General features: G+C 37.0%; 2 protein-coding genes across 3 annotated transcripts in view; both read right to left on the reverse strand.

Annotated features, from left to right (window-relative positions):
* Positions 1-21,518: 21,518 nt before the first annotated feature.
* TBC1D8B (TBC1 domain family member 8B) lies at positions 21,519-99,352 on the reverse strand (the record flags this gene model as incomplete). The annotated part of the gene is made up of 21 exons (XM_080719406.1): positions 21,519-21,914; positions 23,902-23,999; positions 27,461-27,517; positions 29,279-29,362; positions 36,010-36,075; positions 37,495-37,735; positions 37,901-37,969; positions 43,134-43,232; positions 43,961-44,090; positions 45,249-45,534; positions 46,973-47,090; positions 52,608-52,822; positions 53,340-53,490; positions 54,035-54,184; positions 68,405-68,569; positions 69,260-69,467; positions 74,394-74,634; positions 75,593-75,818; positions 78,621-78,739; positions 81,615-81,725; positions 99,223-99,352. 21 exons carry the CDS (start codon positions 99,350-99,352, stop codon positions 21,519-21,521), a joined length of 3,360 nt encoding a protein of 1,119 aa, XP_080575532.1.
* Positions 99,353-109,227: 9,875 nt separating this feature from the next.
* RNF128 (ring finger protein 128) overlaps positions 109,228-144,179 on the reverse strand; it is a gene marked incomplete at both ends in the record, with an annotated part of 123,755 nt that continues 88,803 nt past the window's right edge. For both annotated transcript variants that reach the window (XM_080719155.1, XM_080719156.1), the window contains 6 exons: positions 109,228-109,361; positions 114,258-114,426; positions 115,871-115,967; positions 118,589-118,671; positions 122,962-123,033; positions 136,096-136,343. In XM_080719155.1, coding sequence (XP_080575281.1) covers positions 109,228-109,361; positions 114,258-114,426; positions 115,871-115,967; positions 118,589-118,671; positions 122,962-123,033; positions 136,096-136,343 — 803 coding nt within the window. The remainder of the gene's footprint in view (positions 109,362-114,257; positions 114,427-115,870; positions 115,968-118,588; positions 118,672-122,961; positions 123,034-136,095; positions 136,344-144,179) is intronic.

Genomic DNA, 144,179 nt, shown 5'->3' on the forward strand with positions numbered 1-144,179 from the left:
GCTGACAGAGGAGGAGCACGGGTTTGAGGAGAGCCTCCGCAACTTAGTGAGAAACCTCCGCAACTTAATGAGACCCTGTTTCAAAAATTAAAAAAAAAAAATAAAGCCGGGCGTGGTGGCGCAGGCTTGTAATCCCAGCATTTGGGAGGCTGAGACAGGAGGATGGCGGTTCGTGGACAGCCTCAGCTACTTAGTGAGGCCCTCTGCAACTCAGTGAGACCCGGTTTCAAAATAAAAAGGGCTGGGGGTGTAGCTCAGAGGTAGAATGCCCCTAGGTTTCATTCCCAGCAACAAAATAAATAAATAAATAATAAATAAATAAAATATAAAAATAGCTCAGAAGTCGAATGTCTCTGGACTCAATCCTCAGTGCTCCCCACACACACAAGTAAACGCCGGCAGTGTGGGTGAGGTTATTCTCTTCCTTTCAGAATACTGGGACTCAAAGAGGGGAAGGGATTTGTTGACAGTTACACAGTGGAGCATTTGGGGGAGAATCGAGACAGTTGAACTACAAAGTCTTGGCTGTTCCTAGTAAGCTCCTCTTGTCCTCATTCACCTAGAGAAGCCTCAGAGCCCTGAACACATGCAGCAGTATCTGGCCTCCTATAGTCTACAAGGGAAGAGAAGCATGTCAAGTTTCACACAAAGGCATTTCTATCCCTGTCCGGGGTGACACCTTTGTGGGTGACACCTGAGGCCGATGGAGGCCAAGTGTGAGTTCAAAGAGGTTGAGGGGAGAGCCCAAGAACCAGCTGGAATTGGGCTCCAGGTTCTTGGAGTAGCCTTCCACCCCCAAGAGACAACAGCCAGCTCCGATTCCCCAGCAAGTCAACTGGTCTCCATTAACAGCCAGAGAGGTGGCGCCCTCTAGTGGCGCATCTCTAAACTTACAGCACTAGGTGTGGAAACGGGACGTTTATTCTCCTAGAAGATATCATGGCCAGCCATTCTTAGTGCCTGGTGGTTATGGAGAAAGGTTCTGGAATCAAAATAAATGCGTTCAAATACTGGTTCAGCTTCTTGGTATCTAAGTGTTCAAGAGAAAATTGGTTTCTAAACCTTAGTTTATTCATCTATAAAATAGGAATAAGAAGCTGGGCGTGGTGCCACACGTTTGTAATCCTAGCATTCGGGAGGCTGAGACAGGAGGATCCGGGTTCGTGGCCAGCCTCAGATACTTAGTGAGACCCTTTGAAACCCAGTGAGACCCTGTTTCAAAATAAAGAATAAAACATAGGGCTGGGGGTGTAGCTCGGAGGTAGAACGTCCCTGGGTTTCAGGCCCAGTACAACACACGCACACACAAAAAAAGATGAACAGAGTATTTTGCAAACTGTACATGTGAGATACGCATATCATGTATACATATATGCATATATTTATATACACACACCATATGTACATGTGTATATGCATGTATATATGTTGCTTTGTTTTTGACACCTGTAGTCACATCTTTAACTCTACTTGCCTTCCTCATTTAACACTATTACATCCTTAGTGACCCCAATCTCACTGTCCTGCCCTAGGAGAGAAATTGTCAACATTCTTCTAAAGCTGTGGGCCAGTCATGGGCTAATATATTTGCTTTTTCTCTGTGCATATTTTCCAGAATTTTAAACGGCACATTTTTGTCTTAAGATTTTTTTTTTTTATGGTACCGAGAATGGAACCCATGGGCATTCTACCTCCGAGCTATACCCCCAGACCTATTTTTTAGTATTTTTTAATTTTTGAAACAGGGTCTCACTGAACTGCGAAGGGCCTCGCTAAGTAGCTGAGGCTGGATGCGAACCGCGATCCTCAGGTCTCTTCCTCCTGAATGCTGAGATTACAAGCGTGCGCTATCACGCCAGGCCAGTTATGAATGTTAATAGCCTTGTTTTACACCAGTGTTTGGCTCTTTGTGTATTTAACTTTTTTATTTTTGCATTTTGGTGTTGTAAATGAAAACCAGGGATATTCTACCTTCGAGCTACATCCCCAACCCTATTTTATTTTTATTTTGAAACAGGGTCTCACTAGGTTGATGAGAGAGTCTCACTACTTGCTGAGGCTGGCCTTGAACCTGCGATCCTCCTGTCTCAGCCTCCCAAGTACTGGGATTCTTTCTTTCTTCATTTTAGAGCAACTATACACCTGTGTTCTCACTTAATCCTCTTACTACTCAACGAAGAAAGTGAGAGTGAGGAGAGAGGGAGTGACTTATTCAAGGCTGAATGGAGAGTCAGGGCGGGCCCAGCATGTTGATGTGGATTCAGGTGTTTCCACAACCCTCACAGTCATGCAAGGCCTTGAGCTCGGGCTAAATGTGGACCATCTGTATCCCAGAACACATGGCTTACTCTTGCAGGCCATATCACTACACTCTGACAACTCATTTCCTGCTTCTACTGAAGCCAAGGTTGTAACCCCAGTAAATTATCCAACTACGATTCTTCAGCTAAAAGAAATGGCAGCATGTTGCTAGGGCCCAAAATAGCCACATCTCCCAAACATGCCAAGAATACAATCAAAGATTAGATGACAGGGTTGAGGAGAGTGAACATTATCTCCTCAGCCAAACTGTGCGCACTGCGTGAGAGGTTAGCCACGCTCACAGCCAGCTTGATTTAGCCACTCATCTCATGTCGGACATGACCGTCAGGGGTCTCGGAAGGGCAACCCTGTCTCCAGTCAGTACAAGGATTGGAAGTGTTGATGTGTATCATCAGCACTGGCCCTAATGGCAGCATCTGTTCGCAGGCACCGAGGGAAGTAAGTATGGTAATAACTCAAAGCTTTTGGTGTCACTTGACACGACTCTGGGGGCAGAGAATGCATCAGGCTTGACTGCCAGGACCAGAGGCTGTCTGCTGTCATTCTAATACACTGGCAACAACACAAGCACTGCTGACATGACAAATTATTTAGCCCAATGGCTCCCTCCCTAGCCTCCAGGTGACACTGAAGCCCCGCAAGCAAGCTTGCTTCTGCTCGAGAAAGGAATCTCACTACTTCCTCCTGGAGCGCTGGCTCTCTGGATGGCACTGAATTTCTCTTTCTGCTGTCTCTTGTTCTTTGCTCTGTCATCACCATGGCAACCCGAGAGAAGGAACCAGCGTGGAGACCAACCCCTCCCTTTCTAATATTAGGGAAGCAGAACATTTTTAACCCTCTCTGTGCTTTAGATTTGGGCTGTGATGGGCAGCTCATACTTTCACCTGATATCCTGGGCACTTAATATGCTCCTTTCTACATGTTTTTTTTTTAAATGGAAGACCATGGTCTACATGGTCTTTCTACATGGGAGTTACTCATCTGCTTGGGCTAAGATCAATCACTGGGCCACATGTCACCAGGGAGTAGGATCATCATACTGAAAAATGATACACATTTTTGACTATATAATCTGTCCCATAGGCTGCAGGATTATTAGGTCAGGCCAAATTTGTTCTGGAGACTTTAGCTTCTCAGGTTCGGGGGGGAGGGAGTAGTCTTCAGCTGCTTTTTTTCCACTTCATTATTAATTAATTAATTAATTAATTTCAGTACTAGGGATGGAACCCAGGGGCATTTGACCTCTGAGCTACACCCCCTGCCCTATTTTTATTCTTTATTTTGAAACCGGGTCTCACTGAGTTGCAGAGGGCCTCACTGAGTACCTGAGGCTGTCCAGGAATGGGATCCTCTTGTCTCAGTCTCTCAAAGGCTGGGATTACAAGTATGTGCCACCATGCCAGCTGGGTTTTTTTGTTTGTTTGTTTGTTTATTTTTGCAGCCCTGGGGATGGAACCCAGGGACATTCTACCTTCAAGCTATACCCCCAGCCCTATTTTTTTTTTCTTTATTTTGAAACAGAGTCTCACTGAGTCGCAAAGGGCCTAAGTAGCTGAGGCTAGACTCAAACCTAGATCCTCCTGTCTCAGCCTCCCAAATGCTGGGATTACAAGTGTGCACCACCACGCTCAGCTTGGGTTTTTATTTATTTATTTATTTATTTATTTATTTTGTTTGTTTGTTTGTTTGTTTGTTTGTTTTTGGTGGTACTGGGGTTCCTGGAAGCCCTGCTACCTCCGGGCTACACTCCCAGACCTATTTTTACATTTTTAATTGGAAACAGGGTCTCTTAAGCCAGTGCGCGCGGCTGGCTTCGAACCTGCGCGATCCTCCTGTCTCTGCCTCCCAAGCGCGGGGATTACAAGCGTGCACCACCACGCCCGGCTTGGGTTTTTATTTTGAAACAAGGTCTTCCTAGGTTGCTGATAGTCTCATTGCATGGCTAAGGCTGGTCTCAATCCTCCTGCCTCAGCCTCCTAAGCCAAGAAAAGAAAACTATTCATATATATATATATATATATATATATATATATATATATATTTTGTGTGTGTGTGTGTGTGTGTGTGTGTGTGTGTGTGGTGCTGGGAATTGAGTCCAGGGCATTCTACCTCTGAGCTATACTCCCACCCCATTTTTTATTCTTTATATTTGAAACAGAGTCTCACTAAATTGTGGAGAGCCTCACTAAATAGTTGAGGCTGGCCACGAACACAGATCCTCCTGTCTCAGCCTCCCACATACTGGTATTACAAGCTTGTGCCAATACACCCAGCTAAAACTATTATATTTTTAAATGGACATAAAGCAATTAATTGTTCATATGCACAGGGTATAATGCAGCATTTCAATACACTTATACCATATGGAATGAGTGCAATGGGGTAATTGGTATTTCTATGACTTCAGATATCTATCATTTATTTGTGTTATGGTTTGGGTTTAGAATGTCTCCCAAACGTTCATGCATTGAAATCATGGTCCAGGAAGACTAGAAGGTTCAGAGGAGGGACATGACCGGAGGGGGGGAGTCAATGGGGCGAGGTCTTGGGAACTATATACATCCTCTTCCTTCCTTGTCACTTTCTCTGCTTCTGACTTCCATGACTGAGAGAGGATTTTTTCAGACACTTGCCCTGCAACTGTGGTTTCTGCTTTGGAGCTGGTTGACTGTGGACTGAATTCCTGAAACTATGAGCCCAAATAAACCCTTCCTTCTCTAAGTTGTGCTTTTCAGGTATTTTGGTCATAGTGACAAGAAAAGGTAACTAAAACACTGTGCTGGGAACAAATTTATCTCCATTAGGTATTTTGAAATATTCCATTAATTGCTTTCAATCATAATGACCCTACTGGGCTATAGAACATTAGAGGTTACTTTTCCTCTTGGGTGTGGTGGATTGTGCCTGTAATCTCAGTATTTGGGAGGCTGAGACAGGAGGATCACAGGTGTGAGGATAGCCACAGTAAGTTAGCAAGACCCTATTTCAAAGAAAAAAACAAAAAGTAAAAAAGGGTAAGGTTGTAGCTTGAAGTTAAAAGCCCCTGATTCCAAGATGTTATTCTTCCTATCCAACTTCTCACTGTGCCCCTAATTATTCCCTCTCATTTCCTTTATCCTCACAAACTCATATCAACTTGTAGTAAAACTTCTGCTGCTCCTGACATGTTAGATCAACATTTTTGCTTCCACATTTGGAACATGTGATATTTGTCTTCCTGTTATGACTTATTAAATTAAGTTTCTATATTGAGCTTCTATATTGAGCTTGTTGCATGCAGCACTTTCATAGACACCCATGTAATAAAATTTTTAGTCTGGGAGTAAGAAATTTTCCTTGAATTAACAGTGAAAATTTCCCCTACTCAAAGACAACCATGGAACCTTGCTTAATTATTAAAACACTCTTGGAAAAGTGCTGACAATTTCCATATGTAAGAAAGGCTTAAAATAAAAAGTTGTTTTTTTGTATTTAGCAGACTTCACTAATAGATATTTAATATTTTCTGAGATGAGGGCCATATTGTGGGAAGAAAAGAGCCCAGGATACCAGGAAACCTGACTCAGGAACTTGTTCGGGGGTCTATTACTTATCTGCAATAGGTTAGGTAAATGATTTAGTATCCTCATCTCTAAAATGGGGACACATTTTTAGCTTACCAACCTCATGAGTTTGTTGGGAATGAGGTTTGGGTGACTAGTTATATGATGAATTCACTCTGAATATTGTAAAAGATCATATATTTTAAGTTGAGAGTGGTGGCACATGCCCGTGATCCCAGTACATGGGAGACTGAGACAAGAGGTTCAGATTCAAGGACAGCCTCAGTAATGTAGCAAAACCTTGAACAACCTAGGAAGACCCTGTTTCAAAATTTTTAAAAAGGGCTCAGAGGTATAACACCCTTGATTTCAATCCCTTTTACTCCACAAAAGTTAAAATTTGACGAGTATGGTGGTGCATGCCTATAATCCGAGTACTTGGGAGACTGAGACAGGAAGTTTGCAGGTTTGAGCACAGGCTCAGTAACTTACTGAGGCTCTCTTTCAAAAACAAAACAAAAAGGGCTGGGGGTGAGGTAGAATGCCCCTGAGTTCAATCTCCAGTACCAAAATAAAAAGTTGCATTTTAATAAAGACTGTGAAAAAAATTTCAGCTTAACTGTCTTTCAAAACACAAACACAGGCCCCAGAAATTTCTGGAAGAAATCCTCAGAGATCTGGCATAATAACCATACGGGTAAATTGTCAAAGATAAAGCTCATGGCTTCACTCCTAGAGGTAGTTGAAAAGTTTTCATTTCTTGTGGTCTACACATTTTTCCTGGATGTCCCGTTTCCTAATCGACTTGGGAAGGTCTGTATGTGACACTGAGAATATGGGAGTAGTGTCTTTGCTTGAATTTCTGGGAGTAGTGACATTTGGTGGTTGCCATTGGCAATGGCTTACAAATTGTGCAGTTCATTTCTCCAAAGCGAGGCTGGCTCTGCATTTGAGTAAAATGAACATACTACGTCACCCTGAAAGTCCCCAGCGTGTTATGAAAATGGACTTTTTTTTTTCTAGAAACCATTTCAAGGATCATATTTAAGTTTGAAAAAGGGACTGGAAAATTTTCAAATGTTTCATTAAGATGGTGGAAAAACTTACCAATAATCCATAAAATAATCCCAGTTGGCACAAGAATAATACTACAAATGGTAGGAGAAATCCAAACTGACCAAAATGTTTGCTGAAACATAAAAAAGCAAAATGAAGGCAGAGTTATGGAAATGAAAACAATGGCTAAAGGTAGAGTTTCTTTCTTACTTTTAAGAAAGTGAAGGGTGGCTGGGCTCAGTGGCACATGCTTGGAATCCCAGTATTTAGGAGTCTGAGACAGGAGGATTACAGGTTTGAGACCAGCCTCAGCTACTTAGCGAGGCCCTCTGCAACTCAGTGGAATCCTGTTTCAAAATAAAAAATAAAATAGGGTTGAGGATGTAGCTCACAAGTAGAAAGTCCCTGAGTTCAATCCACAGTACCAACAACCCCCACCACAAAAACCCAGAACATGAATTGCTTGGCAGCTGGGTATGGTAGTACATGCCTATAATCCCAGTACTTGGGAGGCTAATAAAGGAGGATTGCAAGATCACTCTTAACAATTTAGAAAGCCCCTCAGCAACTTAGTGAGACCCTTTTCCTGAATGAAAAGTAAAATAGGGCTGGGATGCAGCTTGGAGGTAGAATGCCCAGTACCACAGAAAAAGAAAGATGGGCCGGACATGGTGGTGCACACTTGTGATCCCAGCATTCAGCTTAGTGAGACCCTGTTTTGAAATAAAGAATAAAAAATAGGGCAGGGGGTGTAGCTCAGAGGTCGAATGCCCCTGGGTTTCCCAGACAAGAAGAAGAAGAAGAAGAAGAAGAAGAAGAAGAAGAAGAAGAAGAAGAAGAAGAAGAAGAAGAAGAGGAGGAGGAGGAGGAGGAGGAGGAGGAGGAGGAGGAGGAGGAGGAGGAGGAGGAGGAGGAGGAGGGAGGAGGGAGGGGGAGAAAGAAAAAAAGAAAGATGGAAGGTTGGAAGGAAGAAAGGAAAGTGTGTGAAAGGTGGAAATGCTAGCTTTTTGTAGTACTAGGGATTGAACCCAGGGGCATTCTACCTCATTATACTCCCAGCCCTTTTTATTTATTTTTTTCATTTTGAAACAGGGTCTCATTAGGTTGCTGATGCTGGCCTCAAACCTGTTATCCTTCTGTCTCAGCTTCCCAAGTACTGTGATTATAAGCATGCTCTACCAAGCCTGGCTCAAGAGCCTATTTTAAAAAATAGGGCTAGGGGTGTAGCTTGGAGGTAGAATGGCCCTAGGTTCAATCCCCAGTACTACAGAAAAGGTATTTATTTATTCATTTTTTGTGGTACTGGGGATTTAACACAGGACCTCACATATGCTAGGGAAATGTTCTACCACTGAGCCACATTCCAGCCTTTTTTAAATTTTTTATTTTGAGACAGGACCTTGCTAAGTTGCCCAGCCTGGCCTCACACTTGAATCCTTCTTGTCTCAGCCTCCCTGGTGGTTGAGAATACAGGTGCGCATGACCACACCATCAAATGGTATTATACAATTCCAAATCCCATGCCTGGCATGGTGGAACACACTTGTAATTCCAGTATTTAGGAAGCTGAGACAGGAGGATCACAAGTTCACGGCTACTTTCAGCGAATTAGTCAGGCCTGAGGTCCTGTTTCAAAATAAAAGAATAAAGTGGCTATGGGGTGTAGCTCAAAGTTTGAATGCCCCTGGGTTCAATCTTAATACTACTACTACTACTACTACTACTACTAATACTAATACTACTACTACTAATAATAATAATAATAATAATAGCCCTGCCTCCAAATATAGTCACATTCTCAGGTACTAGGGTTTAGAACTTCAATATATGAATTTGAGGGGAACACTATCTCATATTAATAAGAACATGAAAAGAAATTAAATATCAGGAAAATACAAACAAAACCCACAATAAGATATCACTACATACCCTCTAATATGGCCATAATAACAAATGGAAACCTCATAAACCACTTTGGGAATGCAACATGGTGCATCCACTTGGGAGAACAATTTGGCAGTACTTCAAAATACTAAATATAGAGTTACCATGTGACCCAGGAATTCTACTTCTAGATATATGAATACCCAAACCAAATGCATAAAAATAGGCATTAAATAAAATACAAAATTTTCACAGCCATATCATTATTATTTTTGGTATAGGGGACTGAAACTAGAGGCATTCTGTCTCAAGGCTATACCCCCAGACCTATTTTATTTTTAGTTTGAAACAGGGTCTCCCTAAGTTGCTTATGTTTCACTACATTCCTAAGACTGGCCTGGAGCCAGTAATCCTGCTGTCTCAGCCTCCCAAATACTGAAATTACAGGTGTATGTGACTATACTTAGATACAGCCACAATTTTTATACTATTCCCAAACTGGAAACCACCCAAATTTCTATCAATAATAGAAAGGAAGAAAATTTCTACTATATACAGTGAAATACTACACCAAAATAAAAGATGAGCTGATAAAATACTATATGAACAAATCCCACAAGCATAATGTTGAGTTAACGAAGCCAAATACAAACTAATACATATTGTATCATAGCAGTGAGATTCCATTTACATAAACTTCTCAAAAAGGCAAGACTAATTTGTGACTTTATAAGTCAGGACAGTGGTGCTCTCTGGGGAAAAGGGCAGGGAACAAGGATTAGCAGGGGCATGGAGACTCTATGTTGAGCCCTTAGTGGTGTTTCCGTGGGTGCATACACTTGATTCAAATACATCTAAATATAACACTATGTTCCTTTATGAAGGTATCAAATCTCACCAACATGTACATGGAAGAGGGAGAGTAGGGTGATTTACAGAAGGAAATACATCAAGAGCTATGGGCTTGTATGTTTGTATCACTTTGAATTTCACTATAATGTATAATTACAATGTACCAATAAAAGTTTAAAAAAGAAAGAAAGAAATGTATACTTGGGTCATATATAGTTCAACGATTCATTTAAAATTTCTTATAAGTACACAACTTTTGGGCCAAAAAGTCTATTCCTTATTAAAATATACAAAAAGGGAAGTTATGGAAAAACCTTCCCCGAAACTTTTAAGAGTTATGTGTAGAAATTAACCCAGACACTTATGGTGTTGATCAAATTGCTCCGACTCTGCAATGGGGAAAGTCTTTTCAGTAAGTGGTATTAGGAAAATTGAATATTTACATGCAAAAGAAAGAAAATGGGCTGGGTGTGGTGGCACACACTTGTAATCCCTGTACTTGGGAGGCTGAGACGGGAGCCTCAGCTACTTAATGAGGCTCTCAGAAATTTAGTGGGACCCTGTTTCCAAATAAAATGTAAAATAAGTCTGGGAGTATAGCCTGGAGGTAGAAAGCCCCTCCTCAGTACCACAAAAAAGAAAGAAAATGGATCTTTATCTAACACCATATAAAAATCACTTCAAAATGGATTAAACAGTAAGACCCGAATCTAAAACTATTAGAGGAAAACATAGGGGAAGCCAGGCATGGGGTGGACATTTGTAATCTCAGTACTTGAGAGGCTGAGCCAGGAAGATCACAGGTTCAAGGCCAGCCTCAGCATCTTAGTGAGGCCTTGTTTAAAAATAAAAAATAAAAGGGGCTGGGGGTAGTCAGGTGTGGTGGCCCATGCCTGTATTCCCAGCACTTGGGAAGCTGAGACAAAAGTTTTGTGGGTTTGAGGACAGCTTCAGCAAGTAATGAGACTCTCATCAATCTAGGGAAACTGTTTCAAAATAAAAATAAAATAAAACATAGGACTGGGGGTGTAATTGGGAGATAGAATGGCCACTGGGTTAAATCCCCAGTATCACACATACACAAAAAGATCCAGGGGTGTAGCTCAAATGTAGAATGTATCTGGGTTCTATCCCCAGTACCAAAACAAATAAAACAAAAAACTAAAAACCAAAGACAAAAAAAAAAAAAGAAAAAAGAAAAAAAGGAAGAGGGGGAAAACTTCATGATATTAGTCTGGGCAATTATTTCTTGACTGTGACTTACAAAACCCAGGCAACAAAAGTTTCAGTACAGCAAAAGAAACAATGAACAGTGAAGAAATAATTCATAAAACACACCTACAAAGTAATACGTATGTGTTCCTAGAGCAGTATAGGAGGTTTCTATTTTCTCTGCATGCACAGTATGGATTAGCAGAAAATATTTGTAAAGTATTCCTTTGATAATGGGCCAATTATACAAAATATATAGGAAGTGAAAAAACAAAACTCATTAGCAAGAAAATGAAACTAGCAGGGCATGGTAGTGCACGCTTGTAATCCCAGCATTTGGGAGGCTGAGAGAGGAGGATCAGAGACTCAAGGCCAGTGTGAATTAATGAAACCCCATCTCAAAATAAAAAAATAGAAAAGGGCTGGGGGTACAGCAAAGTGATAGAATACCCCTGGGTTCAATCTTCAATCCATGCAATTAATCAATCATAATAAAATTACATAACATATAAAGTAAAAGGGGTTTTCCCTCAGTATTTGGGAGACTTAAGACAGGAGGACCACAGGTTCAAGGACAACCTTAGTAACTTACTGAAACCCTGCTTCAAAATAAAAAATAAGAAGTGCTGGGGTATATCTCAGAGGTAAGAGTGTCCCTGGTTTCAATTCCCAGATCCTCTCAAAGGAAAATATATATGTTTTTCTATTGAAAACATGTTAAAGAGAAGATAAAAAACATGCAGAGAAATAAAAAAAGAGAAATAGAAAATTTCCGGTTGCCAATGTCAGTCCTACTATATTTTTGTATTTTACATTGTTTCTTTACAAATTAATGATCCAACTGAAAGCCAGTATTAAGAATTTAATCCCTTTAAATATGTTCATTCAGGTCTCGGCTTAGAAGAGGAACAATTACCCTGTGCCTCTGAGAAATATTCGTCTAAACAGGAAGAATAGAACCACTGCTAACTCTGATGTTTAATTGTAATTCTGTGAAGAGATTCCTCCAGGAGTGGTAAGCAAGGAAATGAGCAAGTCTTGGTAGTTAAAGTGAAATGCTTAGGAGACCATTAGCCAGTAACTAGGGAACAGAGAGAAACTCTTAACAGGTTCCAGAAATAACAGGACATGGAAAAATCCAATTCCCTAGGGTGGGGAAGAACAAGATATTTCTTTTATCCTATATAGATTGCTCCTTGCTTCCTCCTCCTTTTCTTACTCCTTTTGAAAACACAATAAACTACTTTCGGTGAAATGTAACATTAACAAATAGGTAAATTAGAAATAAAATATGAGCCGGGCGTGGTGGCTCATGCTTGTAATCCCCGCGCTTGGGAGGCTGAGACAGGAGGATTGTAGACATTGGAAGCCAGCCTCAGCTACTTAGTGAGGCTCTCAGCAACTTAGTGAGACCATGTTTCCAAATAACGTATAAAAAATAGTTCTGGGAGTATAGCCCAGAGGCAGAAGGCCCCTGGGTTCCACCCCCAGTACCACACACAAAAAATGAAATACATCCATGTAACAAAATGGAAAAAAATTCATTAGAATATGAAAAAAATGTACATAGGGTTAGTGGGCTTCTCCACTCAAGAGGAAGTGACCAAGAGCAGGGAGAAAGGTACTGTGAATTTCAAAGGCTTCACATGGCAGGGAGGGATGTTTAGGGAGAGTGTGGACTTTGGGAAGGACATAAACTTGAGGGGATCAACTTCAAGGTAAAGTGATGAGGAAGGCTAGGGACCAGTGAGACGGCACATGGCTCCTTGATGTGATCTTCTCTTCTATAACCTCACAAATCTTGAGGCTAAATTTTAGAAAGTCATCATACATTCAGTGGGTTTCAATTTCTTTTTCCTTCCCATCCTACCTTTCTTCCTTTTGGTACTAGGGATTGAATTCAAGGGCATTATACCACTGAAGTACACCCCTAACCCTTTTTGCTTTTGAAACAGTCTCACTAGGTTGCCAAGAGTCTTGTTAAATTGCTGAGGCTGGCACTGAACCTGCCAACCTCCCAAGTACTGGGATGATAGGTGTTGCCACCACGCCCAGCTTTCAATTGCTTTTAGAGAATGGTGAGATGGTGGAGTTGCAGGTTAAGTTCTAATTAGAGGCTTTGTAAAGCCTTGTGCATTTAGATGCAGAGAATGATTCAAAGAAAGAAGAAAACAGGAACAGAATCACAGAAAGACCTCTGAGCTTCCTGTGCTACTGCAATCAAGGCTCAAGGCAAATATACTAAGTCTTTACTAAAGGATAAAGTAAATATTTTGGCTTGGTGTTTGAACCCATTTCATCCTCACTCTAGTGTCATCCTGCACTGTGGATGATGGGAATCACACGCATGTGTGTGTGTGCATGCGTGCACACACGTGCACACGTACACTTCCCAGATTCCTTTCAGTTATGATTCTGAATGTGATTTAGATCAAGCCAATCAAGTGTACTTGCATGAGATTTGGAAGGTATAATATGGCTTTTGCTTCACTCTGTTGCTTCTGTGTACAAGCACAGTGCTTAAAGTGTTAGCAGGTTGGGAGAGGCCTCAGGTTCTAGTCATCAACTATATGGAAGTCCAGAGGCAAGACATGTAGCACCCATTCTGCTGTGCAGGTTATACAACATGCGGCACAATGCTGGAGCTGGTAGCAGTATTAATGGCTTCCTGATTGCGGCAATAGATACATGGATCTGGGACCAGAAATTTCCTTACTGTGTGGAAAGACGGCAGCTCTTTTTAAAAAAAAAATTTTATTGTTGCAATGTAGTCATACATCTTGATGGGATAAAAGATGGTGGAGATATACATGCACACATCACCCAGTTAGCCCTGACCTGGTTTTGTGATGTGACTTTGAGAGTCATTCTTGAAGGTTCAAATGAGCACCCGTTTCTTCAGCCCTCTTAAACGATTCTATAAGGCATTTGATATCCTGCAGGAAATTGCTCCCTCCAACAGAAGCTAGAGTGGCTTCTGTTCTCTGAAACTGAATCCTAATCAACAAAGGATGTGGCACCAGGAGTGATTGCAGGCAATAGTGTGTCAAGAAAATGGGATAGATTATATAACCTGGTTGGGTTTGAAAGCAGTGATAATTCTATTATCATAACAGAATTATTCAAATATTTCTGTCAGACGAACAGACAGAAATAATTGGCAGACAAAGGAAAACCAAACTATCATAAGTGGGCATTTATTATAAAGTGCCCACTGAACACACAGCTACATGCACCAGGTACTTGCTACTGCAGATTACTTTGGTAGTCGTAATGAACCCAAGAACTGAACTGAGCTAACTTCTAACTATGCTCTAGAGATTAAAGACAGAAAATTACAATCTCGGGATTAAAATCACCAGATGAGCCGGGTGTGGTGGCACATGCTTGTAATCCCTGCGCTTGGGAGGCGGAGACAGGACGATCACGCAGATTCAAAGCCAGCAGCCCTGGCTTTAGAGACCCTGTTTCCAAATAAAAAAAATATATAAAATAGGTCTGGGAGTGTAGCCCGGAGATAGAAGGGCTTCCAGGAACCCCAGTATCACACACACACACACACACACACACACACACACACATACACACACACACACACACACACACACACATAATAAAAATAAAAATAAATCACCAGATGAACAAATCAGGACCATGAGTTTCTATTCCCTTATTTATTTCCTTTTTTTTTTTTAATTTTTGTGGTACTGAGGATTGAACTAAGGGGCATTCTGAGTTGCACTCCCAGGTCTATTTTACTATTTATTTTGAAACAGGGTCTCATTAAATTGTGGAGGTTTTCACTAAGTTGCCGAGGCTGCCCTCGAACCTGTCATCTTTCTGTCTTAGCCTACCAAATACTAGGATTATAGGTATGCACCACCACATCTAACTTCTTCATTTTTAAAGAGTCTCATTATGTTGCCTATGCTAACCCTGAACTCCTGGGCTCAAGAAATCCTCATGCCATAGTCTTCCAAGTATTTGGGACTAGAAGTGTATGCCATTGTGCCTGGCTATTCTCTTATTTCTGGTTGACACAGAGTTGACATAGCTGAAAAATAGTTTTATTTAGGTGTGGGCTTTTTTTTTTTGGTACTGGGAACTAAACCTAGGTGTTCCTCTGAGCTACAACCTTAGCCCTTTTTTATTTTTGAAAGAGAGTCTCACTAAGTTACTTAAGGCCTTCCTAAATTGCTGAGGCAGGCCTCAACTATGTGATCTGCCTGTCATCAGCCTCCTAAGTACTGGGATTACAGGTGTGTGCAACCATTCCTAGAAATCTGAATATTTTGACTTACAGAGAAGTTTGGTAGTGGCTAATTATTCTACAGGTTTCTTATATCAACACAAATGAGCAGCAATACTAATTTATACTTGATTTATACAGCTCAAATATTTCTATGTCAGATGAACAGACCTAATTTGAGTCTTCATAATGGATATTCATGGTTTCTCACCAAATTTGTAGACCTAATCTGAGTCAGTTCATGCAGCCTGAGGCCCTTAAGGAAGGACATTGCAATACCATGAGCAGTAGAACATTTATATCCTATTATAAATTTTCTAGCTTTCATTTGGGCTTCTAGCCAGAGGGGCCTATGGTCATTTACCAGAATAAATATATATCAAGCAAATGGATATATTTAAAATTTTCCTAGATTATTAGATACTGACTGCATTTACATTCATTGCTGGGAGGGGATGGGAGTTAGAAAACAATGGTCATCAATAGAGTCAGGGCTTGTGGAGTCAAGAGAGAGTTTTATCTTAAGTCTATCTCAATGGGTCCAATGGATCTACAAATACATTATAGGGTCATTTTTTAGTTCATGAATATATACTTGAAATAGCCACAATCAGTAACTGACAGATAAACCCCATTTTCTCCCTTACCTGTATAGTAAGGGTCATTTATGAGTGGAATGAACTGGTCTCTACACATTATATTCTGGGTAAAATCACAAGAAGCAAGTGTGCAGCAAAGATCTGAAGAATGTGTGTGTGTGCATAGGAGGTGAGGATGCTTTCCATCACATCCCCATTTAACATGTCTATTTGGCATATGCAAAAGGGAGACAGGCCTCAGACATAAGAGTCGAATATCAAAATTTATTTATTTATTTATTTATTTATTTATTTTTTTGGTGGTACTGGGGTTCCTGGAAGCCCTTCTACCTCCGGGCTACACTCCCAGACCTATGTTTACATTTTTATTTGGAAACAGGGTCTCCTAAGCCAGCGCGCGCGGCTGGCTTCGAACCTGCGCGATCCTCCTGTCTCTGCCTCCCAAGTGCGGGGATTACAAGCGTGCGCCACCACGCCCGGCGAATATCAAAATTTAATCATTAACTCCAAACAGGATTTTTAAAAAGCTTAGATAAATCTTAAAAAACTATAGAACAGTGGAAAGATCAAGCTCTTGAAAGTAGCCATAAAGCAAAGACATTACCCACAAAGGAGGACAAGTGGAATTAAGAGCTAAGGAATCTATTGCTGGATGGGATTAGACGGGGGGAGATGCAGTTCTGGTGATAGAAATGGAAACTGAAGCATAATGTGAGCTAAAGGATGAAATGCACTTCTTCTGGTGATTATATGCCTAGGAATGTAGCTACTGAAATAATGTGCCTTACCTTAAAGAATCTGGTACCCCATAGCTCCAGAGACACATCAGTCTACTTCAAGCCAACAGAAACAGATTCCAACTGTTAAAAGCAGACTCTACTGAACTGTTTTACTCACAGAACTTCTAAGAAACTCCTCCTGCAAATGGGAAGGGATAAAGTCTGGGTGATCAAACCACTCTTAACATCTACTTCAGAACTAGTTTTGATGTGGAGATGCCAACATCACCAGAATTTATTACATTCTCTATCTTCTGCTTTCTATGGATTGAGAAATTCTAGGTAGAAGCATGATTAACCACTCCTTGGTCACATGGCAGCAAGGCTCTCAGCAACTTATTGAGACAGTGTTTCAAAATAAAAAATAAGGGATGGGGACGGGATGGGATGGGGATAGGGTAAGGGCTAATTGGGTGATGTGTGCATGTATGTCTCCACAAGTCTTTTACCCCTTTAAGATGTATGGGTACAGTGCACCAATAAAAAATTTAAAAAAATAATAAAAAATAAACTAGGTATGTTTGGGTGGCTGAAACAGGAAGATCTCAGTATGCGGACAGTCTCAGCTACTTAGTGAGAGCCTGCTTCAAAATAAAGAATAAAAATAGGGCTGGCGGTGTAACTCAGAGGTAGAATGCCCCTGGGTTTCATCTCTAGTACCACAAAAAACCCACAGAATAAAAAATAAAATATGGCTGAGGGTATATCTCAGAGGTAGAAGGCCACTGGCTTCAATTCCAGAGAGAGAGAGAAAGAGAGAGAGAGAGAGAGAGAGAGAGAGAGAGAGAGAGAGAGAAAGAAGAAGAAGAAGAAGAAGAAGAAGAAGAAGAAGAAGAAGAAGAAGAAGGAGGAGGAGGAGGAGGAGGAGGAGGAGGAGGAGGAGGAGGAGGAGGGGGAGGAGGAGGAGGAAGGGAGGGAGGGAGGGAGGGGAGGAAGAGGGAGAGAGAGAGGGAGAGAAGAATAATTAGAAGAAGGAGGAGGAGGAGGAGGAGGAGGAGGAGGAGGAGGAGGAGGAAGCGGAGGAGATAGAAGAGGAGAGAAAGAGGAGGAGGAGGGGAGGAGGAGAAGGAGAGAAAGAAAAGAAGCTGGGCATGTTGAAACATGTCTATAATTCCAGGTATTCAGGACACTAAGGCAGAAGGACCATGAGTTCAAGGCCAGCTTGTGTAGCTTAGTGAAGTTATGATTTAAGTAACAACAAAACCCAAGAAGTATGAGAAGGGTTGTTGCATAGTGAAAGAGTATGGATAATGACACAGACTGTGGCTAGTGGTAGATAGTAGATTCAGACTCTATGGGGCATCCTCATGATCCTTGCCTCCTGACATTCATCCATTCTGTAATCCTCTTCCCTTGAGCGTGGGCAGGACCTGTTATCTGGTTTTTAACCAAGAGAACATTGAGAAGGAATGGGTCCTACCAGTGTGATTATGCTACATCATTTAAGACATTCTTGCTGGCAGACTCAGCCTAAAGACTCTCCTTGCAGGCTTGAGGAAGTGGCCATTATGGAGAAGTCAACATGGCAAAAAAATTGTAGAAGCTGATAACAGCTGCTAGGAACTGAATGAAGCATTTAGGAGTTGAGTGTGGTCTCCAGTCAACTACTAGCAAGAAGCTAGTGCCTCCACACCAATAACCATAGGAAAATAAATTCCACCAATATCCTGAGTGAGCTTAGAAGTGGATTCTTTCCTATTTGAGCCTGACGATGGGAATCTGCCTGGCTGACATCCTGCTTGCAACCTTATGAAATCCTAGCCAAGGCTAGGACCTAGCTGAGCTGAGTCCACAGTCCTGACCCACCAAATTGATAAATAATGTATGCTGTGCTAATTATTTATGCAATAATTGAAAATAAAACAAATGAGGCTAAATGACTACTCCCCCAGTGTGCTTTCCCATACTGAAAAGGCTAAAAAATTAAAATATTTCCCAGATGCCTTTGCTACTATGATTCTGGATTAATTATAGGCCAATCAGATGTAGACACATGAAATTTGAATGACAGAAGCAAAGTGGGGGCTATGCTTTAGCTGTCTCTCATGGTGAAGATGTTTGGCTGCCCTACTACAACTTAGTCACAAGCTTTTGAGTGCTGAGAGGCAGGGACATGGCATCTATTTTCCTGGTGTAAATCATCAGAGGTGGAACATGGCTCTGGAAGTAATACTAGTGATAGCTTTTCATTCTGGAAGTAGGAAATACCAGTTTCATCATAAAAAATGAGTTAGCCATTCTCCTGGTCGCCTGGTCATAGGTAGTATTGTAGCTTTGGAACAGCAAGCAGGCCATCTGCCTGCACGCCCACCCACCCACCTGCCCGTTTTTTCCTTTCTATTCCCCTGTCTTCTCCTTTCCTTTCCTTTCCTTTCCTTTCCTTTCCTTTCCTTTCCTTTCCTTTCCTTTCCTGCCTTGTCCTGCCCCGCCCTTCCCTTCCCTTCCCTTTCCTTTTGTATTGAACTCAGGAGCATTCTACCAACCAGCTATACCCTCAGACTTTTTTTTTTAAACAGGTCTTGCTAAGTTCCTGAGGCTCGGTTTGAACCTGTAATCCTCTCATCTCAGCCTCCCAAGTACTGGGATTGCAGGCATGTACCACTATGTCTGACTTGAAACTTGTTCTTAAAAGCTCAATTTAGCCAGTCCTTCAAATAATTATCTAAGCCATTTAACACTCAGTAATAAATCTTTTCCTGCCTAAAATAATATAGAGTGAATTCTGTTCTTTGAGACTGAACTATAACTGACACAGAAGGAAAGTCAATTGATAGCTAACTATACATAAAAATACACCATAGTAAATAATATCAATCTCTTTAAAAGTAAATAATTTTCATGTTTAATATAATAGATTTATAATATTTATTTTTATAAAGACAAGTAAAATCACCATATCACATTTAATGTAAAAGCTATAATGTACTGGTTCAGTTTGACACAACTACATACGATTTTTTAATATTAAGAATAACTCATTTGCTTAACAAGACAGCAGCTATAAAACTATAATGTGCTCAGCTTGTCTCTTGCAGACTCAGAAAATAAATTTTTGTCTTTTTAACTTGTATTTATAATCTTTCTGCAACTCAAAATCACTAAGTATTCAATTTTAATTTATATAAGCGAAAATATAATACCCAGTAATCTTATTATTTTGACTTTAATATTAAGTATTAATAATATATACCCTCAAGAAAGTATTTTTGTAAACACAGCTGACAAAATATTCAACAGTGTGTATAGTAATGCCTTTGTGTATAAGCATATGCCATATATCTTTCTAGAGCTATTATGGTATAATTTAACATTCATTGTACAATAGCAGATGTGTAATAATTTCCATAAAAAACTATTACCTAAGCTTTAAAATATGGACATATTTCAACAAATCATTTCTAAGTAAAAGCATAGATGCTTATTTACCAATTATCTCTTTAACTGGTAATTTCCTTGAAAAGACAAGATGATCAAATCATCTTAAAGACACTCCCAGTAAGTGTCTGGCTAAACCCAATGGGGGGGCACCAAGTATTGTGTGCATGTATGTCATTGTCAACGTGATTTACATGAGTATGTGAGAATGTAATTACCAACAAAGACTCAATTTGAAATTTTTTTAAGTACTCTGAAGGTAACATATTCTCTGGTGAGGAAGTATTACGCATTAAGTTTTGTTCTTGTCAAAGGCTGACCCTACCAATTCCTTTTCAGAACGGGAGACTTCTTGGGTTACTCTAAAAGAGATCTGCCCTTTCATTACTGCACATCTAGAAAGGTCAAAGGACTTAAAACCAAAAAAGTTTCAAAGGATGATTTCTCTCCCATTTCCTAAGCCAACTGATTGATAAATAGTGTGTCAGAAGTAGGAGGGGAGATTGGACGAGTGCGGTATACTTGTTTTGTTTTTAAAGTGCTAACAGAGCCTATTATGTCTCTATGTGGACTGTCATGTAATGACTAAAATATAAGCAGCATAAAGTACATATAAATTACACATCTAAATCAGATAATCAAAATCTTTTTCATAAATGCTGGCAATTATATATATTGCTTTGGCAAGCATTACATGTACAGATACTTTATGTGCTTGCCAGACTAATACAACCATTCAGTTTTAGTACAACTATTGGTTACTATCTAATTAAAGTAAAACACGGTTAATGAAACTCCAAAATCTAAAGCTAGAACCAAAGCAATCACAAGATACTTTGAGACAAATGTTCACAAATAGCAGTGCTCTGAAAATGTTCTACTAATATTTCAATCTAATGAAAGACTTCTACAGTTAAGGAAGCTGTTTCTTAACTCTTTTCAAAAGGCTCACTTTGTCCAGGTTAAAATCCAAAATTGTTTTCTTGATATTAGCTCAGAGTTAAGAGTTTTTTATTTGTTTCTATCAGTAGAGTTAGCAGCGAGTTAGCAGCTTCTGAACCTCTCGGGCAGAGAGAATGCAAAAGCCAATAACAGGTCATATATTACTAGATTGAATGAAATTAACTTTAAAAATTAATAATATTTCAAACAGTTTACAAATGAGGGCCTCAAATGGTATAGGTAGTTCCCCAGATAATTAAGGCTATAGATCTAAGAGCCCAGTTTTCTAAAGCATAGAATAATACTGAGGCAATCTAGAAAGTAGGGGTTATCCATAGAACATATTATCATCAAGGAAAAATATAACTTCATGTTATCAAAATTATCAGTAATCACATGTAATAGTCCAAACTAGTAATTTCCTGACTAAAAGTGATATGGTGGTGCCCTCTGGTGGTTGTATTGAGCATACTCCATTTATACTGCCGTATTATGAAATATAAAAAGAGCAATTGCTTTTGAGAGTATCAAAATTCGAGATCTCCACAAAGGAATTTTTATCATTGTGCTTCTGAGTACCTTCTCCTTTTTTGCCTTCAAGCACACCGGTAACAAAATAAATCCTTGAGCCCTACTCCCAGGAATTGAGCTGATACCTACAGGAATCTTGGTAAACTTGTCGGATAGGCAATGCCTGTTAAGAAATTTATATCTTGGTTCTCGACCTTAACTGGGAGGTTTTTGCACCTTCTAGTTTGGCTTTTAAATCTGTGGGTTTCTCAAAAAACCTCACCACGGCTGGCTCATTCAAGAGAGATGCAAGTATTTGTTCAAATGCAAATGACCACTGAGGCTCTTTGGGGAAAGCTAAAGGCTCTTTCTCCAGGTGGCTCTCTGCTTTCCCCTCACTGGCTCCTCCAGAATCACAGGCTGTACTAGAGATTTCTTTGGCTGCTGATGTAGGACTATGTAGTTTTCTTCCAACTTCTTCCATCCTGAGCAAAAGGCTGGTTACTACTGCAATAGCTTGATATAATGACTCTTCTTCAGGGTCCTCGTGAAATAAATTATAGAGGGTCTTTGAAAACTGAATAAATTGTGACTAGAAGACACAAAATAGAAATATAACATTTTAATATTAGATTTCAAAAATATAAAGAAAACTTAGAAGTAGTCTCCCCCATAATATTTATTTATTTTTATGTATTTTTTGCAGTACTGGGGAATGAACCCAGGGGCATAAATTGTTGAAAGCCTCACTAAATTGCCAAGGCTGGTGTTAAACCTGTGATGCCCCTGTCTCAGCCTCCCAAGTACTAGGAGAACAGGCCTGTGTCACCACATAGCTAGGATATTTCATCTAAGCACACTCACTTATTGCCTAATAGCAGTATATTATATTCAGATGAATTCCCAGAGTTTGTCTGTCATTATTAGTTCAACATTATGTGGCATTTTTTAATGTGTGGTACTGGGTACTTGAACCCAGGGGTACTCCACCTCCAAATTACATACCCAGTTCTTTTTATTCTTTGAAACTAGGGCTTGCTAAGTTCCCGAGGCTGGCTTCAATCTTCTGATCCTTCTGTCTCAGTCTTCCAAGTGCTAGAATTCTAGAGGTATGCCACCACACCCAACCAGGAGGCATTTTTAATTAGAAAGATTCCTGGATGTCCTTACATGTAAAAAATAATTCACTAATCTTAACAAAAAAGATTATGAACTAAAGGTTGAGATTAGCTGAGATGACTTCAATTTAGGGAAGAATGACCTTTGGGATTGTCTAGCAGCTCTAGGGAATCCATGTGGACATGGTTCTCTTGGCTGAGGTAGGGCCAAAGTAGAGAGAAATTAGTTGATAGGTTAATTGCTCCTACATAATCCAGACATTTCTAGAAAATATTTTTCAATTTAATAAACCAAAGCATCCTGAAATTGAATCATCCAACCAGAGAAGTTTTCTATAAACAAAAAGCAAATATAAATGGTATACTTCAGAAAAAATATATTGTAATAAATGCTTGTTTTCTTAGTCCATAGTATTTTCATTTATAATTATTTTTAAAGAAATATTTTATATTACTCATTTATAAGTACATATTCAACTATTCAAATATAATAGTCCACTGAGATATACTGAGTTCTTTGACAGTTTCATCTTGGTGAAGTTCTGGGGATCCTGAGCACCAATCAGGCTTTTTATGTCGTTGTTGGTACAGGGAATTGAACTCAGGGTGTTCTACTTCTGAGCTACACCCTCAGTTTTGTTTTATTTTTTATTTTTAAACTGGGTCTCACTAAGTTGCAGAGGGCCTTACAAATTGCTGAGGCTGGCTGCAAAATTGAGATCTTCCTGTCTTAGCCTACCAAGTACTGGGACTGCAGGTATGTACCACCATGCCAAACTTATCAACTGCATTTTAATTTTAAAAATGTAAGAACATATTCTGGCTAGATAGTATATATGAAGAAGATGAATTTAAGATCGTGCTCACAGTAGTCATTATTATTGTCTGGCAGGTTCAAATATAAGATCACTAGAAACCAAGGTCAGACCTATCTTATCAATTTCTTATTCCCAGTAACTTGCTAGGAGCTTAGCATCTTGTAGACACTAAAATGTTTTCTGGATAAAAGAATATTGCCTAGAATGCTGGAAATATTTTTTCTGTAAGTACAAATGTCATTGCAAAGGGACTATCTGAAACACTGGATGCATGTGTTAAAAAAAAAAATAATGCCGGGCGTGGTGGCGCACGCTTGTAATCCCAGTGCTTGGGAGGCAGAGACAGTTTGAAGCCAGCCTCAGTGGCTTAAGAGACCCTGTTTCCAAATAATAGTATAAAATAGATCTGGGAGTGAAACCCGGAGGTAGAAGGGTTTCCAGGAACCCCAGTACCACCAAAAAATAAAAAATAAATCATTAAATAATTTATTTCCCTTTTCCATGACCACATTTCAATATAGAAAGATGATGCACAGGTTATTTAACTATTTCTGAAACAGCACTTTAGCTCTTTTAGAGTTGGTCACACACATATTCATACAGTAAGGAAGGACCCAGTCTTTTCTGTTTAAAAATATTATACCTGATTCATTCTTGGTAAGTCCTTAATGTTTTCTTCTTTTCTGAGAAGCTCATCTTGCCATTGACTTAGGTATGCTTGGATATCAATTTTTCCTTTGCCTAATGTGAGGAATAAAACCATTTTGTAATGATTAGCCAACTCGATCTTCCCAAATCTCAAAAAGAATAATTATGATTAAAAGATATTTCACGGAGAAACAAAATTCAATCTCTTTTAATCTAAGAAATTATATAAATTTACCTATGATCAAACCCCACTGATTCTAAGAAGTCATTTACATTTAGACTAAAACTTTTATTTAGGCAAAGTTGGGGACTAAGGAAAATGTGGAGAGGAAAAATGTAATTACATTAAAACAGTATGCTCTGACTTGACAATGCAAATTTAATAGTCATTTTTTGTCATTTCCATGCATATTTATGAGTTCAAACCAGCTTCCCTATCATATTTTTAATGTGTTGATACCAAAGTGGTCTACAGTGATCCTTTTTCAAAAAATCAAGCCAGGTGTAGTGGCATCTACCTAGAATCCCAATATTTGGGAGGCTGAGACAGGAAGATTTCAGATTTGAAGGCAGACTCAGCAATTTAGCAAGATTCTCAGCAACTTAGTAAAACACTGTTTCCAAATTTAAAAAAGAAAGCCGGGCATGGTGGCGCTGGCTTGTAATCCCAGCATTCGGGAGGCTGAGACCGGAGGATGGCCGTTCGCGGACAGCCACAGCTACTTAGTGAGGCCCTCTGCAACTCAGTGAGACACGGTTTCAAAATAAAGAATAAAAAATAGGGCACGGGGTGTAGCTCGGAGGTCAAGTGCCCCTGGGTTCCATCCCCAGACCTGCAAAAAAAAAAATATATAAAAAAGAATAAAATAGGGCTGTAGGTATGGTTCTGAGCTATAATACCCCTGAGTTCAATCCCTAGTAACACACACACACACACACACACACACACACACACACACACACTATGCATTTATTCACTTAAAGAGTTTAATAAAGATGGTACTATGACTTAAATAATTATTGTAAGATATCTTGGAAACAGGGTAAAAATTGGGGAAAGTTGTGTCAGGCATGATGGGACATGTCTATAATCCTTGTACCTAGGAGGCTTAGGAGGATCACAGGTTCACAGTGAGGCCGTGTTTCAAAATAAAAAATAATAGGGCTGGGAGTATAGTTAGGGGGTAGAAATGCCCCTGGGTTCAATCTCCAGTAGCACACAAAATGGAAAGGAAAGGACTGAAAAAGAATAGAAAAGACAAGACCAGGGAAGTTGTTATATTTAAATGATGTTTAACAATTGATTAGTTTTTTTTTTCAGTATTGGAGATGGAACCCAGAGGCATTCTACTTCCGAGCTACACCTTCAGCCCTATTTTTTTATTCTTTATTTTGAAACCAGGTTTCACTGAGTTGCAGAGGGCCTAAGTAGCTGAGGCTGTCCATGAACTGCGATCCTCTGGTCTCAGTCTCCTGAATGCTGGGATTACAAGCGTGTGCCACCACACCCAGCAACAATCGATTAGTTTTTTTGAGGCACTGAGGTTGAACCTATGAGCTATACCCCCAGCCCTTTTATTTATGTCTTTATTTGTTCTGAGACATAGTCTCAGAATCCTAATAATTTGGATTATAGTTGTGTACCCCCAATACTGTTTACTTTTAACTAAATGTTATTCAAAACCGTAAAAAGAATGATAAACATTTGGAGAATGATTTGATAGCCTTTCTCAAAATATTAAATGGGTAGAAAGCCAGGCATGTTGGCACATGCTTATAATCCCAGCATTCAGGAGGCTGAGACCGGAGGATCGCAGTTCGTGGACAGCCTCAGCTACTTAGTGAGGCCCTCCGCAACTCAGTGAGACTCGGTTTCAAAATAAAGAATAAAAAATAGGGCAGGGGATCGAACGCCACTGGGTTCCATCCCCAGACCCACAAAAAATATATTAAACGGGCATAATATTTGATTCAGTATTCCTAGACTTCTTTGAATTCATCTTATCCTAAAGAAATATTTGTAATATTATCCTAAAATATAACAGTGTTGCAGCACAGCTTAAAACAAAAATATTTGGGAACAGCCCAAATGTTCATCAGTATTGAGTTAGTTATTTAAAATTTTATGATAAAAGGCTGGGCGTGGTGGCATACGCTAGTAATCCCAGCATTTGCGTGTAAGAGATGGGAGGATAGCGGTTTGTGGACAGCCTCGGCTACTTAGCAAGGCCCTTAGCTACTCAGTGAGAACCTGTTTCAAAAATAAAAAGACTAAAAAATAGGGCTGGGGGTGTAGCTCAGAGGTAGAATGCTCCTGTCTTTCATCCTTGGTACCACAAAAAAAAAAAAAACAACACATGATCAAACCAAATAATACTCTGTACCCATTAAAAAAATATAAAGTAGTTTAAATTGTGATAATGTTACATGCTGCCCATAACCTATCACAAAATTAACAATTTTTGTTGTTTTTGTTGTAGTACTGAAACCAGGGGCATTCTCTTTTTGAGGTATACCCCAGATCTTTTTTTTTTCTTCTTTATTTTTTAAACAGGGTCTCGCTAAATTACTTGAGGCTGGCCTTAAACTCGTGATCCTCATTCTCAAGTACTAGGCTGCAGGCATGCATGAGCACATGTAGCATTTAATAGAGAGAAATGTATAGATATCTTTGTGTAAGCATAGAAACAGGTCTGTAGAGGATATGAGCCCAAACTGTTTCTAGCTTTTATTTCAGGGTGGGGGTACAAAGACTATATACTGTCTGAATTTCTGTTAAAATAATTATCTATTTCTTTTGCAATTAAAAATAAATATTTATACATAGCAACCTAGTAAGACCCTGTTTCCAAACAAAAAAATAAAAAGGGCCAGGGATGTAGCTCAGAGGTAAAATGTCTCTCTGTTTAATTCTCAGTACTACACACACAAAAAAAAAATATTTCTAGCTGGGCATGGTGGCACATATCTGTAGCCCAAGTGTTTGGGAGGCTGAGATAGGAGGATCACAGACTTTAGACCAGCCTCAGAAACTGAGTGAGACCCTCATTAACATAGTAAAACAATTTCAAAACAAAAAATAAAAAAGGGATGGGGTTTAGTTTGGAAGTAGAAATGCCCTTCGATTCGATCCCTAGTGACATACACACACACACACACACACACACACACACCCCAAACAAAAACAAAAATAAATAAATAAATAATAAAATAAAAAAGGTCTGGGGGCATACTTTGAAGACAGAATGTGCCTGGGTTAAATACCTAGTGCTACTGCTGCTGCTACTACTACTACCACTACTACTGATAATAATAATAAATATTCCAATGTAATCAAAATAAATGAATATGGGTTATTTACTATCATATATAACTTCTGAGACTTTATAATGAAAAAACAATAAATGTTTAAACTAATGCAAAGGTACTGAAAGAGTTCTCAGGACAAATCTATAGCCTTTAAGAGGAATCTATTCCCCTACCACCTTGTCAGTTATTCTTGATTACAAAAGCAGTAATTTAACAAAGAAAATGATATCCCTAGATCACAGTACCTTTTTCAGGGCTGTTTTTTCTTGATTCTGTTTCCCTCTCACTTGCAGGCTTAGAAACTAGAGAAAAAAAGAAGGCAACTTTGTTAAATATTGTAAAATATTTAACAAATATCTTTAGGAAGTAAAAAAAAACCTTTCACAAAAGGCTTATAAGCATATGTTATTTTCTTTGATATAGCCAATCAATTTTAGAAGACTTGACCTTCTTGTCATTAGAAGAAAAAGTATTCAGAAACTTTCATAGGAAAAAAACCCTATGGAAATATCTATATTAAAAAAAAACTTAGAAGAAAGTATGTCAAGTATTTATTTCTGGTTGCTATTTTCTTCCTTATAACTTCATTCAAATTAAATTTTACTACTTTATTGCCAGAAAAAATAAAAAAGCATACACATACTGGGAGTCAGAAGAATGAGTTACAACTACTGAGTGTGGCTATATTTCATTGTGAAACCTTGCACAAGTTATTTCTCCCAGGGTTGTAGTGGGTTTTTTTTTTTATAAAATAAAGGGACTTGACTAGGTGATTTGTAAGTTTTCTTTAAACTTAACATTCCAATGCTTTAATATATAGTAAGCACACACATATATTAATCAGAACACATCCCTCTGCAAGACATTGCATATTTGTAAAATAAGCTCATATCACTTCCAAATTAGGTCTGGGTGACAGACTCATTCCTGTATCCTATATTTTGAGTGATGTATAACAGCTATGACCTTTAATCATCAAAGACTCAATTGTTTTCGTTGTACTTTAACATGGCACTAAAATGGTCAGGTACAGTTTAAAATTTTTAAGAAAATAAAATGTCTTTTATTCTTGAAAAATGAGAAATTTCAAAAATCAAAGCCCCTAAATACAGCTTGGCCAATCAGTTAAATATTCATGGTCTATGCTAGTGTAATGGTAATACAGAGAAGTAAAAAGTATAATGAACACAAATTTTACTAAAGTTAGCTGGATAAAGATACTATGAATAGCCCAGTGTGGCGGCGCATGCTTGTAATCCCAGCATTCGGGAGGCTGAGACAGGAGGATTCAGGTTTGTGGCCAGCCTCAGCTACTTAGTGAGGCCCTTTGCAACTCAGTGAGACCATATTTCCAAATAAAGAATAAAAAATAGGGCTGGGGGTGTAGTTTAGTGATATAATATCCCTGGCTTACATCCCCAGTACCACACATACACACACACACACACACACACACACACACACACACACACACACAAATACCATGAGTGAATCTGGTGGTGTTTGCCTGCAATCACAATACTTGGGAGGCCAAGATTGGAGGATTTCAGGTTTGAGACCAGCCTCAGTAATGTAGGGAGACTCTCAAAAAACAGTGAGAACTTGTTTCAAAACACAAAAAGGGCTGGGTGTTTAGCTCAGAGAACACCCCTGGGTTAAATTCCTCAACAAAAATCAAATAGATCTATAAAGATCTCTATAAGTAACTAATCATCTAAAGAACCATTTTCAACATGATCCACATTAGGATGTGAGACTAAAGTGCACCAATAAAATAAAATAAAAATAAAAATAGGGCTGGGATTTAGCTCAGTAGCAAAGCACTTGCCTGGCAAGTGCACTGCCCTGGGTTCAAAACAAGACAAAAAAGACCCCCCTTTAAAATTAAAAACAAATATAAACTAGCGGGAAGTGATGGGACATGACTTTACTCCCAGATACTTGCAAGGCTGAAGCAGGAGGATCAGTAGAGCCCATGTATTTGAGGCCATCCTGGCCAACACAATGAGCCTCATCTCAAAAAACAAATCAAAAAGCAGTTAAAATTTTAAGCAAATATTTACCGTGGAGCTGACTGAAATAAAGTAATTCTTCCGTGGAAATTTCATCTCCTTTTGAAGAGTCCTTAGATGTCACTTCAGTATAAGCTGGAAACATATAACCCAAATAACATTTACTAACAATGAAGGGCAAAGGTGGGGTTCGTAATCATCAGATAATTTTGTGAGCAGGAAGTTAAAGATTGTGTCAGAAAAAAATATATGTGGAAGTGATGCTGGTCTGTTGTATAGCAAACAATAAGAAGAAATTGATCTGTGCATTGTATTAATTCTCCTACTTGCCTTCAATAGTTTTATTTTAAATATACTTGTACTGGTACCTTGTAGTCTCACATCATACTGTAGTTCAGAGTGATGGTGACATCCACTTCCCCCACTCCTCTCCCTCCCCTTCTCCACACATGATATTGAGATTGGCATTGGTATTTTCGCATGTGTACATAACATCAACGGAAGTGTTTTCTTTAGTTTTTGAGAGCCATTGACAAGTTTAAAAAGAAAACCTGGCTCATGGAAGTCTCTGAGCATGCAACCTCAGCCATTTTTAAAACTTCTTCAATATAAGAAAATCATAAAATTCAGTGCTTTTCTTTACTTCCTACATGCACTTCAACAGTATATAATGTTTTCCATTTTTTGATCCCTCTTCTTATGGTGATTTGGGAGAAATACTAATCATTCTAATGGCAATGTAACTTGACAATGCAAATTCATTTATAATTAAATTATTAAGTGGTCTTTTGATTTTGTGTTTGTGTGGGGGATGTTATAGGGGGTTGAGCCCAGGGGGGAGTCTCTACATCTCAGTGACACCTAGTCCCCCTTTGTTGGAACTGGAGATTGAACCCAGGGCCATTCTAACTCCGAGCTACATACCCAGTCCTATTTTATTTTGTTTTGAAACAGGATTTCACTAAGGTGCAGAGGGCCTCACAAAGTAGCCAAGGCTGGCCATGAATCAGCGATCTTCCTATCTCAGCCTCCCAAGTACTGAGATTAGAAGTGTGTGTCACTGCACCTTGTGACACCCAGCCCTTTTTATATTTTATTTTTAAACATGATCTTGCTAAGTTGTTGAGGTTAGCCTTGAACCTGGATCTTCATGCTTTAGTCTCCCAAGTACTGGGATTACAGGTGTGTAATATGATACCTGGTTTGTCTTTTATTTTTAATTTTTTTTTGTGGTACTGGGGATGGAACCCAGGGGCACTGTACCTCCAAGCTACACCCCGGTCCTATTTTTTAGTCTTTTTTATTTTTTGAAACAGAGTGTCACTGGGTTGCAAATGGCCTTGCTAAGTAGCTGAGACTGTCCACGAACCACGATCCTCCAGTCTCCGCCTCTCAAATGCTGGGATTACAAGTGTGCACCACCATGCCTGGTTTGTCTTTTATTTTTAATACAATGTTGATTATTTGAATATAAGAAGAGTACAAGATAGATTTTAGTTTGTTTTTCTCATAAAAAACTTCATAAGTAATCTCAAAAGACTGTAAACGGCTCCCAATTTTACCTTTAGAGAAATTATGAGGAACTGCTTGTTTCATAAATTATCCTTGCTAAGCTAGTTTTGCAATGCTCCTTCAGTTTAAAGACCAAGATGTTTTGTCAAAGTAAGGATACATGGGAAAGGCAGCCTCTTAAGATCGGTGGAAAAAACTTTACATAAACTGGAATGGTGCAGGAACTTCAAGGTAATATGGTACAATAGAAAGAAAACTGAATTTTGGAGTCAGAGAGACCTGAGTTTGAATCCTAGATATGCAATTTATCAGCTGTGTTATCTCAGCAAATAATCTAATTTTTCCAACTATCAGTTTCCTTGTCTTCAAAACTGAAATGATACCTTTCAGAGATAGTACAAGATTTAAATAAAAGAAAGCACGAAAAATGAATGCCAGACAGAGCAAGTGCTTGATAAATGGTCACTTTTATTCTGTGTCCTTTCCCAAACATTTAAGTTCCCTGCTTCCTGTTCCTAATATTCTGAATAATTTGTAATATTTGGCAAGTTTGGCAGTTTGTCTAAAGTGAATCTCTATTTTAATGACAATAATAACAGCAAAAATTTAATATTATACCAGTGTTCAAATGATAGGTAATTTGTATACAAAAAATTATGGCTAAATTAATTGGCAACTAATAGAAAACTTGTAGACATATAAGTTATACTGAATCTCTTCTATAGATTTTGATATATCTACATGTATCAGCAAAAGTAGTTGGCAACATGATTTGATGGCCACAATAAAAAAATAACTATATTAAAATTTTGTTCCTGATTTTCAACTTTTCCCCATTTAGTATTATCTTGGCTTTGGGTTTAATCATATGTTGCTTTTAAGATCCTGAGGTAAGTTCCTTATATCTTATTTCTTCAGTATTTTTGCTATAAATGGGTACGGAATTAGTCAAATGTCTTTGTCTGCATCTATTTAGATGAATATGGTATTTTCCTTAGTTCTATTTATGTGATAAATTACATTTATTGACTTGTATATGTTAAACCAGCCTTGCTTCCTTGGAATAAAACCAAATTGGTCATGGCGTACAATTTTCATGATGTCGAATGTGAATCACTAATATTTTCTTATGAATTTTTGAACCTATGTTCATCAGAATTATTGGTTTGTAGCTGGGCATGGTGGCACACACTTGTAATCCCAGCATTTGGGAGGCTGAGACAGGAGGATCGAGGTTTGCAGACAGCCTCATCTACTTAGTGACTCCCTTTGCAACTCATAAGACCCTGTTTCAAAAATTAAAAAAAAATAGAGCTGGGGGTGTAGCTCAGAGGTAGAATGCCCCTGGCTTCCATCCCTGGCACCTAAAAAAATTATTGGTGTATAATATTCTTTTCTTGAGGCATCTTTATTTGTTTTTAGTATCAAGGTGTTATTGGCTTTATAGAATAAATTTGGAAGTATTCCATCTCTTTTTATAATTCATGGACTAATTTGAGGAGCATTTGGTTTAGTTCTTCAAAATCCCCCTGTAAAGAGGCCAGTGCCGGGGCCAGTGAGGCCGGGATCAGAGCCTGCTATGCGGCGTGGCCAGTGCTGGAGTCAGCAAGGCCGAGATTGGTGCCTGCCATTTGGTGAGGTCATAGCTGGAGCCAGTGAGGCCGAGATAGGAGCTAGCCTAAAGGCAAAGCTGGTGCTGGGGCCTACGAGGCTGGGATCGAAGCCTGTCACGAGGCACGGCTGGTACTGGAGCCAGTGAGGCCGGAATCAGAGTCTACCGGGTGGCCAGACCGGTGTCAGGGCCTTCAAGATTGGGATTGGAACTTGCAAAGCGGCATACACAGAGAAATATCAAAGAAAACAAAAAAAATCGAATGCTCTCCCTAATATGCAAAACTAGGAAGAAATGGGTAATAGGAGGGAATCTAGTGGAAGAAGGGGCCCTATGGAGGAGCAATTAAGGTGACCAATCAGAGGGGGATGGGATGGGGAAAGATAGAATCTCTTTAAAGCACATGATGTGCATAAATATATCAATGTTAAACACTAAATCAAGCATGGGATTGAGGGAGGGGGAGGGAATGGGATGGAGATTGGATAAAGGTTGATTGGATGATGTGTACTTGGATATCCTAACAAGTCTTGTAATCCATTGTGATGTTTGACTACAATGCACCAATAAAAATATAGTTAAAAATGTACTGAATGAAGATTAACTAAAAAAAAAATAAAGTCTTCCTGCAAAATCAGGAACGACACAAGGATGCCCACTATTACAACTCCTATTCTATACAGTACTTGAAGTTCTTGTCAGAATAATAAGGCAAAAGAAGGAAATGAAATGAAAATAAACTGGGAAGCAAGAACTGAAATTTCCTGTTTTCAGATAACACGATTTAATACTTAGAAGACAAAAAACTCAACCAGAAGCCTCTTAGAGGTGATAAATTCAGTAAAGTAGCCATATATAAAATCATTAGCTTTTCTATACACTAACAACAAATGCACTGAAAAAGAAATCTAGAAAACAATTCCATTTACAGTAGCCTCAAAAAATACTTAGGAATAAATCTAGCCAAGGAGGCAAAAGACCTCTACAATGAAAATCATAAAACACTAAAGAAAGAAATTGAAAAAGACCTTAAAAGATGAAAAACCCTCCCATGTTCTTAGACAGGCAAAATAAATATTATAAAATGGTTCTACTATCAAATGTGATCTACATATTAAATGCAATTCCAATTAAAACACCAATGCCATTCTTCACAGAGCTAGAAAAAATAATCCTAAAATTCACATGGAAGAACAAAAGATCCAGAATAGTGGAAGCAATTCTGAGCAATGAGAATCATGCTGGAGGTATCACAATACTTGATTTCAAATTATGCTACAGAGCTATAGTAACAAAAACAGCATGGTACTAACACAAAATCAGACACATAAAAACAATGAACAGAAGATACAGAAACAAATTCTGCAATTATAACCATTTGATTTCTGATGAAGGAGCCAAAAACATATGCTAGATAAAATATAGAAAAGATAGTCCTTTCAACAAATAGTGGTGGGAAAACTGAATGTCCACATGTAGAAAAATGAAATTAGAGCCCTATCTCTTACCTCGCACCAGAGTCAGATCAAGATGGATTAAAGACGTAGAAATGAGACCAGAAACTTTGCATTTACTAAAAGAGGGCATAGTACCAACTCTTCAACATATAGGCACTGCTAAGCGACTTCCTCAATAAGACATTCAAAGCTCAGGAAATAAAACTGAGAATCAATAAATGGGATGGCATCAAGTTGAAAAGCTTCTGTGCCACAAAGAAAACCATAAACTGTCTGAATAAAGAACCTATAGGCCGGGCATGGTGGCGCATGCTTGTAAACCCTGCGCTTGGGAGGCTGAGACAGGAGGATCGCACGGGTTTGAAGCCAGCCTCAGCTACTTAGTGAGGCTTTCAGCAACTTAGGGAGGCCCTGTTTCCAAATAAAATATTAAAAAGGTCTGGGAGTATAGCCCGGAGGTAGAAAGCCTCTGGGTCCTACCCCCAGTACCACCAAAAAAAAAAAAAAAAAGACAGAACATATAGGATAGAAGAAAATCTTTGCTAGCTACTCCTCCAATAGAGGACATATATTTACAATATATAAATAACTTTTAAAAACCTAACACTAAAATGTAACAACCAGACCCAAAATGGGAAACTGAATTGAACAGATACTTCTCACAAGAAGAAATACAAGTGGTCAATAAATGTATACCAAAAAAGTTTAACATCATTCACAATCAGGAAAATGCAAATCAAAACTATACTGAGATTCCATCTAACTCCTATTAGAATGGTAATCATAAAAATACAAACAATAATAAATTCTGGCAAGGATGTGAGGAAGTAGGAAGTCATATACACTGTTGGTAGGACTTAACATTAGCAGCACAACCACTATGGAGATCAATATGGAGGTAACTCAAGACTAGGTGAGGAACCACCATATGACCCAGCTATACCACTCCTAGGTATCTTTCAAAAAGAAATAGAATACTATAGTGATACATGCATATTCATGTTTATAGCAGCACAAAAACCAAATTATGGAACTATTCTAGGTGTCTGTCAACAGATGAATAGATAACAAAAATGTAGATCATATATGCAATGGAATTTTTCTCAGCTATAAAAACAATAAAATTATGTCATTTGCAAGAAAATGGATGGAGCTAGAGAATATTATGCTAAGTGAGACCACCCAGTCTCAAAGTCAAGGGTCCAACATTTTCTTTCATACATGGAAGTTAGAGAGAATATAGAAAACAGTAGAGACTTTAGATATTTGAGGACAGTGAACAGTAGAACAGTAGAAGGGTATAGAGAAAGTTCAGGAGGAGGAAAGGAAGAACTGATGAAAAAACAACTCACCAAGACCTGTGTCAATGTTTGTATGACTTTGAATGTCATTATGATATATAATTACAAAGTATCAACAAAAGTATTAAGAAGAAAATCTTATTATTTGTTAAAACAGAATCATATCTGTATAATACTAGTTAAATCAACTCCTGTTTTACATCATTCAAGACTATTAGGTTCAGCTGAGTGTGGTGGTACACACCTATAATCCCATGACTTGGGAGGCTGAGACAGGAGAATCAAAGATTTGAGGCAAACCTCAGCAATTTAGTGAGGCTCTGTTTAAAAATTTAAGAAAAGCTCAAGGTGTAAGTTGGAAAAATAATGATCCTGGCTTCCATCCCTAGTACCAAAATAAAAACAAAAACAAAAGACTATTAAAACTTTTATCTGAGCTAAGATGTCTATTAATAGATGAATGGATTACAAAACTATGGTATATGTTTATGGTATATGTATACACAACAGAATTTTACTCAATTATAGGGAAATGGATGGAACTGGAAAACATTATGCTAAGTGAGATTATTCATTCACAAAAATAGAAATTAGATGCTCTCCCTAATATGTGGAAGCTAGGAAAAATGGATCATAGGAAGAACTCTAGATTATGAAGAAGAAACTATAGATGAGCAAATAAGGTGACCTAACTGAGGAGGATGAGAGGGGGAAGAGGGAAATTCCCTAATGTATATAATGTACATTCACAAACATTAAAAGTCAATCACTAAGCCAAACATGAGAAGGAGGGAGGGGGTAGGGAATGGGGGTAGGAATTGGGTAAGGGCTAATTGAGTGTACTCCATTAAAATGTATGACCACAATGCACCAATAAGAAAATTTAAAAAACCCTCTTACCTGGAGGAATATGCAGCTTAAAAAGCAACTTAAGTTTCTCAGTAAAACTTCCATTGTACATTATGTCTGTTCAATAAAATGCAATTGGACATAGTTATGTACACAAAAACATTCAAAAAATTCCATTAACACAGATTAATTAAAATATATACTAGCCAGGAATTAGAATTCAGAAACATTCTATTGTTTTAACAGTTAAGCAACCACCCGGTCAGCCAGATTCTCTCCTTTAAAAATATAAGCAATGTCGGGCGTGGTGGCGCACGCTTGTAATCCCAGCATTCGGGAGGCTGAGACGGGAGGATCCTGGTTTGCAGACAGCCTCAGCTACTTAGTGAGGCCCTGTGCAACTCAGTGAGACCCAGTTTCAAAATAAAGAATAAAAAATAGGGCAGGGGATGTAGCTCGGATGTTGAATGCCCGTGGGTTCCATCCCTAGACCCACAAAAATAAAATAAAATAAAAAATAAAAGTATAAGCAAAATGTTCTATCAGAGGAATAAAATATTCTCCTGACCATGTAGCTCCTTTTCCCCAATTTTGAGATTTCTATTTTCTTTTGAATGAGGCCTCAAGCCTCATTTGAGGAAGGAACTATTTGCTGCTTAAGGGGAATCAGTGATAAGAAAACATTTCCGGGAGTCAGGAGGGGTGGTGCACTTGTAATCCCAGTACTTGGGAGACTGACAGAGGGACACAGGAGGATGGCAGATTCACAGACACCCTCAGCTACTTCGTGAGGCCCTCTGCAAGGTAGTGATACCCTGTAAAATAAAGAATAAAAAATAGGGCTGGGGGTATAGCTCAGACATGGAATGCCCCTGGGTTCAATCCCCAGTATGAGAGAGAGGAAGAGAGGAAGAGAGGGAGAGAGGGAGAGGGAGAGGGAGAGGGAGGGAGAGAGAGAGAGGGGGGGGGAGGGGAGGGGAGGGGAGGGGAGGGGAGGAGAGGAGAGAGAGAGGAGAGAGGAGAGAGAGGGAAGGAAGGAAGAAAGGGAGAGAGGGAGGGAGGGAGGGAGGAAGGAAGGAAGGAAGGAAGGAAGGAAGGAAGGAAGGAAGGAAGGAAGGGCAAACATTGCTGGGGAGTCTGGAAAAAAGATAAAATGTATAGGCACAACATATTGATTATCCATAACAACGTGTTTATTGGATATTTCTCTACCACTCTTCTAGGCTATTTGGCCTGGTTTCTAATGAAAGGGGCAGAACTTTGTGCACTTGAGTGTGGGAAAATTGGAACATTCTCTTCTTTCATGTTAACCATTAAAATATATACATCTAAAATCTTGCCTTTCTGAGTGGCTTGGGACAAAATGAGATCAATATACTTAGGTTTAGCAACAAACACAGAAAAAGGCTCAGTGTTTACTAACACTTGGAATAAAATAACCCAGGGTGATATAATCTAAACTGGCAATAAGCAGTATTAACTATTTCATATGGTACATTAATTTTTTGCTGAAAACACTATTGGACATGAGCCTACCAATTGTAGAAGAGAATTCTTTGAAGTTTATAAGGCAATCAGAGTTTTCATCCAATAATCTGAATGTCCACAAAGCTAGTGAGTCTCTGTTTGCAGAATGAGCCCAGGGACTCAATAAGTGATATAACACTCTGAACTGCTGGCAGTCAATCTGATACTGTTCCAAATATGGCAGACTGGGGTCATGGTGCTTCAATTCTGGAGAACTCATACGCCAGTAACAAGATAAAAACAGCTCCTTCTATTAAAAACAAACAAGAAAAGTCATTAAATCAGAAAAAATGATTGCAGAAGTTTTTCTCTTTTAAACATGTCTGCTAAAAAGAGATAAACAATACTTATGGGCAGTTTTGATAAGATTCTGCCAAAAGAACATTATTTTTCATTTTAAAAAGAATAAAGGTACCTTAAAGATGCCATAAAGTTCATCCAATTCTTGAAGGCTCAATTTCACATCTTGGGACACCACACGCAACTTTAAAAAGAGTACAAGCAATTTAGAACTTAGAATTCAACACTAAGGCATAGAAATTCTCTTCAAATCCAACAGTATCCCTCTGCCAGAAGAAAATATTTTTTAACTCTAGTAAAATAATAAAAGGTAAATGTACCTATTTACTCCTTTTAAAAGTATTACGTACTGGCAGCCAAGCAGAGCAGTGGGTGAAATAATGGCCTCTAGCTGATTTGCTCAAAAAGGAGAAACCTTTGTACTTAAAAAAGACAATATATGATCCGCTGCCTTTAAAAAAAAAGTATTACGTAGATTAATTACAGTTGAATTCTACTCTGATATGTACTTTGACAGTCATTTCTTTATACCTAGAAATCAGTGCTAAAGGACAGCCACTTAATGTCTATAAATACAAGCAACAGTATTCTAAGCCTCATTACATATATTCTTCTCTTGCTCCATAGGTAATGTGTCATCAGGCAAGACTGCCACTTAATACTTCAAAGACATCAGGAGATAAGCATTTCTCTCTATGCGAAAGAACACCAAGAAAAAATAAGCTTAGAAAATATGTAATTTTACCCTATTCTATAAAGAATAAGCACTAATGACACAGACATTATGGTATTTAAGCAATTTAAAAGCAAGAGTAAATATCCCACAAAAATAGAATAATAAAATAAAACTTTAAAAAACAAGCAGATTCTGCCGAGTGTGGTGGTGCATGCTTGTAAGGAGGTGGACACAGGAGGATCACACAGGTTCAAAGCCAGCTGTGCTGGCTTTTAAGAGACCCTGTTTCCAAAAATAAAATAGGTCTGGGATTGTAGCCCAGAGGTAGAAGGGCTTCCAGGAACCCCAGTACCACCAAAAAAGAAAAAAAAAGAAAAAAAGAAAAAGAAACAAGCAGACTCAACACATAAACTAATGTTAATTGAAAAGTGTAAATAGACCAATCTTTGGCAAGCGTGACAAAGGAAATCAAAAAGAAGCATCATTGAGAAGAAAAGGGTATTATAAGCATGTATATGCAGGTCATAAAAGTACCCAGCACATACAAGGTAGTAGTAAATATCTGCTGAATGAATTCCATAAACTTTATACCAATATATTTGAAAATCTAGACAGAAAGATAATTCCCTAGGAAAATAAAATGACCCAAACTAACTCAGTGATACAAGTAAATTTGAATAACAGGAATTGGGTGGGAATTGGGTAGGGGTTAAATTGGTGATGTGCATATGTATGTCCACACAAGTTTTTTTTACCCCAATATGATGTATGAATATAATGCATGAATAAAAAATTTTAAAAAATGAAAAGGCAATAAAATTCTGCCTCCCATCAAAAGGCAGCAGACCCAGATGATTTTATAGGGATGTTTGTGCAAACTTTCAAGTAATAGATACTTCATATGTGATGTAAACTATTTAAAAACATAGAAAAATTAAGTTTATTACAAAATTCATTCTAGGACATAAGCACAATGGGCATGAAACTAAAGTTAGTACACACACAAACATGCACACACACACACACACATACACTTTAGAACATAGATGCAAAGAACCTACTTATCAAAACTATCAAAGAAAAATATTAAAAATATATAATGGTCAAAAAGGATTCAAGAATGAAAATAAAGTTTAATATCAGAAATTTTTAAATAAAGTTAACACTCAATCTTAACTTAAAATGTCCCAAACTTCTTATCCTAGAAACTGAATAAATGTCCTTAACTTGATAAAGGGCATCCTTCAGAAATCACTAACAATAAGATACTAAAAATATTCATATTAAATTCAGGAATAAGATATGGAATCCTGAGCTGATGTGGTGTAGGACTGTAATCCCAGAAATGGGGAGGCTGAGACAGGAGAATTGCAGGTTCATGGCAAACCCTGGCAATACACTGAGATCCTGTTTCAAAACAAAATATAAAAAAAGGGCTAGAGGGTGTAGCTTAGAGGCAGAATGGCCCTGGGTTCAATCACTAGCAACACACACACACACACACACACACACACACACACACACACACACACAGCCTACTTCTACTACTGCTATTATCCATTTCCTTTGATCCTACCCAATGTAATAACACACACAAAAAGAAAAAAGAGATACACAGGAAAGATCAAAACTCTAAGAATATGTTCCACATATAAATAAAATTAAAAAATAAATAAAAATATGAAAAAAAACTCTAGGAATGGAAATGATATGCTCTATTCGGAAAATTTAATAAATCCAAATGCCCAAATCATTAGCTTTGACATATATAGAAATACACAATTAGGAAATGTAAAGGAAAAACATATAATTTATTTTAGTGGTCAATTCATAAAATACATAAGAGTATAATCATCCTAACAAGAACTTTAAAAGACCTACATAATGAAAACTATAAGTGCTGACTAAAGGACATTTTAAAAAGCAAATAATTAAAATGGATAGCAAAGTGATTTTTAAAAGCCTTACAAGACTTCCAAATGGACTATAAGCCCATAGTAGTTAAAACAGTGTGGTACTGTTGCAGTAACAAAGAAATAAAGTCTAAAATATGCCCATGTATGTATTTAAGAATTTAGAATATGAAAAAGTAGAATACATTAAGGATGGACTATTTAATAATGTTTTCAGTCAGTGGGTGATTTCATTTAGAAAAAATTAACATAAGAGCCCTATCCATATGTCAAGAAAAAAATACACTCTAGGTATATTAAAGATCTGAATATTAAAATCAATACTGGTGGTATGAGCCAACTTCAGAATGAATTTTTATAATTTATTTTATTTTATTTTATTTTATTTTTGGTGGTACTGGGGATGGATTCCAGGGGCTTTCTACCCCTGGGCTATATTCCCAGATCTATTTTATATTTTTAATTAGAAACAGGGTCTCACTAAGTAGCTGAGGCTGGCTTCAAACCCATGTGATCCTCCTGTCTCAGCCTCCCAAGCATGAGGATTACAAGTGTAAGCCACCATGCCCAGCTCTATATTATTTTAAATAGGAGAAGCCCTGCTAAGTTTGACATAAAACCTTAAGCATTCTGTTAAGAAAAAAGGAAAATACCTGACTACATAAAAATTTGTAATATATATTCTGAAAGATACCATAAAGAAAATGGGGACTAAGAGGAAATATTAGGCCACAAATATAACTTATAGAGTTAATACTAATATTTGAAGAGCTCTTACAAATAGACAAGAAAAATATAAATAATACCACAGAAAAATGGGCAAACTCTGAATAGGCACTTATGAAATGAATAAGGCTAATAAAATATGTAATCACTAAAATGAAACTTGAAATAACACTTGATTATTTTAACTAGCAAATTGTCACATATTAAAATCTTTAATATCTGGTGTTAGTATATGGAAAAAAGGCATTAATATATATTATTGTTGGGGTATAATTTGGTACAAACATTTTGGCGGGTAATTTGATAGGACCTATAAAAATTTAGATGGGCATGCCCTTTTACCCAGACTCCACTATCTTAGAGAAATACTCTCATAAGGAATAAGTGTGTCTGTGTGTGTGTGTGTGTGTGGATTCTTATAGAGAGTATAATTTGTAATAGCAAACCAACACGGAGGAATAATAAATGTACATAAAATAGATAAATAAATCAGAGTATATCCATACTATGGTAAGCTATTTTGATACATGAAAATCTATATATACTAATAGGCAATGACCATGATAAACTTTTTATTGGTGCATTGTAATCATACATCTTGATGAAGTTCAGGGTGATTAAAGGCATTCAACAGCACATGCTGTGTAAGTCTCATTGTGCCCTCCCCCAATTCCCATCTTATTCCCTCCCTCACCACTCCTCCTGCTCAGCATGGTGGGTGATTGGCTTTGATAAGTTTGGTTTTTCTGTTTGTTTGTTTGTTTGTTTGCGGGTCTGGGGATGGAACCCAGGGGCATTTGACCTCCGAGCTACACCCCCTGCCCTGTTTTTTATTCTTTATTTTGAAACTAGGTCTCACTGAGTTGCAGAGGGCCTCACTAAGTAGCTGAGGCTGTCTGCGAACCGCGATCCTCCGAATGCTAGGATGACAAGCGTGCGCCACCACGCCCGGCTTTGATAAGTTTGTGTTTGTACTGCATGTCCACTGAGGTGTTTCTCTCTTCCCTCTCCCATCCCCCCTCAGTTATGTCACCTTCACTCATCTAAAGTTTCTTCCTTTGTCTGGAGTCCCTTCTATGTTTCATTTTCTCCCTAGCTTCCGCGATATATTTTAAGTGAAAAAAAGTCTCAGAACAAAGTGACTAGTATGATCTCATTAAAAAAAATTATATACGCCCTCCCCACCAACATATGCATTATGTGTGCAAATACATAGGAAAAATATCTGGAAAGCTATATACCAAATCATTTTAAGATGGTTTCTCCTGGGGTGGAATCCTTTATGATTGACATTTTTGTAATGCTTGAATTATTTTCCACAAACATAAATACAGTAACTTTTGAAATTGAATATGTAAAGTCTAAAACAAGGGGACTCGGCTAACTATGCCACAGTAACATCACTGAATTATTTAACTGAAATCTAAACCTGGAATCTTCAGAATGTTAATCTTCCTAGATTTGTATCTTTAAGGACATGGTCTTTAAGCAAATAGGTTTACGGAACAACACATGCTCATAATAAAAGATCAAAGAGTTCTGAAGAATATAAATAACATGGTAGAATTCTCCCCCTTCTAATCAGAATTTATTCACCTCACAGTCCAGAAAAACAGCTGCTTAAGGAGTCATCGATATATTAAAAAGGTGAGTACTTAAACTATTTTACAACCTATTTATTTTGCCTTGGAAAATAATATTTATTCGCAGCAATGAATATTATGCAGATCAGCTGTTCTTATTAATGCAGCACGTCACAAATAGGTTATGCTTAAATGCCTACATCCCAGATTTCAGTACTGTGCTGCAGTGATGTTGAAGGTCAAATAACACAATAAAAAAGTATATCATGGCCATTGCCTATTAGTATATAACTTATTTCCTCTCAAAAAACTGACAATAGCCTCTGCCTCCAGAAGAATTCAGCTCATTTAGTCCTTTTCATTTTATTCAAATGGAATGATATTTTTTAGAGGAAGTTAATGAAAAGGAAGTTACTCCAACTGGTTTCTCCCCGCTGAGCGAATACTCACCACATTCTGCTTTGTCGTTTCCTCTAGGGTCTGTATCACATACAACCTATTTCGACAGCGCATGCTGTGTATGTCTTCATAGCGAATGCTACCATATTTCTGCAAGAAATGATTTCGGTGCATATTCATTCATAATAAATATCCCTTCTTATAGTTGAATTTCATCAGACTCAATTCTCAGAGTCCTTGGTTCTATTTCTAGCTATTTTCCTGACTTGTTCAGTGATTTTGCAAATTTTCACCTCCCACACTTCAGTTTTTATATATATTTCACTGCCAAAAATTCCATCTACTCTGTGTCTAGACTAACAACAAGAACATTGGTAAAATTCTTAGTGCAAGAACAGAATAATTTTCACCTTCTTATACAGTGATACATATTTAAAAGTGGTCATCATTTGTGAAAACAAAAAAATTGAGTTTAACGAAAAGCAAACTGAAGTTGGGTGTGAGATTCAGACAGGATTGTATGTTCAGGGCCAGCCTCACCAACCTAGTGAAGCCCTTAGCAACCTAGCGAGACCCAGTTTCAAAATAAAAAAAAAATAAAAAAAGGACTGGGGATACAGCTTGGAGGTAGAATCTCCTGGGTTCAATCCCCAGTAGGGAAAAAAAATTGAGGCAGAGTTTATATAACCTAGGATCAGTTCATAGAACTCATTTTAAAAGTGAAGTTGGATTTTGAATTATATTTTTACTTGCATCATTATTTCACTGTTAGTATGCTACTAGAGATATAATAGATATAATATAGTATAATATGCTTTATAATCATATTCATGTTATGAAAACTATGTTTTATAATCATATTTATATGAAAAACTTACCTCATTGGACTCACGAATCAAATCTGTAATATCCACTCTAACATGACTGCTTTTTTCATTATTCACATTTGAACCTTGCTGGACACTTGAAGGCAATGGGCTATCCTTATTAGTGACATTGTCAAAGAACCTGTCCAAAAGTGACAATAATACAAGAATTAGTGGAACTAAAATTGTTAAAGCTGAAAAAATGACAGTTAATTTCTCCCTAGCTAGTCAGAGGTAAATTTCAACTGAGAAGACAATGGAAAGTCTTATGAAAAGGTGGGATTAGAAAGACATCTGATAGGAAGAAAAGGATAGAGACAAAATCATCTTTGGCTGGGTAGGAAAGCATGAACAAAACAGACTCAGTACATACTCAGCAAACACTACACAACCCATTAATAATGGAATATAGCATGTGTAGAGATATGTGAGGGGAAATAAGAAAGGTACACTGAAGCCTTATCACAGAGTTCTGAATGCCAGAGTGATGTTTTACATATAGCTCTCTACAGAATGGGATTTAATGTAGCATAACAATCTCTGTCAATTCAAAGTTTCATTTAACATAATATAAATATTTGTGAATGTATGTTGACACATAAAAATTCATAAATGTGCTGCAATACAAAATAACATTCATACAAAAACCACTAAGAAAATAAAGTTGAAATTAACTGACTGAAACCACATAGAAACCAGGATAATTTTTCCTACTGGATATTTATTTATTTATTTATTTATTTATTTATTTAGTGGTACTAGGGATTGAACCAAAAGGTGTTCTATTCTGAGCTACACCCATAATCCTTTTTCTTTTTTGTTTTGATACATGGTATGGCTAGTTTGGTGTGAATCTTGCTACTTGCCAAGGCTGGCCTCCACCCTCTGATCTTCCTGTCTCAAGCCTCTCAAGTACTGGGGTTACGGTGTGTGCCACTATGCCTAGCTTGTTTTTTTTTTTTAAATTATCAACTAGCCCTTTCTCTCTCAAATAACTTTTACATAGAGATATTTTATAGCTCAAACTGAGGCTACAAAAGTTCCAGCAAACTGAATTAACAGTATTAGCCTAAATGTGTAAAAAAACCTAATTGTGTATTTTCAGGTGATTTACTTATGTTACATTCTATTTGGAGACATAGGACTGGACTTTGGGCCTGCCTTTTGCATTCAACTAGTTCTGTGCCTTTGGGAAAACTGTTTGAAATTTCTAGGGCTCAGTTTCCTAGTAAAAGAAGAGGACTGAAAGTATAATCTCTCAAATCTCCTCCAGATCGACATGTTATCACTTTTACAATACCTGTTTATAGCTGTCACCGCTTCAGCATCATCTTTACATGTCAGCAGTTTGTCTAAATTATAGTCAAGTATTGCCAAGCCCAGTTGTAAAATGGCCTTTATTCCATCGTAGAAGAAACAGTCCACCACATTCACTGCACTTTCAATGGGCAGCACACTAATAAAAAGTGTGAGGAACCATGAGAGAGAAACGGAGGAAAAGAATGTCATATCAGTCATATGTTCTGTTAGCTGAGGAAGGTGATCCCTGATAAGTTCTTCAAAGACTGCCTGATCCACCAAGGCACCTAGAGAACACCAAAAGAGAAGTTTTAAAATGAACTCATCTCTTATCTCATCTCTTATCCTTAAGTTAGGAATATTAGCATCATTTCTATATTTTATACAGTTCATTTCTAATAGAGTGTTGTGCACATAAAAGTCCTTGAGAAATGCAATTCAAATGCACTTGAAGAATAACTTGAGACCTTATTATAGACAGAGACCTGTGCTAGGAACTACCATTAATGAGATGGCTTCATCTTCATAGTTTATTATCTAGTAGAACTAAAGATAAATGTACAAATAATTCTAACAAAAAGCAATACACCCAATGAATCAATGACCTACCCAAAAAACCTAGCTAATGACCTTGATTATGAAGATACAAAAGACAAATGTTCAATTTTTTCAAATAGGGGATAAGAAATCTATAAATATTTGTTGACTGAAGAAAATATATGATTAACAAAGAATTTGATTTTCCTTTCAAACTTTGCAAATATATAAATAATTAATACAAATGTGGTGGTTTTAAGAAGATTAAAATCCCCCTTCTCTCAAGAAACTATAAAATTCCTCAGTAGCTCTAGATATCTCAGATTGTTTTAGCAATATAATTATTATAAACTTAAATATAATTTAATATATTATCATTATTATAAACTTAAAATTTCCATTTTATTAAGAGAACAGGTACTTGATTTTTAAAAAGTAACATATTAAACAAATCTTTCCAACTATCCATTCAGTTCCAAAAGTTGTTGACTACTTTGATATTGATTGCATTTCTCAATATGATATTGTCTATATTTCTCAACTGAAGTCATTAATTGGATAGAATGACTGTAAAGAAACACAAGAAATGTTTCTTCTATGGTTTGAATGAGACCCTCAAATTTCATGTTTTGCAATCTTAATCCCCAAATTCATATATTAATGGTATTTGTTTTGGGGTTTTTTTTTTGGTGGTACTGGGGTTCCTGGAAACCCTTCTTCCTCCAGGTTACACTACCAGACCTATTTTTATACATTTTTATTTGTAAACAGGGTCTCTTAAGCCAGTGTGGCTGGTTTCGAACCTGCGCGATCCTCCTGTCTCCGCCTCCCAAGTGTGGGGATTACACGCGTGCGCCACCATGCTCGGCTATTAATGGTATTTGGAAGTAGAATTGTTGTGAAATGACTGAGTTATGAGGCCTTTGTCTTAATGATTATTTCATTCATGGATTATCAGATTAATAGGTTATCAAGGGAAATGCTTTGTTATAAAAGCTAGTTTTCTCTGTCATGCTTGCTCTGTCTTGTCATGTGATGCCCAATATTATGATGTAAGAAAAAGGCCTTCATCAGATGCTTGCACTAAGCAAACCTTTACAATTTTAAAACCTTTACCATTACCCAGTCTGTGGCATTTGGTTATAGGAACAGAAAATAGAGTTAGTGACATTCCATGTGTGTTTTTACCAATGATTCGGCGATTAAAATAATCAGGCAACATTCGTTCACATACAGCAACCAAAAGCCAAAAAGCTTCTTCTTCTTTTGCATACAGAAGCAACACTGAAGTTAAAATGTTCATTGCCTAAGGTTTAAAGAAAAGATGCAAAAACATAAATATTATTCAGGTAATAATTGCATTTCTTCTTCATCTATAATAGTTTTCAGCAGTAACAAAAAGAAATGAACATAATAGTGGAAACATGCAAAACAAAGTGAAGTCAAGCTAACTTTTGCCAGTAAGTCATTTTACACTGTAACATTCAAGGTACATGAAGCACTAATATCATGGATATGGAACACAATAAGTAAAATCTTGGGCTAATGGGTAATATTAATCATCACAAATCTGGAAAAATTCCACATAATTTTGAAGGATATACTAAAATTGGAAAAAACAAACTTCATCTCTATTTTCAATTACCTATAGGAAACTATGCCTTAGAAGTCAATCATCCTCCATTATGTCCAGAATTAAATATTTCTTCCCTCTATCAAATAGTATTTATTCTTTTTAGTTATCCTAATTTTGATCTGGTAGGAACTCTATGTGTTCTATATCAAATTTATTTTCATATCCTAGAGTTTCTACTTATAAAATATCATTTAGATCAGTTTTCCCCTTCCATTCTCGTTATCACTCTTTCTGATTCTTCTAGTCTTTCTTGCATACAAATATCAGATAATTACTTTTAAACAACACTGCTACATCCCTTAATATAAAGGTAATACATCTCCATGAAAATAATTTGGAAAGAATGGGAAGGTGTGAAGAATAAATTAAAACCTCTTATATACTACCTACCCAGGCATATCACCATTAACACGTTCATATATTTTTATTCAGCTTTTTTTCCTTTTTCTTCTGATAAAATTTGTACTCAACTCTATATTAAATCTTTACTGTTTCACTTGGCACTGTATTATATGCAACATCACTGAACATTCTCCTTTTTTGTTTTGTTGATGTGGTGGTACTGGTGATTGAACCCAGGGCATTTAAACTCTGACCTATACCCCCAGCCCAATTTTTTTTTATTTTGAAACAGGATCTCACTACGTTATAGGGTGCCTCACTAAGTTGCTGAGGCTGGCTGAGAACCTGCGCTCCTCCAGGCTCATCCTCCCAAATACTGGGATTATAAATCAGCCACTCCTGGCTGATTGAATGTTCTTCTAAAATAATGTTTCAAAGGATGTAATCTAAGTTGAGTATACTATAAATTGTTTAACCATGCTACTATTGTTGGACATATAGATTGATTTCATTTTTTACTACTTCATATAATATTGTAATGGCTATCTCTGCATATCAAGCTTCAGCCAAGTATTATTATCTATGATAGTTAATCTAGAAAAATATTTGGTCAAAGGGTATTATTTATTAAAGACTTGACATTATTTCCAAGTTATGTTCTAGAAAGATGGTACCAAGTTATACTTCTAGCCAAAAGTGTTGGAATGTATCCTTGCCAACATTGAGAACTGTAATAATTATAATTACTTTTGTTAATTAGATATTGAAGGTGGTTATCTCATTATTCTTTTTTTGAGGTACTGGGGATTGAACCCAGGGACACTATACCTCTGAGGTATACTAGAAATAAAAAATTATTTCTTAATTTTTATTGGAGCAGCCCTATTTCTTATTCTTTATTTTGAAACAAGGTCTCACTAAGTTGTGGAGGGCCTCACTAAGTAGCTGAAGCTGATCGCGAACCTGCGATTCTCCTTTTTTAGCCTCCCGAGTACTGGGATTACAAGTGTGTGCCATCAACCCGACTTGTATCTCATTCTAATTTCAATTTCTTTGAAGTTTAACTTTTTGAAGCTTATTATCAATAAGCATTTTCTGTTGTGTGAATAATCATTTCATGCCCATAGCTCACTTTTATATTTTAATACCTTTCTAATAGGTTTGTACATTAAGAATGTCAATTCCTCAACAGTGTTTGATATTAAGCTATTTTTACCCCTTTACATTCCTGTGCAAGAAACCATACTGGGAGTGGACAGTAAAAATGACACTGTAAGGACTTCCAAAAAATGTTCTCTTCTGTAAAAGCAATAGCAACACTGGCAAAAAATCAAGAGAATCAACATTTTCAGAATTCTGGAGTTAACCAAGTGCATACAGCAATTCAGGGGGCATGTATCTAAGAACATGGCTGAATCTCAATAGAAACAATGAGCTCTATGACATTTAAAATTTTCCTACTCAGAATTATTTGGCCTACTTTGTTATTCAATTTTTAAAAATGACTGTGAGTTCACTCTTGAATATTCCATGTACAGAATGGCGTTCATTATGCAGAAAATTTACTTAAATATTGGTTGAAATAATTAATTTCTTAAACCTCTCAAAAATTCCTACCCTCTCCCAGCTTCAGAGGAGATTTAAAAACCAACACATAGAGCTGGAGGTATAGTTTAGTGATAGGGTGCCAGTCTAATCCAGAAGTCACTGGGTTGATCCTTAGGACTTCAAGAAAACAAACAAATAAAAACAAAAACAAAACCTCCAATCAAAACAAAAAACATAGGACAGCCATGGTGAAAACCAGTATCTAGCTGCCACTGGAGGGAACACGATAGTGCTGGAGCCCCTTCAAAGAGAACCACGTTCCCAGAGATGTGTCATTATTTTACCTGACTGGTAGTTCCCTAAACACCTCCATTAACAAGACAGTCTTTATTTGCCCTGAAACAGAGCTTAGGTACTGGAAAAAAAAAGCCTAAAAAGCCATTTTCCCAGGGGTATTTGTTAAAAACAGAGCTATTGAACATGTGGTTGTCTGAGGCAGTGGGCGAGAGTTGGAACAAAGGGTGAAAAGAAAATCTGGGAGTTTTGAAAACCTCTGACACAGTCATGTGACCCTAGAAGAGCATGTACATGCATGGCTTTATGCATATTCATAGCTGTATGTATGCTTAGGAAGAACAGAAAAAGCCTAATTGCTCACTTCTGGCTAATCATGAGGTTCTGTGCAAGCAGGAAGTCATAGAGAATAGAGGAATTAGAGAAAAAGAAATAACCCAAAAGTTGGCTCATTTAAAAGACTTTAAAAGACTGAAACATCTTTAGGTGTTTTAATCTTTTTTATATCTTTTTTTAAAAAAAGATTAAAAAGCAGCCAGGCATAATGGCATGACGTATCTCAGTAACTGGGAGGCTGAGACAGGAGTGAGACACTCAACAACCTAACAAGACTCTGTTTGAAAAAACAAAAAGTGAAAAGGGCTGGGTGTGTAGCTCCGAGGTAGAATGCCCCTGGGTTAAATCCACAGTGTAAAAAAATATTAAAAAAGGAATAAAAGCAAGGGAAGTGCTCAAATTATTACCACCAGGAAATAGAGAATACTATTATTTGCAGAAATAGGGTTATAAATAAGGGAATATAATGAACAATTGTATGCTAAAAATTAGATAATCTAGATAAATGAACAAATTTCTAAAAACACAAACTAAGACCAGCTCATAAAAAAGTTCAGAACAAATCTGTAATAAATAGATTGAACTAGTAATAAAAACTCTTCCCAGAAGGAAATCTCCAGGAACAGATGGCTTTACTGGCACATTCTACTAAACATTTAAAGAAGAATTAACACCACTCCTTCATAAAACATTCAAAAAATAAGAAGAGGAAACACTACCCAACACATTCTAAGAAATCCTGATACTAAAATTAGACAAAGACATCACAAGAAAACTACATTTCAATATGTTTTGTGAGTATATATGTAAAAATCCTTGAGAAAGACTGGAAAACTAAATCAAGTAACATATAAAAAGATTAAACACTAAGACTTATCTTGGAACTGAAAGAGTGGCTCAAAATATGGAACTAAATCAATAAAAAATGCTACTGTAATAAAAGGAAATAAATCACATAATTATCCTAATGAACACGGAAAAATCAATTGACAAAATCCAATACAGTTTCATGATTAAAAAACCCAACAAACTAGGAAGATATAGCAACTTCCTCAGCCTGAGAATCTACAAAAAATCCAGAGCTAATATTATACTTTATGATGAAAGATTGCTTCCCTTTAAGACAAACACAGGGCTATGCCTTCTCAATGATTCTGTTAATCCGAGTTTGGTGGTGTATATACTTGGGAGGCTGAGGTTGGAGGATCTCTTGAGGCCAGGAATTTTTTTTTTTTGGAGGTACTGGGGTTCCTGGAAGCCCTTCTACCTCTGGGCTACACTCCCAGACCTATTTTTAGATTTTTATTTGGAAACTGGGTCTCTTAAGCCAGCGTGGCTGGCTTCGAACCTGCGCGATCCTCCTGTCTCTGCCTCCCAAGCGCGGGGATTACAAGCGTGCGCCACCACGCCCGGCTGAGGCCAGGAATTTGATACCAACCTGGGCAACTAACTGAGACCCCCATCTCAAAACAAAAACAAAACCACAACATGAACACTGACATTTTAGGTTGTACTGAAGATTCTAGCCAACTCGATTAGGTAAGAAAAAAGAAAAGAAGTCATTTAGATTGAGATAAAAGAAATAAAAATATCACTACTCCAATTCCATGATTTTGTATACAGAAATTTCTAAGGAATCTCCTAAATATCGTGGTGGCACAAGCTTGTAATCCCCGCACTTGGGAGGCGGAGACAGGAGGATCGCGCAGGTTCGAAGCCAGCCACGCTGGTTTAAGAGACTCTGTTTTCAAATATAAAAAAGCATAAAATAGGTCTGGGAGTGTAGCCCGGACATAGAAGGGCTTCAAGGAACCCCAGTACCACCAGGAAAAAAAATAAATAATACTCTCAGTAGCGTTATAGAATTTATGATCAACATACACAAAAAATGTGTATCTAAAAATTGGCAATAAATAATAAAAATGAAACCAATAAAACAATTCCATTTACTGCAATGTCAAAAGATTAAAATACTTGGAAATAGTTAAAAAAGGAAGTACAAGACTTACACACTGAAGGGAAGAAACTAAAGAGCTTTAAATAAACGGAAAGATAGACATTCTATATTCATAGTTTAGAACGCTTAATATTGTTAATATGCAATACTCTCCAAATTTATCTAGACATTAGACGCCCAAATTTATTGGCTTACCACATCATTTTAGAAAAAAGAAAAGCCTCAGCATCTCTTCCGTACATCCACCTCCTCCCGCGTTGTACTTGCACCTGTCTTATTCTTAGGAATTCTACACCCCCAGCCCTTTTTGAATTTTTGAAATGGTTTCTAAGTTATTATGTGCTGGCCTCAAATCTATGGTCCTCCTGTCTAAGTATTGGGACTGCAGGTATGTGCCACCATGCCTGAGTACTGGTCTACATATTTTTAATGACAAGATCCTTACATGATACATCTTTACATAGCCTTAACTATGTGGCACTGCATTTTTTTTTACAGAGCAGGAATTCAGTGTTTGTTAAATGAAAAAGAAAAATAAATTAATGAAATATCAATTCTAAGTATTCCGACTACCATCCTACCTACATTAATAATATTCACTGTCAATCTCACTCCAACGTCTATCTGTATTACTATAATTCCCAAATTAGAAGACTTGTGATTTTATCATTTGAAATCTGCACACATTTGAGTTCATAGTGAAATCGTACCTGGCAGTATCCTATTTTAGGATTCCTATATGCATAAGCGGTGAGTACCCGCCTCAGAGCAGATATGCCAGTGTCACTCTGAAATGCTGGATGCTCAGGCAAGGAGCGCCGCAAGTCACGTTCGATTTCCTCAGTAGCCAAGTTGCAGGTCCCTAAAGACTGTTCAACCACTTCAGCATAATAGCCAGGATTAGTAGCCATGTCATTAACAGCACCTTTAAAGATGATTGCAATCACATGCAAAAAAGAGGAACAGAATATAGCTACAATTTGCACATAGTGGCATATTTGCATATACATGAGAACTGAATTTCATTACTTAGAAATTTAGCTTTATGCTCACATGATATCTGAGCACATATGCACACACACACATATACACACACATACAGAAAGAGAAGGAAAAGAAATAGCTTTATACTAGCATCTACCGTGTCAAGCAACAGAAAAATATTTTCATGACAATTTTCCCTTTAATTTTGATGCTACCTACATATAGAGATTTCACTCCCAATTAGACACATCTTGCCTGAAAAATTAATCTGCTCAGACAGTGGATATGTGGATATATAGATAAATATATACTACATATTTTTATGTCTTTGGCTAGCCTGAACTCATGATGAGTAAGACTTTGTCCTCGCCATGCTTGTAATTCTTTAGCTTAGTTTAAAACACCCAAAGGGACGTAGTAAATGTCTATTTAATGAATAAAGAAAATCAATGTAATACCTGAAAAAAGCATCCAAAGTTCTCCTCTTAAAGTCTCCGGAATGCCTCTTACAACCAGATCTCGAGTCTTTTTCGTTCGAAACATGCTAACACCACGCCCACATTCTGAAAATAGGATGTTCCATGACTGTTCCTTCATCTTTTCTTTCAACTGTAACAGAAAAATCAAAGCAACTACAGAGTGTGAAAAATTAACTTCTTTAAAATAACATGGTCACCCTCTTCACTATGAAACGACATCTGTGGAAATGAACGAGAAAACCAAAACCAGTATTCACACGGGAGTCAAATGCTAGAATTGTGTCATTAGAAAATATTTTAAACCAACATGAGCATAACAACTTTAATTTACAATTTTAATTCTTAAAGTATAAAAATGGTAAAAGAATCATACTTAGGAGGTAAAGTTTTGGACCATCATTCTTCCCAAATCAAATCCATTTAAGCTCAGATTTTTAAAAATCTATGCAAATAAAGCCCGATACCAATTTTTCTTTTCCCCAAATATTTGGTTTTTATTTTCATTCTTCATAATAGCCCTTGTGTAGTGTGGCACCAAAGAGGATACATACTAGTATTTTCTAGAAAACTTTTTCAAACCTTAAGCGTTTTTACTACTTATACATTTTACTCTGCTCTAACAGGTTTTTCATCAAACAATTCCATCCATAGATTTAAATATTTTATTTTCCTACCATTTTCGAGTCAAGAGTTTCCAAATTTTGAGGATGAAATACTGTCATTAAGGCTTCAGTGTTCAGAGATTTGTTGCTTTCTTTTTGACACGTTGAAGATCTTGCCTCAAAATTATCAGATGGTCCTATAGAGTCAGAATTAATAGTGCTCTGGAAAAAAAAGATGGAATGTAATTACCCCAAATGGATGCTGAAGTTTCTGTTAAGAAAAATGTGCTATTTTTTCTATCACTTATAAACCAGTCTATGTCCATATTAATATTAAAGCAATATTTTACAGAGATGTAAATTGACTTTTTGTGTGTGGTACTAGGAATTGAACCCAGGCCTATGCTACCTCTGAGCAACACCTTCAGCCCTATTTTTTATTTTTATTTTGAAACAGGGTCTCAATAATTTGCTGAGAGTCTCACTACTTGCTGAGGCTGTCCTTGAATCTGTGATCCTCCGGCCTCAGCTTCCCAAGTACTTGGATTACAAGGTGTGAGCCACCACATCTGACACAAATTTACTTTTAGAAGCACAAACTCATAACTTCAGTGAGTCCAACCCATAATGAAAACAACAAAACACTGGCAACCCATCTAAAACAAACCATTTCAGAACACCAGAAATTAACACAAGGCTCAAAATGAACTGAAAAGCATCCACTCAGCAAAGAAAAACTAATGAGGTTTAGGAAATAGCTTGGTGGTAGTGCACTTGTCTAATATGTGTAAGGCCCCACGTTCAATCCCCAACACCTCGAACAAACAAACAAGACAGCCAATTATGGAACATCATTAAAAACAGCAGTGTGTGAATGTTAACTTGAGGATATTCTCACCTTTTTCGTGTGTGTATGGAGGTTGAACCCAGAGGCACCCTAACTCCAAGCTACAATCCCAGCCTTATTTATTTTGAAATAGGGTCTCACTAAGTTGTTTCAGGGCCTTGCTAGTTTGCTGAGGCCGGCCTCAAACTTGTAATCCTCCTGTACCAGCAGCCTTCCAAATATTGGGATTACAGGCATGCATCACCATGCCTGGCTCATTCCCATTTTACCTCCATCCCAAATCCAGAAGTTCAGTAGCCATGAAAAGCAGCAGTAAAAGCCAGTGGAATTTTTGGAGCTCCATTAAAAACTCCATCTCCATAGAACTGTTAGTATTTTGACTAAACTGGCAGCTCCCTGGAAAATCTCTACTTCTAAGGTGTTATCATTTAATTTTCTTCACAGCTTTGTGCAGTGGGAAAAAAATGTTCTATTCTCAGGGAATTATAGAAAAAAGCAATCTGAGCCGGGCGTGGTGGCGCACGCTTGTAATCCCCGCGCTTGGGAGGCAGAGACAGGAGGATCGTGGAGGTTCGAAGCCAGCCACGCGCGCTGGTTTAGGAGAACCTGTTTCCAAAATGAAAATGTAAAAATAGGTCTGGGAGTGTAGCCCGGAGGTAGAAGGGCTTCCAGGAACCCCAGTACCGCAAAAAAAAAAAAAAAGAAAAAAAAAGAAAATAGCAATCTGCTTGTAACATCATAACTGCCCAAACCTGTGATTTCAGTTGGGACAAACAAAAGCCTGGCTGAACATTTAAAGGAAGGTGCGGAGAAGCAAATGAACAGAGAAGGCCCCAGTTACTCAACTCTGGCCAGCTTTGAAAGGGCATGAAAACTAAAGGTGGATTTGTAAACGGTGTGAAGTTTAAGTAATACCTTCACACAAAGATCTCTTTGGAAAATAAGTGAAAGACCTAAATGCTTAAGGCATTTAAGGAAATCTGATCCATAATTGAAGCATCATTAAATTATACTAACTCAGAAGGTGATCTCAGGAAGGTAAACCTCATAATAAAAACAAAAACTTTTTAAAAAGCAAACAACAGAAAATAATCCCAAGGTGACCAGTTTTTGCATTTCATAAAGAAAGAATATAAAGCAAGCATTATAAATATATTCACAGAACCAAGGAAAACCATGTTAAAAATTCTGAGGCTGGGCCGGGCATGTTGGTGCATACTTGTAATCCCTGCGCTTGGGAGGCGGAGACAGGAGGATAGCACAGATTCGAAGCCAGCCTCACTGGCTTAAGAGACCCTGTTTCCAAATAAAAATATAAAAATAGGCCTGGGAGTGTTACCCAGAGGTAGAAGGGTTTCCAGGAACCTCAGTACCACCAAAAAAAAAAAAAAAATTCTGGGGCTGGGCATGTTGGCACATGCTTGTAATCCCAGTACTTGGGAGGCAGAGACCAGAGGATCTCAGGTTTTAGGCCAGCCTTGGCAACTTAGGTCCCTCAGCACTTTAACAAAACCATGCTTCAAAATAAAAAATAAAAAGGGCTAGGGATGTAGCTCAGAGTTAGAATGTCCCCGGTTTCAATCTGCACACAAATTATCACACAAATTAATTAACAGAAAAGTGTAAAAAAAATTAAGATAAGCAAGAACTACAGGGCCTAGTGAGTCACTGAAGATAAGAAGGGAGAGGGATTTAAAATAACAACAGAAAGCTGAGACGTTTCTGAGTCATAGAATGCTTGCCTAGTGTGTGTAAGGCTCTGGGTTTGAACCCTAGCACCAACAAAAATAATAACAATAAATACATCTTAAAGTATAAAAAAGATGACAACAAAGCGTGTATGGCTAGACAGATAATTGTAACTATCAGGTTAGGTGTTCATGACATTAGTTTAGAGAATATAGGAAGAAGGGGCAGGAGGAATAAAGACTTCACTTTATTAATTGAAGTAACTTTGAGACATCTAGGTGGATCACAGTAGGTTATTAAGTGTCTGGAAGTCAGAATGGAGCTCTGAGCTAGTGACCTAGATTTGAGAGCTAGCGTATAGGTAGTAGGTAAAGTAATAGTAAATTGCTTACACAGAAACCTTCAGAAATACAGAAAAGGCTTCTCAGCTAGAATTAGGTTCAAGAACAGGAATAATTTTGCAATTTGGAAACCTCAATTTTCTGAGACACGCCTAAAAGCATCCTTAGAATAGTCTTAGCTCAGGAAGTGTCACGAGAACATTTCAAGGAGTACAAAGTCAATAATTTAATTCCACTTTTCATTTTAAAGATGAGGGGAAATACCAGCAAAGCTTGAATGGAAAGATAGGAGAGGAGGAAGGCTGATCTTGATTAATGAGGGTCTACATCTGAACATGTGTAAAATTACAAATATGACATGGTTAACCTGGACAACCATTGGTGGGAGGGGGGAAGGGATAACGGGGGCGGGGGGGGGAGAGGACATCAAATATAGTTTAAATGTATACTATTTATGTTCAATAAAAATTGTTAAAAGAAAAAAATTTAAAAAAAGACGAGGCAAATGGTGCACAAGGATCAAGCAACTTGCCTATATTCAGGAACTTTTAATGACAGTTGGGTCCAGAGCTTGGTCTACTGACTCTCATTCTCGTGTCCTTTCTTATTACACACGGTCAATAATAAACAATTGTCAGAATGTAGGGTAGAAAGAAAGTTGATTAAAATTATACCGATAGAGTAATAGAAATTCTGTTGACTAAATGAAATTAATTATGTGTGTATGTAACTCAAGAGACCGTCAAATATACTATTAGACAGATTGGAGAATTTAAAGAGGTAGGACTATGTGATTGTAACTGAAACTGCTGAAACCTAACCAATTAATCACCATTTTCTAGCTGTGCAATTCTGGTGAAGTAACCTGCTTTTCGTAAAACTTGGTTTCCTCATATATGAAGTAAGCATAATATATCATAGGATAATTATGTACTAAATCATGTAAAAGCAATTAGCAAACTTTCTATTCAGACGTGACACTTAAGAAATAACTAGCTGAATTTAAATCTTTTGGAGAGGGTATCAGGAATTGAACCCAGAGATCTTTTACCTATAAGATAAATCCTTAGTCCCTTTTATTTTGAAACAGGATCTCACTAAGTTGCTAAGAGTGTTGGTTATGTTTCCTAGACTGGCCTCAAACCTGTGACCCTCCTGTCTCAGCCTCCTAAGTACTGGGATTACAGGTAGGTATGTGCCAATGTGCCTGGCTTAAATCTTTTAAGATGGAAGAAAACAAGTTAGGACAAGCTTTTCATTTTCTACATTAATGTTCTTTTTCAAAAGTCCCATCTGTATATAATATCAATTGAAGTGATTCCTTCTTTAATTCCCCCCATGCTCCCTAGACTGCCTTTCTCACTCTACTGAGTTTCTCCTCCATTATCTAAAGTACTTCTGATATCCTGATTACTTCCTAGCTTCCAAATATGACCCTTCACTTTCTTTAACTGGCTAATCTCACTTAACATAATATTCTCCAGGTCCATTCATTTTCCTACAAAGGACATAATTTTGTATAGATAGATAGATAGATAGATAGATAGATAGATAGATAGATGCCAAATGCCAATCTTAATACCCTATATGGGAAAGCCCACCAAATGCTGTGTGCTTATATAACACTATCACTATGATGTGAGACTACAGTGCACCAGTAGAAGTATAAAAATAAATATTTTCAAAGTTTAAAAATATGATAAAATGTTTGCTTTTATGGAAAAAGTTTCATCTAACTGTAGTAGAATTCAGAGCAATAATTTGATGCTTTTCCTAAGAAAAGCTTTGAGGAACCTTTGCCAACATACCTGGTAAAGCTTAACTATGGAGAAAAATTCTGTTTGTCAAAGGTATTTCTCCCTTACTTAAGCTAATATGTTGTGAAAGACTTTTAGAAACTCCTTTTATTAGTTTAATATCTTTAAGATATAAATCACATGTAATAATATTAATGCATTTACAGCAGACACCAATGGTTTTAGTATATTCATATATGTGTGACCATCATAAAAATCTAAATTTTGTATATTATCATTCCCAAAATAAATCACCTACACAGCCTCAACAACTTGGTAAGGCCCTCTGCAACTTAATGAGACCCTGTTTCAAAATAAAAAATGAAATAGAGCTGGGAGCTAGGAGTGTAGCTCTGAGGTAGAATGCCTCTGTGGGTTCAATCCCCAGTAAAACACACACACACACACACACACACACACACACACACACACACAGAAATCTCATGCCCATTGAGTCAATCCCATGATCTTCCCCTTCTCCTCAGGTTCTAGATAACCACCAAACTTTCTGTCATGATAAACTTGCCTGTTCTGGACATTTCATATGAATGGAATCACATATGTGACTCTGTGTATGACTTCTTTTATTTAGCATAACCTTTTCATGGTTCACCCATATTATAGCATATGTCAGTACTTCATTTCTTGTTATTGCCAAATAATATTCTACTATATGAATTATCATATTTTATTTATCACCTGATGGACAACAGGCCTTTTATACTTTTTGGCAATTATGAGCAATCCTGGAAAGTACATCCATGAGCAAGTATTTGTGTGAATATCCACTTGCAGTTTCTTTGGTAGATATCTAGTTGTAGAATTAATGGGTCAGCCAAGTATGGTGGTGCACACTTGTATGCCTAGTACTTGGGAGGCTGAGACAAGAGGATCACAAGTTCAAGGACAGCCTCAGCAAGTAATGAAACTCTCGTCAACTTAATGAGATCCTGTTTCAAAATAAAAAATAAAAAGGGGCTGGGAGTATAGCTGGGAGGTAGAATGTTCCTGAGTTTAATCCGGAGAGAGAGAGAGAGAGAGAGAGAGAGAGAGAGAGAGAGAGAGAGAGAGAGAGAAAGAGAGAGAGAAAGAAGAAGAAGAAGGAGGAGGAAGAGGAGGAGGAGGAGGAGGAGGGGAGGAGGAGGAGGAAGAGGAGGAGAAGGAGAAGAGAGGAGGGAGAAGCGCAGAGAAGATCGGAGCAGAGCAGAGCAGAGCAGAGCAGAGAGAAGAATGAATTACTGAGTCATTTGATAACTTTATGCTTAACATTCTGAGGAACGACCTAACTGTATTTCAAGAGCCATACCATTTTCTCTTCCTTACAGCAATACATAAGAATTTCAATTTCTTCACATCCTCCTCAACACTTATTTTGTCTTTTTAATTATAACCACCCTAATGGGTATGAAATGGTATCCCATTATAATTTTGACTTGTATTTTCCCAACAACTAAATCTTTTCATGTGTTTAGTGGTCATTTACCTCCTTTGGGAAATACTCATTCAAATCATTTTTCCATTTTTAAAAAATTAGGTTGTTTGCCTTTTATTATTGAGCTGCAGAAGGTTTTATATGTTTCTATTTAAAGCCATATAATTTTAAAATATTTTATCCTATTTGGTGGCTTGTCTTTTCACTTTCTTTGTGTCATTTGTAGCACAGAAGCTTTTACTTTTGATGTAGTTTTTACTCTTGATGTAGTTTAATTTACCCATTTTTCCTTTGTCATGTTCTTTTGATGTATTGTTTAAGAAAACAATCACCTAATTTAAGAGCATAAACACACACTACTATGCTTACTGTAATAGTGTTTAAACTTTACATTTAGGTCTCAGATTCATTTTGAGTTAATTTTTGTGTGTGACTTAACAAAAGGGTCCCAAACATTTTTGTTGTTGTTATGTGGGTAATCACTGTCCCTGCATCATTTGTTGGAAAGATTATGCTTTCCTCCATATAGAATTGAATTTTCATCCTTGTTGAAAATCAAGTGACCATAAAGGCTAAAATTAAGACTCTCAATTCCATTACATTTATCTATATGTCTACCAGATGCTAGTATCACACTATCTTGTTTATTATGGCTGCATAGTAAGTTTTCAAAGTAAAAAATTAGATGAGCTCTCTAATATATAGAAGCTAAGGAGAAAAACGGTCATAGGCAAAGAAAAAGAACTCTAGGCAAAGAAGGAGAAATATAGATGAGCAAATAAGGTGACTTAACTGAGGGGGATGGGAGGGAAGAAGAGGGAAATTCCCTAGTACATTCACAAACATATCAATCACTAAGCCAAACGTGAGGAGGGAGGCAGAGGGAAAGGCATGGGAATTGAAAAAGGGCTAAATAAGTGATGTGTGCATGTATACCTCTAACATCTTGTAACCCATTAAGATGTATGATTACAATCCATCAATAAAAAAATTTAATGAGAAGCATGTGTCCTCAACTTAGTTTATCCTCTGTAATACTCCTTTAGTTATTATCCCTTGTATTTCTATATTAATTTTATGATCCTCAAAGTTTTACTTTTATTTTATTTTACTTTTTGTTTTTTTTTTAATTTTTATTGGTTCATTGTATTTATACATCATAATGGGGTAAAAAACTTGTGTAGGCATAAATGTACACACATCACCCAGCCAGCCCCCAACTAGTCCCCACGTCACTTCCTCCCCATCCCTCCCTCCCATGCTTGGTTTAGTGGTTGACTTCAATATTAATAAGTACATCATGTGCTTTAAAGAGTTTCCCTCTCCCCACCTCCCATCCCCACTGATAGGTTGTCTTATTTGTTCCTTTATAGGATCTCTTTTTTCACATGGAGTTCCTCAATAACCCCATTCCCACTAGCTTTCACATATTAGGGAAAGCATCCGATTCCTTACTTTTTGTGACTGACTAATCTCACTGAGCATAATGTCCTCCAGTTCCATCCATTTCCCTGAATATACCGCAATTGTATTTTTTTATGGCTGAGTAAAATTCCATTGTGTACATATTCCATAGTTTTGTAATCCATTCATTTGTCGATGGACATCTTGGCTGGTTCCACAGTTTGGCTATGGTGAATTGTGCAGCTATGAACATAGATACGCATGCATTAGTTTGGTAGTTTGGTTTCCTTTCTTTTGGGTAGATACCCTGAAGTGGTAATTGCTGGATCAAATGGTAGATTTGTTTCCATTCTTCTGAGGATTCTCCATACTGTTTTCCAAAGTGGTTGCACTAATTTGCAATCCCACCAACAATGTTTTAGAGTTCCCTCTTCTCCACATCCTCGTCAGCATTTGTTATTGTTCGTGTTTTGAATGATTGCCATTTTAGCTGGAGTTAGGTGAAATCTCAGAGTAGTTTTGATTTGCATCTCTCTGATTGCCAATGATGTTGAGCATTTTTTCATGCATTTATTGGCCATTTGAATTTCTTCTTTCATGAAGTGTCTATTTAGTTCACTTGCCCATTTTTTGATTGGATGATTTGTTTTTTTAGTGTTGAGTTTCTTAAGTTCTCTTTATATTCTAGATATTAGTCCTCTATCGGATGGGTAGCTGGCAAAAATCTTCTCCCATTCTGTTGGCTCTCAATTGAGGTTCTTGACAATTTCCTTTGCTGAACAGAAGATCTTCAATTTCATGCAGTCCCACGAATTGATTCACCTATTGGTTTGTGCCTTTGGGGTCTTGTTGAGAAAGTTTTTATCTGTGCCTATGTGTTGCAGTGTTGGACCTATGCCCTCTTCAAGGAGCCTCAAATTCTCTGGTCTAATTTCCAAGTCTTTGTTCCATCTTGAATTGACTCTTGTGCAGGGTGAGAAAGTAGGATTAAGGCAAAAGAAGGAATCAAAGGAGTACAAATAGGGAAAGAAGAACTCAAACTTTCACTATTTGCAGATGACATGATACTATATTTAGAAAACCCAATGAACTCAACCAAAAGGCTTATAGAACTGATCAACAAATTCAGCAAAATGTCCGGATACAAAATCAATCTTAAGAAATCAGAAGCTTTTCTGTACACCAATCATAAACCCGCTGAAAAAGAAATTGAGAAAACACTTCCGTTCAAGATCACCCATAAAAAATAAAATACTTAGGAATAAACTTAACCAGGGAGGTAAAAGATCTCTACAAAGAAAATTATAAAACTTTGCAAAAAGAAATTGAAGAAGATCTTAGACAATGGAAAGATCTTCCATGCTCATGGATAGGCAGAATAAATATTATTAAAATGGCCATCCTTCCAAAAGTGATCTACAGATTCAACACAATGCCCATTAAACTACCAAGATCATTCCTCGCAGACATAGAAAAATCAGTCCTTAAATTTATTTGGAATAACAAAAGTTTTACTTTTAAAATATATCATTTGCCCAGTTTCTGTTGATTAACTATACCAAAAGTCTTGAATTATTACTAGTGGTACTTTAAAAGGCTCACTAAGGTCACCCCTTAATTTTTTTTTCAATAATAGGGATGGAACCCAAGCGCATTCTACCTCCAAACTACACTCCCAGCCTTAATTTTTATTCTTTATTTTGAAACAGGGTCTCACTGAGTTGCAGAGGGCCTAAGTAGTAGCTGAGGCTGGACACAAACTGTGATCTTCCTGTCTCAGCCTCCCAAATGCTGGGATTACAAGTGTGGGCCACCATGCCTGGCTCACCCCTTAAATTTTAATTGCTTAAGCAAAATGAAAAGACTGCCTATGACTGAAGTGGAGGGAAAGTAGCAGCTTAGGGTGGAACTGTTCAGTGGCATTTTACTTTGAAACTCAAGAAGTCAGTAAATTCTCTAGGAGGGTTGGATGTTAAGATAGGATTCAGGGAGAGTTAAAGAGTACTTAAATCAATGTTTGAATGAATACAAGGTAAAGGAAGAAAAAGACGATGAAAAATTAATTATTAATCACATCATGTAGTTTACTACCTAATATTAAATTTAACTGTTTTAATGAGGTGTTATGTTTTTAAAAATACAGATTAAAAATGCATGGTTAGGCGGGTGTGGTGGCACATACTTGCAATCCCTGTACTTGGGAGGCAGAGACAGGAGGATCACCCAGGTTTGAAGCCAGCCTCGCTGGCTTAAGAGACCCTGTTTCCAAATAAAAAAGTATAAAAATAGGTCTGGGAGTATAGCCCGGAGGTACAAGGCTTTCCAGGAACCTCAGTAACACACACACACACACACACACACACACACACACACAAACACACACACACACAAATACATAGTTATAGTCTAGATCTAAATCAATGTACATTATTTTAGTTTAAATCATATGACTGAGGTATCAATTATCTCTTGGTAATATATCCAAAATACAGAAAAAAATATAGAAGAGAGAAAAGAAAAATAATCTCTTAACTGCTGAAACCTTACACATCAATTTATCAGAGCGATGACAAAGTATTGAGTCATATCCATGATACTCTCTTAAGTACTTTTCTTGTATTGGAAATTGAATCCAGGGACATTCTACCTCTGAGTTATACCCCCAGTCATTTTTATTTTTTTATTTTGAAACAGTCTCACTAGGTTCTTGAGAGCCTCATTAAGATGCTGAGGTTGTCTTAGAAACTGTGATCCTCCCGTCTCAGCCTCCCAGTATTGGAATTACAGGTGTGTACCACCATGTCCAGCATTCTCTTAAAAATTCATAAAATCAAATTAACACATTTATCTTTAAAGATGGTAGCTTAAAATCATTTGATATTTGAATTGTTTAAGATATACTGTTTAAGGAACAAAACTTAATTTTTATACCCCTTTTTTGCTCTGGCTCTTTTGATTAAAAGTTTTACCACAGAGCCATGCTGATTCCATACATCCATTTATTTAGACACAATTTTGACTGGCATAAGCTCAAAACTCATCAGATTTAGTATACAAGCAGAACTGAATCACATTTTGAAAGCAACATGGGTTGATTCTATGGCAGGTGTTCTTAAACACATTCAGTTTTTGGTATCTAACATTGAATTTAGAAGTAGAAATTTTTTTTGTAATACTAGGGGTGGAACCCAGGGACTTCTCTACATCTGGGCTACACTCCGAGATCTATTTTATACTTTATTTGGAAACAGAGTCTCACTATGTTGCTGAGAGCCTCGCTGGCTTTGAACCTGCGTGATCCTCCTGTCTCAGCCTCTCAAGCACGGGGTTTACAAGTGTGTGCCACCATGCCTGGCTCTAGAATATGTTTTTAACATTGAAGAAAAGAAAGAGTAGATATTAGTATTTCTTTATATGTAACCTTACTATAAAATAATATTTAAATTAGAATATCTCACAAACTCAGCACAATAAATGGTGATCAGGAGCCAGAGTTGACCTGTAAACCAAAATTCAAGACAAAAATTACAAAAAAAACCCCCACTTCTTTCAAATTTCACAAGCTTATCTTAAATCAATTCCTGTTCATTGTTCAATTTTTCAATGATAATTGTTCAATGATAATTTTATTTCTAACGAAGTTTCTGCTTTCCTAACTTATACATAAATCTATCCCCCTACAGTACAATATCTATTTCTAATTTATATTATAGCCACAGGAAATATATTCCTTTATTCTTATTAAAGCAAACAAAACCCAGTTATATGGGTTAAACTAATATTCTTGTATACATTATTATATAGAATAGTGAAACCATTATTTTCTATTTTAGTTTAAAAATCTTTATTGGAGCTGGGCGTGGTAGCGCATGCTTGTTATCCACGTGCTTGGGAGGCAGAGACAGGAGTATAGTGCAGGTTCAAAGCCAGACTCGCTGGCTTAAGAGACCCTGTTTCCAAATAAAAAAATATATAAAATAGGTCTGGGAGTGTAGCCCGGAGGTAGAAGGGTTTCCAGTAACCCCAGTACCACCAAAAAAAATCTTCATTAGATTTTATTAATTCTAGAATCAGTAGAATGAATGAATGTTCCTGTAGCATATTACTTCTAATTAAAAAACTTAGATAATGCTGGTTATAAGAGCTAATGAAATAAATACATTTACAAATGCTTTGATAACCTCTAAAAGGCATTTACTTGCCTATCTAAACACCTTAAGGCATAAGCTTGGTTTCTAACCTTTCTTGACAATCCATAGTTCCTATGATTCACATGTATTGTATTTTAAATGCATCAAGTAACGGATATTCAATACTCCATTCAATTTTAATGCCATTTTGCCAAAAACTAAGTTAAAAGGGCCTGTTCTTCCTTCATTTTGTAGTTTTGAAAAACTACCTAGTAACATCCCTAGATTATATATGTCAGTTAAAGAGTAGCCAGTTATGGTGGTGCATACCTACAATCCCAGCTACTCACTAATTAGTAGGATGAGGATCCTAAATCTGATACCAGTCTGGGCAATTTAGGAGACTGTCTCACAATAACATAAAAAGGGCTCAGGATGTAGCTCAGGAGTAGAGTGTCTTGGGATTCAATCCCCAATATCATAAAAAAGTCAAAAGATTAAAGTGTTTTCAAAACAGTTGCTTAGAATTTTATAAAACCTTTTTATGAAACCAAATTTCAACATAACTGATTAAACTGTGGAACATTTTAATTGATACCTACTTAAAATTTGGACAGAACTGGTACTTACGCATAATCCCAATTACCTTTGGTAGCATTTGTTCTTTGTACCAAATTTTTGATGTAAATCACGGGGAAATTTTCCTAAAGTCCTTCCTGTATTCGTATTTAGATCTGTTGATTTAGATTACAGTCTTATTGTTTGCATACAACTCACCAGGTTTCTTAAAATTATAGAATGCATTTTTCTCAGTTTCAATAACCTGGGTACAGCTATAAAAGACTAAAAGGACTAATAGAACTACGATGTCTATTATTTAGAAATCAAACAAAAGGTCTTTTAAAAATTTTTATTCATTAATATTTGTAATATAGTATTAATAAAGCTAGATATGTACAGATAATACTAATATGGGTAAATAGTCTTCATCACTGCTATAATTAAAAATCTTCAGTGAAAAAGGAACATTATGACAAAATAAATTTCCAAGCAAACCAGTATACTGACTGGCATTTTGTACATACTTATATAAATCAACTAAAAATGGGTAAGAGAAACTAGATCATCAGAATTCTGACATATCTGAGCTAGTTGTGGTGGCACATGCTTGTAATCCCAATACTTGGGAGACTGGGGCAGGAGGACAGGTTTGTGGCCAGCCTCAACAACTTAGCATGACTTTGTGAGACTCTGTTTCAAAATTGAAAAATCAAACAGGGCTGGGGGTGTGGCTCAGAGATAAAATGTCCCAGGTTCGATCCCCAGAATAAAAAAAGAAAAGAAAAGAATTCTGACATAGCTGGAAAGATGGTAAACATATTTTGAAACAAAATCCTTTCTTTGAAAATTGAGCATACTTAGCTTCTAGAGATGCATGAGTTTTCAGGGAAAACTTCTAATTCTCTAGGGTTTCGAGAGGCAGAAAAATTAATGGAGAAGGATGAAAAAGCAGAACTTTGGATGTAACACACAGACTGAATCTGAAATGGAATAGGGCAAGAACAAAATTGATAGAGACAAGAACATGAGAGTACTAAAAGGAAAACTACCAAAACTGATCATAGTTAACTTGTGTTCTCACAAAAAACTAAAGAATATTCTATTTACATACTAAAAAAGGAGAGATAAATTTTGGGCAAGGAAAATTCTGGATGGCCAACATGAAGACTCTGTCCCAAACTAAGACTATATATATATATATATATATATATATATATATATATATATATTATCAAAGGGAAAATAAATATTATCAGTATTATATTGTGGTTGAATTAGCATTTTATTTTCAGTCTCTTCTCTGAAGAGAGTAGTAGAAGGCTTTAGCCTTTGGCCCAAATAAAATAACTAGCAAAGTTAATACTTATTTCTTCTTTGAATCATCAATTAAAATGTAGTTACAATTTGGTAAGTTTTATCAGTCTTTTAAAACACAGAGTTTCTAGACACTGAAAAACAAATTCATTTGAATTCAATCTGTCAGCATTTTCACGAAAAGGATACTAAACATCAAAATGAGGATCTTAACCACTCTTTGCCAGTAATATTTGCCATCACTAATATTTTTTTAGTAAGTAGATATGCCACTATTTTGTTTTGGGGCAAACTATATAAATGAGGCTGACCTATTGGATAACATATAACAATATTCAGACTGATCAAAATTGCTCTTTGTAAACTGGGCATGGTGGCACATGCCTATAATCCCAGTACTTGAGCGACTGAGACAGGAGGATCATAGGTTCTTGGCCAGCTGCAGCTACTTGGTGAGGCCCTCTGCAACTCAGTGAGACCCTGTTTCAAAATAAAGAATGAAAAATAGGGCTGGGGGTGTAGCTTTGAGATAGACTGCCCTTGGTTTCAATCCTCAGTTCTGCAAAAAAAAAAAATGCTCTTTGTTGCAGTAAGAGGAAATTCATTTTTCAAGGCCTTGTTGAATTCTCAAATATGGTTTGAAGTGATAAAATCCAAGTTATGAGAATGTATGAGATGTGTCCATATGGAAAACAGCAAATATAGTAGGAAAGAAAATTATATTATTTTTAATTATGAGGGGCTAAAAAGGATAAAGTCCTTAATTCGCATTTCTGTTTTATAATGTGATTAGAGAATATAATTTCTCTAAATTCAGTCTTAAAAACAAATGTAAGAATGAATAGGAAAGGTATTATGAATTCCTTTTTAAAGAAGAGACCAGAATAAACCCAGGCTTTTCAAAATGATTTGATTAGGATATAATTACCTCTGCACTGATGTCATATTGAGTTGAAGTTGCCCCACACTTGAGCCTGAGTTTTCCCACCAGTTGCTCAAAGTCTTTAACATCACTGAAGCGAAAAGCTGTTTTGCCTTTGATGCAAATGATGACAGATTTGCTGGATTCATCTGTCTTTTCTATTGCTAAAACCTGAGGAATGAAAAGATATATAAGTGAATCACATTTTCTCTTAATGCCAACACTTCCAGTAAATTAGGCTTCACCTACTCTTTTGTGTCTAAAAGTTTTCGTCCATGGTACGAGTTACTAAAAAATAGACGTCATTTAATCACCAACATCACAAAAAAAGAAGAAAAGAAAAGAAGGAACCTGGGGAACTAGATGCACCAATGATACAAATAACCTCAATAAAAGGCATTTCATTTCTCCAGAAAAAGGTTTAAATATTATGTGGAATTTAAAACTGACAATCCAAATGTAAAAATTTCAGTGCTGAATACTGACAATGTATTTTTGACTTAACACAAAAGCTATCAATTCTATTCTTTCTGAGCAAGTACATCACATGTTCGACAGTCTAAATTTCAGCATTCATGTCTTAAATATCTGAGTAGCAAAGATCATTCTATGTTATCCTAAACCCATACCTGGTTTTAAATTTTTTATTTTTAAAATTGTTTTTCAATATGGACTGTAAGGCTTTACTAAAAGGAACGGATAATATCTCAAAAGCTAGTATTTTATAGCAAAAATATTGAACGTAAAACTTGATTATTTAAACTCCTAAAAGGATATTTCACATTGAACTTTTACAAATATACGAAATTAAATGATATTTTTATAACCCCCAACACTGATATGTAACCAAATTTCCATTACCTCTCGTAATGGAATGATTACACTACATAGGTTGCCATCTTGGCTAGCAAAGCAGATATAATTTTCCGAGATGCACATTTTTCCATGAGTACTGAAGTGACTGAATGGTACCCATAAGAAACATTCATGGACTTCTTTCAAAGTCTCTTCTTTTGGCAGCCTAAAAAAGGCATTAAATTGCTCACTGTGGGCTCTATTTTCCAAACCTCTGGAAGAAAGAAAAAATGGAAAGGGTAAGCAGGGCTCAGATGATCAATTCTAAAGTGTGCATATGCCTATATTATTTAGTCTAAATACACTGTAAAATAGACAGATGAAACACTAAATGCTATGTTCGCCAATCAATTCTAAAATGGAGAAAATACACTGACTTCTAATGAAATCATTTCGCTCGTTCTATTTTAAAATGTTGTTCTATTAGTAGAATAAAATGCAGAAAAATTAAGAGATGATGTAGGTCTTCAAATATTATCTGGTTAAAGGGTGACTTACTGTAAGATATTATTATATATTTTGTCTTTTTTGTGGTACTGGGGATAGAACCCAGGGGCATTCTACCTCTGTACTACACTCCAGCCCTATTTTTTCTTTCTTTTCTTTCTTTCTTTCTTTCTTTCTTTCTTTCTTTCTTTCTTTCTTTCTTTCTTTCTTTCTTTCTTTCTTCTTTCTTTCTTTTGTGGTACTCAGGATAGAATACAGGAGTATTTTACCTTCAAGCTACATCCCCAGTCCTATTTTATTATTCTTTATTTTGAAACACGGTCTCACTGAGTTGCAGAGGGCCTCCCTAAATAATTGAGGCTGTCCACGAACAGAAAGCCTCCTGTTTCAGCCTCCCAAAATTGGGATTACAAGTATGAGCCACCATGCTTGGCCTATTCTTTTTTTTTTTTTTTTGGTGGTACTGGGGTTCCTGCAAGCCCTTCTACCTCCGGGATACACTCCCCCAGGCTACACTCCCAGACCTATTTTTTAACTTTTTTATGTGGAAACAGGGTCTCTTAAGCCAGATGCTTGGCCTATTCTTTATTTGGAAACAGGGTCTCACTAAGTTGCAGAGGACCTCACTAAGTAGCCGAGGCTGGCTGCAAACCTGTGATCCTCCTGTCTCAGCTTCCCAAATACTGGGATTACAAGCTTCCAACACCATGCCTGGCTGTCTTTTTTATATATAATTTTATTGGTTCATTATAATCTGACACCACAATGTAGTTCAGAGTGATAGTGACACACATGTACACAGCATTTGGTGGGCTTTCCCCACGGCTCCCTCCCTACCATCCCTTCGTCATACAGGATATTGAGATTGGCATTGGTGTTATCACACGTGGACATAACATCAATGGATGTGATTCTCTCATTGATCGTCCCTATCCCTCCTCCTCTTGCCCTAGACCACCTTTCTGACTCCACCGGAGGCTCTCCTCCATTATCTGAAGTCCCTTTGGTATCCTGATTACAACCTAGTTTCTTCAAATGAGAGAAAACATACGACCCTTCATTTTCTATAACTGACTAATCTCATACAATGTTCTTCATGCCCATCCATTTCTACAGATGACATAATTTTGTTTTTGATTGCTGAGTAGAATTCCATTGTGGGTATGACTCATAATTTTGCGATCCATTCATCTGTTGATGGACACCTAGTTTGATTCCATAATTTGACTATTGTGAATTGTGCTGCTATGAATATGGACATGTTTATTGTAATATATTTATAATATATGAGTATGGCTAAAACAAATTTTGGCAGACAATAATTTAAATACTTGGTTATTAAAAAATCAAGAGTTACCCAAATCTAACAAAACAAAATAAAGAAAATTACACCAAAATTTAGAAAGGAAGAGCAATCCATAAGAGAGTATTGAAATTAAGTTATAGAAAACTGTGAATGTTTAAAAACATCCAAAGTAGAGGCAGGATAAAACATTGCTTGCATAGTGTTGGGCAGAGTATAGAGACAATAAACAGAGACTAATTGTTAACTGATACATAAATATATAAATTAAAAGTAACTGCTTTAAACAGTACAATTTTTAGCGAGGTGTGGGGGTGCACACTTGTAATCCCAGCATTCAGGAGGCTGAGACAGGAGGATCACAGTTTTCAGACAGTCTCAGCTACTTAGTGAGGCCCTTTGCAACTCAGTGAGACCCTGTTTCAAAATAAAGAAAAAATAAAACTAGGGCTGGGGGTGTAGTTCCAAGGTAAGATGTCCCTGGGTTCCATTTCTAGTACTGCAAAAAAAAAAAAAGTACAGTTTTCCTATAGGTACTAAACATGCGCTAAGCAGCAATGCCATCTTGGGTAGTAAGTAAATTCTGTACATTCTAACTCAGATGGAATAAAGTTAAAACTAAATTCATCATTCCTGTATGATGTATGAGTGTGTGGTACTTGATTATGTCTTCAAAATAATTACACTAAATGTGATCAGAAAACCATATTAATTTTTACTTTAGGTTGTATGTAATTCAGTGGGTTATTTCACTGTTACTTGAGAGAATGATCATGATTCATTTATGTAAATGGAAAAATGTCCTTGCTATATTATAGTAACAGGGAAAACGTTATATTCAGTTCCATTCATATTTATTGCAAATATTTTTAATTCATGCATTAAACACCCAGATAGATACATACAGAATTACTGCTATTATGCTTATATATTATTTAAATTGTAGAAGAAACACATATTTGTAGAAACAATAAACAAAGGCAATAAAGGTATTGCATCTTAGAAAAAAGTGACTTAGGACTGTCTCAGTAATTGTTCTTTTTCACTTACTAGAAAAAAAGATTTATATGTATGATTTTCAATAGGCTTTAAAAATACACATAGACAAAACTGATTTTACTGTACCTCATTGAAATACAGACTTGGTAATTAATCACTTATAAATGACCTATTACAGAATATTTACAGGGAAATAAAATAGCTAAAATTATATATGCCTGCTAATCAAAGAACAAACTACAAAAATAAATGCCTAACTATAATATAACATGAACAGGGCTCTTCATCCTATTGAGATCTATTTATAAGTCATGTGCTCTGAGGCCTAATTTTAGTAGTAAGGTCTAAAAAATTTACTTCATTAATCTAAATTCCAGAAAAGCAGACAGGTTCATAAAGAAATCCTTATGCATTTGGATTTTAGGAATGGTTTATAAATAGTCAAGGAAAACAACTGTATCCAATTTGGGCTCTCTAGTAAACAACCCTCCAGAGCACTTGTTCTGGTCTATCCACAGGACGTTGGCTAATGCTCCTCTTATACCTTCCCATAGAGCTTATCCCCTCATCTTCCTTGCCAGAAACTGCTTTCACGAGCTATTCCTGGATCTTCTCCTTTTCTCCTCCCCTTTGGCAAACTCCTTTTAGTATTGGAGTGTTGAGCAAAATGAAAGGGTTCTGGCCAGTTTCAGCAAATGAAATATAACGGCAAACAGCTATCAGTCAGATACTTTTTGATGTAGGCACTAATAATAATCAGCATTTACTGAGTGTTTATATTTTATAAAGTGCTTTCACATATTTCCCTCCTTCTTCATAAGTGTCCTCTGAGTAGAAATGATAGGTGAGGAACCCAAGGTCTCGAGAGATTAGGACATGTCTAATGATTTCTGTTCTCATACTAAATCTCAGGCTCCATTCACTCCATTAATTTACCATTTATTTAAAAATATGTTATGAATTGGGCGTGATGGCACATACTTGTAATACCAGTACTTGGGAGGCTGAGACAGGAGGATCATAGGTTCAAAGCCAGTCTCAGCTACTTAGTGAGGCTCTCGATAACTTAGAAAGACCCTAAAAAATAAAAGAGGGCTGAGGATGTAGCTCGAAGGTAGAATGACCCTAGGTTCAATGCCAAGAACCACTCAAAAAATTGTTATTTGGCCAGGCATGGTGGCCACATCTATACTCAGGAGTCTGAGACAAGAGAAACACAGGTTCAAGTCCAACCTGGATAACTTAGTGAGACCCAATCTCAAAATAAATTTTTCAAAGGGCTGGGGATATATAGCTCAGTGATATAGAGTGCTTACCCAGCATTACCTGGGTTCAGTTACCACCACTACAAAAATGGTTATCTATTAATTATTTTTCAAAATAAAAAAAATATGATCTGGGTGTGGTTGCACATACCTGTAATTCCAGTACTTGGGGGGGGGGCTGAAATAGAATCTCAGGTTCGAATCTAAGGTTTGACAGCCTCAGTAATATAGCAATACACTCAACAACCTAGCAAGACTCTGTTTCAAAACAAATAAAAAATAAAAAAGGGCTGGGAGTATAACTCAGAGGTAGAATGCCCTGGTGTTGAATCCAGAGTACCATAAAATATAAAAAAATATATTTAAGCTGGGCATGGTGGCGCACACTTGTAATCCAGCATTTGTGAGGCTGAGACAGGAGGATTGCGGTTCGCAGACAGCCTCAGCTACATAGTGGGGCCCTTTGCAATTCAGTGAGACCCTGTTTCAAAATAAAGAATAAAAACAGGGCTGAGGGTGTAGCTCGGAGTTCGAATGCCCCTGGGTTCCATCCCCAGTATCACACACACAAAAATGTTTAAGCTAGCTATAGTGGTACGTGCTTTTAATCCCAGTACTTGGGAAGCTGTGAAAGGAGGATTGCAGGTTTGAGACCAGCACTTAGTAACTTAGTGAGAATCTGTTTCAAATACTATAGAGCTGGGGATGTAGTTCAGAGGTAGAACACCCTTGTGTTTAATTCCTAGTACCACAAAAAATTAAAAAATATATTCTACTGAAATTATTGAGACTGCTCATAGAGAAATTTAAAGTTCAACTAACCACACATGCTAAAATCTCCTCCACTAAAATCTCTATATTTCTAAAATCATGCCAAGGTGAATCATAGCTAAATTAAAAAAAATTCAAACCACACATTTATTATTTCTTGACATTAAATATCACAGAGAAGAGGAAACAATTTGTTAAATACATTTGCATACACTCAGAAAAAATTATATACCTATGATCAACGCCAATGAAAAACTGCTATATAACATAAAACGGCCAATATTTAATGCTAAGCAACACTATTATTTTCATAGTCAAGCTATATTTTAAGAAGTAAATATTCAGTCGTTAATACCTTTTGGTAATTTGTAGAGGATCATCAAGAATTGGGTCATTATCAAATGTTTCCTTATCAAAAAGTCTCCTTATGGCGTAGTTTGCCAGTTGTTCCATAAGAAGGTATGTTTCATTAATGTGCAAAAACATTGAAAAGTAGTGATTCTCCCCTTGGGAACACACATGAATACTCTCTGTGAGTATAACATTTGAAGTCTTTTCAAGTTTTGAGACTGCATCCCAGGAGATGATGAGTTTTACTGAAAATAAAAGTTGCTAATAGGCATGATTAAAATTCCAATATTGATATATGTTCCTAAATCAGGTCTTTGAACAATGCTATGAACAGCTAAATTACTTGAGTTTAAAATTAGTTAAAAATCTGAAGCATCATCATAAAGAGACAGCAGACAACAGATATAATTTTATATCAACTAGAATTTTTCATCACTATGAATATATAATTTTTTAAATAAAATATTCTGATTTGTTTAAATCTGTTTTATCTGAGCCAGGCGTGGTGGCGCACACTTGTAATCCCCGCGCTTGGGAGGCGGAGACAGGAGGATCGCGCAGGTTCAAAGCCAGCCGCGCTGGTGTAAGAGACCCTGTTTCAAAAATATAAAATAGGTCTGGGAGTGTAGCCCAGAGGTAGAAGGGCTTCCAGGAACCCCAGTACCACAAAAAAATCGGTTTTATCTAATTATCTAATTATACAACTGCTGATGTAAAAGTTGCATATATGCTATAAACAATACTGTTTGTAACTTCTTTGAGATTAAAAATTGAGATATGAGTCATTAGGTATGGTGGCTATTAGATTTTTATTATAGGTTTAAAACAAGAATTAAAACCTAGACTGAAGCTAGAAGCTTCAAACATAGCTAGAAGCTAGTAGTTTATAACATGGAAAAAAGTAGTTTTATGCCTGTTACCAACATAATTTAATATTCATTTAGTTCCCACAATACGTAAGAGTTTCTATACACACTCCTAAAGACTTCCAAAGACACTGGTTGTATTAAACAACCAGTTTTAAAATGATTATCTCTATGAAATGAACTTTTTGAAGTACAATTTAATGACTGCTAATATCAATCCCATTATTTTACGTATTTACTTGTTTATCAATCCCCTTACTTTATATACAACTTAATACCAGAGTTAAGAGGTCCATTAGTGAATGCAAAGCTACGGCAAGCACGAGAAACCACTTACTTTCTGATCCCAACAAAAAAGAATAGAAGCTCAGAAAGTTGGTACTAAGATAAAGCCAACCCTGGCAAGGAACTCGTCCTTTCCAGTAACTGCATGAGTAATAAGTCACTAATTTCTCCTGCTCTGGTAAACCAAAAGATTTTTCAAATTTCAAAAGGGCTTCTCGAAATTTCTCAGGATCATCCTCTTTTGCAAAAGAATGTTTTCCCTCTTCAGCAATTAATCCCTAGAAGAGACAAAAATATTTTCTGAAAATTCATTATCACCTACCAACAAAAATAGACTTCATATATTTAACTTAAACAGCTGACTGAATACAACTATATTGCATGCATGTATAGATATTATACATACATACCATACATACATATACACAGGTGCATGTTATTTATCTATATTGTGCACATAAATACTTTTCCTAGGACAGGGATAAACAGATTTTCTTAATTTTGTACTAGATTTTTTTCTAATGCCTCACAAGGAACTACCACAAATATGGGCGTTAAGTATATATTTTTTTGAAACAAACAAACAAAAAAGGGTTTATTCAAACTCCAATCTCAGGAGTCACTGAAATGAAAATATCACTAAGAATATTCATAAAAGCACCAAAGGCAAACCACTGGCTTTATATATATATTTTTAAATTTTTGCTTTATGTCTCTATATTTCATTCCAGAAATCCCCATCTGGGGGAGGGGTGGAGTATCTCCCACTTTGGGAACCTATGTGACTAGCACTAAAACTATTGGCTGAATTAGAATTAGGGGTCATAATAATTGAAAGCTGCCACATGTCCATCAACAAATGAATGGATAAAGAAAACGTGGTATATACACACAATGGAATTCTACCCAGCCATAAAGGAAAAAAAACATGAAATGTGCAGGAAAATATATGGAATTAGAGAACATCATGCCAAGTGAGATCAGCCATTCCCAGAAAGTCAAAGGTTGTAGTTTTTTCTCACATATGTAAGCTAGAGAGAAAAATGGAAAACATAAGGGACTTTGGAGAAAGGTGGAGAGACTAGTAGAATAGTAGAAGGGAAATGGGGGAAGGGGGAAAGAGGATGAAGGAAGGAAACAGTTCAAATAATACTTAAATATTTAGCAGTAAATAATTATTTTATTTACTGTCATATTTATTGTAAATATTTTTGTAAATTTTGTAAATTTTTTGTAAATTGTGTAAATATTTTTGTAAATTTTGTAAATGTAAATAAATGTAATTTACTATAAACGTTTAACAGTAAATATTTACTGTTATTGATATGAAAAATGTAACAGTAAATAATTATTCACTTAAATATTTAGTTAAATATTTAGTATTTTTAAGTGTTTTAAGTATTTTAAGTACTGTTAAATATTAAAAATTTAAGTAAATAATTATTTATTGTTAAATAATTAACAGTAAATAATTGCCACATGTAAAGGTATTACTACACTGGTTTCACCAGCATATATAGGGAGGCAAAAAGGTGTGACTAGGGATGCATCAGCAAGATCTGTGCGCAGGTAAATTTGTATCAAGAACTACATGCATGTATGTTTGCATCACATTGAACCTTACCATTACTTTTATTGGTGAGTTGCAATTGTAATCATGGTAAGGTTCAGAGTTACAAAAAGATAATGCATGCAGCACTCATTGTGTTTCCCTATGGTTCCTATCCCGTTCCCCCTTCTCCATAGGTAGTCTTCACATCAATAAAAGTAACTTCATGGATGAACAAAAGGTTATTTAAATAGTTACCATCATCAGATCTCCCCTCTCTCCTACCCCCTCTCTGGCTCCACCCTCCCATTCCACGAATATCTCATTTATCTGAGGTCTTCTTTGTTTCCCTGTTTCTCTCTAGCTTGCACACATGAGTAAAAACATATGGCTTTTCATTTTCTGTGACTGGCTAATCTTACCAAGCACAGCATTCTCAAGTTCCATCCATTCTCCTGCAAATGACACAACTGTGTTTTTATAGCTGAGTAGAATTCCATTGTGTATATAGTCTGTAATTCTGTAATTCATCCATAAAGTCTGTAATTCATTCATCTGTTTATAAACACCCAGGCTGGTTCCAGCTTGGCTATTGTGAGTTAAGGTGCTATAAACATGGAAATGCATGTACCCCTTTTGTAATCTGATTTCACTGCTTTTGAGAAGATTCCCAAGGCTGGCATTGCTAGGTGGTAAGGTGGCTCCATTCCCTCTTTTAAGGAACCTTCATACTGAACTCCATAGCAGCTGAACTAACTTGCAATCCCACCAACATCGTATGAGTTTCTATTTCATCACATCCTTGCCAGCATTTGTTGTTGTTTGTATTCTTAACAACTGCCATTCTAAGTGGGATTTGATGGAATTTCAGTGTAGTTTTAATTTGCATCAGTACTAACAATGTAAAACATTTTCCATATATTTATTGGTCATTTGTATTTCTTATTTTGAGAAGTACCAATTAGATCCATTGTCCATTTTTAACTGAGTTCTTTGTTCTTTTAGTATTGAGTTTTGAAGCTCTTTATATATTCAAGATATTAATCCTCTATCAGATGGGGAGCTGGCAAAATTTTTCTGCAATTATGTAGGCTCTCTCTTTAGGTTCTTGACAGCTTCCTTTGATGTGCAGAAGGTCTTTAATCTGATACAATTACATTTATTAATTTTTATTTCCTGGGCTTTGGGGATCTTATTGAGGAAGTGTTCACCACTGCCTATGTATTGGAAAGCTAGTCTTATGTCCTCTTCGAGTAGTTGCAGTCTCTTTGTTTTACTTTTTCTTCTTTGGAGTGCTTGGGATGGAACCCAGGGCCTCATACCTACTAGACAGGCAAGCACTTTACCACTGGGTTACATTTCCAACCCAGCTTTATAATTTTCTCAAGTACTAATTCTGGCAATCTTATGTATACTTCTATCAATCTTGAAAAATGTCAGTAAAAGAATGACCTACCATGCAACCTCTGATCCTCATATAAGAGGATCAAAGGTTTTAGTATTCCATTTGCAAACTATCTATAACACTTACTCTTATCTTTCCTTGTACAAAGTTAGTAATATCTTCATTTGAATCAAACACAGATAAGGTCTTCATGATATTTTGTTCCAACCAATCCCAATGCTTGGTTATTTCTTCTCTGTTGGCTCCTGATTAATGACATAAGAGAATAAAATACTCAAGAAAAACGTCACAACAAAACTGCTCTTGATATTTACAAGCGCTTTCTTTTTGGTGCTGGGGATTGAACTCAGGGGCATTCTACCTTTGAACTACACCTCCAGTCTTATTTTATTTTTTATGTTGAAACAGGGTCTCTCTAGGTTGTTGAGTGTCTCATTAAATTGTTGAAGCTGGTTTTGAACCTGTGATCTTCCTATCTCAGTCTACCAAGTACTGCTATTACCAGCATGTACCACCATGCTGGGCTTATCAACTTACTTTTAAAATAAATAAAACATTTATTTACTTTCAGAAGTGATGTTAAAAAGGAATAGTTATTGCATTAATTTTCTACTTCTCTCTATATGAGCATGCACAATATTTCTTATTACAAATAGAATAAAATATTTAATGAAAAAGGAGAAAAGTAATTATAGCTCATGAGAAAAGATAAAATTCTGTAAACAGGATAATAGTAACTGGCACCTAGAGAGTAACCATTATCACTTAAGAGAATATGTAGAGTGCCAAAAATACATATTCATACTTTAATTCTTGGTCTTAAAATAATATAACTAAACTAGCACTGTGGCCCCAGTCTGTGTGGCTGATAATAACACATTTGTGACAATCCTAGGAGTGTTGCTTAAATGTGGATTTCAACTGTGGCCTTTCAACTCAGAAAGCATTTTTGGTCACCCCATTTGGTAAAAGACCTAGTAAATGTACAAAAATTCCTGAGGCAGTTTAGAAACCCTGTAGTAAGGTTAAGTCCATGTGAGATACTCTACTGAATCAGTGTTAGCTGGCTCATTGAGGGTCATATTATTAGCTCTAAATCTCTTTGGCTCGAAGAACTTTTTAATATCAATAGCTCCCTATAACCATATACATTTTACTTTCTTTGTACTATGGATTGAGCCCAGAGGAATTCTACCTCTATCTATACTGCCAACCTTTATATGTTATTTTTGTTTACTTTGGAAGAAGTTGTCACTAAATTGCTGAGGCTGGAGTCCTACCATCCTCCTGTCTCAGCCTCCCAGGAATTGGGATAATAGGCATATGCCATCCACATTTTGTTTCCCACATATATTTATGGTTTTCCCAGAATTGTGGATTATATAAATTTAATTTGACAAAAATACCTTAATCTCTTATAATATATTTTAATATATGTAAACTGACACATTAAGAATTTATTGACTTTTTCAGGTTAGAATTGTATTCATGTTACTAAACTCACCATACCAAGAGTAACAGCTATTTTAATGAAATCACAAATAAGTGTCATGAGGAAATTTTAAGATGTTTTTAAAAAATCTTTAGGCATATGGAAGCTCATTTGCAGGTAACTACTATATTTCTGCATCACCTTAATTTAGGAGAACAAGTTATATAACCATCTTTTATTTTTTAAGTAGAAATGACATTTTTTCTAAATAATTTCAGCAAACCAGACTTAAAGTTACAGAATTCTTGTGGTATCATCTTTGTGTAGTTTAATACCAGAGAGAAGGTTCACCAACAAAAATAAAAAAATTTAGAGGGAAATACAAAAAAGAAGCCATAAATCCTTAAAAAATTAACTACACTGTATATTCACAGATATTAAAAAGGCTTAAATTCATGATTGTTCTTTTTTAAAGTATATTTACAATAGAAGAGAGGGAGAAAAAATTGAAAAATAAATCATTCAACATTAAAAAGGCCAGAAATCTGGGATTCTAATTTGGACCAATAATGCAAGAGTATCTTAAAAAAATCAAACAGTCATTGTGAGTTTTTTAAATTTTATTTTGGAACCGGGTGCTGTGGTGCACACTTGTCATCCCAGCATTCGGGAGGCTGAGACAGGAGGATCTGGGTTCGCGGACAGCCTCAGCTACTTAGTGAGGCCCTCTGCAACTCAGTGAGACCCTGTTTCAAAATAAAGAGTAAAAAATAGGGCTGGGGGTATAGCTCAGAGGTAGAATGTCCCTGGGTTCCATCCCCAGTACCACAAAGCAAAAAAAAATAATTTTGACTTGATTTATTAGGAAGAAGTATCCTAATTCCTTTCCTATCCGCAGAATATATGGGGAAACATCTGGAGTACCCTGGCCTGAATGGATATGTAGCATTACCTGTAAGACATTCCTTCATGATGCTTTTAGTGAGCAAATTGTTGTGAGAATAAAAAAAGTTCAAATTTTCAGGCTTATGGTGTTTAGGGGCCAACATTTTATTTATTTTAAAATTTTTTGTAGTACTGGGGATTGAACCCAGGGGCATTCTAACTCCGAGCTACACCCCCAGCCCTTTTTTTTATTCTTTATTTTGAAACATGGTCTCAAGTTTCAGAAGGCCTCACTCAGTAGCTGAGGCTGGCAGCCAACCTATGATCCTCCTGTCTCAGACTTCCAATTACTGGGACTACAAGCATGAGCCACCATGCCCGGCTATGGCCAACATTTTAACTGTGAGTTTGGGGCTCATAGTTGATTTCAGATTCTCTCATCTGAGCTATTAAAAATGAAACAATATATTTGAAAGGGAAGGTACCATCTACCCAGCAGCTGGGCAAAGCAGAATCAAGTTGAAGGAGGGAGTCATATAGCAGAAGCACTGACCAAATTTGCTCAGGACCACTGCTTCTGGTTTATGTGCTTCCAGTCTCTCATACCACTGGAGTTTTAAATTCCCAATAACTTGTAATCCTTCTTAAATACAGAGAGATCTTGCTACCCTCCAAAAGTAGAGTCACACATTTAATTCTTTTCTAAATCTCAAAAAATTGGGGAGTATAAATAAATTTGAATATTCGGTTTCTTAGTATCTTTATTAAATTTGAATTCTATATATTTTAAAAATCATACTCACCACATGCAATTGACAAGTACACTTGAGAATCAGGTGTCTGGTGGAGGATGCGAAATGGAGCTACTTTAGCAGTAGAGTCTAATACTGAATCAAGTGTCCCAACTAGAAGCCCTGTTATAATAGAAAGATTGTTGAAATAAGGATTTTACAAGAGATAAAGAAAATATCACTACATATAACTAATGGATTTGTTTTTCAAATTTTCTAGCTCAAAGAGTTCTTACAGAGTTTTCTTTTAAAATATATATTTGGGATAAAGAGATTATCATGTGCTAATATGAGTAGTGTTTGAGAAAATTATCTTTCAATAAAAGAATAAGTTTCAATTGTCCAAATCTCACAATGTATTTATAGCACATATATAGTATATATGGCTATAGTAAGATTGTGTGCATAACAGGTAAGAATGTCGAATCTGGCACCAGAAACTACCTGGAATTGAATCCTGGCTCTATCACTTGTGACAAATTAAGCAAGTTAAAGTACTTACCATTTCTGCAACTGAATTTAATAAATAAGATTAAAACAGAACTTACCAAAGAGTAGATGAGTTATTACATACAAAACACTTGGAAAAATACTTAGCATAGAGTAAAATACTCAATATTAATTAATTCTATTATTACATAAGAAAAAAATATTTATAAAGATATGCCCTTGATTAATAAGAAGGTTTTGGTAAAGAAATTTTATTTTAGCAATTCTTAATTTTTCAATTTGATTTTCAAGGCTCTTGCTCCATTAGTTCCACTTTAATTATCTGGTTATATTTCCTAATACTTCCTAGAACAAATTTTGCTGTTTTCTTAAACAGCTAATTTTTCCCTTAGGGTCTTTGCTAAGCAATTATCTTTTTACTGAATAATGCTAACAAAATTCTTCTAGCTCAGTCCAGGTAGTACAAAATCTTTATATTCTTCAAGATACAACTCCAACCAGGTGCTGTGGTTCATATCTGTAATGCTTATACTTGGGAGGCTGAGACAGGAGGATCTCAGGTTCAAGGCTAGACTCAGCAACTTAGCAAAACCCTCATCAACTAAGTGAAACCCTGTTTCAAAACTGAAAAGATCTGGAGATATAGTTCACAGCTAGAATGGTCCTGGTTTCAATCCCCAGTAACAAAACAAACAAACAAACAAACACATAATTCTTCCATGAAATCTTTACTGCCTACCCCAATCAATTATACTTCTCCTTTTCTTTAAATACTTGTAACACAGCTGGGCATGGTGGCGCACGCTTGTAATCCCAGCATTTGGGAGGCTGAGACTGGAGAATTGGGGTTTGCGAACAGCCTCAGCTACTTAGTGAGGCCCTCTGCAACTTAGTGAGACCCTGTTTCAAAATAAAGAATAAAAAATAGGGAAGGGGGTGTATCTTGGAGGTAGAATGCCCCTGGGTTCCATACCCAGACCCGCAAATAAATAAATAAATAAATAAATAAATAACAAATACGTGTAATACCTAAGTTCTATAGTATACAACCTAGCATTTGATTATTAGGTTTGTTATCACAACTACTTTCTAAGTGCTTAAAGTACAATATTTGTGTCTACTTATATAGAGTATTAGATTTGAGGACAATAACCTCTGAGTTTGTATCCTTAACTTTCAATATATGCTGGGCACAATAAGGGCATACTTTTGTTGAATTTAATTGTATCAGTAGAATGGCTAGAACATATAAATATTTTCTTTTTCAGAAGCTGTGATTGGTTGGGTATTGGTTTTGTTCTAATAGCATTTCCCTTTAAATTAATATAAAGATTTTTGAGAAAATGTTAAATAAATTATAAATTAAGCTTTTGGCTCTTCTCTCCTATTTTCCCACTTAAAAAGAGTTCAGATTTCAAGTAAGCTTTAAATGAGAATTCAGGGAATTTGGCAGATGTGAAGTGGGAAGTTATTATAAGCATAGAAGGAAGTAAACTACAAGAGTAGAAGGTAAAGATTTAAAGGGAATTTTGGCTTACTTGAAACAAAGGGGGGAGAATGGACATAGGAATAGAGAAAAAGTAAAAATAAGAGTCATAAAATACAGCATAATCTCAATTAGCAATCTGAAATAGGGTTTTCACAGTAGAGAGGACGTATTAAGAAAGAAATGTTGGCAATGGAAACATGTATATTATAGAGGAAAAAAGATTTTTAATATCATAAAAAAGAGAATGGGTACAAGGTGTAGCTCAATGTTAGAGCACATGCCTAGCATGCCCAATGATCTGAGTTTAATCCCCAGTACTATAAAAATATTAGAGTAGGAATTAAAGATTTTGTTTAAGAAATAGGAGAATACCCAGAAAATTACGATGGAGGAGAAGGTACTGGGAAACCAGAATGGGAATGGAAAGGAGGAATAGAGAAAAATATTATACTTCAATAAATAATGAGGAAATTATTGAAGGATTTGGGGGGAAAGGAAAAATAATTCTATCACTCTCAGCATTGGAGCAGTGATTGTGAGAAACTGTAAATTTGGTCAAGGATAAAGAGAGAAAATGGAAGCTAAACATATGCAGATGGTGTCCTAAGACCAAAGTAAAATTACTCAAGAAATGAAGAATGTTCTCAGTTTGAAGTCAGGAGAGTAAAAATATTAAAAGAAAAATAAGAGTGGTAAAGAAAGACTACCAGTAGAGGTAATATAACTCCAGGTTGGAAAACAGAACCAAATGTATAAATGTGTATATATGTAAATATAAACATATATAAAATATTTACTTTCTAATAACATGTTTATTTAATATATATATATATATATATATATATATATATATATATATATATATTCTTGGGTCTGGGGCTGGAATCCAGAGGCATTTTACCTCCGAGCTACACTCCCTGCCCTATTTTTTATTCTTTATCTTGAAACCGGGTCTCACTGAGTTGCAGAGGGCCTCACTAAGTAGCTGAGGCTGTCTGCGAACCTCGATCCTCCGGTCTCAGCTTCCCAAATTCTGGGATTACAAGCGTGCGCCACCACATCCGGTTTACATGTCTTTAATATATTGATAAAAATTATATTAATTTATATTTTATATTAATATTATATACAATGTTATATAGGACCAACTTATATTTATATATTTATATGAAACATTTATTTTTAAAAACTATGATTTATATATTTATATGTTGATGTCATTTATATGTCATAATATATCACATACATATTTTGATATCACTGTCAAAAATTATAACTTCAAATGAAAACATTTATTAAAAACAGAACAGTTTTAGATGCTAGATTTATTTGATAACTTTTGTCTTTCAAGAATTTAAATGCAGACCTGGGCATGGTAGTGCATGCTTGTACTCCTACTTGGGAGGCGGCTGAAACAGGAGGATTGAAGGGTTAAGGCCAGATCAGCTACTTAGCGAGGCCCTCTGCAACTCAGTGAGACCCTGTTTCAAAATAATAAAAAATAGGGCCGGGAGTGTATCGCAGAGGTAGAATGCTTCTGGATTCAATCCCTAGAACCACACACAGACACAAAAATAATTTAAATTCAGCCAGGGGTAGTGGCACATGCCAGTAATCCCAGTATTTGGGAGTGTGAGTCAGGAAGATCTCAGGTTTGAGGCCAGCCTCAGCAGCACAGCAAGACTCTCAGAAACCTAGCAGGAAATTATTTCAAAACAAAAAATAAAATTGGGCTGGGACTATAGCTCTAAGGTAAAATATCCCTAGGTTCTATCCCCAGTACACGCAGCCACACACAAGAATTTAAATGCTAAAATATGTTTCAAAACAAGAAAATTCCAAATTTAAGAGGAAAAGCATTTTAATAGATATGTAATAAAATTAACTCAAATCCTATTTTTTAATTTTGTATTGGTGCATTGTATTCATACATCATATTGGGGTAAAAAACTTGTGTGTACATACATGGACACATCACTGATTTAACCCCTACCCAGTTCCCACCCCATTCCCTCCCCGTCCCTCCTTCCCTTGCTTGGCTCAGTGGTTGACTTCAATATGTTTAAGTACATTGTGTGTTTTAGAGATTGTCCTCTTCCCCCCTCCTTTAGGTTGTCTTGTTTGCTCCTCTATAGGATTTTCTTTTTCATCTAGAGTTCCTCCTATGACCCATTTCTCCTTAGCTTTCACATATTAGAGAAAGCACCTTATTTTTTGTGACTAATCTCACTTAGCATAATGTCCTCCAGTTCCATCCATTTCCCTGAAAATGATGTAATTGAGTTTTTTTAAAGGGCTGAGTAAAATTCCATTGTGTACATATCCCACCCAAAAGAAAGTAAACCAAACTACCAAAGTAATGCATGTGTATCTATGTTCAAATCCTATTCTATATTCACATATACTATAAAAGGTAGTAGTAGAAGAATGGGACAAAGAACAGAGTGGGTAAAGAAATATTTGGGTCAGTTAAAAGGTAATGTTAAGTGGTCGTGTGTATATGTGAGGAGGCAGAGAGGAAAGAATTCATAGAACTATTCCTGAGTGACCTAACAATTAGTTCTCAGATACGCTGGAGACTGGAACAAAGCAGTCAACATCATTGGCAAGAAAGGTCTTTTTTTTTTTGCAGCAAAAAATATTCACCAAGATTATGCATGCCTCATACCATGTAAAAAGAAAATTGTTCCATTTATTTAAGTGCAGGAAATTAGGCAGTTAATATAAAACTATGAAACAAATAATTTGGAAGCTAGCACTAGAATACATTTCCAGGCACTTGGGGAACTCTTCTAGCTCATTAAGCTGTAATCATCATCAAATCCCTGCAAGTCATTCAGGAATTAATATGTGCCAATGTTTGGGTTCTAAAAGTACAAGAAAATAAGCAGACAACTTTGGGTTGCTTTTTCATATACACAGAGATTTAGCATCTGACAGCCAGAAATTTTGAGGTCATGCAGCAGCCTACATATGGGAAATCCTATAGCTATACTAAATTGGAAAGAGAATAGATACTGTCAGCTGCATGACAGGATAAGAAATTTTGAAATATCCAGAAATCCAAATCATCATTTGAATGACTATAACTACGTATCATCAGCATTCTTAATCTTCATAAAGGTCTATGGAGTTTGGGTAGCATACTTCCATACAAATAACATCCACCACCTTAGAAAATTCATCAATGCTATTGATATCTACTTTTTATTAAACATAATAGCAAAATAATAAATATGCAAGTTTCTATGATTTTTTTAAACAGGCACCTCTGAAGGCAATGATGATTGCTTATTAACCACTTCTTTTTGGCTAAATAGAGAAGTATAGACTTCAGAGATGAAAGGTATCCTAACAGCTCATGTAATCCAACTTGGAGCATATTCCTTTCCTCTATAGCATCCCCGACAGAAAGTCTAGCTTTATCTTTGGGTAACTCCAGAGACTATTTCTCCCAAGAGTTTACTTCTCCCAAGGCAACCTGTTGTATCAGTGTAAACTTTTATTAATTGCAAAGTCCTTTATAAAATATAAAAAATATTTATATATTCAAACGTTATGTTTAGTACCAGCTTCTAGAGTTTGGAACTATGCATAGGGTCCCATGTTCAGAAGGACCATGTGCTTGGTTTATTGCTTTATTGTCACTGTCCTGAAATTCTCAGTCTTTCTTTTGGTATTAGGGATTGAACCCAGGGGCATTCTACCTCTGAGCTACAACCCCTACCCTTTTTATTTATTTCTTTTCCTTTTCTTTGCGTGTGTAGTATTGAGGATTGAACTCAGGGGCATTCTATCTATGAGCTATACCCTCAACCCTACTTTCTTTTTTACTTTCCAAGAGGGTCTTGCTAAATTACCACATGCTGGCCTAAAACCCATGATCCTTCCTTGCAACCTCAGTATAATACAAAAGTCTATTCAATATGAATTGTCCTCAAATTTTACAACTATAACTATCTTATTTTCCCTTATTCTTCTTGTATACAATATACCTAGCTCTTTAAATCTTTATGACATTGTCTGTATCTCTTATTTCCTACATCATTTTCCCAATATATTTGTCAAAGCTCTTCTTCCTCCTCCTTCTCCTTTCTCTTTCTCCTCCTCCTCTTTCTCCCCCTTTTTCTTATTTTGGTTCTGGGGACTGAACAAAGGGGTGTTCTACCTTGAAGCTATACTTCCATCCTTTTTGTCTTTTATTTCGAAACAAGGTCTCCATAAATGGCTGAGGCTAACCTCAAACCTGAAATTCTCCTGTTCCAGCCTCCCAAGTACTGGAATTATTGGCCTATACTACCATACCCAGCTTTTCAAAGGTTTTTTTTTTTGGTAAATGTGTCATTCTGGTTGGAGTCATGAAGAACACCTGCAATCCTAGTACTTGGGAGGCTGAGACAGGAGAATCACAGGTTCATGGCCAGCCTGAGAAACTTAGACAGAACATGTTTCAAAATGAAAAAAATACTGGGTATAATTGTACACACCTGTAATCCTAGTACATGGGAGACCAAGACAGGAAGATCACAGGTTCATGGCCAGCCTCAGCAACTTAATGAGAGCCTGTTTAAAAAAATAAAATAAAATAGGGCTGCGGTTGTATCTCAGAGCCAGTAAGTCCCTGGGTTCTATCCCCAGTAACTAACACACACACACACACACACACACACACACACACACACACACAAATATATATAAGACTGGGGGTATAGCCCCAATAATAACATAGTTAAACTTCCATGTACCCATCTTTCAGCTTAAAAAAATATCAACACACTTTTATTTATCCTTTCTGGGGGTATTTTAAATTAAATTTTATATGTAACATAATTTCTTCTATAAATGAATGGGGTATAAAATACCCCAGTGCTCTTAGTTTGTTTTATAAGGTCTTCAGTGAAATCTAACATTCAGACAGTGCTAAGAACACTAATATATGGCACTGATTGTCTCTTTAATTTTGATACACCTGCAAATTTGTAAACAATCCTTTTTTGTATTAGATCAATGACAGTGGTGAACAGGAAGGACCAAGAGCTGAGGGTTGAAGGAAAGGCCATTAATACAACCAGGGCTTAAAGATGGTGTTCATTGACAATGTGCTAGTTTAGTGTAAAGCTATAATGTAACTTAGTTTGACAAGTGGTTCTGTTTTTAAATTAGATTGAGGGCACTGTGTAAAACAATATTATTGCTCTAGCTACAGAAGAGTCTTGTAAATTAACTTTCTAATTGCAAATATTTATTTCCATCCTAAGTAGACTTTTTGAGTATAAAATTGGGCCATAGTAATGATTGCTAGAAACTTAGAGCAGATTATTCATCTTGTCATAAACTTTAATACTTCTGAAGTCAAACCAGTAAACCTTTACTGAATGTTTTATAATCTCAATCTTGTTAAATGTAAATGAACAAACTAATTAGTAAACTGCCAATACACTTAGTAAGAAATATATTCAAATAATAGATAGGAATGTACTTAATAGACGTTTTAGGTTTTCCTGCTTCTATTACTTTGCTACCAGATCTTAGTCCTTAAAACTGAACTGTGAATGCTTATTTTAAAATAATCAAATAGTTACAGTTGGCATTTTAAAAGCTGCCAACTTTATACTAAGAGCTCTGGAAAACAGTTAAAATAATTATTTTTTGTTCTGTTTTCTCTCTCCCTGAGTTCTTTTAAAGGCATCAACTTCAAACCTGGATATCACACACACACACACACACACACACACACACACACACATTTCTTTTTCTAATTAAAATCTTTGTTTAATGAAAAATAAAATTTTTGCAGGGAAGCAATTTATATCACGAATTGCAGATTATAATGTCTTGTGGAGAAAAGAGATGTTCAATCAAGGCCAGATACCTTTGTTATGGTACTAGGAATGGAAGCCAGGGTCATTCTACCTCTGAATTACACTTCCGGCCCTCTTTTTTAATTTTTAAAAACGGTTGCCTAAGCTGACCTTGAACCTGTGATCCTTCTGTCTCAGTCTCTGAAGTACTAGAATTATGGATGTGAGAACTTGCAATCCTCCTATCTCTGAATCCTAAATACTGGGATTACATGCATGTGCCACAGTACCTGGCTCCCAGCTACATTTGTAAACATTAAAACATAGGAAAATAGGAGAGTTGTGACCAGCTTTCTATATAGTGAGTCCTTGCATTTCAAGACGTATGCACCATTGTACAAAGAGTAACGTTCAGAAAATTAAGGAAACATTAATACCCAAATCCCTAAATGCAAAGCAAATAGCAAGTCTGGCAGCAAATCAACTCATATACAGTATACTACTTTGCAACACTATCCAGAAGAACTAAACTAGACCATCTATTCCTTAGTTTAAAATAAGAGGATTACTATGATGATAAAAATTAAAAATGTAATTATTCCTTGCTCTTCAACTTTACTTCTTTACATGAGAGTAAGGAAAAAAAAAAAAACAAGATCATAGACTTGAGTTGAAAGAGTAATGGAGACTGAAAAACAACAAAGGTTTATTTCTTAGGTCCCTTTAATTTTCTACCTCAGGTTGTCTTCTGGTATAGATGAAGTTATTGCTCTTGAACAACCTTTTTCTTGTTGCTAAGGACATCATATCTTGTTTTCAACTGCAAGTAAATGAATCTGGGAATATTCGCTGTATCCCAACAACTGTCATCATTTGCTTTTGTACTATCACATTCCTCCCACTTAAAATGTCTTCCCCCTTCTCCCCACCAAAACACCTCCTAGATATTGTTAGTTCTCATCGATGGATGATTTAATTAAAAAACAACAATCCAATTTTGGTTTTGGCAAGATGCGCCACAGATGCCACACTGGAATTCTGACATTAGTACAGCATTATTCTTTTTTGAAGTGCTACAGATTGAGCCCAGGGCTTCATACATGTTGGCAAGTGTTCTACCACTGAGTTATAACCCTAGTCCTACCTATTGTTATTCATCACTGTGTTTAGGAAATATTTATTTATTTTATTTTATTTTTGGTACAGGAGATGGAACTCGGGGACATTCTACCTCTGAGCTACACCCCCAGCCTCCACACCTTTCTTTGGTTTTTGTTTTGAATCAGAGTTTTGCTAAATTGCGAAGATTTAAGGTGGTGAGGCTGGCCTAGAACTGGACATCCTTTTGTCTCAGCCTCCAAAGTATAAGGGAGAATAGTTATTAGGATTATAGACAAGCACCACCATATCTGGTTATGTGTATCTTTTAATAGGACTACCGATAAATATACATTATAGCAGAGCTGGCCTTGAAAAACTGCTTTGGATATTTATAATACTTCCTTATCCATGAAGATTTATAAGCCCAAAACCCAGGCTGAGGTTATTACTGACTACCCCAATAAAAATATATATGTTTACTCATTTATCAATGTCTGTTCCATTGGATTATAAACTCTGCAAGGGTACAAACTATTTGTTCTATTCAGTATGTATACCCAACACCCAGGATACTGGCCAGCCACCACTCCATTTCTCTGTATCCAGTTAAAGCAAAATTCCTAGAATTACCTTTATTTTCTCTCTTCCCAAATAGGTGCTTGTCTCATATATAGTAGTCCCTCTAGTTTCTGAACATAAGATACCTTAAGAGGCCTTCCTAGATCAATGAATTTAAATGCCAAATCCCTCCCCTCTCTATCACAATATCTTTTTTATCCTTCATATTGTGTATCACATCTAGTTATATTATATAGTATTTATTTGACTTCCTCCATTAGAATGGCGACTGTATGGGAATAAAGATTTTGTTTCCTTCATTGTTTTATCTCCAGCATGGAAAACAGTGCTTGGTTTTTAGACAGCATTTAGCAAATACCTGTTGAATGAATGGAATGTATATATCACATTTAGGATTTTGTATCACCTTCTGCCCTCATATAGTAGTGGCAAAAGTTAGAAAACTGGGCATATTTTAACATAAAGGTGATATAAAATCTATGTCATAGCTATATAGTAATATGGAAAACATACTAATATATTTAATGCTTTTCTGCTTATCTTATAACCATAGTTCTTCCATAATTGTCCACAAGTAGTATGAGGCTTTCACCAGTTGAACAGTTATTGCTTTATTTTTATTTAATTGTTAGTACTGGCGATTGAACCCAGGGGCATTCTACTTTGGAGACACACCCAAGACCTTTTTAGTTTGGGCTCTGAAGGACAGTCTAGTTAAGTTGTTGAGAATCTTATGTTGATGAAGTTGGTCTTGAATCTGTGATCCTTCTGTCTCAGCCTCCCAAGTACTGGGATTACAGGCATGCGCCACTATGCCTGGCTGTATAGTTATTTCTTCTTCAAGTAATATGTCTTGAAAAATACTACTAAGGTAACCAATGTATTCTCCATTACCATTCAATAAGATAAGTAATGCTTATATCTATAGAAGTAGTATTTAAGAACTTCTAGGTTTAGGGCAGTAATGAATAAAAAAGACATGCTGTCATGGAAAATTATTCTAATTCTTGTGCATTGTGCTGATAAGAAACTATAAATGCAAAATCATTATTATACCAAATTTTCTCATTGATTAACTTTCAGTGTTTCACTTTTGCAGTAGTAAAATTGCATCTTGGACATACTCAATGCTACCACTTCCAAGTCAAATTTCATATACAACACGGGAAAACTAATTACTAGAGACAATGCATGCGGGCGTGCACGTGCACACACAGACACACACACACACACAGCGTCCTTTCATCTTCCAGCTCAAAATGGCATTTAAGACTTTTCTCTTTCCCTAATATATAAATAAAGCCGGTGAAGGTGGCTCACCCTGTAATCCCATTACTTGGGAAGCTAACACAGTAGAAACATGGGTTCAAGGCCAGCCCCAGTAACATATTGAGGCTCTCAGCGACCTAGTGAGATCTTGTTTCAAAACAAAACAAAAAAGGAGCTGGGGGCATAGCTCAGAGGTAGAATTCCCTTGGATTCAATCCCCATTACCCTCCGATTATAAACATACATACATACATACATACATACGTACACACATACATACGTACATGAATGGCAAATGTCTAATAGTTCCTTGCAGGTTTCAAAACTCATTTTACCCATATAACAATGCTCTGAGCTGGAGAAGATACCTATTATCCTCATTTTACAATTGAGGAAACTAAGCTTTTACAAAACCATTAGTCAGCTTTTCATTGCTATGACCCAAACACCTGACATATATCATTTAAAGGAGGAAGGATTCTTTTTGCTCATGGTTTCAGAGGTTTCCGTATATGGTCAGCTGGCTCATGGAAGGGCAAGGTAGACAAAAGCTGCTCATCTCATCCAGGAAATAGAGAAAAGAGGGGAGAAAAGAGAATGAGACAGGAGGGAGGGAGGAGAAAGGAGCTGGACACTGAAAAATACCCTTCTAGGGCAGACCCCAAGTGATCTACTTCCTCCTACTAGACCCCACCTCTTACAGTTTCTGTTATCTCCCACCTCCCAAAAGACTTCTTAAATTATTACTCCATCAAATGGATGAATACACTGATAAGGTCAGAGCCTTAGTGATTCTGTCATTTCCTAAAAGCTCCACTTCTGAATACTGGTGACCAAACCTTGAACACATGAGTCTTTGTTGGACATTTCATAACTAAACCATAATACAGATGAAAAAGACCATAAAATATTAAAGAATCAGTGAAGATAAAAGAAATATATAATACAACTGGGGGTGTAGCTCAGAGGTAGAATGTCCCTAAGTTCCACCCCCAGTCACCCTAAAAAACAAATACAGGGTTAATATGTATAAATGTAGTCACTAGATTTGGTGGTACATTTGTACATTTATGGATGTTGGCTAATAGTTGGATTATTAAAAAAAATTCCTAGGAGCAATATATAAGATTGGGTAAATCACACTATATTTCCCTCCATCGTTTCTCAAAATCTCTATAAGGCTGCCTTTTCTCATTTAAATGAATCTTTAAAAGTATTTTTCTAAACTTGATTTCACAGAGATCAAGATGTTCCAGCAAGGGACGAGAGCATGCAGTATGATAGCCTCTCCCTAGCTCTGTGGAATTCTTTGTAATAAGTCAGAAATGATAATTAATTTACAATGTATGTGTGTGTATGAAAGAGAGTGTGTGTGTGTTTGGGGGTGGCAGATCCTTCTCTATTTAAAATGAAATGTTTTACTAAATATTTGAGCAACAAGTATTATATAAGATGGTTCCTTTGCAAACACGGAATGCAGGGATATTTTCTTTTTTCTTTTTTCTTTTCTTTTTTTTTTTTTGGCGGGTCTGGGGATGGAATCCAGAGGCATTTGACCTCTGAGCTACACCCCCTGCCCTATTTTTTATTCTTTATTTTGAAACTGGGTCTCACTGAGTTGCAGAGGGCCTCACTAAGTAGCTGAGGCTGTCCACGAACCGGGATCCTCTGGTCTCAGCCGCCCAAATGCTGGGATTACAAGCGTGCGCCACCACGCCCGGCAGATATATAGCTGATTTCAAACATTTTTAAATGAAAAGCTCACTTCAAACGTCATCATGTTCTAGTTTCTATCGATGATTTAATTTCAAAATAATGGTACTACGATGCAAGAGGACAGAAGGAAACAGAATATATCTAAGAACTGTTTATTTTAATAAGTATTTTTTGGTGGTACTGGGGTTCCTGGAAACCCTTCTACCTCCGGGTACACTTCCAGACCTATTTTATTATTATACTTTTTTATTTGGAAACAGGGTCTCTTAAGCCAGAGAGGCTGGCTTTGAACCTGCGTGATCCTCCTGTCTCCTCCTCTCAAGCACTTGGATTATAAACATGCGCCACCACACCCGGCTATTTTAATAAGTTTTATTTTATATTTTTTGGTGGCACTGGGGATGGAACCCTTCTACCTCCGGGCTACACTTCCAGACCTATTTTTTATATTTTATTTGGAAACAGGGAGCCTGCTTGATCCTTCTGTCTCTGCCTCCCAAGCATGCGCCACCACAACCAGCTACTTCATATTTTTTTCTATACCTCTAAATAACAAAACCTACTGAGGGTGCTTATCAATCCAGCATTCCAGAACAAACTAAGTTAAAGACTACTTAAATTTTCAGATATTATTGAAGTCCAATGCATTAGATACCTAAAAGAATGTGACCCTTGCCGTGGCTCCCATCAGCCAAACAGAGCAAATTTTGATTTGTGCTTAATAAGCTAACTGTGCATAAATTATTTTTAATTATATGAACTAGGTGCTAAATTTAGGTGCCATAGAAAATTCATTACCCTTATGAACCAGGATAAGCAAAAAATAACATAAGGTAACTGTAAAATTCCAGAGGGGCAAATCACTTCTAATCTGCAAAACAAACTTATATATTAAAAAAAATCCACCAAAAAAAATCTACACTGCTGTGAGACAGGACTATCAAGTAAATAGGCAAATGGTCAGTATTCTAACTTCATCAAGAACATACCTTAAATAATTACATTGCTGGTGGCGATTGCTAATTATCACATGGCAAAGAAATGAAATCTTAAAGAAAATGTAATCATTAACATTTTAGGTGGTCATTATCTTTTCTTCACTAAACAAAATGGATAAACTAAGCTTATAAAGGGATAACACATAATACTAACTTTGTGTGTGTGTGTGTGTGTGTGTGTGTGTGTGTGTGTGTGTGTTATTAGTCATTGAATTCAGGGGCATTTTGCCTCCAAGCTACATTCCCAGCCCTACAGAGTCTCATTGAGTTGCAAAGGGCCTCACTAAGTAGTAGCTGAGGCTGTCCACGAACACTACCTTCCTGTCTCAGTCCCCCAAATGCTGGGATTACAAGCATGCACCACCATGCCTGGCTTTATTTTTATTTTGAAGAGGTTGATAAGAGTCTCACTACTTGCTTAGGCTGTCCTCAAATCTGCACTCCTCCTGTGTCAGTCTCCCAAGTACTGGAAGTATAGGATTACTATAATTACTATGCTGATCTAATATTAACTTTAGGCAAACAAAATGGACACAGGCAAGCAAATGCTGGCATAGAGTCTTGTGAGAGAGAATATAAATATGGATTCATGGTAAAGCATGGCAAAGTATTTGGCTTCATAATTTATAGTAGGAATGCAGTAAATGAACAGCCATTAAAATCAGCATATGCTTTTGCTCTGGGAAAAAAAGAACCCAATAAATTTTCTCATCCCTTCTGATCCATTTTGTTTAATTGACATGGTCTTATAATGGTAGCTCTTGTGGTAATTTGGGCATCTTGTCAACACCATGGATAAAGCAATCACACAAAGATACAACTGAATCTCAAAGTCAATGGGGCTATCACTAATCACAACATAAATGTATGTTAAAATTATTGGCTTATTTCTTCAGAAAAATGACCTCTTATTCTAGAAATATGGAACTGGTAGAAGGGGTAGGTGGAACAGAAAGAAGAAATAAGTATAATTGTTCCATGCTTTAATATTGCATGTCAAATGAAAAAACCAAACAGAAAATCAGGAGTGATTACACTAAATACACTGACTAGAAAAAGGTTGATTCTCAAAAATTTTACTTCCCACTGGGCGTGGTGGCACACACTTATAATCCCAGCGCTTGGGAGGCAGAGACAGAAGGATCACGCAGGTTCGAAGCCAGCAGCGCTGGCTTAAGAGACCCTGTTTCCAAGTAAAAATATAAAAAAATAGGTCTGGGAGTGTAGCCTGGAGGTAGAAGGGTTTCCAGGAACCCCAGTACTACCAAAAAAAAAATTTACTTACCTACTAATTTTCATAAACACAGCTGTGTGTCTGGTATAGTAGTTTACACCTGCAATCCCAGTACATGGAAGGCTAAGACAGGAGGATCACACGTTTGAGGACAGCCTCAACAACATAGATAATCTCAGCAACCTAGTGAAATCCTGTTTTAAAACAAAAAATAAAATAGGGCCGGGGGTGTGGCTAAGGGGTAGAATGCTTCTGGTCTCAATTCCCAGTACCAGAAAAGAAAAAAGAAAAGAAAAAGAAAACACAAAAGTGAAATATACTTCTTTGTTATATGTAGGTAGAAGCACCAGTAAAAATCCTGGTCAAACCTGGGTGTGGTGGCACATGCTTGTAATCCCAGCATTTAGGAGGCTGAGATAGGATTGAGGTTTGTAGACAGCCTCAGCTACTACTTAGTGAGGCCTTCTGCAACTCAGTGAGACCCTGTTTCAAAAAAAGAATAAAAAATAGGACTGGGGGTATAGCTCAGAGGCAGAACACCCCTAGGTCCCATTCCCAGTACTACCAAAAAAAAAAAAAAATCCTGGTCAAGTGAAATTCTGGGGAATCAAAATAGTAAAAGACTATTTCTAAAGCTATACCATTGGGCTATAAGATCTATTTTAAAGATACTCTGTAGGCTGTGGTGGTATACACCTGCAATACTAGTAGTTGGGAGGCTCAGACAGAAGGATTATAGATTCAAAGCCAGCCTCAGCAACTTAGCAAGACACAGATTTTTTTGGGGGAAAAATAACTGGGGATTTGAAGGCATGCTCCCTCCAAGCTATACTCCCAGAACTTTTAAAATGTTATGATGAAAAGGGCCTCTCTAAGTTACTGACGCTGGCCTTGTACTTATGATCTTCCTGTCTCAGCATCTCTGCAAGATGCTGTTTCAAAATCAAAAATTAAAAAAGAGCGCTGGAGATGTAGCTCAGAGATAGAATGCCCCTGGATCAATCTTAGTACCAACCAACCAAACAAAAAACTCCAGGAAATAATTCGTCATCATTGTAACAGCATACATTGATTTGCTGCCTATTATCTTTCATTTTATCCTCTCAACTCTGTGAGGTAGGCACCATTTTACAGACGAGGAAAACCAGTGTCACCTCCTCCATGAATCTTCACCCAATTTTCAGTCATTTGGTTCTAATTATAATTTGCCTTGTTTACTCATAGGTCTTCCTCCTCTCCTACTCTACCATCCTGCCTTTATGATTTTGAGCACTTCAAAGGCAGAGAACAGAATCTTAATTGGTTTTATATCCAAATATTCTTTGTGGCACAGAGTAGTCCCTTAAGGCTTAGTAAATTAAAGTATTTGTCTAGCCAGGCATCCTGCCTCACATCTGTAATCCTATCGACCAGGGAAAGAGGTTGAAGAATAAGCATGATAAATTTGAGACCAGCCAAGGCAACTTAGTGAGACCCTGTCTTAAAAATAGAAAATAAAAGATCTGGGTGTGTAGCTCAGTGGTAGAATGTCCCTAGATTCAATTCCCAGTACCAAAAGGGATTTTTTTTTTTTTGCAGTATGTGGGATGAAACCCAGGGGCACTATATCTCCTCGCCACACTCCCAGCGGTATATTTTATTATTTATTTTTAAACAGGATCTCACTAAATTGCAGAGAGCCTCACTAAGCAGCTGAGACTGGCCAGGAACCGAGATCCTCCTGTCTCCGCTTCCTAAGTACTACGATTACACGCCCAGCTAAAAAACATTTTTCTGCAAAATGTTCATAGGTGTGGTGGCACACACCTGTAATCCCAGTACTGGGGAGACTGAGACAAAAGGATTGCAGGTTTAGAGACCAGCATCAGCAACTCAGTGAGGCCTTCAGCAACTTAGACCCTGTTTCAAAGTAAATAATAAAAAGAGCTGGGATGTGGTTAAGAGGTAGGATGATACTCCTAGGTTCAGTCCCCAGCGCGGGCGCACCCCCCCCCCACACTTAACAAATAGCCACTAATAAGCAAAAGATGACGATGGGACTAAAGTCATGGTGTCGCCATTAAGCCTGGCCCAACACTGCAAGGTCACAATACCAAACCAGAAATTATCCCGAAAAAGAGCTCTCATCTCTCCAACGTCCAAAAGTTTAAATGCCTCTGCCAAATACGAATGATCTCAAAATAACACTTTGGAATATTTAAACACCTGTCCAAGGGGCAGCACTTAATTTTTTTAAATCTAAGAATGGGGATCAGAAGAGTTCAATTTCGTTTGTTGAATTGGTTTAGTTTAGAATCGCGGATTTGAAAGAAGGGACAGCGCCAAATACTTGAGAGAAATGTATTTAGACGCTGTGATAGTCCAAGAGGAGCTCCCAAGGGTGGAAAACTTGAAGACAAACTAAAAGATGCTAAATCGGGAGAGGTAAACAGTTCTGAGAGCGATGCCTCGACCTCTTCAGACATCAACCGCAGCTTCAGACTCGATCTGTCATTAGAAGCTTCCGTCTCAGAATGTGATCGAGTTGTCTAGTCTCATTTCTGCGTCCCCATCCCCCCCCCCCAAACACACTCCTCAGGGTGGTGATTATCCGTATAGGTCTTGTGAAAAAAGTTCAGCCCACAACTGCCAACCGGTCCCTAATCACCAGGCAAAAATGCGACCTGTATGACTCCAACTCTCTCCATCAGCCCCCTCCCCCATAGGAAGCGACTGGGCAGGTGCCCGATTCCTCCTTTGCCTCCCGAAGAACCGCTCCTCCCTTATCCTGTCCCACCCACAAAGCAACTGCTGGAGCGGTGCACCCTTTTCAGGACAGCACCCTTCTCAGTGGCAGTGGTGGCAGGAGCAGAACCCCAGTCCCCCCGCCCAAGGTTTAAAGGATTGGGCATCTGATAGCAATGGGTAACTGTTCTCCCTGCTACTGTTTAAGTACTTGCCAGTGAACACAGCCCCCAAGCAGATGGGGCTGGAGGCGGCTTACCTGTGAGTCCCCCTCCGCCTTCCTCCCCGTAGCCTCGACGCCTTTGCAGCACAAAGTAGTCGTTGGACCTTTCCATCAGCCACAGCTTCAGCGCATTTTTCAGGAGCACTTCCTCGGGCTTCAGCCACATCGCGAAGAACTTTGTGCTGCTCTGGAGCGGCGACCTATTTGCCCTCCTCACCTCGCCCGCAACCCGGCTTTCCCTCAATCTCTCCTCCCACCAAATCTCCCCCAGGCGGCAGTGGCTCAGGTTCAGGTTTTCCTCACTTCCCCCAACCCTCCCTTCTCTCCCACGTAGGCAGCCTGATTGCCAATTCCCTCCCACAGTGCTACCGCCCGACAGAGAAACAGTCCCGCTTCTTCGCCTCCTGGGAGTTGTAGTTTCCAAATCGCATTTCTGTACTCATGCGACCATACTGCAGGACTACGTTTCCCACAATGCGCTGGGGTTAGAACTGGGTGGGAGACGCTTTCAAAGCGGGTCCCGCCACCAGTTAAGTGTTATTTGCCTGGCTAAAGTTTAATGCAGCTTTTAATAAAGTTTTCCGAATTTCGGAGCAATGGCCGATTTTGGGAAGCAGCGGTAACAGCAACTAATGTCAAATTAGCGCAAAGTCCTGTGTATTATGTAGTTTCAGCTGATCCCTACAGAAGTCTTGCGAAGTACACCTTCGCCACTTTCCACGTTAATAAATGAAAGCCTTAACGAATGAAGAGACTTATCCAAAGTCACACAGTCAGTAACATGACGATGCCTTGTCTAAATCCACAGTTCTTTCCTGGACTGAGCTCCATCTGCTTGTGTATTAAGAATATAAAATATCCAGAAGCCACACATTTTCCTCACTTGCAACTTTCCCTTTCCTCATTGCTGCCCTATTTATTAAACAACTATATGTAATAAGCCATAGAAAATTTATAGTGCAGTTTTCCTCTTTGGAATCTAAGCAATTTATGACGTATTTTCTTTCGCTACTTTAAGAAAAAAAACAACCCAAAAGCACCCTTTCCAAGCAGCCTTTGTCTCTTGGTGTCTTGGCAATGACACACAGCTGCTTAAACACTATGGTGAATGAGGTCAGCACTTTGCATGACAGGGCTGTGAAGAATTCAGGGCTTTTATTTATTAGGGTAACTTAGTACCCCGGAGTTAAAGAGTGCACTAAAAGTGGAAATAGAAGGAAGGAGTTGGGAGGCAATATATAAACAAGGATACTTGGCAAGATGTTTTGAGAAGGAAGCCTCAAGGCCATATGACTAAAAAAACAATGGGTGGGGCAAACTCAGCTGCCAAGTCCAGGAGCCAAGGAACTCTGCCTCAGGGAGTGTCTCCTTCATAACCCTCCCTAGATGAGAACCATCACTAGTGAGGGAGGCAGTTGCTACAAGCAAGGATTTATTTTGCAGGTCAGAAAAGGAGCAATCTGGGAATCTCTTTTACCAAAAAGTAGTAAGTAGTTCCAAAGCAACTATCTGGTGGTGGGTTGCTGGGACTGGGAAGAGACAATACTCCAAGAAGAGCGTAGACTGTAAAGTATCCTTGGGAAAAACCATCATAATTTGGCTGTGTGCTAAGGGAAGATTATTTTCCTCATCTCCTGGTGAAAGATCAGTTGCAAATGTAGCAAACCAGTAGCAAATATAGAAAGATTCCAAGCATCCTCCTTTCTTTTTCTTTTCTCCCCGCCCTCTTTTGGTATTGAGGATTGAATCCAAGGGCATTTTATCTCCAAACTACACTCCCTGTCCTATTTTTTTAAACAGAGTGTTGCTAAATTACTGAGGGTCTCACTAAACTGTGAAAACTGGCCTTGAACCTGAAATCCTCCTGTCTTGGTCTCCCAAGTACTGTTTTCATTCCATTCTCATCAAACCACATTTTTTTCCCCAAGATCCTTAAAGGTTAGAGTTGTGGTAAGGGCTGTCAACAACTGGATGTTTCTTTCACATTTTTATTCTGCAACTCTTTTCAAATCTACCTACATGCCCCCTGTCATAGGTTCAGGTGCACTTTGGGCTGAAGCAGGGCATTTAGAAAACCCCTACATTAGGAAATAAATATTTCACTGATTATGTAAAGAAACAATTGTTTAAATTAACTTACTTCTTTTATGTAAAAATTTGGCCTGATACTCATCTATCACTTCAAGCCTTTGTAAATAAGAAATATTTCTCTGAAAGTGCCTTATTTTTCTTTTTTTTTTTTTGTTTTTGCAGAACTGGGAATTGAACCCAGGGGCATTCTGCTCCCAAGCTACACCCCAGCTCTATTTTTTATTCTTTTTAATATTTATTTATTTATTTAATTATTTATTATTTATTTATTTTGTTTGTTTGTTTTGCAGTACTGAGGATGGAATCCAGGGGCCTTCTACCTCTGAGCTACACTCCAGTCCCATTTTTTATTCTTTATTTTGAATCAGGGTCTCACTGAGTTGCAAAGGACTTCACTAAGTAGCTGAGGCTGTCCACAAACTGAGATCCTCCTGTCTCAACCTCCCGAATGCTGGGATTACAAGTGTGCACCACCACACCCTGCTCATTTTTTTAAGGATCTCACTAAATTATGGAGGGCCTCACTAGGTAGCTGATGCTAGCTACTAACCTGTGATCCTTCTGTCTTAGCCTCCCAATTACTCGTATTACACGCCTGCAACACCACGCCTGTCTCTGAAAGTGATTTAAAAGTAGAATGTCAGCCGGGTGTGGTGGCAAACACTTGTAATCCCAGCATTTGGGAGGCTGAGACAGAAGGATTCAGGTTCACAGACAGCCTAAGCTACTACTTAGTGAGGCCCTTTGCAACTCAGTGAGACCCTGATTCAAAATAAGGAATTAAAAAATATGGCTGGGGATGTAACTCAGAGGTAGAATGCCCCTGGGTTCCATCCCCAAAACCATAAAAAAGTAGAATGTCACTCTATTCAATGTTCAATTGTGTATGTTAAACTAAATTGTTTAGCAAGAGGACTGAGGTTGCAAACTGCCTTCAAATATTATTGCTGCTGCTTTACTGGTTGTTAGTATATATTATATCATTTAATTTTTATTAATAATATTATTTATATTAATAATGTTTACATTACAGATTAGGACCTGGAGAAGTTACTTTCCCAACCATTATCCCATATATGAGACACACATAAAAGCTTAAATATTATATATAATATATAATTATATAAGAGTAATAATATAAACTGGGGATGATTGCACATAGCTGTAATCTCAGTACTTGGTTGAGACAAGAAGATCACACTTTTGAGGCTACCATTAGCAACTTAGCAAGGTCCTTAGCAACTTCGTGAGACCCTGCTTGAAAATAAAAAATAAAATAGGGATGGGGGTGTAGCTGAGAAGTATAATGCCCCTGGGTTCAATCCCCAGTAATACATACACACAGAATAAAATTATAATTGTAAAATTATATAATACTTATATTGATACACTAATATATATGCTCTATTTTCAACCTATTTTTATGCATCTTTGCCAAAGTATTAATAATTTAAGATGTAACAGGTTAAGGTAAAGAAAATCATAGAGCTACAATTTGAATCCACATTTATCTTACTACAAACCAAAATGCTATACCGTCTGTGCATGTGGTTCATGGAAACTTCAAACACAGCATGTCAAAAGCTAAACTGTGTCTCCAAAATCCCTCTTGCTTGGTTTTTCTCCTGCTAAGTTCTTTTACTTCATAGCACCAACGTTTATCAAAATGCTGAGGCTAAGAACCTTGGAATAATCTTAGACTTCTTTCTCAAAGTGGCCTCTTTGCCCAATTCCCTTCCCCCCAACACCAGTACTTCCCTTTCAAAATCCCATCCCTGCTTCTTATTATAGCTTTAGATCAGTCTCAGACTACTCTATTGATATACTATTATAATGGCTCCCCAACTCATGTCTGCTTCCATTCTTATTTTCTTGTTTATCCAGGACACATATTTGTGAACTCAGTAATATACCGCGTGGAGATGAATAATACCCCATTTATCAACAGGTCAGTCTTCCAGTTGACTCAGTCTTCTAAATCATGGCTTCAAATGTCCGTGAAAGAAGTTATAAGGAACTCCCAAATAGCAATTCCAAACTCTACAGAAAGGTTGATACTGTCATTCAGAAATTAACTACCTTCTGCCTGGTGTGGTGGCACAGGCCTGTAATCCCAGTACTTGGGAGGCTTAGACAGGAAGACTGTAGGTTCAAAGACAACCTCAACCACACAGCAAGACTTTCAAAAATCTAGCAAGATCCTGTTTCAAACAAAATATTTTTTAAAGTTCTGGAAGTTTAGCTGGGTGATAGTCCCCTCACCATTCAATCCTCAGTGCCAGAAAAATAAAAAGAAATTTACTGTCTTTATTTGAAATGAAGTTCACTAGCTTAGCTTATACTTTTTTATTTTACATTCTGCAGTAGATTGAGAAGCAGTAAACTTCAAAACTTGAATAGTAAACCCAGTGTTGCAGTGAATACCTGTAATTCTGGTACTTGGAAGGCTGAGACAGGAGGATCGCAGGTTCAAGGCCAACCTCAGCATTGTAGCAAGGCCTTCTGTAACTTGGTGAGACCCTGTTTCAAAGTAAAAAAAAATAGGCTTAGGGTTATATCTTGGAGGAAGAAAAACCCCCCAGAAAAATCCCACACACACATACCAAAAAATCCCCCAAACACATACAATCCCACACACATATACAAATCCAACACACACATACAAATAAATACTGCTAGAGGAGAGACATTTATAGGTTCACTGCTCCATGTATCGATCCTGGAACAGCAACATCTGTTCACCTAGGAGCTTGCTAAAAATTGAGAATCTCAAACCCCATATTAGACCTGCTGAATCAGAATGTACATTTTAATACGTTCCCAAGGTAATTTGTAGGCACATTAATGTTTTAGATATACTAATTTAAAGCAAATTAGATATTTGAAAATCAAGCTACAACAAATTGGGGGTAATTGATCATGTTTCCATTAAGACTCACATAGGCATCTTTTAAAAATAAGCCGTTAGTACATTTTAGATGACTGAATTACTTTTCTTTTTTTGTGTGTGGTACTGGGGATTGAACGCAGGGCCATTCTACCTCTGAAATATCTCCTGGCTCTATTTTTTATTCTTTATTTTGAAGTAGGGTCCAAGTTGTGGAAGGCTTCACTAAATAACAGGCTGGCTGTAAAGCCGGGCATGGTGGTGCACGCTTGTAATCCCCGCGCTTGGGAGGCTGAGACAGGAGGATCGCACGGTTTCGAAGCCAGCCTCAGCTACTTAGTGAGGCTTTCAGCAACTTAGTGAGACCCTGTTTCCAAATAAAATATAAAAAAAAGGTCTGGGCGTATAGCCCGGAGGTAGAAAGCCTCTGGGTTCCACCTCCAGTACCACAAAAAACAAAACAAAACAAAAAAAACACAACAGGCTGGCTGTGAACCTGCTATCCTCCTGCTTCTGCCTCTGTAGTGCTGAGATTACAAGCGTGAGCCACCATGTCCAGGCTGAATTGCTTTTCTAAAATGTCTGTATTGGCTTGGGCGTGGTACTTGTACTACTTGTACTTCCAGTACTTGGAAGGCTGAGACAAGAGGATCACAGGTTTGCTGCCAGGCTCAGCAACTTAGTGAAACCCTCTGCAACTTAGTGAGGCCTTACTGGGGGTGTAGCTCAGAGGAAGAATATGTCTTATTTCAATCCTCAATACGACACACACACACAAAAACATGTCTATATTGGTGGTGCATGCCTGTAATTCCAGTATTTGGGAGGCTTAGACAAGTAGGTTCACAGGTTTAAGGCCAGTCTCAGCAACTTAGTGAGGTCCCTCAGCAACTTAGGAAGACCCTGTTTCAAAATAAAAAGTAAAACGGTCTGGAGTGTAGCTTGGAGGCAGAATGTCCCTGAGTTCAATCCCTAGTGCCAATAAATAAATAAATAAATATTTAAATGTTTTATCATATGTTCATTAAAGTTTTAGAGGGCAATGGTTGAGAATTAGGATACATACCTGTTAGGATTGTAGCTAGAAAAGAAAATTGTCACTAACCATCCATACCAAAACTCATTTATCCCTATTATTCTCTTAGCCATCCAAATCTGAGTATGCATATGAGTATGGCTCAAATTCCTGAGATTGTATTTACATAAAAAAGTTGAAACCTAGAGGGTAGTGTTTCTCAAAATTTTCACAAAATTTACCGGAGTGGTTCACACTCATGAAATTGTGTTTACATAGAAAAACTGTTAAGAACTAATGGATAGTGTTTCTCAAACTTTTCACCAAATTAACTCTGATGGTAGAGAATAATGAATATCTGTGGAGGTCAAAGCTCCCACCATAATTATGAATTCCTTTTACTTTCATATATTAGTAGTATATTAAGATGGGCATGGTGGCACATGCTTTTCATCCCAGCTACTCAGGAGCTTGAGGCAGACGCATCCTAAGTACAAGGCCAACCTGGGCAAGTTAAAGAGACTTTATCTCAAATAAAAATAATAATAAAAGGGACTGGGGATGTAGTTCAGTGATAAGAGGACTTGCCGAGTATATGCAAGGCTCTGAATTCAATGCTAGGTACTATGTAAATTTTGTATTGTTTAATGTGTTTAAATTATAAGAAATTCTCTCCAAACAGAAGCAGTGGCCAAGGTAGATAATTCATTCTTTGTTCTTTAAGTATTTTTACATTCTTTAAAATATTTTATAAATGAGCAAAAACTAGATGCAATGGGGAAGAAGCATTCTGATTGCCTAAATAATAGTTTTTACTGCTTGACCTGGGAACCATATATGAGGTTGTATGTGGGGAGTACTGGGAATTGAACCCGGGGATCTTCTGCTCTGAGGTACATCTTCAGCCATTTTTTTGAAATAGAGTCTCCCTAGGTTACTGAAAGTTTTATTACATTGCTGAGGCCATCCTCAAACCTGCCATTGTTCTGTCTCAGCCTCCCAACCAAGTGCTGGGATCATAGGGGTATACCACCATGCCTGGCTCTCTATATAACTTTTAAGAAAATACAAAACATACAGATACTCAGAAACCCTCCTTTTTAAGGTACTGATAACCTATACAGACAAATATGATCTACTACCACTGTTAAAACAATCAGCTAATACTTTGACTATTATGTGAGAGTATGTAATATGTCTGCTGCTCAAGCTGAAAAACAGCAAATGATAATAGCAGGAAGAAAATTCACAAATGGTATGGAAATTCCTCTCATTGGTACACACCCAAGAGAACCTAAAACATACATCTACACAAAGGTGTGTATGAGTGTGTGCATAACAGCATTACCCATAATGGTCAAAAAGTTGGAATAGCCCAGGGGTTCATAAACTGATGAATGGATAATCAGATATGGAACATCCATTCAGTGGAATACTATTTGGTAAAATAAGGAACAAAAATACAGATGTATTCTACTGTATGGAGGGATCTTGGAGCATTATGCTAAGGGGAAACTTGTCACAAAAGGTCACATACTATATGATTCTATTTATGTGAAGTGTTCAGAATAGGCAAATCTATAGAGACAGAAAGAAAACTGGTGATTGTGTGGGGCTGGAATGTGAGTAGGAATTGACTGCAAATGGGCATGAAGGAATGTTTCAGAACAATAGATTGTTAGAAAACTGGATTATGGTCTAAAAACAACTCTATTTGCTAAACATAATCCAGCTGTACATGTGTAAGTCAAAAGTTAGGTAGATTACATGTCAATACAATGGTTAAAAATTTAAAAACTTAAAAAATTCTCCCCCAAAGAAGTCCCACAAAACTTGAAATAAAGTTAGCTTGTAAAGACTATAGGCATCACACTTATCCATAGAATATTGTCACATAAAATATGTGTTCATTTGGTTTGATAATCATGGTTATGAAGTGTTCCCAAGCATCTGTGCACCCTTTGCATGATTTTTTGGAATACTGGGGACTGAAATCAGGGAAATTCTACCTACAAGTTACAACCCCAACCCCATTTTATTTTTTATTCTGAAACAGGATCTCACCTAGTTCTTGAGGGTCTTGCTAAATAGCTGAGGCTCATCTCAAAACTGCTCTCCTCCTGCACATGTTTGACAAAAGAAAGAGAGGCATTTAACTCATTAATAGCTTTCTAACAATCATATTGCAAAAGAGTAGGCTGAAAACTTTAAGGTACTTTAACAATCCTTTTGTCATGGACAATATAAATATAGATTAGCATCAAGGTCATTTTTTGTGTTTGTCCCTGGAGATTCAACTCAGAGGAATTCTACTTCTGAGCTACAAACTTGATCCCTCCTTTTATTTATTTTTTTAATGTGGAAACAGGATCTCCTCCCTAAGTTGCTGAGACTGTGGTGTTAACATGTCAATCCTGTGATCCTCCTATCTCAGCCTCCCAAGTACTTGCATTACAGGCATGCGCCACCACACCAAGCTTCTGGGTCTTTTTTTTTTTTTCATTATATTAATGGTTAACTTTACTATTTACTTTGCTGACATATAGAATAATTAATGGTCAGTTTTGTGATATAATGGTAGCATATCCCTTCTATATAATAAAATATACTAAATATACTAAAGTTTTAGTTTTCACTGATCTTATATATCAATGAATTTTTATATCCAACTATTTTTCCTATCAAACCCAGACATTATCATACATGAAAGGTTAGTATGTGAGAGCTAAATTAAATAGCAGATACAAATGTTTATTGGAATAATTTATTTACATTTTATATTTAAAGAGAATCAATACAAATCAGACATATTTACAGCATTTCAAATTGGTGTACAAGAATGCAATGTTTTCATCCATTTTATATTCAGCAAACAAAATACACGTCTGTTCTATTTTTGTCTAAGTTATGCTGGAATTTTTACTGGAAACAAAACTGAAATAAAAAGCCACGCAGAATACGAATAAAGTGCATTTTTAAATAGCTCTATTTAACTTTGGTGGATGAAGCTTCAAACTTTATATTAAGGCACCTGGAATTCACCCCCCCCCCGCAATTCTTTTTGAAACACCAAGAAAATTCATTCACAAAATTATATCTGCATGGACAGAGTTTTTGTTTCATAAAATTTTAGCCCATTTAGGCCAAATGTAAACTCAATTTTCAAAGTCCACATTGTTTGGAAAGTATTTTCTACAGACTAATTTTATAGAACATTTTCTGTACACTAATTCATGCACAAAGGTCAATTACCAATCTGTGTGTAACTTTCTTTTTCATTTCAAATACCATTTTCAAATAGTATTGTAGCTGATATACTGTGCTTTGGAAAATGCCAAAGTTTGAGAAATAGTTATACAACATTTTTCAAATAGAAAACATTTTGTTTATAATCTTATGCCAAATTGGTCTCTCTGATATCTCAACCACTCAATTCAGTCCATACTCTCTGTAACTATGCTTGACACTCATATGAAGTACATTTAGCCTAATTTTAAAAAGAAGAAAAAGTTAAAATGAGTATTTTGCTTTATTCTTGCTCTATCAACTTAATGTAGTTTAAACAGACATTTCATGAAGTACTAGCCTAAGTTTGCATTGCTTTTTACATTAAAATTCCAGATCAATATAAGCACCTGGAGAAAAAGCCCTGACACATATAGCCCAAGCTAAATAAGCAGTATTTTTAATTAATATACTACCATAAAATAAAGTGATTACAGCTACTCCACATTTTAAAAGCAACTTTTTATAAGAAATTTGTTATAAATGAAAAATATGACTACTTGAAGACAGTTTTGAATGTTTAAAAATGGTGCTATCACTATTGAGAGGAAACTTGCCTATGAAAAACATCATAATGAGTTTGTGGAAAAAGTTAATAGGTTAAATAGTTTTAGACATTTAACTACAGTGTAATATTAGTCATCTCAGCACTTTCAATATCATTCTTATTTTGTTAAAATTATCCAGTTCATTAATAGTAAACTAGGCCTTGATTGGCAGTCCTGTTATTTCTAAAGATTCAAGTTTTCTATTGACACAGATTTTATGATTTAATTTCTCGAACAACAGTCTCTTGATCAGGAGTTTCATCTTCTTCAAAGGTCGGGTTGTCAACATGAGGAACAACATCCACTGCCACAGAACTTGCTTCATGGTTTACCAGCTGGAGATTTTCATCTTTAAGAAAAATGGTAATTTTAGGATGACTTTACCCATCTCTTAGAACAAAATTCAATATTCATTTCTAAGAATTATTTTATTTAATTCCATTATACTCTGATTATTATACTTACTCTGTTATTTTAATAACTAAATGCCTATTAGGTTTTATATAAGCTACATATAACATTTTGTAATGATTTATGATTACTCTTTTTTCAATTTTTTATTGGTGCATTATATTCATACATCATATTGGGGTAAAACACTTGTATGTACATACATGTACACATCACCGATTTAACCCCTACCCAATTCCCACCCCCTTCCCTCCCCATCCCTCCTTCTCTTGCTTGGCTTAGTGGTTTCATTCATGTGTATATACTTCTATCTATATTGTAGCCTCCTTAAGAGCAAAACTTCATATTTTTCCCTCTTCTCAACCCAAAATATAATATTTTTTAAACCTGGCTGAACATTGCTATCACCTAGGTACTTTATAAAAATTACCAACGCTGATGATTTGATTTTTGTGCTGGAATTGGAACCCAGGGCCTTGTACATGCTAGGCAAGTCCTTTACTACTGAGCCACATCCCCAGCCATCAAAGCATTGTTATACAAATACACTCATATAGATAGATGTTTAAGAAACCAACCAGTAAGTTCAGGGTACACACAAAGGAATATAAGTAGTGACAAATGAACCACATTGTATTATAAATGAAATGTAAAACCATCCTAAAGAGGGTGAGGAGAAAATAAACTAAACCTAAGCGACTTTGTAAAACAGTGCTTTGATTTTAGCCTATAAGATTGAAAATAATAATTATATACTAGGTAATAAAATTGTTCTAGACAGGAGCATGAGTTAGTAATGATGAAACTATTTTAAGTGTGTTCTAGAACTGAATAATAACTAAATAGAGTTTAGATAAGGAAAGCTGTTTTTCCTTTCACTGTCACAGAAACAAGTTACAAGTTAAGAAACGGGGAGGCTAGAATGAACCCTGGAGTGTTACAAAGGAATCAGATGAAGCAGTATGACCTCACTGTTTCTCAGATATACATATGTGTGTATATAGATAGATAGATGATAGATAGATGGATAAATGTGTGTATATTTGTACAAATATACATATATATACATATATATAGATAAATGTGTGTATATTTGTGCAAATAAATATAAAGAGAGATAGTGTCTACATATTTGTGTGCATAAACACATGTATTTCATAGCCTTATTCATTGAAAGGGCCAATTGCAATGACAGCTCAGTAGCAATAAGCATACCAGTGCGCTGCTCAGATTTTGGTTTAAAATCATTCTCCAGTAAAAGGCCCCATAAAGAAAAGGTGGATTCTATGACTAGGACAAGAGTGCAAAAAAATAAATTAAATTTTAGCCTAAGGGACAGCAAGCTACATCCCACAAAATCAAATAAACAGCTAAGAGTAGTTTTCAAATTTTTAAAAGGTTGCAAGATAAACCAACACTCCCCCGAAAACATGAACAAAAATATGTAGCAAAATAGAATATGCAGTTTATAGATTTCAAAGCTTAAAATATCTTCTGTCTAGCCCTTTATAGAAAAAATATTATCCATCCGAAACCTTGAACATCTTGTGATATTTAAAAAGGAAGTTGAAAGAACAAATGACCCACCTTAAACAAGTGCCTAGTGACTAAGTCTAGGTTAACATGAGCAATGGATAAATCATGATAAAAATATATAGAATAAAAATACCTATACCATATTATTGTAAAGAAATAATTGAGTAAATACAAAATGAATAGCTCTTACTTTCATTAAAATGATAATTGATAAATATAGAAAGACTGAGGGAAATAGACAATTCTTACTTGGCAAATACTTCAGTAATAATTATAACAACCAAGAAGAATCAATGACTGTGGGTAAAGGAATCATGAGAAACAAGATATTTGCATAATTTCCAGCCATCTCTCCATAAGATGTTTAATAATTACAAAGAACAAAAAACAGTAACCTTAAATGAAGAAATTTGGAAGATACTACCCTTAACCAAGTGAGTGAAGTTGAAACTGTCAGTAATAAAACAAAAACACCATGCACTTCACAACATGAGACATTGAGAAGGATACACAGTATTCTTATCAGAAATGGACAATGAATTCAATCATCAGCAAATAGCAGACGAGCCTAAATTGGGGAACATTCTGCAAAACAACTTATAAGCAGTCTTCAAAAATGTCAATGTTTTGAAAGGAAAACACTGAAGAACTTTAAGATTGGGGATTAAGGAGGCAAAACAATTAAATGTAGTAAGGGCTCTTGGGACAGAAAAGGACATTTGTAGGTCAACTGGTGAAATCTGAGTAAGGTCTGTTGTTTAGTGAATAATAGTTCATTAATTAATTTCCTGGACTTGGTAATTGCATATGATTATATAAGATATTAACTTTTGGAGAAGCTAGGTGAAGGGTATGTGGGAGTTCTTTGTACTATTTTTGAAACTTTTATTGTAAATCTGAAGTTATTTCAAAATTAAAATAAAAATATCTGTGTCTGGCCCAATCCTTCATGGATTCTGACTTAGCTGCTCTGAGATACAGCCTAGGCATTAGTAATGCATAAAACATCTTTAAGTGGTTCTTATGTGTAGTCAGGGTTGACGACTAGGGGCTTTATTCAAAAGATCTCAAGAAGCAAACCTTGGATCAGCAGCATGGTTAACTTGAAACTTAAAAACTTGGAAGAAAAATAAATGTCCAGGCCCACTGAGTCAAAAACTATGGTGGTAGAGTCTCTGTTTTAATATGACCCCCAGCCAACTTGATGAGTGCTTAAATTTGAAAATCAGTATTTTGATACAACACACCCCTGATGATTGATATGGCACAAAGACATGGACTAATTGTTTACAAAGTTATGAAAATCCATTATCATCATAAGATTAAATGGGTAATATGCAAGATCCCCAAACTGGTAATATATAATTAGATAAAATAGAATCTGTTGAAATGGTTATTTATTCAACAAAAATTTGTGTATCTACTATGAGACAGGCTGTACTACATTCTTAGTAGACACTAGTGAACAGATGACTTTCTTCCTACTCAAAGGAACTTTAGAAAGGTGTATTTGAATTTATAATTCATTGCAATAAAGGAAATGAAATTCCATGAGAGTAGAGAGTAGGGCTTCACAGACAAGTAAAGAAAGGCTTCTTAAAGAGAGGAAAGTCTTAAAGGGGGGAAACAAGTTAGTTTATTGTTTTCTTCTCCCAGTAAACTATTGGGAGAGGAAAGGGAAGAGTGGAAGGAATGGGCAAAGAGAAGACAGTGTCTCAAACTGTGTGAGCATAGAATTAAGGTTGGAAATTTGTAAATAGAATAGAGAAAAGGCATATTGAGTCACTAGGAAGGAGAAGAGGGAAGAATTTAGGGTATCTCAGGTTTCTTGTTCCAGGCACCTATAGGTGATGCTACCTCTAGGTGCCTGGAAAAGAACACAGGAAGAAGATGCATTATTATTTTACTTGCTTTTCAAATTCTTTGAAAAATCTCATCTGATTTTCCCATCTCCAAACCCAAAAGAGCACAAAAGTATGTTGGAATATTTTTGTAAGGAAAAAAAAGCATTGAATTATCTTGTGTACTCTCATTATCTTCACTATTACAACATAATTATGAGAACACAAGATCATCTGGGGCAAAGAGACAATGATTCCCTACTACAGGTAAAATTATCTACAAATTACTGACCCTTATAACTACTTTATACTCAAGAAAATGTCTGAAGATTAGATTACAAGAAATACAAGGTTTAATTTGCATGGCTATATTCCTCATGACATCTCCAGGAATGTCATTTGTGGGACTGATTAGCCTCCACAGGACAAAGGGTTATGTCAGAGGAAGTTGAAGCATGCACAAGCCACGCTGACAACCAGTTTCTCCTACTATTGTGCTAAAATTAGGTTCTCTGCAAATGAGGATTGAGGAAAAAACTCTTAAACTGACAAAAATTTAAAAAAGCATGAGAAAGTATGAGTTTAAAGGGAGGGAGAATTATTTTATAGGGAGTTTCTCTGTATAGAGAAAAAAGTAAAAAAATTCCCTTAAGTTTTCCTGTTGGTATGAAATTGTTATTTCACATAAAATCTGAAAAGAACATGTGCAATTTCAATTTTAACAGTTGATTAATTTCATGCTCCATGGTCAACAGGTGGCAGTGCATACCATTCTTCAACACTTTCCTACCAGAAAAAAATGGGCTCTTGAGAAGCTGGGAAGAAAGCAAGGCTTTGTAAATCAGATTCTATTCTTTATCTTACTTTCTGTTCTATGTGTAACAAAAAATGACTTCTAATGTTTAATGTTTCTCTTTAACAGCAGGAAGTACTTGATAAGCCAAAATTTATATGGATCAGAGAAAAGCTTTTCAATGAATCTTTTGTGAATAATCCTCATTCCAAGGTATTTCATCTAAATACTGGAATATGCGCATTAAGTTTAGATAGGGTGCATCCTTCATTGCATCATTTTAAGTAGAAAAAAATTGAAATGTGCTAATGGATAAATTAAACAAATGCTAAGATATAGGAATACTCAGATGTGTGATCTGCAGTGAGTCTATTATTATCATTATTATTATTTTTACTGGTGCATTATAGTCATATATCTTAATGGATTACAAGATATTAGAGGCATGCATGTACACATCATGCATTTAGCCCTTACACAATTCCTGTCCCATTCTCTTCTCCTTCATTCCTCATGCTTAACTTAGTGATTGACTTTGCTATGTTTGTGAATGTACATCATATACATTAGGGAGGTTCCTTCTGATCCCCTCCCATCACTCCCTTATTTGCTCATCTATGAGTCTTTTTTGAGGCACTTACTGCCCTTTCAGTATGGTGCTTACTTGCTGATTGCACATGCTCCTCCAGGGGCGGCTCATCTGCTCCCTGTACTGAAGCATATCCAGACGATGCAGTCTCGCTGCGATTATCCTCTTCATTGGGGGAGGCACTATTGGATGGATCATTGGACACAGGGACTTGTAAAGACACTGATCCATCTTCCACATCCACCTTTGGAAAATATGTGAACAAATTAAAAGACTCTTAGAGTATATCCTTCCCTTGATAGAGCATTAAAAAGGTTCTTTAAAAATGGCTCATTAAAAACGTTTCTTCAATCTTTTAAGTTTACAATCCCTTTTAATTTTTTGGCACTGAAGATTGAACCCAGGGGAGTTCTACTTCCAAGCTACAGCCCCAACCTTTTCACTTTATTTATCTTATTTTCTGAAACAAGATCTTGCTAAGCTGTTGAAGGTCTCACTAAATTGTTGAGGCTGTCCTCTAACCCAATATCCCCCAGTCTCAGCTTCCCAAGTACTAGGGTTATAGGAATGTACCACCATGTCTTATTTATAATCCTCTTTTTTAGCACTGGGGATTGAATCCAGGGGCATTCTACCTCTGAGCTAAACCCCCAGACCTATTTTACTTTTATTTTTAAACAGGGTCTCACGAATTTGTGGAGAGCCTTGCTAAATTGCTGAGACCTTCCAGTTTCAGCTTCCCAAGTACTGGGATTACAGGCATTCACCACCACACCAGGTTTATAATTGCTTTTTTTGCAGTATTGGGGACTGAACCCAAGGGTATTCTACCTTTGAGTTACACCCCTAGCCCTGTTTTCCTTTAATTTTTTAGTTTGAAACAGCATCTCACTGAGTTGCGAAGGGCCCCACTAAGTAGCAGAGGCTGGCTACGAACCACAGTCCTCCTGTCTCAGACTCCCAAATACTGGGATTACAAGTGTGTGTCACCATGTCTGGTTTATAATCACTTTTTATAATCACAAAAGTCTCTTGCTGACCCCAGTAAGAGCAATTAGAGTAGTAGGTCCACCTGGGGATTGAACCCAGGAACATTCTACCTCTGATCCATAACCCCAGCCCTATTTTATTATTTATTTACTTTAAAATGGGGTCTCACTAAATTTCTGAGAGTCTAAGTTGCTGAGGTTGGCCTTGTGTGTGAGATCTTCCTGGCTCAACCTCACATGTCTTGCGATTACAGTCGTGCATCACCATGCCTGGGTTTTCATTTTTGCTTTTATCTTGAAAATAAGTTGTTTCTTTAACTTACCAAATATGTTATAATTTAATTTTTATTAGAAGCTGTCCCAAACTATACATGTTTATTTAACTACCAATTTGGCCACTATATGATAATAACAGAGTGAAAACAAAAAGGGGGATGCCAAGTCGGTAGTTTATCTGATCATCACTTCAAATTCTTACCCAATAGCAAGTCCATTTAAACAGAGAAAGGATGAAGGAAAATAGAGATGGTCAAAGATGGCACCTCACAGTCTCTGTGATGTAAATATGTCTAGTTTTAGGTGTGAACTACATGTCTGGCACATTACATAGTTAAAAATAAGATATTTTCCTGAGCTCCCAGGCACATAAATAGCATATTGCTTAAGATTACTTCATATAAGTATTGTAACAATGTTTACCTCAATTCCCAAAGCTTTAAGAATGTCACATTTGCACATAGGGCATGTCCTGTGTTCTAACAGCCATGGGTCAACACATGTCTTATGGAAAATATGACTAATGAAAGAGAAAACATATAAATTAGTTCTCAGATGTGAAAGAGCAACAACACTTTGCATATATATACAGGTTACCTTATAACTTTGATTAGTCTTTGACAAGGTATTTTTTTTCCTTCTTGTCTTTTTTTATTAATTTATTTTTTAAATTGGTGCATTGTAGTCATATATCAATCACATTGGAGTACAAGACTTGAGAGGATATACAAGCACACATCATCCAATTAGCCCTCCTCCAGCCCCCGTCATATTCCCTCTCCCTCCCTCCATCCCACACTTCTTTGGTGATTTACTTTGATAGATTTGTTTATGTACCTCCTGCGTTTTAAAGATGCTCCGTCCTCCAGTATTACATACCCTCTGATTGGTCACATTAGTTGCTTCACTATAGGGCCCTTTCTATAGCTCAACCTCTTCCTGTTGCCCTTTTCCTCCTAGTTATTGCTGATTAAGAGAAGTGTCTGATTGATATTTTCTGCGATATTTCTCTGTGCATGCTGCGTTGCAAGTACCGATCCCACTCTTGATGGTCCCAGTAGTGGCCTGGCTACTCAGTGGACTGATCCAGACCTCGCTGGCTCAAGCAGCGGCCTTGCCTCATGGGAGGCCCCAGTTCTGGTCTCGCTGGCCCCTGCACCGGTCTAACCCCTAAGCTGGCTTGGGTCCCGGCCTTGGAGGCCGCAGGAGTGAACTTGCCTCACGCCAGGCTCCGATGCTGGCCATTGGCCCCTGCACCGGCCTAACCCCTTGGCAGGATTCCAATCCCGGCCTAGAAGGCCCCAGCACTGGCCTAGCCTCACGGCAGGCTCCAATGCCGGCCTCGTTGGCCCCAGCACCGGCCTAACCCCTCAGCAGGTTCCGTTCCCGGGTTAGGAGGCCCCAGCACTGGCCATGTCTCACGGCAGGCTCCGATGCTGGCCTCGCCTCACAGCAGGCTCTGATGCCAGCCTCACAGCATCTCCGATGTCGGCCACTGCCCCCGGCGCCCGCCTAACCCCACAGCAGGTTCCGATCACTGTCTCTGTGGTTATTATTTCAAAGGTTCCAGGTGTAATGTATCAGATCTCTGCCTCCCCTGAGTATTGGCCACTGGCATTGCCACTGCCTCCACCATTTCAAATCCTTCCCAGGCTCTTTTTCCACTCTGAATGTTGTCCAGTGTTCCTAAGCATGCGTGATGGTAGCATTCGGCATTTGGTGTAATTTCTCCAAAAAAATAAAGTTGGTAGGATCCGGTTTCTGCTTCTCCTGAATACAAGTCTCCACCACCATCGCGGAGAACTCTTTCAAAACCGCATTTCTCCTTGGTCTCCACTAAACTCTCTCCTTACAGGTGATGTCTGAGATTCTTAACAATATAGAGAAATAGCAGTCCTCTTTCACAGTGAATTTTTCCATAAGTTCCAGTGCATTTAGATAAGTTTTGTCTGCATCTCCAGTGTCCTGGCATCCATAACGGCTTTCTTACCTCCTCTCCGATATTTTTCTTTATCTTTTTCTGTTCTGGGCCCGGTTTCTCTAGGGGTCTGGCGTGCTACTCGCAGTTTGTTCGGCCCGGGGCCCAGAGTCCCGCGACCTGGACCCCGGCTGGTGTGTCCCGCGCTCGCGACCCCTGCCCAGAACCCAGCGTCTTACTGGGCCCGGTTTCTCCAGGGTTCTGGCGTGCTATGTGCCGCCGTTCGGCCCAGGGCCCAGGGTCCCGCGACCCAGCCCCAGCTGGTGTGCCGCGCGCGCGACCCCTGCCCAGAACCCAGCGTCTTACTGGGCCTGGTTTCTCCAGGGGTCTGGTGTGCTACGCGCAGTTCGGCCCGGGGCCCAGGGTCCCGCGACCCTGGCCCCAGCTGGTCGACAAGGTATATTTTTTAAAGACACACTAATAATACAAATAAAAAACATAACAAAACTTGGAAATTTCATAATACTGAACTTTAAAATACCAAAGCCTCACTTATCTAGTTTCAACAAACTATTTTCAGTAGTCATTACTTGAAAAAGCTAAGACATTGCCTGGCTTTAGGCTGTTCAATATTTCAAATGTTATACAATCAAAATTGTCGATCTCCAAACTAAAATGGTATGGTCATTCTCTCCAATACAGTACAATATAGTACCGAGCACAATATAGAACCTATGTTTTAGTCAATGGGACATATTCTAAGAACACCACTACTTACTAGCTAAAAGAAAGAGTAATGAGATACCTCTAAGAGAGGTATCTCCATAGAGGTATCTATGAGCAACTTCCAAGAGAGGGGTAATAAAAAAAACCTAAATAGTGAAGCCTTCCAAATAGGCACTCATAAGCTTAATTTATTTTATTTTCTCAATGGGATTGTTAGCATGCATTTAAAATAAAATAATCAACCATTGACATATATAGTTCTGATGGCTAGACACTCGGGTTCTATGGAATTAGCTTAGGATAGATTATCCTGGATTTTGGAAGCTATATAATTAAACCAATTTCTGTATTATTAAAAATAAAGCATTCTTCTACATTTGAATAAAACCAAGTTAAATATAAACATTTTCCCTACATTAATTTGAAAACATTCAAAATAGTTTTTCCTTATCACAATCATATTTGTGGGTCAGCTCTTTTTACTGATGCAAACTTACTTGCAGGTTAAGATGCGCACCAGATCATTTGGTTTATATAATTCAATACACACAGCACAGCTATCTCCATCAGGGCCAATTTCCTATAAACAAATAATTATCATTAGTCTGATAGATAAGAAAAAATAAATTACTTTGGAGAAATAACAGGCTTTGCATGTATTTAACTACCATAAATTTGTATAGAAGTAAAAGCATGTTGTCACTAAGGGACTATGTAGCTATAAAGTTTCCAAAGGTAATTTCAATTTATGTAGATTTTTAAAAGGATAAAGTCATCAAAAGGGGAATAGAATGAAGAAAATCAGGTAGCACTGATTTAAACTCTTTCCTGATTTTAGAATTCATAAAATGCCATTTGTACAAATTCTATACCTATGTTTTCCCATTTTTAAAAATCAAGGTGCTATTCACATACAGTAAAATTAATTCACTCTTTTGGTGTACAGTTCTGTACGTTTTGACAAAAACACATAATCAATTAATCCCTACCATAATCAATAATTTTTTGGTACTGGTGATCGAACCCAGGGCCATTCTACGAACTCAAAGCTAACACTCCTCAGCCCTTTTTAGTTTTGATTTTTAAACAGGGTCTCACTAAGTTGTTGAGGTTTGCTAAGTTGCTGAAGCTGAACTTGAAACTGTGACCCTCCCATCTTGGCCTCCCAAGTACTAAAATGATAGGCTTGTGCTACCATACCCTGCACAAAAAAGATATTGAAATTGTTATCCCAACAATTTCCTCCATACCCCTTGGTAGTTAACCCTTTCTTTCACTCCAGCTGTTGGAAGGCACCAATGAGCTTTTAGTCGATATAGTTTTGACTTTTTAGAATGTCATCATATAAATGGAATAATGCACTATCTAGCCTTTGAGTCCTTGTTAGGTTTTGCAGGTCTGGGGATGGAACCAAGCGGCATTAGACCTCCAAGCTACACCCCCTACCCTATTTTTATTCTTTATTTTGAAACCGGGTCTCACTGAGTTGCAGAGGGCCTCACTAAGTAGCTGAGGCTGTCCACGAACCGCGATCCTCCAGTTTCAGCCTCCCAAATGCTGGGATTACAAGCGTGCGCCACCGCGCCCGGCTTAGCCTTTGAGTCTTGCTTCTTTTACTTAGCATAAAATATATGAGATTCGTTAATGCTGTTTTATATATCAGTAGGGTTTCTACCTCTTTTTATTGTTAAATGGTATTCTATGATGCACTGTATCACAGTTTATCCATTTACCAGTTGAAAGACACTGAGGTTCTTTCCAGTTTGGGGCAATTATGAGTAAAGCTGTGTACAGGTATTTACGTGAATATAGGCGTTCTCATCTTTGTAAGAAAAAATTAATATTGTAAGCATATTTTTAAATCCATAAGGAATCACGGAACTGTTTTTTAAAGTGGTTGTACCATTTTGCATTTTTCACAGAAAATGCATGAAAGTCCCAGTTGCTCTACATATTGACCAGCTCTTGGAGTTTTCAGTTGTATTACTGTTAGCCATTCTAATAACTGTGTAGTTGTATCTCATTGTGGTTTTAGTATTGTAGTTCTCTAATTAACAATGACATTGAAGATGTTTTCCTGTGCTTGTCATCCATATATTTTCTTTAGTGAAGTATTTATTTTTCTTGTCTATTTTTTATTGGGTTGTTTTCTTACTGTTGACAGTTCTTTATATATTCTGGATACAGTCCTTTAAGTTATATGTGATTTGCAAATATTTTCTCCCAGTTCCTAACTTCTCTTTTCCTTCTCTTAAATGGCTTTCAAAGAGCAGAAATTCTTAACTTTGACAAATCTCTTCATGTTTTTGTGGACTTGTTTTCAGTATCATATCTATGAAATATTTATGGCTCTCACATCATGATATTTGCTTATGAGTTTCCTTCTAAAATCTTCATAGACCTAGGTTTTATATTTAGATCTATAGGTTTTAGTTAAAATTTATATAGGGTAGCCTGGCCTGGTGGTGCACGCTTGTAATCCCAGCATTCAGGAGGCTGAGACCAGAGGATCACATTTTGCAGACAGTCTCAGCTCCTTAGTGAGGCCCTCTGCAACTTAGTGAGACCCTATTTCAAAATAAGGAATAAAAAATAGGGCTGGGATTGTAGCTTGGAGGGCGAATGCCCCTGGGTTCTATTCCTAGACCCTCAAAAAACAATTTATATAGGGTATAAATAATGGAATGAGGTTCTTTTTTTGGATATCTAATTGTTGCATTGGGCTTTCCTTTCTCTATTGAATTCCCTTTGCATTTTACCAAAACTAAGTTTACTATATATGTGTGTAACTATTTCTAGACTCTCTTTTGTTCCTTTGATTTTTAAGTCTATCCTTTCTGCCATACCACACCATTTTAATTGTTGTAGTTTTAAAATAAGTATGCAAATTAGGTATTATGAATCATCCAAGGTTATTCTTACTTATCAAAATTATTTAAAATTATTTTATTTTTTCTGGTTCTTTCAGCTTTTCCGTATAAACTTAGAATAAGCCTGTCACTTCTGACAAAAGATTCCATTAGAATTTTTTGAAAGTTCATTGAATCTATAGATTAGTTTGCGAGGAGCTACCTTCAAACAACCGTGACATTTTTGTCCCACTATCACGGTATATCTATTTCTTTAGATATTTTGGCTTCTTTCTTTAGTGTTTTACAGTTTTCAGCATATGAATCTAATACATATTTTGAAGATTTATAAACAAGTACTTAATGATTTAAATGTTATTTAAATGGTACATTTTTATTTTGATAAGTTCTGCAGCTATTTTTATGATATATGTTTTGCCAATCAATGGTTGTTTTCAACTGTTTTAAATCAGAAAATGGATGTTCAATTAAAATTGCATCAAAACATTGTATTAATTCTCTGTACTTACTGAAGCAAATTACTAAAACTTGTTGTTTTAAAATGATACAACTTGCAGCCAGGTATGGTGGAGCAGACTTGTAATCCCAGTATTTAGGAGGCTGAGACAGGAGGATCGCAGTTAGCAGACAGCCTCAACTACTTAGTGAGGTACTTTGCAACTCAGTTAGAAGCTGTTTCAAAATAAAGAATAAAATATAGGGCTAGGGGTGTAGCTCAGAGGTAGAATGCCCCTGGGTTCCATCCCCAGTACCGCAAAACAACAACAACAACAACAACAACAACAACCTATACAACTCTATTTTCTTAATGTTCCCAAGGGCAGAAGTCTAAAACCATGGTTTGTCAGTATTCTGTTCTTCAGGAGATAACAGAGCAGAATCCTTTTCTATGTTTTTGAGGCTGCCAGCATTCCTTGTCTCTGTTGTCACATCTCCTACTATACTGTAATCAAATCCCTAATGCACCATAGTCGTCTATCTTTCTTCCTCTATCTTTTTTGGTACTAGGGATTGGATCCAAGTATGCTTTGACACTGAGTGACACCCTCCATCCCCTTTTTTGTGGTAGTGGAGATTGAAGTCTGGTGACTTCTACCTCCAAGCTATACTCCTATCGCTATTCTATTTTTTATTTTGAAACAGGTTTGACTAAGTTACCTAGGGCTGGCCTCTGATCTGTAATCCTCCTATCTTAGCCTCCAAAGTACTAGCATTACAGGCATATAGCACCACACATCATTATCCCTAGGCCTTTTTATTTTTTATTTTGAGACAGAGTCTTGTCAAGTTTCCCAGGTTGTCTGTGATCCTCCTGCCCCATCCTCCTTAATTCCTGGGATGACAGGTGTGTACCACCATACCAGTGTTGAGTGTGTCCGTGTGTGTGTGTGTGTGTGTGTGTGTGTGTGTGTGCATGCACACGTGCGAATGTGAACATGGTGCTAGGGATTAAACCCAGGGCCTAGCACATGCCAGGCAAATGATCTACACTTCCTTTATCTTATGATGCTGTGATTATATTTAGGACCCATCTGGATAATCTCCCTATCTCAATTTCCTTAACTTAATTATATTTACAAAGTCCTTTCTGCCATATAAGATACCATTCAGAGGTTCCAGGAATTAGGTTCTAGATATCTTAGGGGTCCATTATTCAGCCTACTTTTAGCACCAAATATTTAAAAAGTCAATAAAAATATAATAGAAGAAAAAAAATTTTTTGCGGGTCTGGGGATGGAACCCAGGGGCATTTGACCTCTGAGCTATATCCCCTGCCCTATTTTTTATTCTTTATTTTGAAACAGGGTCTCACTGTGTGGCAGAGGGCCTTACTAAGTAGCTGAGAACTTTCCGTGAACCACGATTTTCCGGTCTCAGCCTCCCGAAAGCTGGGATTACAAGCGTGCACCACCACACCCAGCTGAGAAGAAAATTTAATTTTAACAAGGCATTGGCAGCTCTGCTTTAAGAAAAATAGCATTTTGAAGTGATAGGCGCACCTTGTCTCCTTGTTTCAATGTGCGTAGTTGAAGCCTTCCAATAGCTTTTTTAGCATCTGCTTTCAATTGTCTCTGTAATAAAAATAGCAGGTATTAAAAATGCATTTTCAAAAGAAGTATACTGAAAAGGCAGAATAGATTAATAAATATTTATCAGGTAAAAGTGGAAGTATAAATAAATTTTAAAAGATAAAAATTAGCCATAATGAATATCTTATTTATCTGATACCAGACAATAATTTTAAAATTACTGATTTTTTTAAGAATATTAGATTCTGTAGTCAAACCCATGTAGATAAGACCTTACATATTTAATAAAGTGCATCACCCACCCCTGGACAAATGGAAAAAAAAATTAAGTTTAACATTTCTAGACCAGAATGGCTGTTAATTTCCAAACAATGCCAACTCAACACCATAAACTGGGATACTTTTTCCAAAGCTGATAGCACAGCTAAAGTTTCCAAAAATTCAAAAAAATATATATATATTATTATATATATGTAAATTTGAGAATACTGGTAAAGCTACATGTATTCATATCTTTTTCGTATTCATTTTCTCTCTCTCCCCATATATTATATAATATATCATATAATATATGGGGAGAGAGGTACCCCAATAATAGCAGTATGTTATGCATCAATAGCAGCAACAGCTTTTCTAGGTTCTGCAGTCATCTGAACAAAATTATGGAGACATCTAGCACACTCCATTAAAAAAAGGGAAAAAGGTAAAAACAAAACCTCAGAAAACAGCAAGGTTCTGTTACTGTTTTGAAGCCTGGCACCATTTTTTATTAGCTTCTCAATCATCATCTGGAAAAAAGACATTCTAGAGTAACATCATTACAAACAGCTCCGGGAAGCATAGTCACCACTATGTGTCATAAAGCACGTACGAGATAGCTTATGTTCACAGAGGTATAATACAGTACTGTCGTAGAGCTACAATACTAGAGAATACAATTACAAAGGCATTATTTGCCAGGCGTGATGGCGCACGCTTGTAATCCAGGCATTCCGGGGGCAGAGACCCTCCGCCTACTAAGTAGCCCGAACTACGTAGCAAGATCCTTTGTAAATCAGTGAGATCCCATTTCAAAAAATAAAAATAAAAAAACTAACAAAAATAGGTCTGGAGGTGTAGCTCAGAGGTAGAATGCCCCAGGGTTCCATCCCTAGTAAAGCGCAAAAAAAAAAAAAAAAAAAAAAAGTTGGGGGATTATTTTATTATTTGAGACTTGATTCTACATTTCCAGCAGAGGGCCCAAATGATGATGTGACACAGTTCTGAAAAAAAAAAGCAGTTTTTTCTTAGATAAGATTTCCTTTCACTAGTGGCACAGTTCTAGGTTGAAATATTTATTATATTTCTCAACTTTCTTTTTTTTTTTGCGGATCTGGGGATGAAACACAGAGGCATTCGACCTCCGAGCTACACCCCCTGCCCTTTTATTCTTTATTTTGAAACTAGATCTCACTGAGTTGCAGAGGGCCTCACTAAGTAGCTGAGGCTGCCGGCAAACCGTGGTCCTCCGGTCTCAGCCTCCCGAATGCTGGGATCACAAGCGTGCGCCACCACTCCCGGCTTCTCTACTTTCTAAAACAGCATCTTTGGGAGAATACTGTTAAAGCTAAATATCCATATTCCAAAGGGATTCAGAGATTATGAATTTTCAAGTTAATTTTCCTATATTCAAGTTCAGAAGACCTTAATATGTATCTTTTCCAATTTCTTTTTTGAAGTGTCTTGTTTGATGGAAAGCACACAGGACTTGGATTCAAAAGGACCTAAATTCAAAATCTGATTTCCTCACTTACTGAATTAATAACTCTCAACCAGACCCTTTATGATTTGAGCTTATTTACTTGTCTATCAATTGAGGATAATATCAACCTTTACAATATTTGGTATTTGTAAAACATGTTTATAATTATTTTTGCCAGTAATGAAGATGGATTCTGAGCGTAGTCACCTTTGTTTCACTGGGCACATATCTAGATGAGTCTGGATACTCTAAGTCCACCCCAAAGCTCCTTTAGGAAATGAGGACTAAAACATTATGCATAACTGAATCAGAAACAAAGAGGGAGTGTGAGAGGATCTAAAAGGCGAGGAAAAGATTACAAAAAAAGGAAACATTGACAGACTGTCCTTCTTGAATGTGGGGTGAGCTAGCCTGAGGAAAAATCCCCAGTGGTATGAGATATTTGGTGTAGTGCTGCAAGTCCTTCTTTACTACTCTTTACAATCTAATACACTAGCCGGGCGTGGTGGCGCACGCTTGTAATCCCCGCGCTCGGGAGGCTGAGACAGGAGGATCGCACGGGTTCGAAGCCAGCCTCAGCTACTTAGTGAGACTCTCAGCAACTTAGTGACACCTTGTTTCCAATTTCAAAATAAAGTATAAAATAGGTCTGGGAGTATAGCCCCGAGGTAGAAAGCCTCTGGGTTCCACCCCCAGTACCACCAAAAAAAAAAAAAATTGAATACATATAAGAATGCCTCGTGTGAACATAATATATGTGTACATTGAAACAGAGGCCAGATTTCACACACATGTGGAGCCTGTGTGGAATTAAAAGACAGCACATGCAGCATGACAAGATGATAAGTAAGCTTCCTATGTTGAAGTGCAAAAAGAACAAAGTACCAGAAATTTAGCAAAATGTGCTCAGAAGCCCAGGTCATTGGGAGAGGGTAAACAGCTTCACCATCCCCTCCCTACCAAAGTCCCCAGCTGCCATCTAGGATACATGAAAATATGAGATTGAAAGTAAAGCATCTAATGTAATGCCTGGAATATAGCAGAAATTCAATAAAACTTGTACCAAGTGAAAATACAAGCTACTCCTCATAAATAAGTATCAACAGGTACTTATAACATGTCTATACATATTTTTTGTGGCAAATGTATTTTGAAAGGTAATAATCCACAGTATAGGTATGCAAATAATTTTCTGAATGCCCAAACTGTCTCCTATATATCATTCTGTGAAAGACACTTGGCTTAGAGCCAAGAATATTACTAGTCAAATTATCCCTTTGCTCTCACAGAAACAGCAGAAGCTTTGCAGACTGTTATCTAAACAGCAAATAAAGCTTAATAGAAACAATTAATAGGATGGCTTAGATCCCAAAAAAGGAAAGAAGTGTTAATGGAAGCCCTTGAATCCTCATTTAGGTCTAAATTGGTTATTAAAAGCGGGATTTTTCTAATTTTTTAGCACAAATATCTTCTGTTTGTTCCATTGTAAACAAATACTAGGATTATGGTGAATGGAGACTAGTTGGGATCACACAGGTTCGAAGCCAGCCTCAGCTACTTAGTGAGGCTCTCAGCAACTTAGTGAGACCCTGATTCCATATAAAATAGAAAATAGGTCTGGGTGTATAGCCTGGAAGTAAAAAGCCTCTGTGTTCTACTCCTCGTACCACACACACAACAAAAGCCCTTTCCTTTAAATATAGGATGTAAAACAAATGATTTTGGTAAAAATTTAAAATTGTCTTTTTAGAAACTGAATGAAAATCATTTGCAAAATTGCCACTAGTATTCAAAGTATTTCAGTGTTACACTCATAGCAAGAGTTCCGAGATGCAATTCACTCTCTAAAAACTGACATATGAAAGCAACACAGGACCAAGTAGTTTATAGTAAATATGTGAATCTGGACATTATCTTTTTATGAACTGGGGATTGAACCCAGGGGCATTCTACCTCTCAGCTATACCCCAACCCTTTTTTGTGTGTAGGGTGCTGGGGATTGAACTCAGGGTAATTCTACCACCAAGCTATACCCCCAGCCCAATTTTTTATTCTTTATTTTGAAAGAGGGTCTCACTAAGTTGTGGAGGGCCTCACTAAGTACCTAAGGCTGGCCGGATACTCCTGTCTCAGCCTCCCAAGTGCTGGGATTACAAGCATGAGCCACCACACCCAGCTTTAAGTCACTTTTTGAGTGCCCAAATAGTTAAGGATGATATACACCATTGAGAATGGCAATTTATATTTTATTCCTTAAAAACCAGAACTTCAAGAACATATTAACATTACTATACAAATTACATCAGAAACTTTTCCAATGCTTTGCTGCCATATCAGAATTCCCTCTACCCTATAAATTTGAGTAGCACATATTTTCCACTTCTTATGTTCTGTAATTGTGTTATTCACTTGTCTTTCTCTCTGACTAGATTGAAAGTAGCTAGAGGTCTATGCCTTAGTAAAAGCCTCTAGTCACTGGGCATGGTGATGCATGCCTGTAATCCCAGTACTTGGGAGGCTGAAACAGGAGGATTGAAGGTTCAAAGGTAGCCTCCATAATTTAGTGACGCTGTTAGCAACTTACTAAGACCCTGTTTCAAGATAAAAAAAAATAGAATAGAATAGGGATAGGGGTGCAGCTCAGAAGTAGAATGCCCCTGGATTTAATCCCCAGCATCACACATACATACAAGCCTTTTAATTTGAGGAAAATTAAATTTGGAGGAAACTAATTAAAACTAAATTTGGAGGAAAGAAAGTTTTAGAGATCATTCACTGGGCCTCTACCTCTATCAGGTCCAACCCTATGAGTTTTATATGTGTCATCATGTATAATCATTAACAATCTTGTGAAATAGGTATTTTAATATCCAGGTATTAAGGACAAGAATAGTAAGGTTATGAAGCTAAAGTCCAGGCAGCTGGTTAGCTGTGGAGCTGTGACTCAGTTCAATCCCAGGTTCTATCTGATTTTAAAGCCCATGATCTCTCCACCAAAGTACACTACCTCCATTGTGCAATAGCAAAGAAGCCTTTAGAAGCTTTCACATTCCTTGAGAAAAGATAAATGAAAAAATTAAGGGGAAAAAGCTCTCAAAGTCAGCTATTACCCAGTCTTAAGATTCTTTCTAAATCAGCTATTTACTGTGATTTGAGATAGTTTTTCAAACACATAAATTATACCAAGAGACTCTCCCCTCCTCCTCCATCCTAAGAAATGCCTGGTCTACAAATACTTGGCAGTAGAGTTGAAGACTTATTTAAAAATATGATTGTTGGCCAATTTTCTTAACAGAAGTTTAATGTCTCTCCTCTGATTAGTCAAAAGCTTCAAAGGTTCTAGCCACTGAAGATCTCAGCTATTAAGGTTTTTTTTTGCTAATAAGTGGGAATTTATTGGAGCTGACAATGAAAGTTGGATCAACTCTTATTTTCATTACAATATTTATATTAAAATTATAGTGAACAGAAAAGTATTACACTCAGTCCATTTTTGCATTATATCAAACTAGGTAAAATCTATGTTTTAGTCTGATGATTTGTCCCTGGCTTTTGGTCACAGGGCATTTATCTTTCAGTTTAACTCAAATCCACATAATGACAGTAAGTATGTAGTCACACCCAATTATTTGATGGGAGCTGGGTGTGTAAAAGCTAAGAAAAGAGGATAGGTATAAGCAAACTAGATTTTCCTATGCCTCTAAAGGTAAACAGTTTCATAGATTTGGCTCAGAGTTTCTCAAATAAGACACTTAAAACCAAAAATTACTTCAAGAGGATTCCTTCTCTTAGATATATACTTGTTAACAAAAGTAATGCTTGAGCTATGTGGCAGTTTAGCTATATGAGAAATCAAAGAAATCTGTCTTATTCAATGAAACCTATGCATAATATTTTAATAAACTTATTCCTACAGTTAAAAAGAGGTACATGCTATAAAACACCTTCTCACAAACCCACAGAATCTCAGAATGGGGATAAAAGTACAGCATAGTTTACTTGAAATTTGCTAAGGGAGTAGATCTTAAGTTTCATCAACACACACACACACACACACACACACACACACACGTAAGTATGTGTAACTCTGGGTGGTGACTATGTATTTATTAATTTGAGTTACTGATATAGGCCAGGCATAGTGGTAACCAAAGCCTGGGTCTACAGGTGAGTACCACCATGATATGCTTATATCATTAACTCTTTTCCCAGCTTTATTACAGTATGATTGAAAAGTAAAAATTCTATCAGTTCAAGGTATACATGTGATGATTTGATATAGGTTATATAGTGTGAAATAATTACAACAGTCAAATTAGTGAACACATTTGTTACCATGTACATCAGATCCTCAGAATTTGTCTTGTGTGTGTGCGTGTGTGCACATGTGTGTGTGTGTGTGTGTGTGTGTGTGTGTGTGTGTGTGTGGTGCTGGGGGTTGAACCCAGGGGCATTCTACCTCTGAGAGAGACCCCCAGCTATATTTTTGTTATTTTGAAACAGGGTCTCTCACTAAGTTGCAGATGGCCTCATTAAGTTGATGAGGTTGGTTGTGAACCTGTAATTTCTCCTGTCTCAGCTTTACAAGTACTAGGATTATAGGGATGGACCACATGCCGGGCTAAAGATTGAAATTCAGAAGTAGAAAGCAGAATGACAGTTGCCAGGGGCTAAGGATGGGAGAAAGGGCTTGCTAGGAGCTTGGTTGGTTTAAGGGTACCAACTTGTAAGTATGTTATTTATTCTTAAAGATGTTTGCCTTTTTTAAAAAAATCTAATTCTCACTTAGTCAAGTGTATTTTTTACTCTTTTCCTATCTAAGAGCCAAAATTCTCATACTTTTGTAAAAGACACTGAACAACTCTCAAATTAGGTAGGAAAAGATACATGAATGCAAACACACCAACCACAAATGGTACAGTATGTGTAGACACCTGATGAGTCATCCAGTTAATCTCATGGACTAAGTGGAGTAGAGAAGATTGAATGCAACAAAATATATTTTAGTTTTTAAATATTTTTGTTTTTTGTAGTGCTGTAGATTGAACCCAGGAGTATTCTAAGTCAAAGCTACGCTTCTAGTCCATTTTTGTTTTCTGGTTTTGAAACATGGTCTCACTAGGTTGCTAAGAGTCTCGCTATATTGCTGAGCCTGGCCTCAAACCTGCACGTCTTCTGTCTCAGCCTCCCAAATACTAGGATTATAGGTATATACCACCAGGCCTGGTTCTGATTATTTTTAGTAATGCTTTAAGTTCAAGGACACATTTTAAGATATTAATGTAGCCTAGCTTATCCTCATTTGAGCGCAAATAGTAGTGCTATTCTCTCCAGTGAACTACATGGATATGCACTGCCCAAGGAGCCAATTTGAGTGTCAGAGTCCAAGACTTAGATTTGAGGGTTGGTCACTATGTGTATCCTGCTAGCAACAATCATGTTACCTGAAACTCAGGGCCCCAAGAGTGAAATGAGGTGCATATCATCCATTTTGATTGTTGGGCAAAGCAAATTTGAAAAGCTGGCGCAACATGGTCTATTACTCTAGGTATATTTAACAATATCATCAATCACTAACACAAAGAGCCTCTTGAGGACCATATCCCCAGGGCTGGCTAAGATCAATCATGTTTACCTTGGAGAATGGGCAAGGAGTAAGGAACGAGTTCTGCTCTGTTGCCTCTCTTTTCACAATCCATCCCCTTATCCTTAGGCCTTTTAACAAGAAGACTGTTAATCAGTGCAGTGTTACATAAACCTGGAATCCTCCTGTCTCAGCTTCCCAAGTGCTGGATTATAAGCACGTTCCACCATGACAAGGTTCTATAGTTGGTATTTATATATGCTATAGGATCCACATATATACTCTATATAAAGTAATTTATGTATAAATACTGTTGCTAGCATTTATATAGATTATATACTTCAATTATTATAGTATTTACAGTATTTATATTTGCATAGTATGGTGTGTGTATATATATAGTATATATACATATATATTTATTTAAGGTGTCTTAAGAACAACATTAAGTATACCTAATACTTGCAGAAGCTAACATGGGGCGGAAAAAGCCTAAGGAACAATTCAGAAAGTCTATAAAACCATCACAAATATCTTTATATTGTTGTGTCAATTAGTCATCGACTTACCCCCATGATCTATGGCTACTTGAACTTCATGATAAACTGTGTAGAGCTATTTAATACAGTAATGAGCTAAGTCATTCTAATTCTTTCTCAGGCCAGTCACTCTCCATTTGGTATCTCATTTTGAGAAAATTCAAGTTTAATTTCCTAATATACGTGGTTACCATATGATTAATTTATATATAGTAGTTGAATCTTACCAACAATACCAGTTATACCACATCAAACATGGTTATGATACAGTTTGCTTTGGTTACAAAATAAGTCAGGAAGTATCACAAAAGTGTTTATTAAACCTTCCTAGAAGACTTGACCTTGCCCAAATAACAAATATTATTATAGACAAGTGTTGTCACTAATGGCAAGGTTCTATCATTTCTAGGTTCCATGTCAGCTGGGAACAAAACTAATCATTTTTTCTTTTTTTGTGGTACTGGGGATTGAACCAAGGGACACTCTACTTCCGAGCCCTATTTTTTATTCTTTATTTTGAAACATGGTTTCACACCGGGTGTGGTGGTGCATGCTTATAAATAATCCCAGCACTTGGGAGGCTGAGAGAGGAGGATCGCACAGATTCAAAGCCAGCCTTATAGCCCAGAGGTAGAAAAGCCCCTGGGTTACACCCCCAGTACCACACACACACACAAAAGAAAGAAATATGGTCTCACTAAGTTGCAGATAGCCTAAGTAGCTGAGGCTGGCCATGAACCCGCAATCTTCCTGCATCAGCCTTCCAAGTACTGGGATTACAAGCATGTACTACCATGCATGGTCATCATTTTTCAATTCACATTATTAAACAGTTCCCATTAGCTGTTGTACAACAAGATCATCTCTCTCCCATGTGGAGTAGTATATGGGTAACATTTAGTATGGACTTCTAGTCCTACTAGCTAGCCTTATTTTGGTGCATTCTTTGGTTAAGTCAGAGATCAGTAATATAATTTAAAATTCACCCCCAAATTTTTCCATAAGTTTGGGAATTTGTATGTGTCTCTAAGATTCTTTTCCTGAACTTCTATGCCTAAAACTTGAAAGCTATGTATTCCCAGTGCTTGGGAGGCTGAGACAGGAGGATCACACAGGTTCAAAGCTAGCCACAGCTACTTAGTGAGGCTCTCAGCAACTTCATAAGACCCTGTTCCTAAATAAAGTATAAAAATAGGTCTGAAAGTATAGCTTGGAGGTAGAAAAGCCCCTGGGTTTCACCCCCAGTAACACACACACACACACACACACACACACACACTTGACAATTATCCCATGGACATTTGGGCCTCCATTTTAAATAAAATGATTAATATATTTTATGAGAGTATAGTCTCCTTCCTAATGTTGTATCCTAACATTTTCTAACATTATGTATTGAGTCTTTGTGACTTTTTCATAAAAGATTTATTAGCTTTTTCAAGTGGATTCCCATTCAATTTCTTATTTTTGGATAATGATCCTTCCAAACTATTTTAGTTAGTAAATCATTTTATTCAAGTCACTCTTCATTAAAAGTAAACTCATCTTGTCCCACAATACCTAGAAAAGCTATTTTTCCCAAAGGCCTCTTTTGCTTCACCGGGCAGTGTTTAATCCAACACATGAATTGCTATCATCACCTGCTTAATATATTAGGATACAGATACTGTATCCACCCAATTTTGAGCATCTCACCTAAAGTTAAGTATTATGGTGGTCAACTCCACATGTAGTTTTATTTGAGTATGCCATAAGATTTCTCATAATCTCCCTTGTCTTGGGTTAAGGTTGTTCCCGTTGAGGACATGAATCCAACTTGTAATGCCTAGTGTTATTTCCATTCATATCCTATTAATACTTTTCATTCTGTTTGAAGGTTTTCCATCAAAAGAACAGGAATGATGTATGTGGTCTTATACGTTCTCTTTGGCATTTCAAGCCATTACAACTGAGGGTTTATTTGGGCATTCTGTCATCAAAATTTATGCCTAAGCCAAGTGCTGTGGCACATGTCTGTAATCCCAGTACTTGGGAGACTGAGATAGGAGTAGTACAGGTTTAAGGCAAGACTACCAAGCAACCTAGTGAGACCCTGTTTCAAACAAAAAATAAATAAAATAAGGCTAGCTCAAATATAGACTGCCCCTGCGTTTAACCCCTAGAACCAAAAGCAAACCAACCAACCAAATAACAACAAAAATAACAAAAGAAAACCTGATGGAAAAAAAGAAAACCTGATGGCCATATAGTTATTAGTTTTTATGATATTATATACTATGAATTATAATCTTAAGAAGGAAGAAATTACTGAATATATATTATTTTCCCCAGTATTCTAAGGAAAGGTCCCATAACTCTACTTCATCACCATTTCTGCCAGTAAAATGCAGTTAATGCAGCTAAATGTTTAGTGATAGTTTTTTTTTTTTTGCATGTCTGGGGATGGAACCCAGGGGCATTTGACCTATATTTTATTCTTTATTTTGAAACCAGGTCTCACTGAGTTGCAGAGGGCCTCACTAAGTAACTGAGGCTGTCCGCGAACCATGATCCTCCAGGTCTCAGCCTCCCGAATGCTGGGATTACAAGCGTGCGCCACCACGCCCGGCTTTTAGTGATAGTTATAATCCCCATATGCATCAAGCTCTATCTTTGAATAATAAGTCAGAGGACATGAAACCTAGATATACAATTGGCATTAGAGACCCCTCAAATAATTATAAGTGAAAAGAATAATTAAAAATATATTGAATTATTTGTCCTGAAAGGATAAACAGATACAATCAATTAAAGAGTATAAAATGCCCTTCCAAATCCTTTCTCTAAGAGATAATAAGTTTCAATGCTATTCTTGACCAAGTGTACAGAGGTTGATTTTCATAAAATAAATTGCAGATTATGAAAGTTACTTAAAATGAATGATGAGGCCAAGGCTAAATCAGCAAGCAAATGAAGCTTGTACAACACCACAGTTTTTCTTGCAGTGCTGGGGATCTTGTTACTCATTTACAACAGTTTTATGATGGCACTTAGAATATAGAAACATATACCCTACAATGACGTACACACAAACCAAATGCTCTCGTCATTGTAACTATAACCTCTGAATAACCAGTCATACTGGATAGCCATTTTTTCCGACTCAGAGATAAAAACAACATGATATACAAATGTCAAATATTAACACAGCATGGAGCTATTAAGTGGCCTGGCATAGGAATTTTAAACATCCTTTTGACCACAGCTAGTAACAGGCTGAACCTGCCACCGATGTGATAAGCTCCTTGTCTTAGAAGGACAGACATCAATTAACTTTAGACTTTATCATCATTTTTTTTTAACTACAGGCTAGTGTCTAATCTTTATGAAGTTTTTCCGATATTCTTACCTGTTCCTAAATTCAATTAACTTTCTTTCCACCCCTGAACAATTTAGGTTCCTCTTTGTGTTTCAGGGAAAGAGTGCCGGCAGTGGCCAAAAATTCACTGCCTTTGGAGGTATCTCTCAATACGTACAAAAAATGAATTTTGTTGGCTTTACTGAAAGGCCATCTGAAAGTATAAAATTCCCAGTGAGCTTTCTGGAAAAGAGGCACATCATTTCTGCTGTCCTGTTGAAAATACCTGAAGTGAAGAGGAAGAAGTAATGGAGATAGCCTGGACAAAGACAAAAGTAATGGGTGGGGGTGGTAAGAAACAATTGGATGCTGGGTCTATAATGAAGGCAGAGCTAATGGATTTGCTGGTGGAGGTTATGTGAGAAATGAGAAAACCAAGGAGTAAAGAATAACTCCAACATTTCAAGCCTGGGGTCACAAAAACTTCATTTGAAAATGAGAGCAATGATGGATATTTTTGTATTGATGGGAAAGATCCAAAGGAGACACTTAAAAGCAGGAGAGTTATAAACAAAAACAGCTGGAGTAATATCCTTCAGTTTAAAAAGACAGAAGATCCTGTACATGAGGGAAAGAGTTGGCCTTTGCAAGGGACAGTTCATTCTCAGTAAGAGAAGATACAGCAGAAGACTAGAACAGACTTGTGTATTTAGATGAGATCAGATGTAGAAGTATTATTTTGACTGCTTCAAGTTTTTGGTGTGTGTGTGTGTAAGTGGTACTAGGGATTGAACTCAGGGGCATTCCACCGCAAAGCTACACCCCAGCCCTACTGTATTGTTTATTTTGAAAAAGGATCTTGCTAACTTCCTGAGGGCCTTGCTAGGTTGCTAAGCCTGGCCTCAAACCTACAATCCTCCTGTCTCAGCCTCCCAAGCACTGGAATTACAGGAATGTGTCACCATGCCCAACTTGACCGCTTCAGTTTTATCAGTAGAATAAGATACAATTTGGAAGACCTGTTGGAGGTTTAAGGAAAAAGAAATGTGTGTGATTAGTCACCTAGAAAAGTAGGAGAGTAAATGACTAAGAAAATATGAATAATGGGCAGCATTAAGGGTCATAAATTCAAAGTGAGATTAGTTAGTATAGCCATAAATATTTTTCTGCCACTTCAGCTATGCAAGTGACAGACACATAGTCAGTTTGAAGTAGGATTTAATGTGAGCTGGACTTTGTAAAAAAGTACACCCAGCCCTCCACAACCAGGGGTTCCATGGGCTTGAATTCAACCATCCTCGGATTTTAAATATTTGCAATTAAAATTGTGTCTCTATTGAACACACATACTTTTTTTCTTGTCATCATTCCATATACAATATATTGTAACAACTACTTACATTGTATTAGGTGATAGATATAATCCAGAGGTGATTTAAAGTATATGGGAGTATGTGTATGTGTCCTATGTAAATACTACATCACTTTACAGAAAGGACTTGTACATCTGCACATTTGGGTATCTATCAGAAGGTCCTGGAACCAATCCTCCAGATATACCAGAAGGATGACTGTATAACAAAGAGCGAGACGGGCCAAGGGGACTGAAAATCTATGCATGAAAGAGGCCATGAAATTTAAGCAGAGTAAAGAGAGAAGTGATGATATTATGAGAATGAGACAACTTAAAGGTATCAAAATTGATGCCACAGAACTATATGTACATCTTTATTCAATAATGCTTTGGTAGTTTCACTCTTTTTGTGGTTTTTACCTTTTATATATCAATATACACATACTTTGCCTAGCAAGGAATCTATATTAGAATTCACAGCACTGAAACTATAAATAGTAAAAAAAAAAAAAAAAGAATTGAAAACTTGAAGAAAGAAGCATTACAGACCTGCTTCCTGCTTTGAGCTCTTGCATTCCGTAATCTTCGAGCAGAATAAAAGATAAAATAGCCCACAGTTGCTGCCGTAATAATAAAAAAGGACACAGAAACGAAGAAAATTGAATAGTGATTCACCCAAGGGCCATGTTTTTTCCCTACTTCGATGACCATTGTTACTTGTATGCCTTTTTGAATAGATTGTAGAATTTTTGTTCCTTTCAGATTGCCAATCATGATCGCAACAATGTCTCCTGCACCTGTAAAAGAAAATAAATTCAGTTTTAGTTTGGTATTCTTAATATAAAAATCTAGTTTCCAAAGTGACGTAAAATGAGACTCAATGAGACAAAAGGCTACTCATTCATCAGATTAACGTTTTTTGTGGTACTAGAAATTGAACCCAGGGGGTTCTTCCTCTGAGCTATAGCCCTATTTTATTTTTTATTTTGTAACTGTCTCACCAAGTTGCTGAGGTGTTCACTAAATTACCTAGGCTATCTTTGAGCCTGCAATTTTCCTGTTTCAGTCTCCCAAGTATTGGGATTACAGGCAGGTGCTGCCACTCCCAGTTTCAATTAATATTCATTGAACACCTACTATACATGTGTATGCTATAAACATAAATGAAACTCAATTGGTGATCCCAAGGAGTTCACAGTTTAATAAGGAAGCTATTATAAACAATGAACACCTCCCCCTCAGATTAATTACCTATAGCTCAACAGTATTGCATTTTATAGGAAGGCTTGTTTAATTACAAATAGTCCCATAGCTGGTAGAAAATAGTGCTTAAATCCCATGGAGTCTGAGATTTGGGAAACATAAAAAATATTTAGTCGTTCATTTTTCAATTTCTAAGGTGATATATTATTATATATATTCTCACTGCTAACATATAGAAGGATTCACATATGAGGATAGTAATTTGAGACAATGTATACAAACCCAAATGAATAATCTATGATATGCCTTTTTTCCATATCCTCAAAAGCAATATAAAATTTTCCAAGGTGCTCTGAGGTTTTACATGAAACTGATCAGGTTAACAATGAAGATTACATGGAGAATTGATAGAAATGTATGTTTCTATTTCTTGCTAAATAAGGATAAGCCTGAAATTAGACTAAGCTTATTACTAAAGCTCTAATATTTGTAATAATCCCCCCTCTACTTCCAAATATACTGTTGTTTTTTTTTAAATGCAAGCATTATCTTTCCCAGTGTTTAGAGAATGATGGATTACTGATGTCATTCCAAGGCTTATTAAAATTTATCATCCTTCTATTTTATATGACCTCAGATTGATAATCTTAAGCAAGAAAAATAGGGTTCTTTGAATGTCAAGGTATTGCCAACCAGAGAAACCTCCCACTGATATTAGGTTAAGGTACTAATCTAGGTTAATGATCAAACTCCAGGCTGGAATAAACAACCACACACAAACAAGACTCTAAAAGGACCTTTAGACTAGAATTTAAACACAAGAGTACAATACAATATTAAAATAGAACCAGTGCTTTCAATTATCAAACTAGAGTATAAATCTTAACTGGCAATATACATTGGAGAATTTCCCCCTAAACACTCTCTTAAATGTACAGTTTCCAGTAGCTAGTCTTCAAAAGATCACGCCAAACAGAAATACCTCACAGTATCAAGATCTTCTCATTGTTGTTTTTGTTTGTGGTACCTAGAGGGGTGTCTTACATCTGAGATATACTCCCATTTTATTTTTTATTTTTATTTGGAAACAGGGTTTCACTAAGTTGTGGAGGTTCCTGCTAAGTTGCCAAGGCTGGCCTTAAACCTGTGATCCTCCTGCCTCAGCCTCCCAAGAATTAGGATTACAGGGATTGACCACCAAAGCCAAATATCCTCATTTGAAATTAACACAAAATTATATTCAAATGGTATCATAACAAATTCTATTTTTACATGTGATAGTCATTTATTTAAACTCTTCCATAACCCTACTGACTAATGTGTGACATCACTTAGTTTGATTGAGGTTGATTGACTCATTCTGTTCTCATTTATCTAGGGAAAATATCAAAAGGAATGAGAAGTAAAGGGGTCAGAAATGTAGATACTTTTGGTGTATCTTCTTCCAATGAGAATGTATGACCCAAATATCTTTTACAGGTCTGAATAATTGGTGATTTTGCAAAATGATTGTTTTTTTTCTCCATTTATTTGTGGACTTTAAATTTCTTGCTATGACTGTAAAATGGCATTATTTCTCTTATCTCTACATGACATCCTTTGGGAAAATGTCTGGTTATAAAGTTTTGGTTAATGACATAGCATTTGTTTCTGATATTGTAACCTGCCTAGCCTTTGAACACATAAGTATGTCCAAGAATCAGGCTATAGAATATATTATAATTTTAAGGAATTTTTAAAAACCACAGATGTGGCCTTCTACTATATTTTTTGACGAACAAGTTACTCTTCTTTTTGAAGATATATGGTGGGTGGAAGGGATGGATGCTCAGAAATGTACTGGCCATTGTGGTCGTTGGAGATTAAAATACAAAGACAGTCAAAAAAGTATATTGTCTACATATCAGTAACTATGCTGTGCTTCGGGACATTCTACTCCTGAGGTACACTCCCAGACCTATTTTTTTTTCTTTATTTTGTAACAGAGACTTAATAAATTATGGAATGCTTTACTAAGTAGCTGAATGTGGACCTTCCTGTCTCATCCTCCCAAGTGCTGAGATCACAAGCATGCACGACCCCCACTCTGAATTAGCTTTGTAATACAAAGACTTATTTATATTTACAAAGACTTATTTATATTTTTATGGCATACAAGACTTATTTATATTTTTAATGGCACTAGAGATTGATCTCAGAGGTATTTTACCTCTGAGCTACATCTCCAGCTCTTTTTTTTTAATTTGAAACAAGGTCTAGCTATCCTCCTTGACTCAGTCTCTGGAATACTGGGATTTTAGGCATGTGCCACCACACCCAGTGTAAAAGACTTATTTATAAGTATTAGGATAGAACTCCCCTTCCCTACATCCTTTCAGCTATGTAAAACTCCTCTACTTCCAGTGTTCCTAATCACAGTTAATAGCATCGAAACCTTTTGGTTATCTGGTTTAATAATCTCAGAACCGGTTAATAATCTCAGAACCATATTTGAAGGTGCATCCTTATTCACTTCTTGGTCTCTCCCATGATCAGGCCATTCTTTCCATTCATTCCTGCTGTCTTAGTATAGGCTTTCATCACTTCCTTGCCTAAACTATTTCAGTAACCTCCCAGCTGGTGGCCCTGTATCCAGTATCCTCCCCTCCCCCTTAAAGTTCCAGCAGAGTTGACCTTGTGTTTGCTTTTTGCCATCACCAGTTGGATCATGCCTCCTCCTCCATGCTTAGAAGTCTTTGTTGATTCCTTATTACTCATTAAAGTCTGACACCTTGGCCTAGCATGCAAATACTTCTATGATCTGGTCTTAACTGACTTTTCCAGTTTAGTATATCTTCATTAAATCCCCACTTCATGAATGCTCAGATTCAGCCACATGGGACTGTCTCTTGCCACTTGATTTTCATAATTCTCTTTTTGTTCTTTCTGCTTCCACAGCCTAAAATGCCCTACATCTGTTCTGATGCCTCCAACTTTGATTCTTGTTTATGGGATTGCTCAAGTCCTGGCTCAAATATGGTCCATGGATAGTCTTCCCAAGTTCCAAGTGGAGAAAGTAAATGTTCCTTTCTTCCAGTCACTTGGTTTTTAATTCTCATCTAATACATTTTGCTCTGTATCTCAATTTGTACACCTTATTCTCCCTTTAAATTAAGAACTATTAGCCAGCACATACCTGTAATCCCAGTACTTGAGAGGCTGATACAGGAGGATCACAGGTTTAAGGACGGCCTCAGCAACTTAGTGAGATTCTCAACAACCTAGCAAGAACCTGTTTCAAAACAAAAAATTAAAAAGGGTTGGAGATATGGAGCTAGGCATGGTGGCGCACACTTGAAAATCCAGCATTTGGGAGGCTACAATAGGAGGAACATGGTTCATGGACAGCCTCAGCTACTTAGTGAGGCCCTTTGCAATTCAGTGAGCCCATGTTTCAAAATAAAGAATAAAAAAATAGAGCTCGGAGGTAGAATGCTCCTAGGTTCTATCCGCAGTACCACACAAAAAGAAAAGGTTGGAGATTTGAGTCAGAGGTAGGATGCCTCTGGGTTTAATTCTTAGTATCCCCCACATACACACACGATTAATTAATTAGTATAAAAGAAGAAGAACTATTTAGTACAGAGAAAATTTCTTAATTAACTACAGTAATCTCTCTCTTTATCTGGTATTTTCAGCAAATCAGATGTTCCATGTAAGTAAAATTTTGAGGTAACAAATAGCTTTACAAAAATACACAATTTTTGTGGTACTGTGGATGGAACCCAGGGGCATTCTACCTCTGAGGTACACACTCAGCCTAAATTTTTATTCTTTATTTTGAAATAGGGTCTCACTAAGCAGCTTAGCCTGGCCAGGAATCTGTGATCCTCCTGTCTTAGCCTCCCAGTACTGGGATTACAAGCGTACGCCACCATGTCCAGCTCTTACACACTTTTTAAACATTTTTTTTTTTTACTAACAAAGACACCACTTTTAACATAGTCAAATATACTTGGCTAGATTCACTTGTGTGTATGTGTGCTACTGGGAATTTAACACAGGGGCGTTCTATCACTAAGCTAAATCCCTATCCCTGCTTTATTTTTTATTTTCAAACAGGGCCTCACTAAGTCCTGAGGCTGTCCTTGAACCTGTAATCCTCCTGTCTCCGCCTTCCAAGTACTGGGATTACAGATATGCACCACTATGTTTGGCTGGCAAGGTCCATTTATTTACTTATTTTTGGTATTAGGAATTGAACTCAGGGCATTCTACTTCTGAGGTATATTCCCAGTCTTATTTTTTTTAAACATGTCCTCACTAAATTGCTGAGGCTATCTTCAAACCTCTGATTCTCCTGTCTCAACCTCCCAATGACTGGGATTACAAGCATGGGCCACCATGCCCAGTTTCATGTTTTTAAAAATATGGATCTAAATTGGGCGTGGTGGTGCAAGCTTGCAATCCCAGCATTTGGGACACTGAGACTGGAGAATCGTGGTGCACGGACAGCCTCAGCTACTGAGTGAGGCCCTCTTTCAAAATAAAGAATAAAAAATAGGGCAGGGGTGTAGCTTGGAGGCCAAATGCCCCTGGGTTCCATCCCAGACCCACAAAAATAAATAAATAAAAATATGGATCTAGTTCAACTGCACAATCAACTTTTATACAGAACATTCCATAGAACAGAAAATACATTTGAGCACAAAAAGATTAAAAGAGAATTTCTAAGTAGCATTTTACATATCTTAATAGCGATTAAATATCTACAAATGCTTTTCCTTTACAAAAACATATATACTTCTAATAAACAATCATCAGTGACCTGGTAATTCTTTCATTTCAATTTGTACAATTTTATAAGCTAAAACTTACAACCACAAAAGATTTTTTATTTATATTAAGATGTTACCACTTTTGAAAAACTGCTTAAAATATATTTCAAAGGAAATTTAGCACCATAACTTTATAATCAGTTCTGCAACTGTTTTATTGGTTGTGTGGACTACTCTATTAAAAAACTGACAAATCACTGTTATATTGCCCAGATGCAGGAAAGCAGCAAAATATTGTGGTGCGTGCTCTTATTACGAAACATAGCTACATAAGGACACAAAGGCCCTTACCACCATCCTAAAAAGTCTTTCAAAAGAAAACCACCCCTTGCCGGGCGTGGTGGCGCACGCTTGTAATCCCCACGCTTGGGAGGCAGAGACAGGAGGATCGCGCAGGTTCGAAGCCAGCTGCGCGCCCTGGCTTAGGAGACCCTGTTTCCAAAATGAAAATGTAAAAATAGGTCTGGGAGTGTAGCCCAGAGGTAGAAGGGCTTCCAGGAACCCCAGTACCACCACCAAAAAAAAAAGAAGAAAAAAATAAAAGAAAACCATCCCAAAATGTTGGGCTGATCCCATTATAATTTTAATTATTTTGTGTATGGTACTAAGGATTCAACTCAGGGGTGTTCTATCTCTGAACTACACCCCAGCCCTTTTTTAAAAATTTTCTGGTTTTCAAACAGGGTCTTTCTAGATGGCTGAGATTCTTACTAATTGCTGAGGCTATCCTCCAACCTGTGATCCTCCTGTCTCAGCCTTCCAAGTACTGGGATTACAGATGCCCATCCTAATCTCAGCTCCATTACAATTTTGTTTTTGGTACTGGGGATTGAACACAGGGGCATTGTACCTCTGAGCTAAACTGCCAACCCTATTATTCGATTTTTTCTTTATTTTGAAACAGGGTCTTGTTAGGTTGACGAGTCTTACTACTTGTTGAAGCTGTACTAGAACCTGTGATCCTTTTGTCTCAACTTCCCATGTACTGGGATTACAAGTGTGCACCACTGTGCCCGGCTTCCATTACAATTTTAATGTGTGCAATTCTTGCTCCAAAGATCTGCTATGAAGTATATGGATAAATAATTTGGTTTTCAACAGTATCCAAAAATATTTCATTTCATTTGTACTATATTAGTTTCTTAGTCTATGAAGTGTTATAATATTCTGAATGCACATTCAAAAATGTAATCTAATACTACCAATTTTCTTTATTCTTTTTATTTGCGGTACTGGGGATGGGACCCAGACACATTGTACCTCCGAGCCACACCCCCAGCCCTAGTTTTTAGTCTTTTTATTTTTGAAACAGGGGCTCACTGAGTTGCAAAAGGCATCGCTATGTAGCTGAGGCTGTCCGCAAATGGCAATCCTCTGCTCTTCACCTCCTGAATGCTGGGATTACAAGCATGTGCCACCACACCTGGCCTACCACCCATTTTCTTAACTAGTATATTTTGATTATGGTTTATTATTTATATGGGATGATCTTTGCAAGCCATTTTAATATAGTATTATTTGTTCCCAAACTATGATTATTTTTACTGAAGTCACACAGTTTTGGGGCTGAGATGAACCTTAGATATCATTCAATCTGACTCATTTTTAATATATATTGTACACTGGGCAATTTCTCTTCAGGGAGGAAATTTTTCAATAACTTGTTACTTCTAGCAGCAGCTCTCCTCTCTAATTTTATGCTTTTCATCTGCTATTGGTTCAGAAAAGACAATAAAGCTTGAGTGTACAGATACAGTAAAACAGAGAAAGCTTGGGAGAATTTCCAGTGCAAGTACCTCTGATATTTATATTGGTAACTCAGCTACATTTTTGTTTACTTCTTGAATCTTGCATTTTCTCTGAATAATTGAGGTTGCTGGATAAGCTATAGCTATAAACTAGGCCCTTAATCCTGAAACGTTGGCATTGCTATTTCTCCATTAGAGATAAAACTAACTTGTAACCTAGTAAGTGCAGAAACTGCATTGGAACCCGAGACAGTTTGGCTCTAGTATCTGTGCTTTTCACCATTTTCTATATTAATTCTCTATCTTCAATGAAATTTAACCCTATTATTTGACATTAAGAATGAAGAATTAAATAAGCCAGGCACAGTAGTATATGCCTGCAGTCCCAGTACTTGGGAGGCAGAAGGAGAATCTCAGGTTCAAGGCCAGCCTCGGACTTGTAGAGAGACCCTTAGCAACTTAGCTAAACCCTGTTTCAAAATAAAACAATAAAAAGGGTAGGGGGTATAGGTCAGAGGTAGAATGCTCCTGGGTTTAATCCCTAGTACCACATACACACAAAAGAAGATAAAATGACTACATTCGTATTCCTCTTTTCATGGGTTCTGAAGAAAACAACTGCTGAAAACCATCCTATTACCTCTCCCTTATTCTCCTCAAATCCTCTACTTTTTATACTTTTCTTTGTGCACTGTAATTATACATCAGAGTGTATTCAAAGTAATGCAAGCCTACATGCATACCTCACTGAGTATTTTAATTTTGTTATCCTCAATTATCCAGTTTTGTTGTATCATTTTTACCCTGAGGGGCCTTTACATATACAAATCTAACACACACACACACACACACACACACACACACA

This window comes from Muscardinus avellanarius (assembly GCF_963383645.1).
Source record: "Muscardinus avellanarius genome assembly, chromosome: X".
Taxonomy (NCBI): Eukaryota; Metazoa; Chordata; class Mammalia; order Rodentia; family Gliridae; genus Muscardinus; species Muscardinus avellanarius.